Source organism: Lepidochelys olivacea, assembly GCF_965140295.1.
Source record: "Lepidochelys olivacea isolate rLepOli2 genome assembly, chromosome: 19".
Classification (NCBI taxonomy): Eukaryota; Metazoa; Chordata; order Testudines; family Cheloniidae; genus Lepidochelys; species Lepidochelys olivacea.
Window position 1 is genome coordinate 1,481,386 of NC_140429.1, and position 110,659 is coordinate 1,592,044.

Genomic DNA, 110,659 nt, shown 5'->3' on the forward strand with positions numbered 1-110,659 from the left:
GGACTGACCTGCCGGGGGGCTCCCCAGCAGCGCACAAAGCAGGCAAGGACCTTTGTGGCTGCCCTGGATGACTGCGATGTGGGGGACTCTGTTCTCCGAGAGCAGCGCTCCTTGCAGCTCCTGGAGGTATCGGACTCCTCACTGGGGGGGAGAGCTCGGCAGAGCTCCGAATTGCTCTCCCTGCCTCCTGTTGCTGGCGGGCTCCGTGTGTGGGGGGCAGGGAAGGAGGAATGGACATGCAGGGGGAGTCCCAGCTCCGCCGGCCATATCCCCTTGCTGGTGCTCGGGAAACAAATGAGCCCTGTTCTCATTTAGAACTTTGTGTAGGTTAGAAATAACAGCACTGGGTCAGGCTGGAGGTTTTAACCAACTGCCACCAGGGCCAGAGGACTGGGGAGCTGCTGCCTGGGCTTCACTCCCCCAACATGAAACAAAGAACCTGTCCAGCTTGTCAGCTCATGTTAATCTGCTTGACGGGGGGGCCTGGTGCTTTATGGCTGCAGGGTTTCTTTTAAAGACTGGGTGGGTCATTTACGTCATTTGATATAACACAGAGAGCATCCCCAAATACGCGCTGGGACGGGACGTTGATATGTCACCATGACAGTGTCGCGTCAGGACAGCAGTGATGGCCGTAAGAATATCTCTGATCCCAAAGGGTCCTCAAGTGTTCGACAGACATTTTCTAGCTAGATGGATCACTTCCCCACTGCTGAAACACAGCTGCTGGTCCGGTGGAACCCAGCATCTGTGTCGCAGGGCAGCACCGCAGTGTCGGAGAGGGACCGGAGAAGAATTCTGTATCGAAGGGAAAGGGTGTGGAGACGTTAGGGACACAGAATGCAGTTGCCCAATTTGAAAGTTGCCCAGGGCCCTGGGGAAAACATCTAACATGATAATTTTAATGAGCACAAATTACCAGGGCTTCCACTTTGTGTGTTCTTGGAGAGCCTCCATTCCTGGGCCAGGCAGGGCCAGCCCTGTGGATCTGATGGGCTCACGCAGCCTAGCATGGTGTGGCTGCCAGTCATGCTGTGACACATCATTTCTGCATGGCACCGCCTTAGGTATGACCCTGCTGCCATCAAAGCCAAGGGGACGTTTACTATGGGCTATGCTGGGAGCAAACCCAGGGGGCATGCAGAGACAGAGGGTGGGAAAGCTGATTGTCTGTGGTCTTGGGGGTTCCTGCATTTTCCCAGCGTGTTTGAATTAATTCGTGCTGCAAAGTAGAGGTTAGCCATTGACCTTCTCTATGTGTCCATGTTAATGAGAGGAAAGGAAGGGGATACAGCAGCTGAGCAGGAATGGAGGAAAGGCAGATTAGGTATCCGAGACAGCAGGTATCAGAACACAGCTCTCAGCCATAGCAGGGTTGTTTTCCTAAGAAAATCTTTATTTAACTTCCTAAGCATGAATGTTTCCTCCTGCAGCACGGTTACAGCCTGAAAAATAACTAGGCTTTAACGCTCGTCTACTTAGTCTCTTCTCCCCTCGAGAGGGTAACAAGCTGCTTCTAATATTTGCTGTGTTTATGAACAGATGCAGTAGTGACTGCTGAAGACTTCATATGCCAGTTACCACTGAAATGTAAGTAACAAGTTAGAATTAACGGTCATAAATAAAACAGAAGAACCCTGTATGTTCTGTCCCCCTGCAGGGATTTACTGAGACCCTGTTGGCTTTGGATGTTACATTGGATGGTCCTTTGGTGAGCTCCAGTCCGGGTTTTGCAACAGTCACAATATTTTGGCTGGATATTGTCTTAGGAGGTGGTACTAGTCGGGTGGAATTCCCTCATGCTGGAGTATGCACTGGATGCTTTTACAAAGCTGGATACTCTGGTAATGATAATAATTTAAAAAAAACAACAAACCACAACCATACTCCTAGAATGGGGATGGAGTCTGTGGCCTTGTGGGCAGGCGTTATTAATGTGCCAGTTGCTCTGATATGATCACATACACAGGGAGCAGTGTGGGCTGATGGAGTATAAACTAGCCTGGATAATCTTTACGAGCTTGAAATCCTGCACATCCCAGAAGGGTTTGTTTCTCTCTGCAGAGTTTGTGAGGCTGCTCGAAATCTGCTTCAACCAACCAGCCAAACAACCCCCTGAAGCCCCATTGCACCAGACTTCCCCGTGAGCTCCCAGGGACTACTTTTTTTTTTTTTTTTTTTTTTGGACAGAAACTCGCGTGTAACTTTCCCTGGAGGAACAGAGGATTTTTGTGATTGTTCTTGTGGTATTTTAAAACTGAGAAACTAAGTAGAGTCTCTTCAGCAGTCATGAGTGACTGACAGCTCAGAGGTAAGGGTTTCACAATGCATGTTTGTTGAGATTAAGCTTTCGCAATGCAGGCTGTTAGCTAGAAGTGTGAGCATTGTTGGCTTCTGACTTGTGGGTTTGCCTCCTGCAATATCGCTAATGAATTTGGACAATGGCAAGCTGTGAAGAATTACAGCAAACTCTGTGGGGATTTCCTCACTACCCCAACCACCAACCTGGGAGAAGTGTTACGGGGAAGGTGGGGTATTGCTTTTTGTTCTCTGCTTGTATGTTACATGCCAGATCTGAGTGTAGGACACAAGGGGAGTTATTCAGAAATATGTGTCAGGTTATTAAAGTGAGCTGCTGCTACTGGACCAACTACAAAATCCCACCAGCTGCTGCGCAGGAGTCTAGCACTTCGTAACTGGCCGTCCCACCGCAGCCACGGCCACCCTGACTTTCAAAGAGAGTAGCAAGCGTCTTGGTTACCTGAACAATCAGGAGGGTAGCTAACTGAGTAGGAAACTATTTGCATATTTAAATTGCCATGGATAATTCAGCCTCTTTGTAAAGGAAGGGGCCATCTGTGCATAGCAGGTACCTGCACAGCACCCGGTAAGTGCGTTGACTGGCCGTTTCTCACGGGGTAGCAGCATGGAAAGGATTAGAAGTGATGCTGGTAGTAATCAGACATCTGAGTTAACACCCCTTGCTGATGTGCAGTGGGAGTTCACCCATTGGGAAGTGCTGCTGTCTCCCTGTTTGGCTGTCCAACGGGTGGGATAACAGGGCACTGGGCTCCGCACTAGGCGGTGCTCCCAGAACCAGAGGGGCTGGCAGCTGATGTTTGGCTTTGCTTTGCTTAATGAAAGGTCAGAGTGTGGAGAAAAAAGCCTGCTTTCTGGGGAGCACCTCTGGGTACAAAGGGCTCCTGGTGCCATCTGCCTACAGCTATGAGAGGGCAGAACTCTGGGAGTTTGGGGACTTTCTGCCCCACAGATTCCTGTTGTCTCCTGCAAAATCAGGGCTACGGGGTCCTTTGCACCTCCCTCATTATGGAGAGCAGTACCCTAGGGAGACGCATCCCTTGGGAGCGGTAGACATGTGAAGGAGGCAGGCTCTGCGGGCACTGAGCGTTCTCTCTCTGCCCAGCACTGTTGGGCACAGAGCTGAGCAATGCTAGAAACCTTTGTCTCCTGCCTAGGGATCCGTGCACTCAGTGGGACAACTCCCAGGAGTACGTACCGCTCAGGGGTGGCCCAACGGGTACCTGGGGTAGGACTGTTCACAGCTGAGGCTCCTGGGAGACAGCTGGCTTGCACTGAGACATCGAAGGTTCCTGGGTGGTTCCCATTATTTCAGATAGTCTAAGGTATTTTTCTGGGACCTGGCACCATAGCATCTGAGCACGTCGGAATATTGACCGGGTCTATTCTCAGCACCCCGGTGAGGCAGGGCAGGGCGATCCTCACCATTGTACAGATGGGGAAACTGAGACAGGGATTTGCCCAAACTTACATCAGACGTCTGCAGCAGAGCAGGTAACTGAACCTGCCTTTTCTGCAGCCTAGGCTAAGACCTGAGTATGGGACCGTCCTGCCTCTGTGTCACATACCAGTGCATGTAAAAGGCTGCACAGATTTGCACTCAGACCTCAGCTCTCCCCCCCCCCCCGACCACACAAACACACCCGTGGGTGTGTAAAAGGAATACCAGATGTGGCAAAGAGAGAGGAAAACGAAACAACAGGGAGCAAAATATGCTCTCGAGAAGGGCAAGGTTCTCCCATGCCATGTCTGCTCCCAGCTCGACTCCCTGACCTCAGCCAGGGATCTGGAGACAGCCCTGACCCAGAGAGATGCCCTCCTTTGGGGTTATGAACAGACAGAATAATCAGGTTTTGCCCAGTATCCCTGGTTCAGACAGCCCCAGCTGACAGCTCCTGGGGAATCACACCTTCTGATTTTAGCTTCCCCAAGTTGCTTTTACATGCTGAACTTGGCCTGTGTCTACTGGAGAAAACCTTGCATTACAGACCAACCCGGGCAGGTTGTGAGAGGAGCTGAGCAGTGCCAGGTTTTGGGGGCAGCCCGGCAGCACGCCCCAGGCTTGTGCTGCTGGAGTCCTCCCTGCATCTCTCCTGTCCCTGACCCAGCCCCAGCCCAGTCCCCTGGGTCCCTCTGTTCAAGTGGCAGCAGTAGAATTCCCCTAAGAAGACAGACTGCAAATTAGTTCACAGCTAAACTTGCTGGAACTCCTTGATCAGGGAAAGCACAAGACACCCACCCCCCAACCTCCTTGTCTTGCCCCAAACAAAGCTGGGGTCTCTCTTGATTTTTCCCAGTCTTGTTTTTCCATCTGCTTCTGAGGGGCAGCGCAGGACTCTGGGGCTCTGCAGGGTTCAGATTTTGAAGCCAGTGTGACAGTTAGACAGGACGGCAAGAGTGCTGGGAATCCTTTAAGAATCTTGTGTTTAGCGCATGCTTCCTTTTCATGGGGTTTCATCCTCTGCACAGACAGTGCTGCATGCTGCCCTGGAATTCCAAGCCCCCGTGTTTCATCCCTGTTTTGCACAGAGTGATTACCACATCAGCTTTTGACTCAAGCTGGCTTCTCTCAGGGCAGGTCTATACTGAAAACTTTTGCCAGCTCTGGCAGCTCTGTTGGTCAGAGGTATGAGGAGATGTGACCACAATAGCTTGCTACCAAAAGGCCCTAATGTAGACACCGCTACAGCAGCAAAACTGCGCTTTTCGTTTCTTTTGCCCAGGGGGTTGGAATGAGCTCTACCAGCAAAGGGGCCGTTTTGTGGTATAAACTGTGTCCACACTAGGAGCGCTCTGCCAACGTAGCAGACTGATGTTGCTCTCCTGGCAAAATGCTCTGAATGGACGCCTGGCCTAAGCCATGGAGGCTTGGTGTGAATTTAAAGCAATTTAATTAAACGGATGCAAATCGCTGTGTGGATGCTCTTAAACCGAAAGAACAGGGGCTTGCAGAGGCTTAACCAAAGAGGTTGGTTTGTTGACCAGCCTGCAGCCTTCGGCAGTTTGCTCAGAACTGTATGGGGCTTTGCACTAGTTCTCTGAGGGTCACAGAGGAAGAGTGGGGGGTTCTAGCCTCATGTAGTGTGGGCAGGTGCCTCTTCACTTGTCTCTCAGTCTTTAAGTATTTGTGACGGAGGCAACACTGGCTTTTGGTGACTGAGGTTAGCAGAAATATTCAGAGGATGCTTCTAAGGGAACAGCCGCACATTTAGCTCCCCCTTGGTCTGCTCTGAAAATGCAGCTGAAAACACCTCTTCTGAGTCTTCTCTCCCTCAGTCTGGACCTCTGCTTTTCATCTTTAATTTGCATTTTGTAAGTGCATTACTTAACTCAGGGACAGTTTCAGCAGATGATGCTGAAATTATGCAATGTAAAGTTCTACTGTGCAAAAAAGCACTGGGGGAAATTAGGGAACGTTTGCATTTGACCTGTCTGTGACGCTCTGTACCTCGGGAACACCCTACATCCCCTTGTTCATCTTTATAAAATGATCATATGGTATCCAATGCAAAGTTTGTCATGTTGGGTGTCTTTGGAAGGCTCATAATGCACTGAGCATGGTTGTTATAGTGATGTTATAGTAAGGTTATAGATTTCATATATATAGTTATGAGGCTGAAAATGTATCCTCATGGTTTAAAGCAAGCCCACGCAAAAACTCTCCAAGAACAGAGAGGCAGTTCACACCTCCTCAGGGCATGGATGGGACAAACCCAGCCCAGCCTCACAGGAACAATGGACACTGGCTTAGGCAGCAACAAAAGAATCTGTTAGACCCTTGAGGGAGTCACCCCGCCCTTTCTGTGGGCAGTTTGGGACTGCAATGAGGTAATGCTCACCTGACTCGGGGGCACGGGGGGAAGGAAAGCCAAGAGGGAAGAAAGGACATGATGAAAGGGAGAGACGTTTGCCGTGCGCTCTCTCTTCCACCACATCTACAGACGCCAAGCAACTGAAGTGCTGATCAAAGCGGAGAGCCTGACTGAGAAGTAACCAGCCAGCCTGTGGTGAGAAGCATCTAAGTTTTTAAGGTCCTTGAAAGTGTTAAGATCAGCCTAGAATGCATTTTGCTTTTATTTCATTTGACCAAATCTGACTTGTTGTGCTTTGACTTATAATCACTTAAAATCTATCTTTATAGTTAATAAATTTGTTTGTTTATTCTACCTGAAGCAGTGTGTTTGGTTTGCAGTGTGTCAGAGGCTCCCCTTGGGTGCATGGTACATATCAATTTCTTTGTTAAATTGACAAACTTATATAAGCTTACAGCGTCCAGCTGTACACTGCAGTGTACATTGCAGTGTACACTGTACACAGTACACTGTACACAGTGTACACAGTACACAGTGTACACAGTGTACACAGTGTACACTGCAGTGTACATTGCAGTGTACCTGGACACTGCAAGACGGAGGTTCCTAGGGTTGTGTCTGGGACTGGAGATACTGGCTAGCATCATTCACTTGCAAATAGTTGGGAGCAGCTTACATGCCAGAGGCTGTGCATGAACAGCCCAGGAGTGGGGGTTCTCACAGCAGAGCAGGGTCAGGCTGGCTCCCAGAGTCAAGGATTGGAGTGGCCTAGCAGATCACTGGTCCTGATAACACCAGATGGGAACGTCCCACTGTCCCAAACAAAATCCCCATGCACGCTCCAAATCTGCTCCTGATCCCATTTAATGGAGCGGTGCCTGACATGATGCCTCCTGTGCATTTATAATGATGCCAGAAGGCAGGTTAAGGTGCAGAAGGAACGCAGGTGCTGTGCCTCTCCCTCACTCACACACGCACCTGACCTCGTCATCACTCCCAGAACTTCAGGGCTCCTTTTTGGATTGCTGGGTCTGCTCTGGGAGGTGGCCTGTTTCACTACAGCGCGTCTGTCATAGAAGCAAACTGAGACGGTGACGAAGTTTCCTACCTTAAGTGACTGTTTATAATGCGTTGCACTACAGGCAATCCTGGAGCACTGGTACATGCAGTGATGATTCTAATAAAGGTTTTAGCAGGTACCTAGAGGCCTACTGTGTACTAGGGGCTGTGTAGACGCCTAGTGAGAGACCGTCTCTGCTCTCCAGAGCTTACCGTCCAAATAGACCAGGCAGACGAAGCGTGGAAAAAATGGAGTATTATCACCCGCTTTTCACAGATAAGAATAAGTGACTTGCCCTAGGTCACATAGTGAGTCTGTGGCAGAACCAAGGACCAAATCCAGGTCTCTTGAGGCCCAGTCTTGCCCCTTTACTGCAAGGGCATTCTTCCTTGTCAGTCTAACCAGCACTATGGTATCTCCACCCCCTGCTGATAGGTGGTGACCGCATGAGCTGCGGGATACAGCTTGGAGAGAGAATCTGGGACCCAGCTCAGGATGGTGGGTGGATGTGAAAGTAACTTGGTAATGTAGCCAAGCAAGGCGGTGGCAAGGGACAGGTGGGACCTCTAGCAGGCAGGAGTCAGTTCTAGACACAGTCCCTGTTGGTAGGCTCCCAGCAGCGCTGGTGTGAGTGCTTTGCAGAAGCTGGCGGAAGGACTCAGACCTCAACAATGCTGCTGCCAGGTTTTGTTCTTTTTCCAGTGCTTAGCTTGATGGTTTATGGTTTTGGCAGAACTTTGGCTCTGAAATATAATATCAAATAAAGACCTTCGGGGTAGGACATTTGACTTAACGCCGCTGATCTTTATTGCCTGAGGGATTAAGCAGAACAAAGTGGCTTTGCGTGTGTATGTGGACGGATGCTTGCTGGACGAAGTGATCCGACTATAAACATACGTGGCACTCTTCACTGGAGCATCTCAAAGCACTACTCTTGCGTGGGTGTTTGCACTCACTTGGTTCTCCAGATGGGGAAACTGAGGCTCAGAGAGGAAAAGTGACTAGTCCAGCGGAACTAGCAATTCAGTGTCAGCTTCAGAGCTAGAAGCCAGATCACCTGCCTCACCCCACCCCTCCTAGAAAACCTTCTAACTACCACCCCTCACTGTCTCCAAGTAACCTCATTGCACATTTTTAATGGGAGGGAAAGGCAAAGCAAAACGGAGCTGGTGTAATATAAACAGAGGCTGAATCACTGCGTGCAAGCCTGGCGTTTTACTTTGTTTAACTTGTGAAGATTTATTTTAATCTGTATTTATGAAGTAGGTTTATTTAACGATGCTGAGGACTAGGCACTGTTGTCAGAAAAAGGTTCTCCTGTCCACACCACATCTCTCTGATGATTAGTTGACCTTCCCGACGAGGTGTGTAAGTGTATAATAGCTGGGCCTTGCTCCTCCTGGGAACTGGCTGGGAGCGTCACACAAGCAGCTCCAAGTAGGGGGGGGAAGGCCGCCCTGGCTGCGAGATGGAGCAGAACGTCAGCACGTCTCTGTGTCTCTGTTTCTCCATCCATAAAATGGGGATAATGGAAGCTACCCAGCTTTGCACAGCGCACCAGGGCCTAGGAATCAACGGGCTACATTTGTGCTAGGCATAGAGTTTAAGGCCAGACGGGACCAGATCAGCTACTAGGACCTCCTGTATGTGTCAGGCCAGCACCCGCACACTAAAGCCACGTACTGAAACGAGCCCCAAGTATCACGGCCCTCAGGAGATGGGACCATTCTGTGCCATGAGGAGGGACCAAAGTGCACCAGGGCGTGAGGCCCCCACAATGGCAGGGAGATGATTACGTGAGAGACACCCAGACCACCCTGGCAAGTGACCCGCGCCCAGCTGCAGGGGAAGGCAGCAACAACAACAACAAAAGACATAAAACCGCCCCAGGTCACTGCCAAGGTGAGCGGGGGGGAAATTCCTTCCCAGCTCCACACGGGGCAATCGGTGACACCCTGAGCACGTGAGCAAGACCCAGCCAGGCAAGCCCCCGAGAGGGAGAATGCTCAATGCCGCCGCCGAGCATGGCCCACCTGTTCAGCCTCCCACCTCCAGCCACAGCCACCCTAACGCATCAGAAAAAGGAGTTAAAAGAAAACCCCCGAATACACTGGGGGAGGGGAGGGGTGGGATATCTCTTTCTGACCCCGGCACCTGGCTGCCTGAAACCCTGGAGCATGAGCTTTTCGGAACACAAGATGGAACCTGTGAGCTCCAGGACGGTTGAGTCCTGGTCCCCGCCGTCCTACAACCACACGCATACATTAGTCCAATTCTCTCTTAAAACTAATTGTTGTTTGCCCCCATAACTCCTGCTGGGAGGCTGTTCCAGAACCTCACCCCTCTGGTGGTTACAAACCTCCTAATTTCCAGCCTGAATTTGTTCATGGCCAATTTATCCCCATTTGTTCTGTGCCAGCATTGTCCTGTAGCTTCAATAGCTCTTCGCCCTCCCTGGTATTTACCCCCGATGTATTTATAGCAGTCAGATTCCCCTCTCAGCTGTCTTTATGTTAGACTAAACAAGCCGAGCTCTTCCAGTCTCCTCTCAAAGACAGGCTCTTCATTCCCCTCGTCAGCCTCATAGTCCCTCTCTGCACCAGTTCCAGTCTGAATTCATCTTTCTTGAACCTGGGTGACCAGACTTGCACACAGGACTCCAGCTGAGGTCTCACCAGGGGCTTGTCCAATGGCATTAATTTGTCTCTATCTCTACTGGAAATGCCTTGCCTGATACATCCTAGGATCACCTTTGCCTTTCCACAGCCACATAGAATCATAGAATATCAGGGTTGGAAGGGACCCCAGAAGGTCATCTAGTCCAACCCCCTGCTCGAAGCAGGACCAATTCCCAGTTAAATCATCCCAGCCAGGGCTTTGTCAAGCCTGACCTTAAAAACCTCTAAGGAAGGAGATTCTACCACCTCCCTAGGTAGCGCATTCCAGTGTTTCACCACCCTCTTAGTGAAAAAGTTTTTCCTAATATCCAATCTAAACCTCCCCCACTGCAACTTGAGACCATTACTCCTTGTTCTGTCATCTGCTACCATTGAGAACAGTCTAGAGCCATCCTCTTTGGAACCCCCTTTCAGGTAGTTGAAAGCAGCTATCAAATCCCCCCTCATTCTTCTCTTCTGCAGGCTAAACAATCCCAGCTCCCTCAGCCTCTCCTCATAACTCATGTGTTCCAGACCCCTAATCATTTTTGTTGCCCTTCGCTGGACTCTCTCCAATTTATCCACATCCTTCTTGTAGTGTGGGGCCCAAAACTGGACACAGTACTCCAGATGAGGCCTCACCAATGTCGAATAGAGGGGGACGATCACGTCCCTCGATCTGCTCGCTATGCCCCTACTTATACATCCCAAAATGCCATTGGCCTTCTTGGCAACAAGGGCACACTGCTGACTCATATCCAGCTTCTCGTCCACTGTCACCCCTAGGTCCTTTTCTGCAGAACTGCTGCCTAGCCATTCGGTCCCTAGTCTGTAGCTGTGCTCATCCTGTGCTTGACCCACATCACTCATCCTGTGCTTGACCCACGCCCCCAGGTCTCTCTCCTCCTCTGTCACTTCCAACTGATGAGCTCCCAGCTCGTAGCAGAAATTCTTACTATGAGACCCTAAGTGCATGACCTCGCACTTTGAATTTCATCCCATGATTGAAACATTCGAATGAGCACCAGTAACATCACAGTTCAGACCCTTTCCTCGTGGCCCCATGGTCTGCACGTGGTCTTAGTCTCATCACAGTGGGTCTTCTCGGTGGAGCTGCTGCAGACAGATGCAGAATGGACACTTGATGGCGTAATCCCCCTACAATATATGTACATGGAAACATTTGAATTGCACCTCACTCCTTTTCTCCTCTCCTGTGTAGTTGGAGCAGCCCTTTAGGATGAGTTGGGAAAGGCCCGTGGGACAGAGTTGGAGCAGCCTGTACTAATCTGTGGAGCTCGTGTACTGGTTGGGTTATTGTGTTGTGGGCTGTCTGCATAACTAGCGGGAATTCACTCTTGGGGTCTGTTGGGGGATACTCAGGAAAAGCACGTTATCTGGATCTTCCTGCTTGGATGAGCAGCAGTGAAGCAGCCAGCGACGTTGACATTTACACGGTCGTCTTTAGGTTTCTGAGCCGAGTGGGGCAGGTCCCACCCCTCTGAGCTATGAAAGCAGGGTCTGTGCGATCTCAAGTGGCCCATCAAGTGGCTCAAGTCTGTGCAGTGTCAGTGAGCCATCAGTCTCACATGCCGTCAGTTACTGGAACCTGACAAACAGGTGGGTGGGAGCAGAGGATAATTTCCTAGCAAGCTGAAAGTAGGAGGGTAGTTAGCTTCCTTCTAGCTTTACAATCTCGGAAGTGTCTGCAGCAAAGCCAAATTTTAGCTAAATATCTCGGCATGCCCCATCTCCAGCCAGGACACAAACTCGCTTGCTCTGCTGGGCCAGTAGCCACCCTGGCTTCTGAGGCTTTGTCTGGGGTAGAACATGGAAAATGAAAGGAATTTGCTTGGAGTATGTTGGCACCCTCCGAGGCTGGTTTCCAGGTGAAGCTCCAAGGCCTTTGCACAGCAGCAGCCCCAACTGGAGGGTTTAAGTGGGATGTAAGTGTTCCACAGACATGATGCTGGCCCTCTGCATGCGGGGAGTTTTCTCTCTGAAAGTCCTAGCAGCTGCATCTATTAGCTGGGAATGTTTGCCTAGACAGCAAATTCTGCAGGAGGACTGGAGACGGTTCTCAGAAGCCAGTTTTGAGTTCATAATCATGACTATTTGAACCAGAAACCTGCTATAATCAGCAAACGGAAAGCTACCATGTGACCTGTGGGTCCAAACAAAAGGAATAGTGCTGGAATTTTAAATACTGGACACATGCAATGAACCAGGGCTTTATTTGTAATGAAAGAGGTGTCAGGGCTCAAGCAATTTTTTTACTGTCATAACTGACATGGCAAGCCCAGAGGTGCCAGGGCTCTGAACTGCCAGACACAGAGGTGCTGGGGCTCAGCCCTGGCACAAATTAACCACTGCAATGGATAGCTTGTGGGCCGAGAATGATCTGCAGAAATTGTTCACCGACTGATTTTTGCACCAGGAATTCCTTTGGGAGACTTGGACCCCATCTGCAGGGGGAGAAGGAGGCAGGACGTGCCAGATTCATTGTTTGTTGCAAATTCTACACCCTGCTCTAGTCTGAGGGGGAGTTTTGGAAACTCCATTTCACCTTTCTCCTGAATCTGAGTCTGTTGGAGCAGCAAGGGAAATGCATCCCGGAGTCCAGCCCTCTCTCCTCTCTGCAAATTCCCTGTCTCTGGCCTGCAGATGTTACCATGAACTCCTCAGCAGCGGGGTGCACGTGGGGAGATTGGTGGGCTTCACATTCAGGTCCCAAGCCACACAAGGCTTTCTAGATCAAAAGCAATGCACAGAATTGCAGCGGGAAGCCAGTGCAGATGTCGAGGAATTGGAGCAAAAATGCTCCCTGTGACTAAAGCTAGATGGCAATCACCGCAAACACAGGGCGGTTGTAACCGTCAGGCAGTATTGTGCTGCACTTGCCCTATGCACAAGTCAGTGTTGTCTAGTCTGTAATAAGAGCCCGGCTGCCTGTTGCTCCAGTGCAAACCCTGCCGTGCGCGTCCAGAGAAGACTAGTCCCCCCCGCCCGCTCCGTAGCTATGCTCCTGGCCTCACTGTGTCGCAGGTGGAGGCTCCCCAGGAGCCGCTTGTGGCAGACGGGATCCTGTCCTGGAGCCCCAGACGCTTGTTTAGAGGAGAATTCTTTTATCTGCCTTTGCTAGCTCTGCCTCCCTCCTACGGCGCCTCGGGTGGGAGCAGAGCCCGGGGAGGTGGGGCACCAGCTGGGCCCAAATCCAGGCCAACTCTGCCTCTCCGATGCGCTCTGTGAACCTTGCCTGGGCCCCAGGGAGTAAAACGATAACAATCGGACCAGGCCAAAGCTCTGGGCATGGGAAGTGCCTGGCTGCAGGTGTTAGGAGCTGGGAAGGTGATTGCAGATTAGGATAAGTGTATCCGACGTTCACTTTGCTGCAGAAGGGCCCAAACTCAGCCACAGTCCTCCCCTGCAAAATGTTTCTGCTCCAGGGCTGGATGTCTATGCTGCGCCACGTGACCATGCACACCCTCTCTTCGTGTGTGTGTCTGTGTCTCAGTCCGGGCCAGGCGGAAGGGGCTAGAGCTGCCCAAGGATCAGGCCTCCCCTGCACACATCCCCACTTTGGTAAACGCTCCTCGGCCTAGCTGAAGCTCTTGACAATGTTTATAAAGCAGCTTGCAGCAGACAGCCTTCAAAGCGCAGCACAAGGTGGTGTTTACCCGAGTGACTAACTATTTATTTGAAAACCCCCTGGATGCTGCTGCAGGACCTTAACGACAAGCACATGGGAAGCGCTGCGCTCCTGCCAGGGCAGCTTTTGGGGGGGCCATAGCAGGGCTGTGGTGAAGTTCAAAGTCACGGGGACCGGAGGATGACAATGACCCTTTGCCGGGCGTGTGAGAAATAGTTCCCAGGCCTCAGCATTGTTCTGCAACCAAAGCAGCCCTCAGCTTTCCATTTTAGCATGAACACTTCAATCGGAGATATGCTGTCACAGCACATGGGGCAATCCAGGGGTCGTGTCCCCCTCGAGCGGCTGGTCGATTAGAGGATGATGGTCTAGTCCTGCCACCAGCTAACAGGACTTTCTCCTTCAGCTCAAGTGGTAGAGGCCTGTAGTTTGGGGCTGGGTTCAAATCCTGATGCCAACCAGTGCTCGGGGTTGTTACCCTCTCAGAGCAGGGGAGGGGCAGACTTTCCCAAATCCAGCTCCTCCGTGCAGATTTCCTCTAGCCTGTTCAGTGGAGGCCCTGCCCTGGCCCTCTGCCGTGGAGTGGGGGGGGGGCGGATCTCCCCCATCCTGGGCAGCGCCAGAGACCCCTTTCCTTACTCCCGTGCTGAGTGCCCAGAGCGGCTAGCCCAGAGTTCCTCTTGGCCATGGGGCCTGTGTTCAGCAACGGAGTTGAATATTCCCCAGCGCTGGCCCTGAGGCACGTTCTCACCCTCGCCGCTGCGGAAGCGTGTATCTGTTCCTTCCAGCTGGCGGCAGGGCAAGCCACAGTGAGTGAGAGGGGGGTAAAGGACTTCAGCGGGCCCAGAACTGTTCTCGAAGGCCCTGAGGCACTTCCACCGACTGCACTGGGCTTTGGCTCAGGTCTCAAGATCGTGTCCCACTAGATGGGACAAAAGACTAGGAAATGCACTGGGCTGGCCTAGAGGAACTAGCAGGGCTGTCGTGTCTCTGCACACCAAGGCCAGCCTGGGGTAACGGGAGCAGGATTGCACAAAAAAGATATTTTAAAGTAGTGGGTTTAACGCCCAGAGGAGTGCAGTGGAGATACAATTTCTCTGCGCTCTTGGCTGCTGTGGTGATGGGCTGGGGGGGAGTGATGGGAATGACCATCAGAATCCTCTTTGTCAGCCCGTGTGTCTCCAAGCCAGGACAGGTTCCCAGGAGAAGTCCCTGGGGTGGGGAACCAGAGGGGTGACCCCCTCCCATAGGTAATGCCTGCACGGGTTTGAAAGATCCATCCAGCCCTCTTCTCCAGGCCAGCTGTCGCTGGTTAGTACCTGCATGCTCGAAGGATTAGAGGCTGTGTTTGCAAGTGCTGGTCTGAAGCCAAAGTCTGAGCACTGTAAAAAGCCCGCTGGCTGCTCCCAGCTGACCTGCTGAGGGAGGGAGAGGCTGCCCCGCTGAGCTGGAGGAGGCACCTGCAGGTCGCTGCATAGCTGAGATGAGCAGCACGGCACTCGGCTTGAACGGTTTGCAGACTCATTTTGGAGGCCTAGGGCCAGATCCTCAGCTGGTGCAAATGGCCACGGCTGCACCACGGGAGCTGCACCAATTTATGCCAGCCAAGCACCTGGGCTCCTAGTGTACAAACTCTGCCAAAGCCCCATTCCCCTCAGCATGTGAGAGATCCTGGTACCATGGGGGGTGGGGTCTCTCCGTGCCAAGCGCCTAGCGGTTTAGAATCAGCACAAGCCCATTTCCAGCTATGTGTGGGTCTTACTGCAGCCCCCACCGAGCTCCAGCCCCATCTAGACAGGCCCTGGGAGCATCGGTGATGCAGAGTTATTTTAAAGGGATTAAAATCATTTTCCGTTTCATTTGACCTCACAGCGTGAATGTTGTCCCCTTTATTCCCACACAATGGCAGCAGTTGGTGGGGCTTTGCATTGCCAGCTGCACCCAGAAGAGCTGTGTCAGAGCTTTCTATTTAGCCGGGATGTCTCGCTTCCTCCCAGACACATAGTACACAGAAAGATCACCTCCTCGACCATTTCCAGAGCGAAGCAGCGCTTTGTTCCCTTGGCTGCACTGTCTGGGGGGGCAGTGAGCATATGTCTGAAGTCCAGGCCAACCCTGCCAGTTCTGCATGGTTGCTAGGTTTGTTAGCAAACTCTGTAGCTGTTGATCACACCTCAAATCCTGAAGCTTCCCCCTTTTATCCATCATTGCTCAGTCTGGGAAGTGTCGTGCTGGAGCTGGAAGGAAACTGCTTTTATCATGAAAACATGTTGCCCTTTTTCAGCATCTTTTGTTCAAGGGTCATCAAGATCTTCAGTTAGACCATGGAACTCACTGCCACAGGATGCCACTGAGACTAGAAACTTAAGATTCGATGCGCAATTAGGCATTTATTTGGAGGGCAAGAATGTCCAGAGTCGTCATGGCAGGTTGCAGAGTGGTAGCCGTGTTAGTCTGTATCAGCAAAAAGACCGAAGAGGACTTGTGGCACCTTAGAGACTAACAAATTTATCTGAGCATAAGCTTTTGTGGGCTAAAGCCCACTTCATCAGAGTCATTATGGTTAATCCTGAAAGAAGGGTATTGGAAGAGAGATAAAACTCCAGGCTTCAGGGCTTAAACCAATCCCTAACTATTAGGAGTTAGGATGAGACCTTCATGAGGGCAAATTATCCCATACCTGCTACTGCAGGGTTTCTTACCCCTTCCTCTGAAGCAGTTGGTGTTGGCCCCTGTCAGAGGCAGGACACAGGCCTAGATGGACCCTGAGTCTGATCCAGTCTAGCAATTCCCACGTTCCTGAGAGTGTTACAAATATGAATGAATTAATCTGCTCTAGGGCACGTCAGTATTACTGGAGTGGAAAAGTGTCTTGTGGTTAAGGCACTGGTCCAGGACCAAGGACATCAGGCGTCATTGTCACAGACCCGTGTGACCTTGGGCAAGTCACTTAATCACTCCATGCCTTAGTTGCCCAGCTGCAAAATAGGGATAATAATTCTGCCTTGTCTATTTAGGTTGTAAGGTCTTTGGGGTAGGGGCTGTCTCTTACAATGTGTGTGTGCAGCAGCAGTTCAAGGGGGGCCTGTACTTGGTTGAGCATCACTGTAATACAAGTATTAATATAGTACGTCCATTTTACAGATAAAAGAAATGGGGCACAAAAAAGGTAAGAGACTTGTTCAGCGGTTACACAGCAAATCAGTGGTGGAGGCAGATGAGAACTCAGGGGCCCTGACTTCCAATCCCCTATTACAGACAATGGCGCAGAACAATTTGCTTTTTGTCAGAGTTGCCCTTGCCCTGATCTGTCCATCACACCACCATGGTTTTCCTCATCGAGCACATGCCGCCATTGCTTCCCGACTGGTACATCACTGTTCACTGCGGTGATGTCAGCACAGCTGTGAGAATAGTGTTTGTTAATTAACTTGGGCTTCCTCTGCTGGCTGGATCTGCAGTAGCAGCAGAGCGAAGGCAGGAGACAGCCCTAAAATGGCAACTCCTGCGCAGGGGTTGGTGAATTTATCAGTTATTTCTGATTTTTAAAACCTGAATGATCTAGGACACTCTCCAGGTAATGACAATGTTTTAAGGCTGGGACCCTGTTGGGCCTAAGCCTTGTCCCGGGCAGAGCTGACTGACACATGCCAGAAGAGTCATTTTGCTATTTCCAAGGTGTGGGGTTTTTTTAATTTTGTTGTGCAGGAAATTTTGGCTTGTGGTTCTGACCTGGGATTAATGGAAATTTCAAAATGCTGTAATTTCTGGGGGAACAGAACCTCTGAGTTTTGACCTGCCCGAGGGACAATCGTACCTAGTCTGTGTGAGGGAGCATGAGCAGCACTGTCCCTACGCACAGCATGAAATCTCAGTAGCTACAATCACATCAATAGCTACTTGCCCACGTTAGGTCACGAGACATTCAATGAGGCCCCCTTGACGGGAGACATCTGTGATGCTGGCAGCCTACAACAGCCTCACCTACAAGCTGGTAGCGGTCAGATGAGCAGTGATCAGGATTGCTGCACTTTAAGTAAATTTTAGCCAGAAACAGGCCATCCCTTATTCAACGTCATGTTAACTTTCTCAAAGGAAATAGAAAAGGAGTACTTGTGGCACCTTAGAGACTGCCACAAGTCCTCCTTTTCTTTTTGCAGATACAGACTAACACAGCTGCTCCTCTGAAACCTGTCAAAGGAAATAGGTTGCTATTAGTTTTTAAGCAAACAGGAACTTCCAGATATGTCTGTGAAGTAATATTACCAGTCAATCTCCTCCCTGCAGATCGGCTGCCTGGGCCCCCCCTTTCTGCCCTTCCAGGGCTCTGTGATGTTGTTATTCCTCCTGGCCTGCTGTTTCGGCACTTGTATGTTAATTCTCGCAGCGTCCCGCTGAGCAGTTTATGCACAAGACGTAAAATAACATTCATTATTCCATAAGGTTAATCTGTTCCTTTTCCCTTCCAGTTTGTGTGGGTGTGTGTTTGGAAGCTACAAGCAGCTAACGCTCACGGCGTGGGAGCCCCCAGATGGGACTAGATCCACGCTCCTGTGCTCCTTATGGGTTTGAAGGTAGACTCATGTTACCTACTACCTAAGTTTTCTGTGGCTGATATTATGGTGTGCGGATATGGTCCTGTACCAGGCATCGTGTACAGACTTTCAGTTCTGATCCAGCCCAAGACACAGTAGCAGGAGCAAACCCAGACACCACGCTGTGGAACGGACTCTCGATCACCCTGCAGTCTAGGCACTGGGAAGTTACTATGCAGCTTGGACTATTTCTGGTGGTGGTTTTTCTAAGCTTGATGGATCTGACAGGCAGCAGCAAGGTGGTGAAGGGCAAGAGGCAAAGACGAAGTATGTATGAAATGCTTTTCTTCTCCGACTCCCTCTCGCGATGCAGAATGTCAGTGTCTGTGAGTAACAGGCCCCTGTTGTTCACTGGCACCCAAAGGGCAGGGGCGGGGAGGAGCAGCTGTTTAGGGAGAAGCTGGCTCAGGGTAAGCAATGCAGAAGGGGGTGGTAGGTGTGGGATCATTACCGCACCCAAAACATAAGGCAACAGTTTGACATGTCGCTCAGTCCCTGGCTGTGTAAGCTCCTCAGGGCAGGGGCTGGGGCTGTTTGTGTCTTGCCACGTCAGTACCTAACAAATCCCACAAGGAGCCTGGCTGGAAAGATACGTCCCTTTCTCTTGCTGTCAGATAGGGAACATCTATAAGTTTGCTTCCTCTGCACCCAGCTTTTTCTACCGGCTGGACTGATGGTTCCCTCGTCCCTTACTGAGCACAGAGCAGGAACTGGTTCCTCTGACTCTGCAGGAACACGGTGATCTTATGTTCCCCCAAAGCCTGCCCCCAGCTTGTAGCTCAAGGGAGACCCGCTGGGCTCCACTCTTCCTCCACCGCAGAGTGCTGGGTTTGTAACAACCTGCAGGCCTGTTCCAGATTTCTATTAAGGAACCTGCAGCTTCTAGGCCTGGGAGCAGGAGAGGCAGGGGTGGCCAGTGAGAGCCTGCGGTGGCTACAGAGTGTGTGGAAGAGACCAGAGGCAGGTGCATGGATGCAGGGAGGTAGGAGTAGACTAGCAACAGGGGCTGCCGGTGCATCAGGAAAATTCACTGCGCTGAGGGCTGGCGAGTGCACCCGGGAAACTGAAAAAGGGAATTTCCTCTCTAGCCTCAGCTCCAGGGATTATGAATGGGCCAAGCCCCTGCCCCTTGTTAACAAAGCACCCAGACTCTGAGTTTTCTGAGGATGGGCTGGTCTGGTCACTCAAAGCAATAAAACCATGTCAGCCTAAACTTCCTGCCTGAGATTGGCAGAGCCCAGAGACTGTCACTCCCCCTCTGCCCTTCCTGCAAAAACCCTCTGCTTGTCTCAAGCCCAATGAGCTGGCCTCACCCTCTCTAAAGCCTGGTGAAAGTCATTTGGGCCCACCGGCCAGCATGACTCAGCCGTAAGTACCCGGCCTCTCAAGTGGGGGTAAACAGCTGGGCCCAGGTTGGCTCAGCAGCTGAGGCTGCATCTCACAGGGGCTCTGAGACCTGGTCTGCACACAAACTTGCATGGAAATAACAAAGGGGGGGTGACTTAAAACCCAGTTAGTTATTTTGGTGCAAGTCAGCATGGCATGAAAGGGGCTGCTGTTTGACGGAGTGGGAGTTGGTTATTGCTTTACAGCCTGCTCTCTGCACAGAGTTGCTCCCGTTTAACTAACAGTGCATTTTAAACTGAGGTAGTGACATGGGGGCAGCTTTGTGTGGATGCTCTCAGGTCACTTCAGCCGCATCAGGACGTGTGCAGGTGCAAGTCAGCAGCTGATATCTCCAGTTTTAAACTGATGTGAGAACATCCACACAGGGGTTTGCACTGGTTTTACTACTCTGGCTTTTTAATTGATTTAAGTTAAACTGGTCCAGCTAGTGCGGGTCTGTGAGTCCTAAGGGATGCCTGCAGCAGTTGCTTGCTCCAGGGAAGATGTGCTCTCTTGGTTAATGTTATAAATTACGAGTCCCAAATGGGTCTCAATTACACTCTTAGCTGGGGGGCCACCCATCAGCACCACAGCGAGGCAATATCTGCCATTGTGTCGAGCTAGCGACTCCTGGGGGCCCTGCGGCAGGGTAAGCATGGCGTCCCTGGCCTTGCGGTGACACCCTCCGTGTGCAGCTGGAATGAGCCACGCAGTGTCGGCCATTGGTGCTGGAACCACGGGGAGTTGGGGGGAGGCTGCCACCTCCTCCTGCCCCCTCCAAATACATGGTTTCCCATCAGCAGCACTCCCACTATAGACATTGTTGCACGCACACACACCCACACACCCCTCCGTGCCTGTAAGTAATGCCCGAAGCATGTACAGTTGATGGGGGAAGCCATCTGGCCTGGAGGACTTTACCCCAAATATATTGATCCCTGGTGCAACTTCAGGGGCATCAGCAGAGTTACAGCAAGGAGGAATTTGGCCCAATGCCCCTCTCTTGTCTTCCTCTCTCCTCCCCACCCCCCCAACAGAGGGGAGTAGGGGGGTGGAACAATTTGTATAGTGCGGGTGCTGAGAGCCACTGAATCAAACTGTAAACCTTGGATATGATGGAAAACACTTCAAACCAGGGGGTGCGGCAGTTCCAGCACCTGTGGAGGGGAGTACAAATGGGCAGGCTGTATCTGCGAACTGAAGTACAGAGCTGTTCTGAACCAATCCAGGGTGAGGCCTCTGTCCCACAGGGCTCCCCACCTCCTTTTTCCCTGGCTAGCACTCACTGGCCCCTTCTCCCAATCCATAACGCACCTGGGAAGCTGCATGCCAAGCCTTGCCCTCCTGGCCCCTTCCAGTCTGATGGTCGCTGCCAGCCCATCCTGCATCAGGGCCATGTGTGGATCCTGTTCCTGCTGCGTGTGAACGCTTCATGGCAAGAGATGGTGCTTAGAGAGGTTGCTGCCCTGAGGAAACTGTGGGACCCGCTGGAGCACTCCTGAGATGTTAAAGCTGCCAGGAGTGGGAAAGCCAGGGACCCATGCTCTCCCCTGCTCTGAGGGCTCACAACAGCCCTTCCCTTTCTGCCTTGTTACATACGAACAGCCAGGCTGGATCAGACCAATGGCCCACCTAGCCCAGTGTCCAGTCTTCCAACAGTGGCTGATGCCAGGTGCTTCAGAGGGAATGAACAGAACAGGCCACCTTATCGAGTGATCCATCCCCTGTCATCCAGTCCCAACTTCTGGCAGTCAGAGATTTAGGGACAGCCAGAGCATGGGGGTTGCATCCCTGACCATTGTGGCTAATCACCATTGATGGGCCTATCTTCCATGAACTTATCTAGTTCTTTTTTGAACCCAGTTATACTTTTGGCCTTCACAACATAACCCTGGCAAGTTTCCACAGATTGACTGTGTGTTGTATGAAGAAATACTTCCTTTTGTTTGTTTTGAACCAGCTGCCTATTAATTTCAGTGGGTGACCCCAGGTTCTTGTATTACGGGAAGGGGTAAACAGCACTTCCTTACTGACTTTCTCCACACCATTCCTGATCTATCACATCCCCTCTCCCCCATAGCCATCTCTTTTCTAAGCTGAACAGTGCCAGTCTTTTTAATCTCCCCTCATAAGAAAGCTGCTCCACACCCTTAACAATTTTTGTTGCCCTTCTCTGCACTTTTTCCAATCCCAATATATCCTTTTGGAGATAGGGCAACCAGAACCGCAAGCAGTATTCAAGGTGTGGACGTACCATGGATTTATATAGAGGCAATATGATATTTTCTGTCTTATTATCTATCCCTTTCCTTATAAAGAAAAGGAGGACTTGTGGCACCCTAGAGACTAACCAATTTATTTGAGCATAAGCTTTCGTGAGCTACAGCTCACTTCATCGGATGCATTGTTGCATCCGATGAAGTGAGCTGTAGCTCACGAGAGCTTATGCTCAAATAAATTGGTTAGTCTCTAAGGTGCCACAAGTCCTCCTTTTCTTTTTGCGAATACAGACTAACACGGCTGCTACTCTGAATCCTTTCCTTATGGTTCCTAACATTCTTTTGGCATTTTTCACTGCTGCTGCACATCAAGCAGATGTTTGCAGAGAACTCTCCATGATGACTCCAAGATCTCTTTCTTGAGTGGTAACAGCTAATTTAGACCCATCCTTGTATATGTCTAGTTGGGATTCTGTTTTCCACTGTTGCATTTATCAGCATTGAATTTTATCTGTCGTTTTGTTGCCCAGTCACCCACCTTTGTAACTCGTGGCTTCCTCATTTTTGTCTAGTTCCCCTTTTTGAAGTTAAATGGTACGTGGTGGGTTTCTGAGTTATTTCCCCCTCACAAGGGTGTTAAATTTAATTTAAATTATGGTCACTATTACTGAGCAGTTCAACTATATTCACCTCTTGGACTAGATCCTGTGTACCACTTAGGACTAAATCAAGAATTGCCTCTTCCCTTGTGGGTTCCAGGATTAGCTGTTCCAAGAAGCAGACGTTAAGGGAGTCCAGAAATTTTATCTCTGCATCCCGTCCTGAGGTGACGTGTATCCAGACGATATGGGGATAGTTGAAATCCCCCATTATTAATGGGTTTTTATAGCCTCTCTAATCTCTCTGAGTATTTCACAACCACTGTCACCATCCTGGTCAGGTGGTCGATAGTACATTTCTATTGCTAGACTCTTATTATTCAAGCATGGAATTACTATCCATAGAGATTCTATGGTACAGTTTGATTCCTTTTTTTTTTTTTAACTATATTTGACTCTATGCTTTCCTTCATATATAATGCCAGTCCCCCTCCAGCACAACCTACTCTGTCATTCCTGTGTCTTCTGTGTCTTTTGTACTTGGGTATTACCGTGTCCCATTGATTAGCATCGTTCCACCAAGTTTCTGTGATGCCTGTTATATCAATATCCTCATTAAATACCAGACACTCAAATTCACCCGTCTTAGTATTTAGACTTCTTGCATTTGTATCCAAGCACTTCTAAAAGGTGTCAATATTTAGTTGTCTGTCTCGTGTGATGTCATTGAACAGGACTCCTTCTTTGACTGTTTCTCTTCAGTTCCTACCTGTACTTCATCAACTTCTATCTTCTCCTCTTTACTAGGATATAGAGCATCCCCTTTACTAAACCCTCCCCAAGGGATGGGTCTGTCCGAACCATGTGCTCCACCGCAGCTATCGCGTTTGGACAGAAGTAGCATTTCCCCCTCCAAGAAGGGAAGGGGCAGGAAAGCGATCTCCCTGTTACAGAGAGCCTGGGACTCAGTGTCCCATGGGAGCAGAGCCCTGGAGCTCAGTGTCGGTGCCTCTCTTGCATGAGTGAGATCTGGCTGGATGCAAGCTGTCATCTCTCCGGAAGGGCGCGGCAGGGTCGCCATGCTGCCGGCCGAGCTGGGAATTAGCTCCCCTTTTCAGCTGCTAAGCCAGGCGGATCAGCTGGGGAAACATGCAGGGTGAGCTTCCTGAAGCAGCCCCAGTTGGGCAGCGCAGAGGGCGATGCGGCCAGAGAATGGGTGCTGCCATTCAGCCATCTGGGTCCTGTCCTGGAGCCTGAGCCTCCAGCGCCCACACCCAGGGATTCCACCTGCTTCCTCGGTCTCGTCGCCCGCTCCCACCTCTTTGGGAGCTCCTCCTGGGGAACCTGGTGCAGCAGCACCACCTGGCCGCAGCCACAAAGGACAAGCCCAGGCCTGCAGCAAACGAGAGATTTTGCTCTCAGGGGGGTATCCCCATTCTGTTCCTGACCCAGCGCAGACCGAGGGGATGTGCTGTATCCCAGGGGTTGGCAACCTACGGCACGCGTGCCAATGTTTAATGGCACACTGAGGCCTGCCGGGTCCCAGCCACCGGCCCCGCTCAGCCTGCTGCCGAACCCAGGCCGGACCCCGCCCCAGCAGGCAGCAGCGAGCCATTAAAAATCCTGCCTGCCCAGGCCCGCTCTTCCCCCTGCCCCTGCCCCAGGGCAGGGTGAAGAAGCTTGGTCCTGCCGGCTGCTGCTGCAGGGCAGGCAAGTTCCTCCTTCCCTGCCTCTTCCCCCAGCCTGCTGGGGTCCTGCCCCTCCTCCTCCCCTCCCTCCCTGCCGCCCATCAGCTGATGGCCCTTGCCAGGGAGGGGGAGAAGCAGAGCCAGAGTGCCCGCACTGCTCCGGGGAGGAGGCGGAGAAGAGGTGGTGACGGGGCCTTGGGGAAGGGGGGTGGAATCAGGGCATATCCCCTCCAGTCCAGCCTCCTGCACCAGAAACGGGATCCCCATCTTGGCCCCAGAGGTGGGCCCTGGCGGTGAGGGCTGAGGCCCAGTGGAAGTGGGCAGGCGGGCTGGGAAGCTTGCAGTGGTGCTGCCGGTGCGGATACGAGGAGATGTCGAGTTCTAGCACAACGTACCCCAAGCCCCGATTCAAACCGCTCCGGTATCCAGCGGAGCCTCGTGGAGCAGCCCCTGGGATGAGATGCCCCAGGCTGTAGCTCCGCACTGAAGCCGTCTGTCTGCGCGGCCCAGGGCTGGTTAATACAAACCATTGCACGATTTCCATTTGGGAGCGGAGCTGGGTGTCTCTGCTCGGTGATCATTGAGCAGTCACTATGTTCGGTTTGAAACTCGTGGGTCATTCGCTGTTCTGGGCGTGAGGCGAGTTGGTGACACGTACTGTGATAGTGAGCATGCCTCTGAGCAAACAAGACTTGGGGAGAAGGAGCTGATAAAAACCTCAGCATCTGGCCACAGAGAAGTGGGCTGAGAAGTGAGCACTGCGTTCGGGGACCACGGGGAGAGGAGCTCGCGTATGCCCGAGGCTGGGCTGCAAGCTCTCTGGCCGCACTCCAGAGCGGGATCAGAACATCAAGGCAGAGGGTGGGCTCATTGCTAAGAGGGTCAAAATGAAGTGGTTCTCTGCCCCAGTGGGCAGTGCAGCTCTGCTGAGACGTGGGGAAAGAAGAGGGGAGGTGTCACCCCGCTTAAAGAGAGCCCCTATCCATCAGCACAGGGGACAGATGAGCAGGGCTGCTCGAAACACAGGGAAAGGGTTTCACAAAACAGTGCAAAATTCCTGTCCTGCCGGAGCAGGCACAATGAGAGAATGAAATCAGCTGCATCTCCTCTCTACAGGTAGGGGCCAGATTCTGCCTCCATGCGCTCCCCCGTGGCTCCCTCTCATGCAGCTCAATGGGAGCCCCAGCACCAATACAAGGGGGAACTTGGCCCTAAAAGGGGGAGGGGCCAAGTCCCAGAGTTAGCAAGAATTCAGTCCTGACCAGTAATTAGAATTTGTTCTGTTGAATCAGGAATCTGCTCCGATTTCTGTTACATTTTCTGTGCTTAGAACAGCCTCCGTAACCCAAACAGAACAAATGCCATCAGCAGCTGCATGGTTCTGATAAGGCAGAGCACAGAGGTTACTGAAGCGATCTCAGGGGTTTGCAAATTGCTCTGGAAGCAATCGTGAGGTTTTTCTTTTCCTTTGCGAATCCAAGTCCTTGCCGCTCAGTTACTAGCCTGGAATTTAAAGATTCTGTCGCTCCAGTGCTTGCTTTTGAGGTATAATAAGTGCAGTATTTAAAATACAAAAAGATGTAGATGTTCTATAAACACAGACAATGCTTACATAATTAACTAATAAAAATAACCTGCATTCTAGCCTGCAGAAAATGTTAGTTTCAAAATAAAGCAGAGTTTTTTATGATAATTAGAAGCAGAAGATGTTCAGACATGAAAGTGGACATTTTTCTTGGCCTGAGATTAGGGCCTCAGCACTGGTCTCAGTTTAGGGGGTACTAAAAGCTCCCTGTTGCCTGATGTAACTGACCTATATAGGAAGTTTGGGACCTGAATCAGCTCCAAGCAGTTTGGAGAGGTATTCAGATGGTTTCCCCTTTTGGAGTCTGCAGACATGTGAGCCCAGCTTATCTGGGGCAGGACCCTGCTCATGAGGGAGGATGCTCCTCGGCTGAGCTGGCTACCTCCCCGTAAAGTATATGGCTGTAGGCGGATGAGGGCGTGTGAGTCTGGGCTGAGTGAGTTGCTCCAGGAGCCAGGCAATAAGCCAAGGCAGGCATGTGACCCTCCCCACTTTGGCCTGCTGCAGGCACATGCTCCCAGCCCACTTCAGGAGCGTGGCCGGGGACGTGCAGAGATGCGTTCCCCTGCAGATGCTCTAGGAGTGGTAGCCAAAGCCAGGCCAGGTGTTATTTCTGAGTGGGAGATGGAGTCGCTGGGCGGGGCTGATGGAATCGCTTTGGTGAGCGAGTCGGGGGGGGGGTGGTTATTCGGGGTTTATTACAGGGTTTGGATGCTGGCCCAAATTGCTGCTGTTGTTTTCATGATATTTATCTCCATGCTCAGAGCAACCAGACCAGGTGTGCAACAGCCCCACTCCCTCCCCACCCAAGTAGATTTGGGCGCGTGATTCCATCCACCGATGCATCCGTATGGACCAAGACAGAGTGCGAGACTCCATCTCTTTTGGGTATTAAGCAATCGCACTCGTCCCAGATATTGCTGCAGTTGCATCTGAAACGAGGCTGAGAATAGTGGCTATGCGATGCTGGGCTGCAAGTTCAAATCACTTGCTCCTTGGTCATCTCTTCTAGCCTGCTCAGCCCGGGGGAAGGGGGCAGGGAAGGAGAGAGCCCATCTCTCTGACTATCTAATCCGGGTATCTATCGAGCACTCAGCAACGTGGTGTCTGGGTGCCGGTCCTGGAGCATCATGGGATAGGCTCTGGTGTGAGCTGTGCATGCAGCCCTCCTGGGTTGGAAGGGAGGGAGAGGAATAATGGGCAAGAACAGGGAATCCTTGAAGTCTCTTTCCCTTGTGCTGCAAGTTGGACACAGAGGAGTTTTGCAAACGTTACCTTCTCACGGCCAAATATGTTTTTCTCACAGTAGCACATATGAAGGCCAGTGCTGACCAGGGAATCCGGGATCCCGAGAATGCTGGGCCGCATTAGCTCAAGGAGCTTGCTAAATCTTGCTGAGTTGACAGATGCTTGTGTCCCATTGAGGAAGATGCAGGCCAGGCTTGGAAGGGGCCTCAGGAACAGATGTGTCTTGGCCACAAAGGACAACAGCGCTTCTAATGGCCACAGGAGCAATCAATTATTTATCTGGGTTTGACTCATTTTCTCTGGGTAGTATTTAAGCTGGAGCATGAGCTCACTCATTGCATCAAATATTAATGACAGGTCTCCTGAGAGAGGGATTTTTTTCTATGATGCTGCTGATTGGCCAGCAAAGGGTCCATTCTTACCTAAGAGCCAGCGCTAGGGAGCATTTCACATAGCAATAAACCATCTCGAAGCTGCAGGATCATTTGTGCCATCTCCCCTGAGATGATGTGTGAGCTATTAGGCCCAAAGACACAGGGCTGCTTGCTGACAAGAAACATTCAGCTCTCTTCATGGGGGCTTTTGGAACTGGAGATTTCAAATGTTCTTCTGGGGCCAGCTTGAGCTGGGTCACATTTCTGGCAGGAAGGATGTCTTGTGACTCTGAGAACGTTCTAGCACAAAACCTGGGCAGCGTCAATCCCGGTTAAAATGGGAGCCTTTGGGGCGAATTTCAAATGAGAAGCTACAACAGGGAGGAGAGCCAAGGCAGACCCTGTCCAAGCATTCCCTGTCCAGCTCTGCTGATGTACCTCCACCCTGAGCTGCAGCATGCTCTGCATTTCCCCTCTCCTCCCCAGCTCTGCTCCTCCATCAGCAGCCCGACCTGCAGCAGCTCTTGCTATGCCGAGTCCTGGTTTTCCTCTTCAGCAGAAACGGCCAAATTAGCCAGTAGTTTTGTCCTAAAGACACATGAACATTGCGGAGAGGTGGGCCCAGTTTATCTCCTGCTGGGATTTGAATCTGGGTTCTCCAGAGGCATGTACCTAAACCATTATATCTCCAGGCATGTGTCAGTGCTCACACTCCATCCTCTCCACCCCATCCCTGACTTAGCAACAGTAACGTCTGCTTAGAAGGAACATCAGGTTAGATGGGACAATAGGACTCTGTCTGATTCCCTCATCTCAGGGGGCTTCTCTTGTCTCCCAGAGTGTCCCATCCTCTGTTATCCATTGGAAGTTTAGCATTGAATCCTGACCAAATTAATGACGGGTTTGCACTTTTCAGGTTACATTCTCACTGGTATGAGGTTGCATTTGGCCAGGGAGGCACAGCTCTGCTGAAGGTTGGCTTGGGGTGGTGAAAGGTTGGGGTTTGACAGGCTGATATGAAGCGGGTTTCACCAAACAGAAGACAGATTGGGTTAGCTCAGGAACACGCATAGCGAAGGGTTTTCCTGTAATCTCTTCTTTCTGACAACTCCCATGTTGGACAGATTTGTGCCTGTTGACACCCACTGGAACATCCTCCTCTCCCATCGTTTAATCATAATTCTTCTACATTTCCCCTATTGTCCACATGTTGGTGCGGTCAAGGCGCCATCCATACTGCGATGTCACACCTAGTAACTCTGCCATGTGTTTCACCACAGAGCCTGGGCAGATCTAAAGCTGGAGCTCGGGAACACTCCTGTCTGAAATGTTTATTCTGGAGCCACATCTGGCCTGCTGTCCCACAAAGAAAAGGTTGAAGTGAGGGGAAAATAGGAGACAGAGACAAAGGGGGACTCGGAAATGGGGGCTGGGAGGTCAGGGTTTGAGCGACCAGATTATCTCAGGCCTGAGCCATTTCGTCCATTCTGATGCCTGAGAATTTTTCTTGCAAAGAATTCCAAAAGGCTTGTCGGCTATTTTGACACTTTAATTATTGATCCCTGGGCCAGACCCACTCTCCAGGAATTCCACGCCAGCTGGTCTGCCCTGAAAGGCAGCATCCTCTACTTGTCTTTAGAAGGGGCAGTTTCCTACATGTGCTACCCCTTGCCAACTGGAGAGAGGAGTGCTGGTCTGGAGGAGGGCTCAGTCTTCTTGCCGATCCAGCCCGGGGACTCTTTGCTGAGACCGCCAAAGGGCCCAGATTGGGTTGGGGGTGAGGGATAGGTTGTGTCTTGCAGACACTTGGCCACAAGGGCTGAGTCCACTAACCACATGAACACGTTTTATAAACCTGAATAGCAGATGGAAGCCAGCGCGAGAGTGGGCCGTGTAGCAAGCTGCTGTTGTTACAGCCAGTTCCCTGGACAATCTTGCTGCTCTGCAATGTGTTTGTTAACCTGCGGGTATCTCTCTTGCCTTTTCAGTCAGTACCGAGGTGAGCCAGGGCTGTGCGAAAGGCTGTGACTTGTGCTCTGAGTTCAACGGGTGCCTGAAATGTTCCCCCAAACTCTTCATACTGCTGGAGAGGAACGACATCCGACAGATCGGGATCTGCCTGCCATCCTGTCCGCTGGGGTACTTCGGCGTTCGCAATCCAGACATGAACAAATGCATCAGTACGTGCCAGGGCCTGGGAGAGAGAAAGATACAAAACCATGCTCTGCACTTACAGGTCCTCACATCCAGGGCTTGCAGTGAGTCAACCCTTGCCTGCCCCCAGGATGTGGATCAGGGGTAATATCCCCATTATATGGATGGGGGAACAGGCCCAGAGCGGGAAAATGACTTGCCCAGAGAATATCCATAGAAAGGGATCCCTTTGCGATTTGCTGCTTGCAGCCCTGAATGCGGCATGAGAGCAGAAGAGAGATTTATCCCGTTTTGCACCTGAGATGGGAATGCAGTTCTCTCCCCTGCAGAGGTGGCTGCGTTTCCACCCACGAATGCAATGTCCCATAGGGGTTTATTTGAAACAGATTAAGAAGCAATAGCATGAGCCGAGGTGCCTTAGGCTTTCCCAGTGCCACCTAATAGCACCTACCAAGCCAGGGTCAGTAGAAGTAGCGCAGTGAGTTTCTCTAAGGTGGGAAAGAGCATGCACAGATTGTCCTACAGAGAGAGATACATCAATGGACACTCACGTAATGATGGCCTGAAAAGCCTGTCCGGCATCGGTTAGTTTGGACATCAGCCCCTTCTCTCAGCTTTTGACTTGCGTTTTGGCTACTGTGTCTTTGGTCAGGGTCCCCCAGGATCTAAGCTAGGAGCTGACTGCAGTCATTCTTGTTAGGAACTGGAAATTGCAGAAATTAGGTGGGAAGTGCTGAAATGTGGCTTGGAACTACTGCAAGAGAGTGTAAATTGGTGCAACTCTGCTCAAGTCAATGGAGCTACCCCCAGTTACACCAACTAAATGTCTGGCCCAACGTATGTTAAACGTTATGCTTAAACCACGGAGAGCCACAGCCAGTGACAGACAAAATGTCCTCACGGGCCCATCAGCCAGGGTCAGGTTGCTATCATGGGTCTTTACAAGGTGGGCATGGGGCGGGGGTGGGGGGGGGGGCGAAGGGCTGAAGCAGTGAACTGTCAAACAGAAAGACTTAGAGACACAGTCTCTAATTTGGGCATTTCTTATTTTGTTGTGTGAATTGTCTGGCTTACCCACCGGGTCGAAGTGATGCTAACACATTGGTGTCGTAGCTGACCTCTTGAGGTGGGCATGCTCTTACTTCCAGGATCTTGTGCGGTATCTGGGGAACCATTGCCACAGACACCACCTCTTCCTTCGTCTGCCCATCCGTAATGAATTGGGTCTTTGGCCTGGGTCTGTCTGTCTTCCATTGCAAGGGGCTGGGCCGACTGAAACACCAGTGAGTGAGTTGGACCTGTGAACAATCCTGGGGTCATTTCATTAGCAGCTTCATAGAACCTGGCACCACAGGCAGCTTCTGTAGCCACACTAGAGCTGGGTAAGGAGTGACTGAAACTGGAGTCAGCTCCTTGTCTTCTTCCATTTTGGCTGATTGTCTGTCAAACTAAACAGGAGCCCAACCCTCTTGCAATCATATTGCCGAGATATAACCCAGCCTAGGCTGCTGCTGATGTGATAACTTCAGCAGAGTGGCTCTGTCTTGCAAGGGGCAATGGCAGAAGGAAACCAGTTTCCTTCGTGGTAGCACCACCAGGCCTGGCAGAGTGCTCAGAGACATACACTGGCTGTTTGCAGATTTCGTGGGCCAGGAGGGCTCTCTAGTGGGGTATCTAGTCCTCCCCTTTGCATAGCTCCACTCTTCCTTTCCCCTCTCCAGCAGATGGTGCCCAGTCTCCACCTTGAAATGTAACTTGACTGCAATACGCACTTTCCACTTTCAGTACCTAAAGGCCACAGAAGCCTGCCGGGAGTTGCTTTTCGATCATATCCATGGATCTGCTGATTTTGGCCCTGGGGGTAGAATTCAAACTATGTGGCTGGTTTTTTTTCCCTTTTTCCTCCCCAGAATGCAAAATTGAGAACTGTGAGGCCTGTTTCAGCCGAAACTTTTGCACCAAATGTAAGGAAGGTTTGTACTTGCACAAAGGGAGATGTTATTCCACCTGCCCAGACGGCTACTCTGCTGCCAATGGCACCATGGAGTGCAGCAGTCCTGGTAAGTGGCATTAAAGCTGTTAGAGCGATTGATTTTTCTGCCGGGTCCTGTAGCATTCTGAAGGCTCAGATTTGTGCTGCCTGTCTGTATGCAACAGCGTATTAATCCTTGCCCGCTTTCCCTGCTGCTCCTCCATCACCCTGCTGCATTTCAGTGACGTCCCATGAACAGCAGTGACCTGCTGGGGTGCCAGAGTGGGCAGCCCAGCAAGTATGTGAATGGAACAATTAACAGCTCAGCAGGTGCATTCTAGAGCAGTGCTACTCAAAGTGGTGGTCCGCAGACCGGTGCCGGTCCATGAGCCACCTGCTGCCGGTCCGCGCGCACATTGGGAAAAAAAATTGCCGGTCCCCCGCATCAGATAGCTTGAGAAGCACTGGGCTAGATGACCTGGAGGTACCTGAAGGGTTCTGCAACAGACAAGAAATTCCAGCTGACATTGTTGAAAAGTTTTCTTTTCCCTATGAGAACATCCTAGTAAAACTGGGGGAGCACAGGAAACACAGAGTGTATATGTGATCTTTCCTGCCTGGAGACAGATTTTCCCTGTAAGACATGCACCTGAACCCCCCTCCCTGCATCCCAGTTGTGCTCTGCAAAGCCAGGCAAACCAGAATCTGCCTCTTCATTTGTTCTTCGCTGGTGGCATATTTGCATCTGCAAAAAACAACAAACAGTCAGGGGCTTAACTCTGCAGGAAACTCTCCGCCCTTGCCAATTTAATATTTAGTTGCAAAATGCGTGATCGGTTTTCTGTGCCGGTTGCCTTAAAGCATAGTTGTGGTTTGGAAGATGTCAATAAACCCTGCAAGGGACAAGGCTAGCTGCAGCAGCATTCTAATGAGTGAAAGTACAGCCAGATACTCAACCCCCTGGAGGAGTGTAAAACCTTCTGGCATACTACAGCCCACTGTCCTGATTCATTGTTTGTTCGTTACTTCTCCGAAAACACCTGTTGCTGAGACTCACGATCTAAATGACGGACTCAAGGATATAATAGCCTCAGGAAGGGGTGGGGGGAGTACACCTCTGACCTGCTAAAGGCCCAGATGTGGGGTGCAGTGGGTGACAAAGACCCCATATGAGCACACACAAAAATTAACCATGCAGGAAACTTAAACTGTGGCAGGCTCCCCTCCTCATGCGAATGGCTCCTCGGTCTCGCCCGTCTTTGTTTCTAAAGTAAATAATTTTCGGCAGTGAAAATGAGGGAGCACCGTGTTTGTGTGGAATGCGGGGAACTTGGGGGCTAAGCAGGTTGGGGTCCCTCAAAACGAGGGACATTCGGGAGGTGTGCGAGGTGCGGCAGAATGCAGGCCACGGCCATGGGGTTATTTGGGTTAGGCAGACATCAAAAAGTGCAGACATGCCCATTGTTGGCACCCAGCTTCATGTGGGTGAGGTCTGCAGTGACCCACATCTGGGGTTGCCAAAAGGGAAAGGCCACGTGAGGCTAGGAGACAAGAGTGAGTAGAAAAAGCAGGAAGGGACTGTGGTGACTTGTTCTAGGAGAGGCAGATGTGATGCGCTCTGAGGGTCTAGGCATGTTAGAAGTGAGGCTTCCCATTCCCCTGCTGGGCCTCCAGGACCCTGTTCTGCAGGTGGAGCAGAGAATGGGCCAGGAGGAACGGTCCCCTCGGGAGAGATGCACTGAACCTTCTGGCTGAGGCCAGGTGCAGTCAGAGCCTTCTCCTCAGGCACACTGACTTGTTACGCGGTCCCTGCCTTGATCACCACAGCCCTGTGTGGTGCAGCCTGGAACTGGCGTTTGGACTCCAAGTGTCTCGCAACAGGCCCAGAAAATTCCCATCACAATAGATTTTTCCGCATTGTTTAAGTCTCTGAATAATGCCGGCGGCTCCACCCTAGAGCTCTGGCTGGGCTGGGGTGCGTGGGAGTATTGCACCTCGCCAGAGGCAGCTCTGGGGGAGACAGAGATCTGTCTGGGAGGAGCAGGCAGCCGGTGGCACTGGGGAGGGAAAGGGCTCCGGGGACGTGTCGGGGGCACTGGGAAAAGTAGTTTTCTCCTGACTCTCTTGCTGTCTGGCAGCACAATGTGAACTGAGCGAGTGGGGCCCTTGGGGCCCGTGCGCCAAGAAAAGGAAGCTGTGTGGCTTCAAGAAAGGCAACGAAGAGCGATCGCGGAAGGTTCTGCAGGCTCCCTCTGGAGATGTGTCTGTGTGTCCTGCCACCACGGAGCTCCGGAAATGCACAGTGCAGAAGAACCAGTGCCCTGAAGGTGAGCTGATGGCAGGGCATTTCACCCTCTCCCTTTGGGGACACATTCTGTTTGCTTGGCATTAACATGTAGTTTCTCTGCAGGATGTAACAAACAAGGCCCGGTCAGGAACTTGGCAAGGGCAGTCGAGACCCAGGGTCAGAGCAGAGGGAACCTGGGGCTGGAAGTCGTAGACTGCGTTCGTAGTCAGGTTCCAGGCTGGGGTTGATACCGAAGGTCAGAATCCAGTTTCAGGTGCCGAGGTGGAAGGTGAAGTCCAAACCAAGCTGAGGGCAAGGCCAGGCACTCAGGAGCCAGGAGCAGGAATAGTCCCGGCAGCTACCTGAGATCCATGCTGCTGCCTGGACTTCCTGGAATGCTCCTTGGTTTATATAGGGCAGGGAACCAATCGGGAACCACCAGGCTGCCCCATATCAGACCCCTTGAGGAGGGACTCCCCCGGTCTGTGTTCTCAGCGGATCATGGGCAGTGGAGCGCAGACTGGGTGGCAGCCTGGAGATGCCCGCTGCCTGGCAGCTCTGTAGGTCCAGGGTTGAGACCTGCTGGGCCTTACAGCCCCCAAATAGGACCTGCTTTGTGCTGCACCTCCACAGGACAGGCACGTCTGTGCTGCCTGATCCTCCTTGCCACAGCCCGAACTGACGGATGTGAGCAGCTGTGATGTGTTTCATGCAATGTCATGAGGCACTGAGCGTCTTGCCTTGCTCTTTACAGTGTGTGTCCAGTTTGCCTTTCATAGGAACGCGGCCCTGCCAAAAGCCTTTGAGGGCCGGTGTGCAACATGACAACTAGAAAGAACCCCTGGCTGTAAAAACAGAATGAGCCACTGAGCGGTTAGTTTCTAATAGGATCAAGCTTAAAAAATTGTCCCTGGACACAGCTTGCCGTGTCTGCTGTATGTTGGCATTCTTATTCCATTAGCTTCTTCACTGGAGACAGAGAACACACCAAGGGCTGGAGCTCATAGTCCACTTACAATGTGATGGTTGGTAGATGGTTGGTCCACTTACAATGTGATGGATGAAGAAAAGGAGGACTTGTGGCACCTTAGAGACTAACCAATTTATTTGAGCATGAGCTTTCGTGAGCTACAGCCCACTTCATCAGATGCATTCAGTGGAAAATACAGTGAGGAGATTTATATACACACACAACATGAAAAAATGGGTGTTTATCATGCACACTGTAAGGAGAGTGATCACTTAAGATGAGCTATTACCAGCAGGAGAGTGGGGGGAGGGGAGAAAACCCTTTGTAGTGATAATCAAGGTGGGCCATTTCTAGCAGTTAACAAGAACGTCTGAGGAATAGTGGGGGGTGGGGGGGAATAAACAAGGGGAAATAGTTTTACTTTGTGTAATGACTCAACCACTCCCAGTCTCTACTCCCCTTACAGTATGCATGATAAACACCCATTTTTTCATGTTCTGTGTGTATATAAATCTCCTCACTGTATTTTCCACTGAATGTATCCGATGAAGTGAGCTGTAGCTCACGAAAGCTTATGCTCAAATAAATTGGTTAGTCTCTAAGGTGCCACAAGTACTCCTTTTCTTTTTGCGAATACAGACTAACACGGCTGCTCCTCTGAAACCTGTCAATGTGATGGATGGTTCCTCTCTAGCCCCCTTTGCAGAATGTTGTGTTTTCTTTGCTGTTCCTCATAGTCACTGGACTTGTGAACTCATGGAGGCTGATGGCTTGTTCATTCCCCTCCGGATTGCATTAGGACTGCAGTTGTGCTGGCTGCTCTGGGGAGCCCCGTTCTGGATAGTGCCTAACCCTCCAGGCAGAAGACAATAAGGAGCAGAGGGGAAAAGGCAGGCGTTGAGTTTAGTGGCTCTCAAATGCACAAAGTGAATTTTCCAATCATGCTAAGGAGTCTGGCCTGTAACCTCAGCAAATGCCGGCTCTGAATGCCCTGCCAGAGATGGAAAATTACAAAACCAAATTAGAATTTCAGTCATCTCACCCCTCTGTGAACACAAATAATACTGAGCTCAAGGGCGTGCACTTCAACCACCCTAACGCCTCAGAGAGCAGGAGAAACACAGGCCTGCAGCGTGCAAGCTGGTCACGAGGCAATGTCAGCACTCACTAGCCATTGGGCCAGCATGCCTGCTGGTCACAAGGCAGTGACAGTGCTCAGCTCTGTGATCAGCCAGCATTCCATTCGATAGTCTCATTTTTGCTCCTTTGCTTGGTTCCAGGAAAAAGGAAGAGAAAGGAAGAGCAAGATAACACAGATGGAAACAGAAACCGGAAAGACACCAAAGATGCTAAATCTGGCACCAAGAAAAGGAAAGGCCAACAGAGAGGGACTGTGGTCCCCATGACTCCAGCTAGCCCTGCTCAATAGCTGCCCCTTTACAGTCACATGATGGCAAGAGTTCATTGCTGCTATGTATATGAAAGCTTTATTGAACCAGAGCACTGCTACACAACAGACACAATCAGAAAGATAGACAGACAGACACAGAAACTATACACACACACAAAGACTGACGGAGACCACACACATACGCAACATAGACTGCAAAGAGCAAACTTCTAAGAAGAGGAGTAAGAAAATATAAGAGATGAAGCTTAAATGCGAAGGACTTTACAATGGGAAGCTGGGGAGAAAGTGTGAACCAGAGTGGAGGGCAGTGATGCAAATATTCCTGATTAAATGTCTCAAATAGAAGCCAGCCATGTAAACCCCAGCATAACGCAGCTTCAGCCAGAGACTAGAACTGATTTGCTCCTATTCCAAATCAAAGGATCTGGAATCGTGCAAAGGCAGTGGCGTGTTTCTATTCCCCCTTCCTTTATTTTGTGTTTTAAGCTGTAAGAGAATATATGTTAAACCTTTGTGAGAAGAGGTCAGAGATGTCTGCCCTGAAATGGCTTCAAAAATTTATTTCAAATTAAAAAAAAATCCAACAAAATGACAACCAAATTTCCGAGCGTATGGTTCATGGCTCAGCCCCCGCAGAAGCTGGTGGCCTGTGGGGCAGGGCCTTGCTTGCAGAAGGAAAACTCATAAAAGCTTTAAGAAAATCTCAGAAAATGTTGCCAGCTGCATCCTAGCCACAAATCAGTCGTCATTCACTTGCACAATCCCCATCTGTGTTCAATAAGTCCGGTCGGGAATTTCCCATCATGCAGCAAGTTGAGAAAATTAGAGGTTACAGCAAACCACAGGCTGTTTGATATTGCGATTCTGACAACAGTCGCAGCTGAAAGGATTCTGTGCTGGACTGAGGAAGGTGCTGATGCCTTTGTGCAGACTCCTCCCTAACCTAATGGAGAAAAGCCGTGCGGTCCCGTCTCTGCAGGGGGCAAAATGTTCAGAACCTTTACATCCATTAGAAAACCATTCATCGGCATGTCGCCAGTTGGACTGGCTCAGAATTAGCACCAGCACTGTCTAGGTCTCCCCACTTCTCAGCAAAGATTTAATCTCCCGGGTGAAATTCACCACTGTGCAATACGAGGCCTGTGGCCACAGGGCTTCCAGGAGACTGAAGCAGTGCGCACACACTTTGTGCAGCCCCTGTGCACAGGGTGGATTTTACCCAAAGCACTGTAGTGAGGCTGCATAGTATTCAGACTTATCCAGTGGTGCAAGGAGGGAGGTCCGGTCCGGTACGCCATACCAGTGAGCTATTTATAGCTGGTCCGCTGTACCAGTGAGCTATTTATAGCCAGTAGGCCGTACCAGTGAGCTATTTCTAGCCCGTCCGCCGTACTGGAAAGACACGGGAGGAGCAGAATGGCGGCCCCACAGCCCTTCCACGCAGCTGCGACTAGCATCTCCTGTCTGGGGTCTGTAGGCAGCCCCGCTGGAGGACAGGGCTGGGGGCGGTAGAGCCGCACTGGAGGAGCTGCTGTCGTGGGGCTGCCCCATGTTCTGCTCCTTTCGCCCCTGTGGTTCCAGAGAGGCCTGCGGTTCAGAAGTCTCTGGCGCAGCAGGAGGAGACAGAGATCCCCTCAGGTAATGTGGGATGGATCATGGGGAGCGGAAGGGGAGAGTGTGGGGCCCCAGGCTGGGGGCGGGGTGGGTTCATGTGAGGAGTCCTGTGGGGGGGTCATGTGGGGAGGCCACGTGACCCCCCCCAGCTGGTGCAGCATACTGGTAAGAAATGAATTCTACTTGCCCCACTGGTCTTATCTTTCAAAGTGTGCATCCCTTGGTGTAGATATTTGCAGACCCTTCTTCATCCCTTTAAGATCCAGCCGAAATCACTGCTCCCGAGGGATGGGCCCAGGCGAGCTGCCCTGCCCCATAGGGCAGTATCCTGGGCAAGCTGCCCACCCTCCTGGGGGTGTCAGGGGCAAGCTGTCCTGCCCCCAGGGGGGATCAGGGTGAGCTGACCTGCCCCCCAGCTGATCCCTAGCACTCAGCAGGTTTTGGTTTACCATTATTATTACACCTCTTTTGTTCCCCCTCTGCGTCCTGGCTGTCGCAGAGTGCGAAAGCAACCAGTGCTTCTCAGAAGAACATGCACTGGGGGAGAGCTGCCCCCAACATGTAATGTGCTGACACCTTCCGAGGTCACACATGGCCACCTGATGTGACTGGCTGCATCACCTCACACACCCGTCCTGCCGGCTAGCTGGGAAGAGTGCTCGTTGTATTTCGAAAACACAAGTCCATGCAGTTGCAATTCTAGGAAAAGCTACTGGAATTCTCTTTTTGGCCCACCTGCCCTAGTGCAGTTTTGGCGGGGTTCAGAACGTGGGAGCTGCATAGTTGTCCCCGTTCCAGAGCTGCACGAAGCTCTCCGTGCCTGCCGTGCTGACAGCAAGGCCTTTGGGCCCATCATCCACTCTGTATTTAAGTAAACAAGCGGCCGTTATATCTTTTAGAGGGGATTCCATTTCAGCACAATGATAAATGAGCAGCATACCAGGCAGAGAGTGCGAGAGGTTCTCAAAACTCGTCTTTTCAATTGTTTATAGATCATGTTTAGATGAATCCTGGAGGAGACCTCCCCAGTTGAAAGGCTGGATCTTGCTTTATTTTCTGTTGTCAGCGAGCGGTGAGAGGAGTAGTCTGTTTGTACTGTGGCTTTGTACCTAACATGGACCTTTTCCCCTCCAGCTGTTCAGCAGCAATATCCGGTAACCCTTTTGGGAGTCTCACTTCACTAATTTCCAGCACCATCCCCAGGGCCCCAACCCGCTCCTCCGCAAAGATTGAAAAGCAGAGAGCGAGGGCATTAACAATTAATGATAATTATATTCCTGACTGCTACCATTCAGGGTTCCCTACAGTACAGAATATCCAGTATTAGCCTCCATATTTAAAAACTAAACTGCACATCAAGATAAACCAACCAGGCACATGTGGTGCTGCAGGGTCTTTGATTTGCTGTTGTTGTCATGTTGGTTTGGCAGTTACTTGTTATTTCAGAGGAGGAGAACAAGGCCTACGCAACACTTCAGTTCCACCCCAGCCCTATTTTGACATCTTAAGTGGTGCATAGCCCTTGTGTTAACCCTGTCCCAGGGAGGATTTTCACTCCAAATTTGTTAACTTGCAGTGGGGCCCCCGGTCATTAGCGAGGACTCTTGGCAAAGGTTTCCAATCCTCTCTGCTGGGTTGTTTTGGAATGTCTGCTTTTCCTGTCAGAGCAATACATTCAGTACAGATGTCTGACACTAAGAACTTTCTACACAAATGTCACTCGGATCTTTCTATTTCACAGTTAGTGCAGGGAGGGTTCACCCATTAATGCCAGGTGTGTCCAGGGAGCATCACCACCTGGGGTTTGGTTTGGATCCACTTAGAGCTAGTCAAAATTTTTCAATGGCCTTTTTTTTTTTAAACTGAAAATTTTGCAAAAGAATTTTATTTTGTGAAATTTGAGGGTTTTTTTAAATTTTTTCCCCTCTCTGCCTGTTTCAGCAGCAAAATGGAAAAACACAAAACAAAAACATTTAGTTTTGAAATTTTTCAGTAAAAAATTGTGATTTTTTTTTAAATCCGTTCTTTTAGAAAACTTTGACAGGAATTTTTTTTTCTAAAATTTTTGAAAATGTTCATGATTTTTCCCCGTGTGTTTTGCTTGTTCATTGACACCCCCAGATAGCTGGTTTGTGTTTGGGGATTTAAAAGCATTTTCCCTTTAGCCAATATGTTTCCAAGAAGAGCGGCCTGGGTTCAAACACCTAGGGAATGCTTGGGGGTGCGACTGCTCCCACTTTTGGAATTTTTTAAGAGAGCTTCATTCATCTCAGTTCAGTTGCACGTTAATGCTTTCTCAGTGGTGCTGGAACCATTTGTATAGTGGGGGTGCTGAGAGCCATTGAACCAAACTGTAAACCCTGGATATAATGGAAACCACTTCAAGCCAGGGGGTGCTGCAGCCCCCTCCCAACACTCCTAGTTCCACCACCTATGTGCTTTCTTTCCCTTTACAATACAAAATCTGCTGTGATATTCTCCTCATGGCATCACCATAAAACATGCTTCTTAGCAGGCTGTGGTGCTGATAATTTTTGTTCATGTATCGTTCACAAAGATCAGGGTGTTTCTCAAACAAGTGGTTTAAAAATATTTACAGGAAGGACAAAACATCTCTTATGAAGCAGTTTATTCTCCACAATTCCAGGCAGATTAATGCTTCAGGTATCTGTATGGCTACCTGTAAGGCAACACTATTACCTCTGGCATCTAAAGCTGTCCCACACCTCCACCCAATCTTTAATGGAATTGGAGGAGTGTTCTGTGCTATTCTGATAGATGAGATGGGGGGTGGTGGATGGGGATAGATAGATAGATAGATAGAATCATGGACATTGTTGGAAGCTCCTTTGGACAGAAATGTCTTTGTTTAAATTAGTGACACAAAAACATTTTTACTCACATGTCAAGTCAATGGCAGATTTCTTTTCAAAATCTGCCTGCATAGCTTCCAGATATTTTGCTTAGCATTTGGGTAATTTTTCCCAGTTCTGATGGAGCTAGAGCAAAGGAGAAGGAACAAAATATCACCACCCTACAACCCTCAGTTTTGAAATTGTTTAATTTCTAGCTCATTTGCTGAGATTTAGGCGCCGAGACAGACCAATCTCACCAAACACAGACTGGTTATAAGTATTATGCTTTCACCCTCCATGTTTAATATAAATCCAGATTTTCACCTGCCATGGTTAGGTTTAAAATGTGCACACACAGAATCCTCAAATAATAATTTACTAACCTTCTACTGCCGTAGAAGTGGAGGGAATGTATACATGTTTTAGTTCATGTTTACATTGAAATGATTTTTCACTCAGAAGAAGTCCAGGCTTTGATTAAAGGAAGGATACTCGGATGGTGGCCTCGGTGCTTTTTGATGCCACTATCTGGGTTACATTGCTGAAGGATTGCTGAGAGGAGATTCAGCACCTATTGACAGATTTTAGTAAATCAATGGACCTCACAGAAAGGGATGGTAATGCTGAACCGTTTTGTTTTTTTTTAAATCTCCATTTAAATGACAGAAATCCCAACTTTATACAACCAGTCATCCCAAATAAATCATTCTGATGGTATTTATATACAGGATAATATCGTGTACCCACCTGAATACCCCACTACAGGTCAGGCAGAGCAGCCTGCCAGCACCCCCCGGTATCTGAAGAGCAGCAGAGCCCTGCTGAGAACAACGGCAGTCTGGGGGTTGTAGGTTGATTATATAGTATTATTTACAACCAGTGCAAAGCAGCTTGGCTAGATTCTTGCGTGCCACCCGTCTTGCACATGGACCAATTGTATGCAAAAGTCCCAGGACGTTGGGCTGCTGAAAGATAAAATGCAGCACATGATATGCACCGCTTTCTGGAGAATAAATCACATTTTGTGCCGAATAAATTCAGATCACAAAATCTTCCTGTTTTACTTTATTTTCAGAGAGAATATTTATGTGTGAATGCTTTATATTCCAGATTCCTAATAAATACTTGATACATATGATAGAGAACATTGGCCTGATTCCAGCCACGTAGCCAGGTGGAGGGAACAGGGGGAGCGATCCAAAAAAAGGCACCTTTTGTGCTTCCCCCCGCCCCAGCTCTGCCAATGCTACCATAACTCCGTGGCCTTCCACGGAACGACGCAGTGCTCAGTCAGGCCCTATACATCTAAGAGAACTGAAGGGGTTGAGTCTGACAAGCACCCTGCTCTCAGAGGACTCAATCCTGCAAGGTCTTGAGCACCCACAGGTGCCATTAAAGTCAATCACTGCCCATGCTCTTCATTCTCCCTGTTTTCTTACCATCACCTCCTTTCCCCCACCCCCTTCCTCCTGCTCTCTTTTCTTTGCTGATTTGAACTGCAGCTGTGGGAAGGATAAATCAAAGGCATTGAGCTCTGGGGTCTTATTCCTCTGTTAAGGAATCCCCAAACCTGGGCCATGTGCCAAGAAAGCCCTGTCACCCCGTCTCCCTTCACAAGCTTCACCCTAGAGGATGACAACTTCATAGTCCCTGAGGGACAGTGTCATCCGGAGAGGTTGTGGTGAAGTATCTAAGATCTCTTGTTTCGGAGTAGCAGCTGTGTTAGTCTGTATCCGCAAAAAGAAAGCTCACAAAAGCTTATGCTCAAATAAATTTGTTAGTCTCTAAGGTGCCACCAAGAACTCCTTTTCTTTTTAAGATCTCTTGTGCCACCTTGGAGAACCTTGAAGACTAATACTGAAACATAAATCTGCCCTGGTATTCTGTGGGGACCAGTGCAGTGAATGGAGTCTCTAGACTGGTGTTGCCCTTATCCTAGCAGCATTAAACTAACAACAAATACAGTAGTTCCACACCACTCTGAAAAAGTGCTCTGAATAGAGTCAAGTCTCAGAAAGAGACTTTCTCCTTGATTTGCTCCTTGATCATTGAAAACTTGAAGAAAGATGGAGGTGATCTATTGCAGATGATGCTTGCTAAAAAGAATGACAACTCCAGTTGCTAACAATATGGTAAGAATAACTTAACCAACCCCCTTAGAACATCATAGAATCATAGAACTGTAGGGCTGGAAAGGACCTAGAGAAGTCACCAAGTCAGCCCCCTGTGCTCAGGCAGGACCAAGTAAACTGAGACCATCCCTTATAAACTGTCCAACCTGTACCTAAAAAACCACCAATGATAAGGATTCCACAATCTCCCTTGGAAGCTTATTCCAGTGCGTTACTACCCTGACAGTTAGAAAATTATTTCTAATAGCGAGCCAAAATCTCCTTGCAGCAGATTAAACCATTCCTTCTTGTCCTACTTTCAGTGGACATGAAGAAAAATTGATCACTGTCCTCTTTATAACAGCCTTAACATATTTGAAGACTGTTACCAGTCTTCTTTTCTCAAGAATAAACATGCCCATTTTTAAACCTTTCCTCATAGGTCAGTTTTTCTAAATCTTTTATCTTTTTTGTTGTTTCCCTCTGGACACTCTCCAATTTGTCTACATGTTTCCTCAAGTGTGGCCCCCAGAACTGGACCAGTACAGCAGCTCAGGCCTCACCAGTGCTGAGTAAAATACAATTACCTCTTATGTCTTACATACGACTCTCCTGTTGTTACACCCTGGAAAGATATTAGCCTTTTTTGCAACTGTGTCACATTTTTGACTCTCATTCAATTTGCAATCCACCATAACACCTAGAGCTTTTTCTTCCAAAGCGTTTGCAATCCTTCCCAGCTTGGTGTCATCTGCAAATTTCATAAACCTACTCTCCATTCCATTTTCCAAGTCATTAATGAAAATATTGAATAGTACAAAAACCCAGAACTGACCACTGTGGAACCCCACTAGCTATGCCTACCCAGTTTAACTACTCTTTGAGTACAGTCTTTCAACCAGTTGTGCACCCACCTTATAGTAATTTAGTCTAGACCACATTTCTCTTGTTCGAACGGCATGTGGGACTGTGTCAAAAAGCCTTACTAAAATCAAGATAAATCATGTCTATTCCTTCTCTCCATCTGCTAGGCCAGTAAAGAAGGAAAATAGGTTGGTTTGGCATGATTTGTTCTTGGCATATCCATGCAGGCTATTCCCTACAGTTCTATTGGCCATTAGGTGCTTACAAACTGATGGTTTAATAATTTGTTCCAGTATCTTTCCAGGTATCAAAGTTAGGCTGATTGATCTAAAACTCCCCAGGTCCTCTTTGTTCCCCCTTTTAAAAACAAGTACTATATTTGCCTTTCTCCAGCCCTCTGAAACCTCATCTGTCCTTCATGAGTTCTCAAAGATCATTGCTAATGGTTCCAAAATTGCTTCAGCTACTTCCTTATGTACCCTAGGATGAATTTCATCAGGCCCTGCCAACTTGAATCCAACTTATCGAAATATTCTTTAACATGTTCCTTCCCCCATGTTGTTAATATTAATTGTGTTGAGTATCTGGTCACCACTAATCTTTTTCGTGAAGGCCGAAGCAAAATTGGCATTAAACCGTTCAGCCTTCTTGATGTCATCAGTTGTTAGCTCTCCTTCCCTGCTAAGTACAGGACCTACAGTCACCTTCATTTTTCTCTTGCTCCTAACGTAGTAAAAGAACCTCTTCTTACTGTTTCATATGTCCCTTGCTAGGTGCATGTCATTTTGTGCCTCAGCCTCTCTGCTTTTATCTCTACATGCTTGTGCGATTCTGTTGGACTTCTCCTTAGCAATTCACTCATGTTTCCCCTTTTTGACTTTCAGGTCATTAAACAGCTCCTCATGGAGCTATATTGGCCTCTTACTATTCTTCCTATCTTCCCTTCACATCTGGATAGTTTACAGTTCTGCTTTTAGGACTGTCTTCTTCAGAAACTGCCAGCTCCCCTTAGATTTTCTTCCCACGGGACCTTACTTACCAGTTCTCTGAGTTTGTTAAAGTCTGCTCTTTTGAAGTCCATTGTCCTTATTCTGCTGTTCTCACTCCTTCCTATCCTTAGAATCATGAAAATCGATCATTTCATGATCACTTTCACCCAAATTGCCTTCCACCCTCAGCTTCGCTACCAGTTTCTCCCTGGTGATCAGAATTAAGTCCAAAATGGTTTTCTCTTGGTTTCCGAAACAAAAACTTATCCCCAGCACATTCCAATAACTTATTGGAAATTCTGCTATTTGCCATATTACTTTTTCAACAGATGTCTGGGTAGTTAAAGTCCCCCATTACTACCAAGTCTTGCGTTCTGGATATTTCTGTTATTTGTTCTAGAAATGCCTCATCCACCTCCTCTTCCTAATTTGGTGGTCTATAGTAGACCTCCTACCATGACATCACCCATATTTTTTACCTCTTTTATCTTTACCCAGAGACTTTCAACTGGTCTGCCTCTGGCCTCCTTCTGGACCTCAGAATAAGTATATATATTCTTGATGTATACTGCCAACACCCCCTCCTTTTTTGTCCTGCCTGTCCTTCCTGAACAAGCAATTCCCATCTATACCAATATGCCAGTCATAAGATTTATTCCACCACATCTCTGTGATGCCAATTCAGTCATAATTTAGGCTATGTACTAATACTTCCAGTTCTTCCTGTTTATTCCCCATACTCCTTACACATGTAATTATGGCAATGAGTCATTCTGCTGCCATCACATGGCCACATTCATTGGGGGATGTTTACAGCAATCAAACCATAACAGAAGGTGTTGAGCAAAATTCAAAATGACTAAACATCAACAAAGGTCAGACCGGCCTTGTCAATGAAACTAAAGGCATTTGACAGGTATGACAGCCTGGCATGATGCCCTGACCTGCCCCTCCTGGTCTGGGAGCTATGGTGGGAAACACACCACTCTACTTATTTGAGAAACAACAGAGTGAGTTAAAAAAACAAAGTCAGTATGTATCAGTATTGAAATGAATAAACTCGTGGGCTGCAGGGCAACAAATGGAAATGGCTGAATCATATATAATTAGATACATCAGCCCAGTAACCTTAGATGCTGGAATTCTTCCTGCCAGACCAAATTTGAGGATGATTCCTTCCACAGCTGCAGAGATACTGCAGGCCAAATACTGCCTATGTGGTATTTAGTCAACTTAGGTGGAATGCCCAAATAGTCAGTTCAGCTTGACTCTGCTAAGACTTCTGAAAAATCCTGGAATCCTTACAAATAACTAACATTGCTTTATTTGAAAGAACAGAAAATGGTAGTTTCAGAAAAGTAGTTGTCATGGAAAACTAGATAGATGATACTAAGGCCAGCTGGGACAATCATGATCATCCAGTCTGGCCTCCTGCATAACACAGGCCAAAGAACTCCCCCAAAAGAATTCCCAGAGCATATTTTATAGGAAAATATCCAATCTTAATCTAAAAATTATCAGTGACGGAGAATCCACCACAATCCTTGGTAAATTATTCCAATGTTTAATTCCTCTTATCATCAAAAATTTACACCTAATTTCCAGTCTGAATGGGTCTACCTTTAACTTCCAGCCATTGGATCATGTTATGCCTTTCTCTACTAAAGTGCCCATTATTAAATATTTGTTCCTCTTGTAGACACTTACAGACTGTAATCCAGTCACCCCTTTAACCTTCTATTTGTTTAGATAAATAGATTGAGCTCCATGAGTCTATCACTGTAAGGCAGGTTTTCTTATCCTTTATCACTCTCATGGCTCTTCTCTGAAACCTCTCCAATTTATCAACATCCTTCTTTTTCACAAAACGCATAGTCAACCTGTGGAACTCCTTGCCAGAGGATGTTGGGAAGGTCAAGACTATAACAAAGTTCAAAAAAGAACTAAATAAATTCATGGAGGATAGGACCATCAATGGCCAGAAGCTGGGAATGGGTGACAGAGGATGGATCACTTGATGATTACCTGTTCTGTTCATTCCCTCTGGGGCACCTGGCATTGGCCACTGTTGGAAGAGAGGATACTGGGCCAGACGGACCTTTGATCTGACCCAGTATGGCCATTCTTATGTTCTTGAATTAAGAATACCAGAATTAAACACAGTATTCCTGCAGGAGTTGCACCAGTCCCAAATACAGAGGTAAAATAACTTCTCTGTTCCTACCCGAGATTCCCTTGTTTATGCATCCTAGGATCACACTCGCTCTTTTAGCCACAGCATCACATTGGGAGCTCATGTTCAGCTGGTTATCCACCAAGACCCCCAAAACTTTTTCAATCACTACTTCCCAGGACAGAGTTCCCCATCTTGTAAGTATGGCAGACTGTAATGGGGTTCACTCACCACTCTTGCGCCTCCTGCCAGCTGTCATGGGAATTAGATCTTCAGGTGGTGCCTCGCCGCCATCACTCCTGATCTAGGACCCGTGTCTCTCCAAGGACCGCAGCATCCTCTTCAGCGACACAGCTCTCCGGCCATACCACACACTGTGCTCTCCCCTTCTGGGGGACCATCAGTCCACTGTTCACAGCCACTTCCCTTAGTGGCTACTGCAGAAAATTTTCTGGCCGCTTCCTCGTGGCCCCAGCATCCTCTTTGCCCTTGCCTCAGGGCCTCAGCCTGCAAACCTCAGCAGTGAGCCAGGAGCGGTCTCTAACTCCCCTGGTTCCTGCTAGCAGCACTGCTCTGTCCAGAGTGCTGGCAGTTCTCTCAACCTTCCAGAGACACAGATCTTCCTCCCTGGACTCCAAGCAGAGAACTCCTCTCTGCTCTGCAGCTCCCTTTTTATATGGGAATGCTTGACTCTGATTAGCTCCTCCCTTCATCCCTTCTTTGATTGGCTGCCTCCTATGCAGCCTACCTAGGGCTCTATTAATCCCTTAGAGCCCAGTGTGGGGCAGGCGCCCCATCACACTGACATTCTTGATCCTAAATGTATGCATTTATATTTAGCTGTATTAAAATGCATACTGTTCGCTTGCACCCAGTTTACCAAGCAATCCAGACCACTCTGAATCAGTGACCTGTCCTCTTCATTATTTACCACTCCCCTAATTTTTGTGTCATCTGCAAATTTAATTAGTGATTATTTTATTATTTCTTCTAGATCATTGATAAAAATATTAAATAATGTAGGGCCAAGAACCGATCCCTGCGGGAGACCCCACTGGAAATAGACCAGCTTGATGACAATTCTCCATTTATAGTTACATTTTGAGACCTATCAGTTAGCCAGTTTTTAATCCATTTAATGTGTGCCATGTTAATTTTACATCTAATTTTGTAATCAAAATGTTGTGCGATACCAAGTCAAACACCTTACAGAAGTCTTAGTTTATGACATCAACTATTTTACCTTTATCAACCAAACTTGTAATCTCATCAAAAAAATATTACATTGGCTTGACAGGATCTATTTTCCAAAACCCATGCTGATTTGCATTAATGACATTAACCTCTTTTAATTCTTTATTAATTGAGTCCCATATCAACCACTCCATTATGTTGCCTGGGATCAATATCAAGTTGAGAGGTCTATAATTAATCAGCTCTCCCGTTTACCCTTTTTAAAAATTGGCACAATATTAGCTTTCTTCCAACCTTCTGGAACCTCCCCAATGCTCCAAGATTGATCGAAAATCAGTGCTAATGGTCCAGTGCGCTCCTCAGCCAGATTTTTAAAATTCTTGGATGCACGTTATCTGGACCTGCTGATTTAAAAATGTCTAAAGATGTTTAAAGATGTTGCACTTTGAAGATGAAAGGAGGAACGCACATTAATGTCAATAAACTCCCTGTATTTCACCCTTTGCTGCCCAGTGGAAGAATAAATGCGTGCAGCCCACTCAGTACATCTGGATTTGAACGACAGGACTTCCCATTCTCAAGCCTGGGGGGATCAGCATTGTCGCCTGTATGCCAACTCCTTTGAAAGGCAGAAATTCCCCCAACAAACCAATCCAGATGCCCGCAGGATCCAGCATGCATTTATAACAGGATTCTCCTTAACATACACTACATTTATGAAACTGACTTTTTCTGTTCTTTCAAAGAAAGGAACATTAATTTTCTGGAAGCAGTCCAAGATTTTTAGTTAACAATAAAAAGAGTGTTTTCCGAAGGAAAAGGGAGGGAAAAGGGGAGGGGTGGGGGAGGAAGGCAAGTATTACTCAACTATTTAGTCTAAGAGTTTGAAAATCAAAAGGATCATTTGACAGATTGATATCAACTCTAATAGAAAACACACCAGTCCTGGGAAAACTCTTCCGCATAAGCCTTAAGTCTGATAGCTTAAAAATTATCTACAATTTGGAATTAATTTTTTTAATTCCCACATCAGTGTGTATTTTGTAAATGCTTAAGGCACATATAATTCTGCTAAGAGAAAACCAGAAATTCTAGGCTTATCCAAAACAGACTGAAAATTAGAGGCTATTAATATCATCTTACAAATCATTCCGGAGCACTTCAAAAATTAAAAGTACCTCAGACCACAGGGACTATACAGTATCAAAAAGCAAAATGCTGCAAGTCATAAAAAACCCAGTCTCATTTTTAGAGTGTCTTAGCAGAAATAAAAAGAATTCTAAAACCAATAAAGTATACTTCCCACTCCAGTGCTAACAAGAAGTATTTGGAAGTGAGGAGCCAGAACCTCAGCTAGATCTTGATCCTGGAAAGGGTAGTTTCTCTGAGGTTATGCCAATTTACAGTAGGTGAGGATCTTGTCCAATGTCTATTAAAATCTGGCAGTGACATGAATATGTATATATATATCTATATATACACATACAGGGATGTTAGATATACAATTCACCCCAACTTGTTTTCTTGCATTTGTTTGCAATGTCCATGCAGTTCTTAACATGACTGCTTAAAACACGTTTCAATCTTATCAATTCTATTCCTAAAAATCATTGCCCACAACCCCACACTAACAAGCCAGTGAACCCATGAGCATCACTGCTATAACAACAAGGTGGTGCCACCATGACCAACACTACAATACCAAACCAGTGCATCCATGGGCATCCCTACAACAACAAACTGGTGCCTCTGTGCCCCATGCTACCATAATAAACCAGCATGCAGTCTGCATGGAGGCATTTCAGGATGTGAATAGATTTCACGCTCAGACTAAGGATTCTTATTATTTTTCTGTGGGTAAAACAAAAATTTAAAAACAATGAAAATTCCATTGGCAGTGTCCTTGAAAATTCAGCTCTCCATTCCTCTTGGATGACTGTGGCACCCCCTTTTCAGGCCAGGGAAGGACGGCCCTGCTTAGCCTATCCAGTAGGTAAAGTATTGCCTCCAGCTCTGCTGTGGGGAGGTCACTCCCTGAATGGCTTTCTGTGAGGGATATGGTTGCCAACCCTCCCAGATTGGCCAGTAGTCTACCATCAATCTCCTGGTGGCTACTGAAATCACCAATCCGGGAGATTTGAATAGGCGGCTAAAAATCCGGTTGGGGTGCAGTGGGGCTAAGGCAGGCTCCCTACCTGCTCTGACTCTGCGTGGCGCCTGGAAGCAACCGGAGTGTTTGGCTAGGCACAGGGGCAGCCAGGGGGTCTCTGTGTACTGCCCCCGACCCGAGTGCCGGCTCCTCAGCTCCCATTGGCTGGGAACCAATGGGCGGTGCCTGCAGGCAGGGGCAGCATGCAGCGCTGCCTGACTGCCCCTGAGCCTAGGAGCCAGACATGCTGGTCGCTTCCAGGAGCCGCCCTAGATAAGCACCTCTCACCCTCTCCCGCACCCCAGCCCTGAGCCCCATCCTGCACCCAAACCCCCTCCCACAGCCTGCACCCCAACCACCTGCCCCAGCCTAGAGCCCCCTCCAATACTCTGAACCCCTCGTCCCCACCCCCCAGCTCAGAGCCCACACCCCCTTCCGCACTCCAACCCCCTACCCCAGCCTGGTGAAAGTGAGTGAAGTGGGGGAGACCGAATGACAGAGGAAGGGGGGATGGAGTGAGTGGCGGGGAGCCTCGGAGAAGGGTAATTCGCTGAAAACATCCGCTCAGTGTGCAGTTACAGTAAAAAAAAGCTAGGAGACTGTTAGGAACTATTAGGAAAATAGATGATAAAACAGAAAATACCATAATGCTACTGTACAAATCCATGGTGCGCCCACACCTGGAATACCGTGTGCAGCTCTGGCTGCCCCAGCTCACAAAAGCTTTACTAGGATGGGAACAGGTATGAGGAGGGGTATGGAACAGCTTCCGTATGAGAAGCGGCTGGGCCCGGGTCTACCCTACACGCTTCCTTTGGGGGAGTGATGTCGCGCAGGGCTGTGAAACGTCCATACCCCCAAGCGATGCAGTTACGCCGACCGTAACCCACCGTGCAGACAGTGCTGTGCCCGCGCTGCGAGGCGCCCAGCTCGGAGCATCTTCATCAAGGCGGCACCGCTGCAGGCAGCGCCTGTAGTGTAGACCTGCCCCGGGACTCTCGTGACGTCACGGCACACGTGACTCTGGCCCAGGGTGATGTCATGGCCCTGGATCACCCTGGCCCGTGGTGACGTCACGGCACACGTGACTCTGGCCCAGGGTGATGTCATGGCCCTGGATCACCCTGGCCCGTGGTGACGTCACGGCACACGTGACTCTGGCCCAGGGTGATGTCATGGCCCTGGATCACCCTGGCCCGTGGTGACGTCACGGCACACGTGACTCTGGCCCAGGGTGATGTCATGGCCCTGGATCACCCTGGCCCGTGGTGACGTCACGGCACATGTGACTCTGGCCCAGGGTGATGTCATGGCCCCGTGTGACTCGGGCCCGTGGCGATGTCACGGCACGTGTGACTCTGGCCTAGGGTGATGTCATGGCCCCGTGTGACTCGGACCCGTGGCGACGTCACAGCACCTGTGACTCTGGCCCAGCGTGATGTCATGGCCCCATGTGACTCTGGCCCAGGGTGATGTCATGGCTCCGTGTGACTCTGGCCTAGGGTGATGTCATGGCCCCGTGTGACTCGGACCCGTGGCGACGTCCGTGCGACTCTGGCCCAGCGTGATGTCATGGCCCCATGTGACTCTGGCCCAGGGTGATGTCATGGCTCCGTGTGACTCTGGCCCAGCGTGATGTCATGGCCCCATGTGACTCTGGCCTAGGGTGATGTCATGGCCCTGGATCACCCTGGCCCGTGGTGACGTCATGGCAAGTGTGAGGGGGCAGGTGGTGAGGTCATGACCCCGTGTCATAGGCCCCCCCGTGGTGACGTCAGGACGTCAGAGCCACCCAGGGCTCAGCTACGGACGCCGCAGCGGGCGGGGTTGCCAAGGTAACCGGGAGGCGGGGCAGGTCTCGAGAGCGGGCGGAAACACGTCCCGTCGCCGCCGGAAGTGCTCGTGTAGCTGCTTCCGGGTTTGCCGCAGCGCGTGGGGCGCCCGCCAGAGAAGCGAGACCCCGCGGCCCGAGACCCCCCGGCCTCAGCATGGTGAAGCCCCGCTACAAGGGCCGGAGCAGCATCAACCCGTCCCGCGCCAGCACCAACCCCGGTACCGGGACCCTCCGGGACCCCCCCCCGCCTCCTTCCCGGGACCCCCCCCGCCCGCCCGTGCTATTTCCCTGCTCCTCCTCCTGCGGCCCTGGGCCCGGGCCCTCCCCCACCATCTTCCCCACCCTCTGGGAGCTGTGCCACGACCCCCCCCACACACAACAGCCTCCTCCGGGATGCGACCCTCCCCCCGCGACCTTCCCTGTCTGTCCCCCCCCCCCGCAAGTCCCTCCCCCGGGCCCCCCCCCGTGCTGTGCGGCGACCCTGCCATCTTCCCTGCCCCCCCCGTGACACGCTCCGCCATGCCCCCCCCCACCCGTGCTGTGCCACAACCTTCCCCTTCCTCTTCCCCCCCCCCCCAGGTTCTTCTCTCCTCCTCCTCCTTGACTCTGCCTTGTGTCTCCAGATCGGGTGCTGGGCGCCGGGGGGCACAATGTGCGGGACCGGGCAACCATCCGGCGGCTGAACATGTACCGGCAGAAGGAGCGCAGGTGAGGCTGGCAGCTGTCCAGGGCCTGAGCACGGGCCGGAGTGGCCCCTCCACAGTGGGCTGCCTCTTGGCTCATGGGGGTCCGCTGAGCCACCTCCCCTGGCTTGTAGCTGTGGGTGAGCCAGGGCAACGGGAATCCCAGCAGCCCCATGCTGCACATGCACTTGGGTCCAGAATAAAAATTTTCCCGGTGGCAGCCTTGGGTCGCCTGTTAGGTGCAGACCTGTGCCAGGAAGGGCCACCGCTCTCCTGCAACACTGGAGCCGGTGCAAGTCTTCTCCAGGTCTTCTAGGTGGTTCCCAACCCACCAACCTACGCACAATGTTATGGGGGTTGGCGGCACTTGTATAGCTTGCCATGCCCATAAAGACTCATTGATGATGCATGTTCTTGTCTCCCACCTGGGTGACCCAGATGTCTCCTAATCTGATTATGAGCCAATGGGCAGTTGTTTCCAGTTGTTCACCTATAGTGACAGGGGGAGGAAAGGTTCACTGAGGGAGCAAAGGTCTGTGTGTGCGCTCGTTCCATTGGCTCTGGCACGTACGGCCAAACATAACGGCTCCATCCAAATATGCCCTGTGCCATAAAACTGACTGCCTAAAGCCTGACGTCATATCCCTTGTTCAGTAAACTGAGCAGGTTTAGGTCTGGTCAGTACTTGGATGGCAGACTGAGATCCTGGTCACACAGGGCCCTGTGGCATGTTTGCAAGAATAACCCTGGCATCTTGGCCAAATTCCAGTGTGGGTAAGGATATGCTGGCTGACCTAAATTCTCTTGTTGTCTCAGCTATATAAATTATTCTGCCCTTCCAAACAGTGCTGTTGCTGGTTGTGTATACAGTGTTTGTTTGCTTAGGGCCTTTCATTCAGACAAACCACAAGGTATTCGTATTGTCTTGGGAAGAGTGAACTGTGACCCTTGTTATGTGTCTCTGCTGCTCATGTACTTACACAAGCTCTCATTTTTCTCTCTTAGAAACAATCGTGGTAAAGTGATTAGGCCTCTGCAGTACCAGTCCACAGTGGCACCAGGCACAGTGGCAAGAGTGGAACCAAATATTAAATGGTTTGGTGAGTGTTTCTACCGCGTGACTCAGCGAGGTTAAAATAATGGTCACTCAGATGTTCTAAGGTTTGACTGTGCCTCTATCCAGTGAAACCATCTGTTTTTCTCCCTGGTATTTTCAGCTCCAGACAGAGCATTAGCGCATCACTTGGTTTGTGTGCCCTGTGCCCAATGTGGGGGACCTGTGAAGGTGCAATGTTTGTTTTTCTATACCAGGAAATACTCGTGTGATCAAGCAGTCGTCTCTGCAGAAATTCCAAGAGGAAATGGAGACTGTTATGAAGGATCCGTACAAAGTGGTCATGAAGCAAAGCAAGGTGCCGATGTCCCTTCTCCATGATCGAATTAGACCTCATGTGAGTATCTCTCATTTCCTCACACGAAAGACCAGTTCGGATAGTTCTGGGCAGGAGCCTTAGTTCCTAGGGTTATTTTCTGGAGTCATTTATGAATGGTCATGTTGTATCTGTTCAGTTTGGTGAAGAACTGTATGGTGTCCTCTAGGGGCAGACTTGATTCCCTCATTTGATGTCACTGTCTCTTCTCTGGTAGAAGAAGGATGGATGCAGCTCTCTTGGGTGCCTGTTAATGCCACTGTGTCAGCCTGAAGGAATCACTGAGTTATCTTAGGTTTCGTAGCCGCTTACTATCCTTGGCTGTGGTCTTATAAGCTAAGCAGTGTATCAACCTGTGAGTACTTGGGTGGGAGAGTACAAGATGCTGCAGAAAAAGTTGGTGCTGACTCCCGATATGTCTACACTTTGAACTGGGAGTCTGACGCTTCCCAGGGATACCCAGGCCTGTGAGGCACCTCACTACCACCTGCTCTTAGCGTGAGGGAGCCTTGTCTGTGCTTGCTGGGGGTCAGCTCCCTAACTCCACAGGCAACACAAGCATTTTCCTCTCAGTCTATGCACGCTTCGCCATCTCTTTGCAGGTTAGCGATAGATACGCTCCCACTCTTGAGTCCTCTGGGCATCCCCCTAGAGTTCCCAGCCCCTGATCTACTGAACACTCACAGAATTCCCAGATCCTCTGCTCCCAAAGAAACAGTACTCCCTAGCTTACCAGTTACACTCTGGATCACAGCTCTGCTTAACACACAGCACTTAGGTTATTTTATAGAGAAAGCAAAATATAAGTGTATTTAACTGAACAGAGATTCAAATGACAGCAAGCAGAAATATTGGAAACAAAGGGTTAATTATAAATTAATTACCCTGTTCTAGAGCCTAAACTTCACTAACAAGATGCCCTCTTGTCTAATAAGGTATTGGTTACCACAAGTCCTTATCATAGCTTTTTTTCCAGCCAGGATGGCTGAGACCCTCTTTTCATAAGCTTGTCTCCCCAGATGAAGGATGCCAGGGCATCTTTCTGCATCCCTAGATATATTAGACCACTCCTTTGTTCTTCACCTGTAAACAGGGTCCTTGGATGGGACCTACTTAACCACCTACTTCAGGATAATCTGTATCTTAATTGGTCTTGGTCTCTAAAGGCTTGGATTTTATTGAAAAAAGAAAAGGAGGACTTGTGGCACCTTAGAGACTAACCAACTTATTTGAGCATAAGCTTTCGTGAGCTACAGCTCACTTCATCGGATGCTCATGAAAGCTTATGCTCAAATAAATTGGTTAGTCTCTAAGGTGCCACAAGTACTCCTTTTCTTTTTGCGAATACAGACTAACACGGCTGTTACTCTGAAACCGGATTTTATTGAGGCTCTACAGAGTTAATTGCTTAACTTGCCATGGACCTATAAGTAACACATCCTGGGTGAGCACTCCCACCTGTGCATTGAGGCTCCAAAATCTTATTCCTTTAACAAATCTGTTTGTCAGAGCTGGCTGGGCTGTGACACTTCTACTATTCATGAAACAGCGAAATAGCCTGATATTTGGTAAGACACATTTCCCATGCCTTGCAGAGTAGTTACTAGCAGCATTCCTGTTAGTAGAAGACTTTTAACCAGACACACACATCAAACAAGTTCAAAGCATTTTCCTCTTAGTACAAAATAGAAATTAAGGCATAGTTATCGCTTCATGTTCAGTCAGCTACAGAGAGTACATCAGTACCCCCTATTCTGCTTTTCAGTACCCCCGAAATGATCCTGTTTAAATGTAGCTCTGGAATCCTGCTTATGAGCAGGCAAAGGTGGTTGTAATGTTGGGTGTCTTGGTCTGATGACTGGTGAGAGTGTGGCTCTGTTCTGAGTGAGAAGGCCTGACTCTGGGTTTTCATCAGGCTGCTTGTTTGCCCTTGAATATCCTCTGTGGTTCGCAGTTGATGTACTGTGAACTCAGACTGTAGCTAGCAGTACTTTGAGTGGGTTACTGCGCTGGAATATTTCCCAGGGACTGGGAAGATTTATAAAATGAATATGAATGAAATAAAGCAAGTGTATTAGCTGTGTGTAACCAGTAAGAAGGTCTGTATTATCCATTGGGACTTTTGGCAGGAAATTTGCCTGAAAGCAGTTTGTGTTAAAGTGCCAGGATAGGATTGGCTGTGGCAATTTGTTCCCGTGCCATCTCTGGTTCTGGTGCTTGTGATGGCACAAGTGACAGCCTGACAATGAGTTCTTGAGGATGCTGGTCTCACCCTGCTTGCCTCCTGTTGTATGACAGATCCTGAGTCAAAAATTCCTGTGCATATAACCTTCTTTCAGGCACATCAAGTTTTAGTTAGGATCAAGTTTCTTTTATCACATCTAGGTTATTATTTTGGACTCTTGCTAGATGTTTTCATATGAAGACTTTCCATGTGCATCTAATAAAATTTTTACCTAAATTAAGGGAAATGTTATCTGAAACTAAAATGCACATTAAAAATGAGTGATTCTTTCTATCCATGAAGTAGATTCATTTCTAAGAAAACTTTGGCATTTGTAGCTGGTCTAAAATAAAAACTACGAATTTGAGCATGATTATTCTTGACAAAATTTGTGAATTTGGCGAGATTTGTGCACTTGTTAGAAAAACAAAGGACTGATCAAAGATAACAGTTTTAATTTTCATCATTGTTGTCTTAATTATATTTGACTAAGTTTATAATAAAAGAAATGAAACACAGTTCTTTGGCAAGTGTAACATCATTTTTATTGGCTTTCCTTTTTATTAAACAGCTATTCTTGTATTTCTCAAAGGGAGTTAAAAAAAAAAAAATTTAACTCATCCAGAAAATGCATACAACTCTTCTTGTGACAAGCTCTTTGGAACTGAACTCAGCCTTGGTATGTTTTGAGCCATGGCAAAGTTAAAGCATGTTTTTATTACTTTTTACCAACCTATCTTCCCTCAGAATTCCAAAGTCCACATTCTTGACACAGAAACTTTTGAAACGACCTTTGGCCCCAAATCGCAAAGGAAAAGACCAAATCTTTCTGCAAGTGATGTGCAGTCTCTTCTGGAGAATGCTGAGGTCTCCGCAGGGACCTATGACAGGGGCAAGGACCGAGACCTGGTGATGGAAGATACTGGAGTGAGGTAAAAAGCAGGGAGGAGTTAGTTACGGTCAGTGTTTAAATTCCCTAAGAGCCACGCATATTTTAGTTTTACCCGGAAAATGTCCCCTGTGCTACTAGTACTGTACACCTTTTGGGCGGGGCCTACAGAATATGAGAGGCTGAGGGGAGCTAGACTATTTAAGGTGTCCAACGTGGTCAGTATTTGACTTGGATTTTTTTCTCTTGCCATCTGTGTGCCTGCATAGTTAACCTAGTGGTTGCTTCCATATGCATGTACCCTCAAGTGTAATTCATGATGTGTGGCATCTCTGAATATCTACCAAGGGTGTCTTGAGATTAACAGGAGCCCAGTAAAAAGAAAAGGAGGACTTGTGGCACCTTAGAGACTAACCCATTTATTTGAGCATAAGCTTTCGTGAGCTACAGCTCACTTCATCTTATGCTCAAATAAATTGGTTAGTCTCTAAGGTGCCACAAGTACTCCTTTTCTTTTTGCGAATACAGACTAACACGGCTGTTGCTCTGAAAGGAGCCCAGTAGGTGCACAAATACAGGCATATGAAAAGATATATCTGTTTGAACCTCTTTATAGGTATTCTTTCTGCATATTCCTAGGCTGATCAGGACTGTGTATAACCCAAGTATTTGTCACTTTGGCCTCATCTCCTGCGAGTGCAGATGGCATCAGAGAATGCATCCTCCAGGTATTTCAGCTGCTGACATGTGTTTGATATCCACATCTTAGGGATGAAGCACGAGAGGAGATCTACAAGAAGGGACAGTCCAAAAGAATCTGGGGTGAGCTTTACAAAGTAAGTGTAATCATGTAGAAGTTGAGAGAGACTCATACATTTGAATTCCCACGACTTGCTCATGGGAGGTGATTTTTAAATTGGTGATCACTCAGCCAAAGGCAGCAGCACACAAGCCTGCACAAACTAGTAACTCCATAGAGCAATGATTGGGATGGCTCTGTGAAGACCCTTTTTGTTGATGGGGCTGGACTGTAAAACCAAGTGTGGGCATAGTGGCATTCCCTTCTTTTTCTTAACATATGTACAACATGCCTCACTTGGCAAGTGACTAGAATTTATCACCAAACTTGGTCTGCTGGTTGGATCATTAGATTCCCCGGCCCGGGCACTGATGAGGAGCGTGATATGAACGTCGATCCATATCCCTCAGCATTTCCATGGTTAAAGCTCACTGGAACCATAAAATAGGTGATGGTTTCCCTTATAAGGAAGGGTGGCAGGTATATTGCTTGCCTGCCTGCTCTCTCGTCAGCCTGTTCAAGAATCTAATTTGAAACTTGACCCCTCTTAACCCCGAGGTCTGGTACCACTGTGCAACAGCAACTAGAACATGGGAGAAGAAAGGTGTAAACGGATAGGGATTCCCACAGTCTTCACTCAGACTGACCTTGAATCTTGAACTCCTACCTCAAGGGGACACACATCTCATGTAAGCATACAACCTAGTGGGTGACTGTCAGGGTTAAGGCACAAACCTTCCCTGGGTCTTCACTACAGATAAACCATTCAGACTATGTCAAGGTTGTTTAGCCTAAAACATCAAATTCCGGTATTTTGACAGGGTTTCCTCTGGAAGGCTCTGACCTTCAGCTCCCTCTGAGTCACATTGACTGCTCGAGGAACGGGAAACAGCCAAAGCTAGAGTGGTAACAGGAACAGATGTGCATCCTCTTACTGCTAGACTAACGTGATGTTGCTCTGAGTTTCTAAATGCAGCTTATAACCTGTACAGCCACCTCTCCACTTAGAGACCTTGTAAAAGTGCTGAGAATGATAAGGCAACCTGAATGGATTTCAATTAAATGGGTACCAAAAATGCAAGAAATAGATGTGAAACAAATTCACTTGGTCTGAATCAAGCCATAAAATGACTTCTCCCTGCTGCAGGTGGTTAGCTGACTTCACGTTCCCCTTGTTTCTTGTGTGTGAAAATTGATTCAAGAAACATTTTTTGCATCATGATCACCGATAAAATGGTAGCAGTGATTCTGGAATGTGCCTGCTGGAACTGCATTTGTACTCCATTCAAGGTTTTACTAGTGCCCCTGCTGTGAAACAATTGCTCTTCAACTCCACTGATTGCTGGAAACAGTGCCAGTAAAGGAACATGATCAGGTGGCCTAGGCTCCACATTTAGGTGTAGAGTTTTACAAAACCAAAGTGACTCTCTCCTAGTTTACGCAGAGTCATTTTAATTCTGTTTATTAAGGTGATTAATTAGAGCCTTTCTCTGGAGTGTTTGCAACCAAACTGCCACAGCTTCGTCCTTGCACACAGGAAGCCAGTGACAGTCTATGGACACAGAGTAACTTCACTGTCCACCACAGCTTCAGTGGGGAAAGTAAACACCTTGGATGTTAGTCTGTTTGACGAACGGAAGGGATAGTGCGAGCTGCACATTGAGTGGGGGAAAATATAAGTTTTTTTTTAGCTTGCCCATTTCCCCTTAAAAGTGCTGCATTAGCTTTCAGCATGAGGGTCCAAACTCCTCTCTCCATGGATTTTCAGGTGATCGATTCGTCTGATGTTATTGTGCAAGTTCTTGATGCTAGAGATCCCTTCGGGACTCGTTCCCCGCATGTCGAATCTTACCTCAAAAAGGAGAAACCATGGAAACATCTCATTTTCGTCTTGAACAAATGTGACCTTGTCCCTACTTGGGCCACCGTGAGTACTGTCCTTCCTGCAGTGCCTTCGTTTTTCTTTGGGGGTGTTTGTAGCCTATGCCCTGGTGCAAGTGTCAGCCCTCATGCCGCAGGGTACAATGTAACTGTGGTCAGTGGGAGCTCCTCTAGGACTTCCTGCCGTCAGAGTAACAGTTACACTGCAAATGCTCCCATGTTTTGCTTAGCTGATCAACAGTCACCAGCCACAAACTCTTTACTTCCTTCGGCTGATTGTAACAGTTCAGCTTTTTTCTCGCGAGTATGCTAAGTGTTAGTCCTCTTAAGAGCTAGCCTGTTTTATATTGTTCAGCAAATTGGATTTAGCTAGCAATGGAAGGTTTTTGGAGCATTGTCTTGCATGTATAAAATGGAAGGCAAAGCATTTACTGTAGCGTTTGAGAAACAATTCAAAGATCTTTGAATTAGCAGTTTCCTTAGCCAATTCCTTAGACAGTCCTGTGATCAGGCTAAGTTGCTGCACTTGTTTTTCTGGGTCTGTAGCATGACCCTCCTTGCTCAGCACTGTGCTTTCTCTCTAGAAACGCTGGGTTGCAATCCTCTCCCAGGATTATCCAACACTTGCTTTCCACGCCAGTCTCACAAATCCCTTTGGCAAAGGAGCCTTCATACAGCTGTTACGGCAGTTCGGAAAGGTATATAACAGGTTTTGGGGTTTTTTTCTCTAAGTTGCTGGGCTTCAGGGTGGAACATGTCTTTCTGCAGCAGCCTAGACACTGGGCTATCCATGTCAGTGGCTGACTCTATCTGTGAAAAGCCCTTCTTTGGGAAGTGATTGGAACGCGTTCCCTGTTTATTGGGAGTTATTGAGAAATGTGCAACACAACCCAGCCAGGCTCAAAACCCAGTCTGACCAGATACATACTAGTTAATTGGTGTTGTCTCGAGGTCACCCAGTAAACTCCCATTAATACTACTTAGGAACACATGAGCATGTAGAAGGGAAGAATGTACTTGTGAAGCTCATTTATGCCCTGCAAACAGGTACTATCCCATGAAGATGCTGCCACTTTGAAGTATTCATCTTCCTGAGAGAAACAAGTCAACAGAATAGTTTCCTTTGTAGAGGACTGATTTCCTCTCGAGTCCCACATCTGTGTCTATCTTGTTGACAGATTCCTATTTATATTTGTTTCTCAACCTAAGTGCTTTTCAACTTAAGACATCAATGAGTAACTTCATAGCAGCTGAAAAATTCTGACTCTTCAAACAAAAGTTATGGAATATTTCCTTCAACGCTTCAAATCAGCTCTTAGAAGGCCTGCTAGCTGCAATAAATTTCTCTTATTAGAGGGACCCAGTTCCTTGTGATCAGGTTTGCGTTGGGACTGAATTTGCTCTTCATTTCTAAGAGGAGAGGAATTGCTGAGAATTCACATTTTGGAATTTTAATAGCAACCATGCATTTCTCTACAAGGCATTCATAAATGTGTGTGATTTCTTAACAGTTGCACACAGACAAGAAACAGATCAGTGTGGGCTTCATTGGCTATCCAAATGTTGGCAAGAGCTCAGTGATTAATACGTTACGATCCAAGAAGGTCTGCAACGTGGCCCCCATTGCTGGTGAAACAAAGGTAGGTAGGCAGGCAGGCCATGAAAGAACCTTGGTCTTTGGGCAGGTAAGAGTTCCTAGACACAGAATATAAACTTAATCCCTGGGGCAAACCATGGGCTTGAATTTATGCAAAAATACATGGACATTAGTGTTACGACCTGGTCCAGTCCTCCTGTCTGAACGAACACCATCTTGTGATGGGATCCAACCTCTTGAATCCCACATAATGCTCAGCTTCCTGGCGCTGGGCAATAGCTGGTCACTGTCCTTAACTCTGGGTCTCTCGGTCCCTCAGGTTCGTAAATTGCAGTGCCTGTTTTAAGGGTAACCTTAAAAATGCAGACTCCAGGGCTGCTTGTGGAGAAGGGTAAAGCAGGGCGCCTGTCGGTCTCTTGCAGGTCTGGCAGTACGTCACCTTGATGCGGCGAATCTTCCTCATTGACTGCCCAGGTGTAGTTTATCCCTCGGAGGACTCAGAAACTGACGTTGTACTGAAGGGAGTGGTGAGTGTCTGCTGAGAATGCTGCAAAGGCCCGTTTCTCTGCTGCTGATGCAGGTGGTTTGGAGAGATTTTAACACTGACTTCCCTCACCCCAGGGACAACTTGTGATCTGTACGTATGGTAAACTTCAGAATGGGGATGAGGCTGCGGGCAGTAATCGTGCTCTTTGGCCCGACCATAGGATGGAGTAGGGTTCCGGGAGCCGAAGCAGTGCGCACACATGATATCTTATTTAACGTACAGAGTAAAGGGAAGTTTTACACATTTAAAGTGAACCTGGGTGTCTTGGGGCGTGGGGTGGGGTGTAAAGTTTGACCCTTCATTAGAATCTCTGCATTGCTTGGGACACTGTAGAACTTCTGCAGTATTAGAGCATAACGAAGAGCTGCCTTTCCCTTTAATATCAAGCTAGAAGAGTTTCCATTGTGGGTGGGAGGAAGAAGTTGGAGAGGAATTGCTGAGGCTGAAATCAGTTTGCAGCTGTGCTTGCCCAGAGCATCTGAGCCTTTGAATTCTGTCTGACCCACAGTGAAGCTCAGAGGGGCTGGCTCTCTATTTCCCCCTCATTTTTAGGTTCAAGTTGAAAAAATAAAGAGCCCTGAAGACCATATCAGTGCAGTGCTCGAAAGAGCGAAGCCAGAGTACATCAGCAAGACATACAAAATTGATACCTGGAAAAATGCAGAGGATTTCCTTGAGAAGCTAGCCTTCAGGACTGGAAAACTGTTAAAGGTGAGCCAGATTAAAACACTGTCTGCATTTTCACAGCTCTGTGTAACCTCAGGTGAGTGAGGAGTGTTTGAGTGAAGTCCCACATTATACACGGGGAATTCAAATCGCCAAGCTCCGGTGAGATGAGGTGAAGCGGGTACATTTGCCCTTGTGAGTGCAGACACAAATCATTACTGTCTATTCCAGGGTGGAGAACCTGACATGCAGACTGTGAGCAAAATGGTCCTCAACGACTGGCAGAGGGGCCGTATACCATTCTTCGTTAAACCACCAAATGCAGAGCCAGTGCCTCAGGTGAGAACACTTACTTCCATTCCTGCAGACGTGGTAACCCATTTCCCATTTGCACACCATTTCTTAGCAGCTTCACTAGCGTAGCTGAGGAAGGTTTTCCCTTAGTGTTTCAGGTAATGCTCATTTGAATTCATTAAACAGAGAGAGAACACAGCAAGAATGCAGCAGTGTCCTGACTGGTTATTTTAGCTGTTTTGTGTTGGCTAACATGCAGACATTTCAGTAACTTTCACAGTATTAACTGGTGTTTAATTTGGGTGGCAAATAAATTCTCTTTTCCAAAGAGATGATTGGAAATTTGTTATCATGAAACTTGTGCACAGCATTAGGGTTTGTTTTGTAGTAGGTCTAACCATTCAGGACCATGGTCCCTCTCTTCCCTCTCTCTGGTTCACCAAGGGCATCCACCCTTAGGCCCTGGCCATCACTTCTCTTAGCTGGAGACCTGCATCTCTCCCTTCTGACCAGGGTATTTCCAGGTTGTACTGTTCCCTGCCTACACTGTCAATTCCCCGTGTCTAAGCAGGCCTGCTCTGCTTTTCTCCTCAGAGGCAATAAACAGCGTAATTGTCCACAGTTAAGTTACCACCCAGCTCTTTCTAAGCAAGCACACTTATTGTTAAGATAAAAGAGAAAACACATAAACTACAGAGAAAACACATAAACAATAAACGAACCTACAAGTATGCTAATAAGCTCACCAGAGATCACACCAACTCCAGTAAGGGCTCTGGCAGGTGATCAGTCCTTCAAACTCCACATGGGTTTTTCTGGGGCCACACATTCATAACAGGTGTTGACTCAGAACAAGCACCCCCATGGGTCTGTGAGTCACAGCTCTATACAGTTTGGGACTTGGATCTGTGAATAAGTGATTCTGACAACGGGCTCCTTTTCAGGGCGAAGCTTCAAATGGCTGATTTCTTGTCTAACCAAAGGGGTTACATATGCATACGCCTCCCCTTAGAGGTTTCCTGGGAAACCCACTTAACTTTGAAAGTTCACTTTGTTTCAGATGGTCCTTTTGAAGCTCTTATCTGATGTGTAGCACATGAATTACTTATTCGGTAGTTCCTGAATTGCAGAGACTCTTGGATTGTTTCCAGCTTTTGCCACTCAGTAGCAACTGTGGATATTTTACCACGAATGTTTTTTTAAGGGATTGCATTATGGCCAGTCCCAGTTCATAGCCCTGTGACCCCGATGGAGTTTCTGGAATTATGTGCACTCTTTCAGGATTATTTGTTTTTTGAGAAATGTAAGTGAATGTGAATTGCTGTGATACATAAAGGACAGAGGGTCCATTCTGTAGGATGTGGTAACTGATGGCAAATTATTTGAAGATACTAATTGTTTCTGAGTCAATTTACTGGCCCAGCTTCTTCCTACCCTACCTGAGACTATGGCGGTACAACAAGGCACATGGCTGATTTGGTACAGATTGTTGGTGGTCAAAGTGTATTTGAATGTTTAAGATCTTGCCTGTAGGTGAAATGCCTGTGGTGCAAGTCTCACCTTTCTTCCTCTTGTTTATAGCCCTCATCTTCCTTAGAAGTAGCTGCGGTGCCAAGCCAAGCTGACAGTGACGAGCAGAGCTCAGAGGCTGTTGCTTCGAACACAGAGTCGATAGGGGAAGAGGAGAACAAAGCAAACGCAGAAATGAAGCAACTCATGTCTCACGTCCGGCAGAACTTTGGGAAGATTAATGTAGCAACTCAGTTCTTGGAAGAAGATCTGGTTCCTGTAGATATGTCAGATATTAACACGATGGACAGTGATCCTTCTGGAGGAGAGGAGGAGGAGGAAGAAGAACAGCAGCAAAATTTAGCTGAGGATGACTCCAACTCCCATGGAGAAGGTGCCAGGGAGGGCCCCAAGGCAGTTATTAAGGTTTTGGAGGAAAAGATTGCAAAATACAAAAAATTCCTGGACAAAGCCAAAGCCAAGAGATTCTCAGCAATAAGGTACTGGACTCTCTTCAGTTTTGAGAGTAAAAAATTGTACAGGAGAAGAGACTGGGCTGAATTCAGTCCTATTATTGGGTTCACTGAATCACATTTCATTCAGCTGCTTCCCTGTGTGTTAGAATTTCTGTTCTGGGCCAATATATTCACCTTAATTGAATGATCTTCTCTTGGAACCAAACATCTACTTAGCTGAACTTTGAATGAGGCATATTTATCATCTTAAAAACATCTAATGCTCTGACATTTATGGAAAAACAGCTTCTTGTGCTGTCATGAGTGAGTTAGTATTCTGTTTCTGCCAGCCTGGGCTGATACATGTTCTTTCAAAGCATTTAGTTTGCTCCATGCTCACTTCTTTAGCTCTCCGGACGGAGATGAGCCAGTGGAAAAGCCATAGTTTGCCTCATTTTGGTGTCCTTAATCAAAGGCCCTTAGAATCACTGAACTATACCACATAGCGAATCTAGAACCAGTTACCCTGAGATCTTGCTTGATCTTTGATGTAGTGAGGCCAGCGGTTGTAGCTTGATGCATCATCTGGACATGCATGCATCCCTGAGATCTGGCTGGCGGATACTGCTGGCCCAGTTTGGGCATAACTGGGTCTGCATGGATAGTTGGAGATCTCCCACCAACTTTGTGCAGGACAAAAAGGATGGGGACCCGGCAGGGTTGGCAATTTCCCAGAAAAAATTGTTTAGGACAGAGCTCTGGTAAATACTGGTTTCAACCCAATTAAAACCAGGAAACTGGTAAAAAAATAAAATTATTAAAATATACTCATGAAAATTACTGAAAAATATTTAGCAATTTGATAAGTTTTGCAATGCATATAGAAAACTGAAATGAGTTGTGACATTTTCCTTGAGAAAATACTGAGCCAAATGCACAGACATTCCAGTGTTTAGTACTATATTACATGTATCCGTATTATACTCACTGCAGTTTTACTCTTTATTTGTAAACCCTAAATTAATCTCTGAATCTGCTGCCTTAAGTAACCACCATTTCAGTGTGTAACTAAAACTAAGTGTAATGTGGTTTGCAGTAACAAAACAGTTTTTAAACCAGAAAATGCCTTGAACTGGGATTAACTAGCTTTTGCTGGGGCAGTAGAAACCACCTCTGGTCCATACCATGCCCTCCCTGGTACTAGGGATGACTTTTTCACTCTCCTTGCACTGCACAAGCCATGGAGACCAGATTATTTGAGCATCTATTTCCTGAACGTGACTGAAGCTTATGGCTTTGCTGGTATTCTATGGGGGAGTTCCCAGAGCTGCTAATGGAGTCCCTTCATAGAATCATAGAAATGTAGGACTGGAAGGGACCTCAGTAGGGGGTCATCTAGTCCAGTCTCCTGCACTGAGGCAGGATTAAGTCATATCTAGACCAGTGGTTCTCAAAACCGGCCCGCCACTTGTTCAGGGAAAGCCCCTGGCAGGCCAGGCCAGTTTGTTTACCTGCTGCATCCACAGGTTCGGCCGATCGCAGCTCCCACTGGCCGCGGTTCGCTGCTCCAGGCCAATGGGGGCTGCAGAAAGCGGCACGGGCCAAGGGATGTGCTGGCTGCCCTTCCCGCAGCCCCCATTGGCCTGGAACTGCAAACCACGGCCAGTGGAAGCCGCGATCAGCTGACCCTGTGGACGCAGCAGGTAAACAAACTGGCCCGGCCCGCCAGGGCCTTTCCCTGAACAAGTGGCGGACTGGCTTTGAGAACCACTGATCTAGACCATCTTTGACAGGCGTTTGTCTAACGTATTCTTAAAAACCTAACAGGGATTCCACAACCTCCCCAGGTAATTTGTTCCAGTGCTTAACTACCTAACATAAGGTTTTCCTAAAGTCTAACCTAAATTTCCCTTGCTGCTATTTAAGCCTGTTTTTTGTTGTCCTGTCCTCAGTGGTTAAGAACAATTTATCACCCTCCTCTTTATAACCACATTTTACGTACTTGAAAACTGTTATCTTGTCCCCCTTAGTCTTCTCTGGACTAAACAAACCTGATATTTTCAATATTTCCTCGTAGGTCATGTTTTCTAGACCTTTAATCATTTTTGTTGCTCTCTCATGTTACTGTCTTCATGATTTTCATGCATGCAGATGAGTTTGGATAAGTTAGACTATCTGTCAAGAATGGACTTTCTAGGTCTTAGCAAGAGGGCTGAGGAGGGCTCCCAGCAAAGCCATATGACCTTGTACAAGTTTCAGGTATCTTGCAGACTTCTTTGAATTGTTAATAAGATTGTGGTTTTAGAACTGGCTTTTTGCTGAGCACCATGGGTACTGTTTGTCTATATGTAGGAGAGGCCTATAGAAAAGGTGGTATCATGGTGCTGTTTAGGGCTAGCACAATCCCATAAAAATGTCTCTGCTTTATCTGTTGCAGAATCCCCAGAGGGCTCAGTGAAAAGGTATTCACAACATCTGAGCAGAAGTCTGAAGAAACCAAAGAACCAGAGGCCAGAGGTAACATGAAAAGGTCTAGGGATGCCCCAGGTCTTAGCACAGAAACTCCAAGCAATGGGGGCATTTACTGCTAGTCTCTGGGGCGAGTTTCTTCTTTCCCTAAAACTATTTAAAACTTGCTGATGAGCTAATATGACTTGATGGCTCCCTGCAAAGCTGTAGGTTGTTCTTGTTTCAGAGCTCTCACCTGTTTGTCCAGATTGTAAAGTGTTCTGCCCCCTCTAGCTATGTGAATGAGGGCCAAGGGGTGGTGTAAGAGTCCTGGTGTTTCAGGCATGCAGGGGGGTGATGGACAGCTCACATAGCACTCCCTGTACTGAGCAATAGTCCTGGCCCAGCAGTTTCCCTTCCCAGGGAAACGTGGTGAGGCTTGATCTGATGGCATCCAAGATCCTGTTTCCCTTGGAGTCACCACTGAGCGGGCTCAGTTTGCGAGGTTTGAAACCAGCAGATGGGGATTTGACTCTGACACTATGGGTGTGCAGTGGAGTTGTCCCATTAGATAGAATCTTGCACAGTGCTTTGAAAATTTGCCCTTAATAGCAGCTTTTATCATATCAAATGTCAAACAGTTCTCTGACAAAACAGACCCCATGTATTACAAATGTGTCTTGGGCAACTCTGGCACTGTTCCATGTGCTGAAAGGCAGGATTGGCATGGAGCCAGCTCCCTTGACCTATGCGAACAGAGGTCAGTGCTGGAAGGTGTCTTACTGTTTAAAATACTGCTCTTAGGGTGCACAAAAAAGGGAAAGAAAAGGAAAGCACAAGAGGATGAGGAGGAGGATGCCCTTCAGGGTAAAAAGCCTTGTAAGAAGCTTACATCCAAAGAAGTAAGTGTTACCACCTCTAATTCCAGCTGCAGAGGGCAGGGAGTGGAAGCTTTGGCTCCTTCCAGATACCTCAGCTTCTTGCATGTAAAAGGTGGTGGGCGATGCACAGTGCAGTGTGTTAGTTTTACAAAGTGTGACTGCATCTCTTTGCAGAGGAGAAGAGCTGAGAGGCAGCAGCATACCAAGAAAGTTGGGGTCCGATACTACGAAACTCACAATGTGAAAAATAAGAACAGGAACAAGAAGAAAAGTGACTCAGAGGGACAGAGCTCAAAACACAAGAAATTTAAACATAAGCAATAACTGGGGCTCTTATTAAATTTAACATTAAACCAGTGCCTCTAGATAGAATTTTTTTCTTCATGTACGACTTGCATTTCTAAATTCAAAGCCCAGCCATGTGTCTTGGCACAGTGATAGATGAACATAAGAATGGCCTTACTGAGTCAGACCAAAGGTCCATCCAGCCCAGTATCCTGTCTTCCAGCTGTGGCCAATGTCAGGTGCCCCAGAGGGAATGAAAGGAACAGGGAATCATCAAGTGATCCATCCTGTCACCATTCCCAGCATCTGGCAAACAGAGGCTAGCTACCATCCCTGCTCATCCTGGCTAACAGTCATTGATGGACCTGTCCTCCATGAAATTATCTAGTTCTTTTGTGAACCCTGTTATGGTTTTGGCCTTCACAACAGCCTCTGGCAAAGAGTTCCACAGACTGACTGTGCATTGTGTGAAGAAATACTTTGTTTTGTTTGTTTTAAATCTGTTGCCTACTAATTTGGCGACCCCTAGCTCGTGTTATGCGAGAGCAAACAACACTTACTTATTAACGTTCTTCACACCAGTCATGATTTTATAGACTATCATATCCCCCCCTTAGTCATCTCTTTTCCATGCTGAAAAGACCCAGTCATATTAATCTCTCCTCATATGGAAACTGTTCCATGCCCCTAATGATTTTTGTTGCCCTTTTCTGAACCTTTTCCAATTCCAATAGATCTTTTTTGAGATGGGGCGACCACATCTGCACGCAGGATTCAACATGTGGTTGTACCATGGATTTATATAGAGGCAACATGGCATCACATTTGCTTCATGGTCTCAATGTGCATAAAAAGCATTCAAATGAGTACATGGTATTCCCACAATGGCACTGCATAAAAGTGGCTAATGTTAGTCCATGCTGTGATCTAGCACCAAATTAAAACCTAGAACCATAATTACAAAATCCTTTTGGAGAAGGGGTGACTTGAGTTAGGAGCTGCAACTTGCTGGATAGGCAGCAGTCTGTAAACATCACAGGGTTGGAATAGTGGAAGCGATTGCTTGAATTCATGCCAGAGGTTCAGCCTTTTACCTCATTTGAGTTTAGCCGTGTATTCAAGACAAATAGTGCCTCCAGCTTCATTACCTGCCACTTACTCTGCTAGCCATCTCTCTGTATCACGAAACAACTGCACAATTAGGCACTCTTCAGTGCAACTGCTTGCTAAGAGACCTGGGGGACAGGGAAGGAAGGGCTATGGCAGACGAAGAGACACTGGAAATGTGTGTCTGGGGCAGGGGTCATTCACAGGGCTTCGAGCCTCTTAACTGTTTTTAATTAGATGAATTTTATTAAGGGCCATGTTTGTCATGGGATTTGAAGCAGGAGCAGTACTTATGTTCTAGTGCCTTTGTCAGAATAAGGTGCTGTTTTCCAGAGTAACAAATTATCAGGCCCCTGGAAATGGCAGTAATGGGAATCCTTATTGGAAATCAGAGACATGGCATAAAGTTACGTTGTGAACTTGGGAATTCTCACCTGTGCATGTGTGAGTTTATCTTGCTGGGAGTTCTAATCACTGCTAAACCAAACACTCGTCCACTTCATTGGATATTTGGCCATCCACAATTCTTGAGCATCCAACTGAGACATGCCTTGGAAGTGTTCTTGTGTCTTTGGAGCTATAGAATCACTGAGTCCTGCTCTTACTTAAAATGAATCCCTTGTCTTAATTCCTTACTTGAGTGAGTAACCACTTTGCAGCTTGTCAGGACCATTGAGCCCTAAGAGTGATTTTGGCAAAGGAATGAGCCTGGGATAAATTAAGTTTCAGGCTGAAAATGAGCAAGGGAAAACTGAAGCAGTAACAGGAAACACTGTTTTTTTAAAAAAAAAAAAAAGGAGGACTTGTGGCACCTTAGAGACTAACCAATTTATTAGAGCATAAGCTTTCGTGAGCATCTGAGGAAGTGAGCTGTAGCTCACGAAAGCTTATGCTCTAATAAATTGGTTAGTCTCTAAGGTGCCACAAGTCCTCCTTTTCTTTTTGCAAATACAGACTAACACGGCTGCTACTCTGAAACTGTTTTTTTAGGTATTCACAAAATGGAAGTCTCTGGAGGAGACTAAAGTCTAAGTCCCTCAAAATTTCTTCTTTTCTGGATATTAGAGTCCAAGATAATGGAAAAAAGGATGCAGCCCTCCTTTGCAATAACTTTCCCTATGCTGTGAAAACAGAAGCTGCGAATTATGACTTAAATGACTGTTACCCTATGATCCTTTTCATTCCTCATCAGCTGAACAGAGTACAGCTGGTAGTACCAAAACGTAGGCTGAAACTTGCTTCAGCGGCTACTGTCACAAAGCTCTTTAGAAAGTCTTTCTGCAGATTCTGAAAATGAGCTTTTCTGACTCCAATTCATGACTTAAAATGAGTCATCTTTCAACAATATCTAGTTGTATAGAACATGCTAGTTACGCAAGTGCTACAAGTGAAGATTTCAGTCACTCTTGTTAAGACAACTTGTGCTTGGATGAGCCCCACGCTCCCTTTTTGCAATGATATTAAGTCCAGATTAATTTTTAATGTTGAATTAATTCAAGGTGCACTGGGAATAACAATTACTATTTTTAGAGGATTTTGGTATGGCGAACAGTAGCTTTCTCCTCTGAACTCTACTTTCCTAATAAATTACTTCCCTCTTCAGTTAAGAGTAGAACAAAAACCTATACAACTGCATGGGAAATGGCTTTTAAGTTTTCTTTAGTGAAGTGTCTAGTATCTGGTTCTGAGTGGTACACAGCAAAGAGACTTTTAGGCCTCAAGGTGAGTGGTTCTCAACCAGGGGTCCAAGGCCCCATGGGGGGCCACAAACAGGTTTCATGGGGTCCGCCAAGCAAGGCCAGCATTAGACTTGCTGTTTCTCCTCTCGTATACAGAGTTGCATGTGCAGAAGGTGTCACTACCAGAGTTTCTAGGAAAGAAATGCAGTTGCAGCAGGCAGTGAGAAAAGAGCACCCCCTTGGCTGGATGGTTGGGGATTACGTAGGTGTTCTTCTGCTGAAGCGAACTGAGGACACCAAGTGATCACACTTTTGGTTGGGTGGGCAATGTGGTAATTGTGCATGTTTAACACTAGTGATGAACTATAAACAGAATAGTAAAGAGAACTCAGGGTTGGAACCAAGCTGGGCTCTGTGCCATAACAAGGTTCCAAGAATTTAACCTTCCATTGGGGTAGATATGGCCCTTGCTAGGAAAGGCAGAAAATGCACCGAAACCTGCCATTCCTTAACTAAGACCAGCACTTTTAAATGGTCAGAGTGCCCCACCAACTGCCTGTTGAACACTGGAGCCAAAGGTACCCAGTTGCATTCTGTCCTGTTTTATAAATTTTTATTCCAGGGAGGTACATGTGATGTATGCTAGAGCTCAGCAGGAAGTACAGCATGTCAGAGACATGCACTGAAAATAGTGAGATGTGGGATGCATTATACAGTAGCAATGAAGGTGCTGGGCCAGACAAGTGACTGGGATGAGGAAAAGCAGGCTAGCAATGTTACAGCATCTTTCCCACACATACAGCTCAGAAGAGCAGAAAGCAGGCTGGCCCCTTACCATTCACATCCAGCCGTACTGGCAGTTGTACAGCTTAATAGAAAGCTCAGGAGTCTGGACCTGCTTCCACCCCAGAAACAAAATACACTCATTTTAGCAGAATGAGTATTTGAATGGTACACTCCATTTGATATTAGTCCAATGCTTTGTGTATGGTACTTCTGAAATCTGTACAGCATCTAACAGATCTAGAGAGGCAGAAGTGCTAATGTAAAAAAAGTTTATTAAAAATAGTATGACCTTAACAGTGATAGGTTAGAGAATCACAGAGGCAAATCCCAGACATGTTCAGCATACAAAGAGCTGGATGCTGAAAAGTCACTGAAAATGAGGTCACAGTAATTAGCAAAACATTTTAATCTATTAGACTAGGGAAGGGGAGAAGGAATACAATTGCAATGTTTCTAGTTACTTTAAGTGTAGAAATCAGGATCACTTTATGAAGGAGACAGACCTGGGTCACTAACCACAACGGCCTTGCTGAGAGAAAGATTTCATGAGTTCTTCCTGCAGGGCCCCACAAGGAAATCTACTTCTTTGGTGCAATGATGCCTTCAAGTTGGGCCTGAAAGACAAACAACTCATTAAGTTCACTAGACTCAATCTACACCCCCACCCACCATTGCTGAAAGGTGACAGTTTTCCATTGTTTCCAGATCGAGGATGCTAGGAAGTTATTTGAATACTCCAGCGGAACCAGGCCAGGATTTTTCTCCTGATTATTTCATTCCTTACTCCATGTTTTATAAATTAGTTTGTTTCATTCTTGGAACAGATGTGTTGCATTATAAGAAGAAAACTAAAAGTTGGTCTTGGTTCTATTCAGTGAAAGACCCATTTTATAACGTAAAGTACTGAAAATGAAATTAAATAAAAGTTGCTGAAAAAGTGGTTTGTTCTCGGATTTCAGGCTGTATTATGCTTGCTAAATTAAACACTTGGCTCTCAGGGTTTGGAATGCAAGCTCTGACTCAGAGACAAAAGTATCTGGGAACTGCAAATTTTTCAGTCACAGAGACAACTTGACGCCCAAGTCCTGGATAAAAGAACTTGCTACTAATGCACAGGGAGCTTGTACTGTATGTAACTTCCAGTACTTAAATCAACAAAATAAGTGGTAGCAATTGTAAGTGTACAGCTCTTTATAAATACTTCTGGCTCAGGAAAGGAATATGGATTTGGTAGCAGCATATCCTTGGTCTAATGGCTACCCCATTCTGTGGCCTAAGACTCTGCAAGGTGGTCTGAAACTAACATTATCTGAGGAAGTCTTGAGTGTAAATGTGATAAAGTCAAAGATAAGGAAAGTAGCTCTGAGTGTTAAGTAAAGAGATTTAGTTCTGGCCAGGAAGGTTCTGGGTTGCTTTAAATAGATATTTTTACCACAAGCATGAAGTAACTTTTCAACAGCAAAGAAAGACATGTTATCCTGGGATCAGCTAACACAAACCCTGCTTCCATCAAATTAAATATTTTTGGCCTGGAGAAGCATCTTAATTGCCAAAGCCAGGGTGCTTTGTTTTAGAGTGAGAGTTACTCCTTCTGTCTCAGAGAACTAGACTGCCGTGATCCACATGTATCAACCAGCGAAGCACAGCCCTTGGAAGAGTTATTTTGACGTATTCTGGCTCCAGGAGACAGCACTAGCAGACAACTGGAGAAGTACTACTAGTTACAATACAGTAGTTATGCTTTAATCTGACCAAAGCAAATGCTTCCTGCCTTAGGAACCCAGTTAGTAAAGCTCACGAAAGCTTATGCTCAAATAAGTTGGTTAGTCTCTAGGGTGCCACAAGTCCTCCTTTTCTTTTAGTTAATAATGTGTCACTGCCATTTACTATCTGTAATTCTACTGCACAACAGGAGAGAGAGACGGGAAGCTCCCAGAAAATGTAGTGATATTGCCAACGAGTTCCCCTAAAGATTGAGATTCCAATGCAGCTGAAGACATGTGGTTATAAAAAATTAGGGGTTCACAGAATCAGCCCATGTGACAGGTTCAGATTCAAGTTTCTTCCAAACAATTACTTTGCCCTCTACTGGAAACCCACACATTTAAATTTGTAACAAAAGACCTATCCAAAAGTTCTTCAACTAAATCCCAAAGTTGCCTCTGACCCACAAGCAAGCTGTGAAGGTCAGCAGGTGGATAGGATATTATACTGACACATGAAGAGAAGTGTAATAATGTGTCAGTATAATAATGCCTGCATCTGTAATTTTCACTCCATGCATCTGAAGAAGTGGGTTTTTTACCCACAAAAGCTTATGCCCAAATAAATATTAGTCTTAAAGGTGCCACCAGACTCCCTGTTGTTTACAAAGCAAATATTTCAGTTGTTTTCCTACTAAGACATTGCCATCAGGGTTTTTTACTAACCTTCAACTGCTGATTAGTTCGTTTCAAGAACTGCACCTCTTCACCATGTTTCTTCTCCTCTACTTGCCGCCTTTCACTTTCACGTTTTTCAATAGCTTCGCATTTAGCTTTCTGCTCATTCACTTGTCTTTCCAACTCTCGCTTTTCATCTTCTAATTCTGCAATCTTTTAAAGAACATAGATATGCCCGACATTCATTGCTATGTTTGTGAAATACAATGAAGATATAAGTTATGCATTTTACAGTCTTTGAAGAATAAAAATGATAATAGCCAATTTATCCATTAAAAAGCAGCCTCAGGGAATCAGCAAGATGTGTGTTTTGATGATCTGTACTGCCACCCAGTGGAACTAGAAAGTTAAAAAAAAAATCTAAATGGCATACTTTGAACGAGTTGATTGATGAAATCAGAAAATGACTCAAATGTGAGTAGTGGAGCTGAGTGAAAAATGGTGAAGGTTTTGTTGGTTGATTTTGTTTGCAAAAAATTGTCAGAAAGCTCTACTAGATATGTGAGAAAATATGATCTGCTGAGCCAGCATGAGGAAGATAAGAGACATTTGTGTGCCAGATCACAGGTACATTATGAAGTTATCAGCCCCACTTACTCTCTTTTCCATGTCAGATTTGCCCTGCTCAGCCTGTAATGCCTTCCTCATACCAAAGGCAACACTGCTCTCATACAGTGTCTGATAGGCAGCGATGGTCATTCGGATTTCATCTCTGACTCGAAGCAGCAACAGTCCCCGCTCTGCACAGTTAATCGTAACCTCACGGATAAGTTCATCTTTAAATAAAAAGGGCATAACAGTAAAGATAGAGGGAAAATGTTTTACATAAGTATCAAGACAAACATTTTGACATGGGCCAGTGTGCCTGGCAAGGTAATTATGGCCATGACATTTGAGGTGTTCAAGGCAAGGCAGTGTAGACCTGAAGCTTCCTATTGCTAAGGAATTACAAATCAATTATATTAATAAGAATTCTCTCTAAACCAGTGGCTGGTGTCTTCCTCCAGCCTCCGGAGTTGGTCTGTAGCAGCTGGAGGACTAGCATAGTGTCACCAAGATGTTTAATAATTTAAGATGAATTAATTTAGTTACTGGAGTATGATCTAAGTGTGGTTGGATGAATCTTTCCCTCCCATGCAAATATACAACAAATCCCAGCTTACTCTTCAATGCTCTGTTGCCACAGTAACACCTCCTCAGTGTCAGCTTGTATATAGATTTTTTTTTAAAATATTGTTCTGTATAAAAGCTGACACTAAGAGGAACCCCAGTTGCAACAGGAGTGCTTCATCTATACATGGTAGTGAGAGATGCTAGAGTGACAGACTGGGCAGCCTCAAGAGGGCAAGTACAGTATGTTTAATAACAGTGCAAGCTTCCCACATGCACTGTCTCCTGCCAGTGTGCCTCAACTCTGCCCTGTAGGACCCATTTAGGCTGAAAGAGGAAAATTTCTCTTTAGATTTCTCTTTCTAGAATGTACGTCCATTCTAACCTTGGGTTCTTTGCTGAGACTTCGCACAGAGCCCTACTTGTGTTAATTCTGATGTTGATCTCTGCACCAGGAACTGAACCGAGATCAACAGGTCATCAAACAGGCATGGGATGGTAATGATTCTCATTCCCTATTGACCGGGGTAGACTGGAACCCGTACACCTTAGATGAAAGTCTCTATTTCCCATTCCCTATGTCCTGAGCTATTCAGAAACTTCAGGTGTTTTAGTATCATTCAAATAAGCCTTTTGCTATGATTTCTGGGACCTGGATGTATTCACTAACCAAAGCATTGTGAGTAGAGTTCCCTGCGGACAGGACAAATCCCAGTTTCTCGAGCCTGTCTTTGCTGTAGTTTGAGATCCAGCTCTTCCTGCAGATGAACTACATCCATTCGGGTACTGGGAGTGGTGGACACCTGCTGAATCCATAGCTGATTGTCTTCCACCCATTCTCTGCATCACAAAAGCAGCACAGCTTAGTTTGTTAGCCATATTCATTGCTTTCATCATAGCTTCACTGCCAATAACAAGCATTGACTGCTATCAGCAACAACCTAGGAGCTGCCTCTGGATATGGTTTGATCAAGCATATGCTTGAGCACTGATTTCCACCACAGACTGAAAGAATCCCATTTTTTGTTCACAGAAGTGTGCAATACAAGCATTCTCTCCACCCTCCACAGTCATTACAACTGAGAGACAATGTCAGCACAGCTTCCGATCACTGCCCTGATCCTTAAACAAATGCTGCCTTCACATTCTTTCATTATCCCTGCTGAACTGGCATGTCAACAGCAGAGGGAGCGCCGGCGTTTTACACATGCATGTACACTTCTCTAGTTACAAACTATAGAAATGATCCCTGAAAGTAGTCTAGCAAGGCAGGAACTTTTAGCTACACAACACTTGGATGACAGCAAACATGGCTAACTGCACACTACACAACCATCAAGCAAGACACAAGACTTAAAAACGCTTGGGGACTGCTGATTTGTGTCTGATACTACGTCAGGAAAAAAATTTGGATTATATTACTTTAAAAACTGATGTATAATTAATCAGGGCCATTTGCTACCTCAGTACGTCATTGAGGAAAGCATCTTTGTCAAATTCAGAAAGAGCCAATATTGTTACAAATTAGACAACATACTTACTTAACTACCACTCATCACCCAGCACAAATAACCAGCTATTAGATGGGCCACATTCATTGACAGGCACAAATATTTAATTTAGCTAGAAATCCATCCACCACTCTCTCCCCAACACCATTTTGTGACATTCACTGAATCCCAACTTCCAGACCCCCTCACTGCCTGCCTCTCCCTTGCCCTCCAGGTCAGAATTATACATTGCTGACTCTTCCTGCGATCCTAAAACCATGGTGAAAGGGAGAAAGAGCAGCTTCTTACCTTGGTGGCAGGATTGCATTTAAGATTTCTTCTGCTTGTTTTGTTGGATCTACAGATGTAGGAGTTGTCTTGGGTTTTGGAGGAGGTGGCACAGGTCCTGTTGACACAGGCTGCTGAGGACTCACTTTCAAAGAACGCGCCTGCAAATGAGAAACATCCCGGGACTATACAGGCAGGGCACACATTCCAGCCATAGCGTGTGCGGAAGCAGACCCCAGAGAGACACTGGGGCAGAGAAGGAGGCCACTGATCCCACAAGGGAAGCCAACCTCCCCCTCATCCTCCACTACCCCCACTCCTTCCTGCCCATTCCCCATTCACACACCCCTCTCCCACATGTTCAGAGGATCTATCCAAGTCAGGAGAAAAGAGAAAGCCCTTCCCCACAAAGACTGTCAGCACACGTGGGGAAGGAAAAGTAGGGAGAAGCAGTCTCTTTATTGCTTTTTAAGGACTCTACTGACAAACAAACACAGGCTCCCTATGTCCCCATCTCATACACCCCCCACCCCGCAACAGGGTCACCCCCAGAGTCCCCATCTTAGGCTTCTCACATGCTCCATCCTTTACATACCTCTCTCCTCCCCCCCACGAGCCCCCTCCCCGCGTACCCTCAGCTCCGCCCGGCCCCCCCCAAAAGTCCCCTTCCTGCGTACCCCCAGCTCCGCCCGGCCCCCCCCAAAAGCCCCCTCCCCCCCCAGCTCCGCCCCAGCCCCCCCCACGAGCTCCCTCCCCGCCTACCCCCAGCTCCACCTTCCCCCCCACACGAGCCCCCTCCCCGCGTACCCCCAACTCCGCCCCAGCCCCCCCCACGAGCTCCCTCCCCGCCTACCCCCAGCTCCACCTTCCCCCCCACACGAGCCCCCTCCCCGCATACCCCCAGCTCCACCTTCCCCCCCACACGAGCCCCCTCCCCGCATACCCCCAGCTCCGCCCTGCCCCCCCCACGAGTCCCCCCCGCCTACCCCCAGCTCCGCCCGGCCCCCCCACGAGCCCCCTCCCCGCCTACCCCCAGCTCCGCCCTGCCCCCTCCCCGCCTACCCCCAGCTCCGCCCCAGCCCCCCCCACGAGCCCCCTCCCCGCCTACCCCCAGCTCCGCCCGGCCCCCCCCACGAGCCCCCTCCCCGCCTACCCCCAGCTCCGCCCGGCCCCCCCCCACGAGCCCCCTCCCCGCCTACCCCCAGCTCCGCCTTCCCCCCCCCACGAGCCCCCTCCCCGCCTACCCCCAGCTCCGCCTTCCCCCCCCCACGAGCCCCCTCCCCGCCTACCCCCAGCTCCGCCCCAGCCCCCCCCACGAGCCCCCTCCCCGCCTACCCCCAGCTCCGCCCGGCCCCCCCCACGAGCCCCCTCCCCGCCTACCCCCAGCTCCACCTTCCCCCCCCCACGAGCCCCCTCCCCGCCTACCCCCAGCTCCACCCGGCCCCCCCCCACGAGCCCCCTCCCCGCCTACCCCCAGCTCCGCCCGGCCCCCCCCCACGAGCCCCCTCCCCGCCTACCCCCAGCTCCGCCCGGCCCCCCCCCACGAGCCCCCTCCCCGCCTACCCCCAGCTCCACCCGGCCCCCCCCACGAGCCCCCTCCCCGCCTACCCCCAGCTCCACCTTCCCCCCCCCCACGAGCCCCCTCCCCGCCTACCCCCAGCTCCGCCCTGCCCCCCCCACGAGCCCCCTCCCCGCCTACCCCCAGCTCCGCCCTGCCCCCCCCACGAGCCCCCTCCCCGCCTACCCCCAGCTCCACCCGGCCCCCCCACACGAGCCCCCTCCCCGCCTACCCCCAGCTCCACCTTCCCCCCCCACACGAGCCCCCTTCCTCACAGCTCAGCCCCCACCGCCCCACGGCTCCTCCCCCCCAATATCCCCCAGTCCGCCCCCCACCCGCCCCCCGCAGTCCCTCACCTTCGGGGAGCGCTTCTCCGGGTTGCGGCTCACCAGCACCGGGGTCTCGTAGCGGAGCAGCGAGTCCGCCGGGGGGATCATGGCGGCTCAGGGGCCCGCACTCTCCCCGTGAGCGGTGTACCGTCACCATGGCAACAACGGGCCGCGCACCGCCCCGCGCCGCAGCGTCGTTTCGTCATTACGTCCCCCCTCCGCGCTCGCGAGCGGTAAAGCCACGACGACGCATATGCAAAGAGCAGCAGCCGGCTGGACGCGCATGCGCCGTAGCAGGTGTGTCGGGGTGGGGAGGTAGATGACTGCACCTGCGCCGTGCGCATGCGTAGAGTGTAAAGCGTCTCGGGCGGCCCCTCAGACGTGAGCGAGACCAAGGGACGTCACTCGCTGCCTCCGTAGGCGGGGAACCGCTCCTCGGGCCCACGCGGCCCAGCCGCCCCCCGAGCGGGTCCCCCCGCAGAGAGCCCGGCTGGGGCTGTGCGGCCCCAGGGCTTCCGGGATCCCAATATGGCGGCGCGCTCGCTCCCCCGTGCCCTCGCGCAAGCCCCGCCCCCCCGCTCGCTCCCAGCGCCTGCGCCCCGCCCATCCCAGCCGGCGCGTGCCGCGCAGGGCGGAGCCGCCGGGCCCGCGCGGCCCCGCCCCCTGGCGGCAGTGCTTCCGGCTGGCCGCGCGCGCTGCGCCCCGGAAGCGGAAGCGGGCGCGGGCGGGGGCGGAGTCGCTCTTCCCGTTGGCCTGTGACTGGCGGGGCCTCGCGCAGCCGCTGCGTCCCGGCCTGCCGGGGGCTTGCGGCCGCAGCCATGGAGGAGGCCGAGGCCGAGCGGCGGCGGCGGAAGCGGCGGCGGCAGGAGCAAGCGGAAGCGGCGGAGAAGCGGAGCCCCCGGCGGCCCCGCTCCGCCCGGGGCAGCCAGTCCCCCCCCGCCGAGCAGGGCCCGGCCCGCCCGGGCCGCAGCAGGTACCGGCCGCCAGACCCCGCTCGTCCTCCCGGGCGGTCCCTGTGTCCCTGCCGGTCCGCCTTGTGCTCAGGGGACCCCGTGCCCCCGGGGAGAGCCCCCCCCGGCCCGTCCCGGCCCCCGGCGGAGATTTCCCATCCCCCACCCCGCTCAGATCTTTCCTCCTCATCCCCCTCTTCCTCCTGTCAGGCCCGTTCATCTCCCCCACCCCCAGTACGCACAGTGGGGAGACCCTCCGACCCTTCACCGTCACCCCATCCTCCCGCGGCGCAATACAGTGCAGGGGTAGCTATAGGCCAAGGTTAAATTACCACGTGCATTTCGCACAAACTTTCCCTTTCCTTTTTTTCTTGGGGACTGTGGACCCAACAAATTATCTTTTTAATATTTAAAGGTCACCAGCAAAAAGAAAGAACAAGTCCTCTACTAAAAGAAGCAAGTCTCCTCGAAGTAAAAGAAGTAGAAGCCCTCATCATATTGTAGTCAAAGTAAAGCAGGTAATTTACTGGATGTTAACTACGAAGGGCCCAGTGCTGAAAATTACTCCACATGATTAATCTCCTTCTTGAAGTCTGTGGGGATCTGTGAAACCACAGTTATCTGTCTCCATGGAGTAACATGTGGGAACTGGGTCTAAATTGGGCGATGTGACTAATGTGTCACTTGATTACCCCAGTATTTTCTTTTATCAGTTGTTGTAATTAGGAACCTATATTTAACTCTTAAAAATAAACAAATTATAACTACCTCAGATTTTGCTGTAAATGGTTGAGTATCCACAGGAATTAGCTATTAATGATTCAGTAAGAACATCAGGACTGTGTCATGGTACACCTTACTGTGCAAGCTGTTCCATTTGCACAGAGTGCTGTTGATTTCAGTGTTGTCACACCCAGGTACAGGATTCTGATCAGGTGGAGTAGTACGCTTTCTTGGGGCCTTGGTGACAGCAGCAGGATTCATAGACTTTAAGGCCAAATAGGACCATTATGATCATCTCGTCTGATCTTTTGCATGTTATAGGTTACAGAACCTCACCCATCCACTCCTATACTAGACCCACAATCTCTGGCTGAGTTACTGAAAATGTGGAATGCTGTGCTTAACTTAAATAACTCCTTTCCCTCCTGGATATCTATCCCTTTGATGTATTTATAGAGAGCAATCATGTCTCCCCTCAGCCTTTGTTTTATCAGGCTAAACAAGCCAAGCTCCTTGTGTCTCCTCCCGTAAGGTAGGCTTTTTATTCCTCTGATTATTCTAGTAGCACTTCTCTGCACCTGTTCCAATTTGAATTCATCTTTGTTAAACATGGGAGACCAGAACTGCACACAGTATTCCAGATGAGGTTTCACCAGTGCCTTGTATAATGGGAATAACACTTCCCTGTCTCTGCAGGAAATACCTCACCTGATGCTCCTAGTCATCCTGTGATCAACCAATGCACCTAGGTCTTTCTCCTCTGTCGCATACAACTGATATGTCCCCAGCTTATAGCAAAAATTCTTGGTAGTCCCTAATTGCACTTTGCATTGTTAAATTTCAACCCATTTCTATTATTCCAGTTTTCAAGGTCATCAAGAGCCTCTTGTATGATATTTCAGTCCTCCTCGGAATTGGCAGTACTGCCCAACTTTGTGTCATTTGCAAATTTTATTAGCACACTCCCACTTTTTGTGCCAAGGTTATTAATAAAAATTTTAAATAAGATAGGTCCCAACACTGATCCCTGAGGAACTCCTTTCAGTTCTAATATTAATCCCTATCTTCTCCAATGTAACTAATAATTTGCCATGTGGAACTATATCAAATGCATACTGAAATCCAGGTAGATAAAAGCTACTGGATTTCCTTTGTCTAAAAAATCGTTATCTTCTCAAAGAAAAAGATCAGGTTGGTCTAGCACAGTCTGTCTTTTGTAAAACCATGTTGTATTTTATCCCAGTTACTGTTTAGCTCTATTCCCTTAACTACTTTCTCTTTCAAAATTTGTTCCAAGACCTTTCATACAAGTGAGGTCAAAATAATAGGTTTGTAGTTTCCCGGATCACTTTTCCCTTTCTTAAAAATGATACTATATTAGCAATTTTCCAGTCATAGCCAGTGCCCCTTGTTTAGGGATTTATTACAAATCCTTGCTATTGGCCTTGCAGTTTCATGTGCCAGTTTCTTTAATATTATTGGATGCGGACGATACCAAGCTGGGATGGGTTGCAAGTGCTCTGAAGGATAGGATTAAAATTCAAAATGATCTGGACAAACTGGAGAAATGGTCTGAAGTAAATTAGGATGAAATTCTATAAGGACAAATGCAAAGTATTCCATTTAGGAAGGAACAATCAGTTGCACACGTACAAAATGGGAAATGACTGCCTAGGAAGGAGTACTCTGGAAAGGGATCTGGGGGTCATAGTGGACACAAGCTAAATATGAGTCGTCAATGTAACGCTGTTGCAAAAAAAGTGAACATCATTCTGCGATGTATTAGCAGGAGTGTTGTAAGCAAAACACAAGAAGTAATTCTTCCACTCTACTCTGCTGTGATTAGGCCTCAACTGGAGTATTCCGTCCAGTTCTGGGTGCCACATTTCAGGAAGGACGTGGACAAATTGGAGTCCAGAGAAGAGCAACAAAAATGATTAAAGGTCTAGAAAACATGACCTATGAGGGAAGATTGAAAAAAAGGGATTTGTTTAGTCTGGGAAAGAGAAGACTGAGGGGGGACAAGATAACATTTCCAAGTATGTAAAAGGATGTTACAAGGAGGATGAAGAAAAATTTGTTTTTCTTAACCTCTGGGGATAGGATAAGAAGCAATGGGATTAAATTGCAGCAAGGGAGGTTTAGGTTGGATGTTAGGAAAACTTCCTAACTGTCAGGGTGGTTAAGAACTGGAATAAATTGCCTAAGGAGGTTGTGGAATCTTCATCATTGGAGATTAAGAGCAGGTTAGTCTTGCCTTGAGTGCAGGGGACTGGACTAGATGACCTCTCGTTCTGTGATTCTATGTAGCCAGCAGCTTTTTGCCGACGGAAGAGAGCTCTCCTGTCAACATAATGAAACCACCCCTAATGAGCGATGGTGGCTTTGTCAGCAGGAGAAGCTCTACAACTACCACTTACGCTGGCAAAATTTACGTTGCTCAAGGGGGTGTTTTGGGGTTTTTTCGCACCCCTGAGCAACATAAGTTTTGCTGACATAAGTTGTAGTGCAGATGGGGCATAAATCGTTAACATAAAAATTACTGAGTTGTTATAGTTGAGGATTATTTTTCCAACTTTAATATTGTACAGTGCTCCTCCAGAGTGTTACTCATACATGTGGTCTATTCTAGTCATTCCATTATACAACCCTCTTTGCAAGAGATTCCTCTCATGGTTTATCTCACTTACCAACATCCCATATCTTGGTTCTCACAGAATCACATGTGGGGAAACTGAGAACCAAGATATGGGATGTTGGTAAGTGAGATAAACCATGAGAGGAATCTCTTGCAAAGAGGGTTGCATAATGGAATGACTAGAAAACTGGCTGTTGAGTTCAGGCAAGGAATAAGCAGGCAAAGCAGAAGAATTCTGAGGGAAGAAAGATTTAGGGTTTATGCAAGTGTCAATAGTACTGAAACATGCAGAAAACTGAATAGACAAAATATTAGGAAAATTTATTCTTAACATTGCTCTGTGAAATGTCAGTAGAAGAGCAGTGGTTTGGAAACTTGGTTTAGGTGGTTTTTTCCCCATGTGTGGAAGTGACCAAACTGTTAGACCATAGAAAATATCAAATATTTTAATTTAATTTTTTTTTTTAGATTGTAAACCTTACAGGCCAAGGATTATCTTTTCTGTTTGTACAGGACCCAGCATAATCCTCAGTGAGGCTTTTGGGGTACTACCATAATATAAATGTTTATAATAATATACAATTTAAGCTAAGAAGCCAAATACTAGTAAACTGTATGTAACTCAAGAACCTCTACTTTTTAGAATAAAGTAACTGAAAAACTATTCTGCTTATATTTATCTTACAAAACATGAGTTCATGGTTACATATTCCCTGAACAGTCAGTCATCTCATCAACCCCCTAATTCAATGCAGGGATTGTAGGTCTGTATTCTCTTCTGGAGCTAATGTTATCTGCTCTAACTCAGAGACCTAAACATGGGTCTTAGCAGGTGAATGAGGAAGTAATTTTCATCCACTTTTTAAAAACCTGTATACTTGATGATTGAGTTTTGTTCTATAGTTCCGTATTAAATTGAAATTTTAAAGACCAAACAAAATTCCCTGTGTTTTTTCATCCTTAATTCTAAATAGATCACTGTAAGGTTTTCTTTGTTACAGGAGCGAGATGACCATTCCCGGAGAGGACATGAGGAACGACAGCACAGAGGTCAGTCAGAGCAAGAACACAGACGAGATAGAAATGGTGACAGAGACAGACACAGAGAGCATTCAAAGAGAAGGAAAAATCCCAATGAAAGGCCAGGAGGTCGAGGGTATGAAAGAGAGAGGGATACCCAAAATCTCCGTGAGCAGCAAGATGAGAGGGAATTTTATAATGAGAGAAGACGTGAGCATCGCCAGAAGAATGAAGCAAGCAGTGGTGATGAGACTCTGGACCTTGGGAAACCTGATGGTGAAAATAAAGACAAAGATCCAACCAATAAAGAGAAACCAAGTTTTGAACTGTCTGGTGCACTCCTAGAGGATTCAAACACCTTCCGAGGTGTTGTGATTAAATATAGCGAGCCCCCGGAAGCTCGGATTCCAAAGAAACGATGGCGTCTCTACCCTTTTAAGAATGATGAGGTTCTCCCAGTCATGTACATTCACAGACAGAGTGCTTACCTGCTGGGCAGGCACCGAAGAATCGCAGATATTCCTATTGACCACCCCTCTTGCTCCAAACAGCATGCTGTGTTTCAGTATCGGTAAGTGTTACTCACTGTGTCCGCCTAAAAAACCGGATTGTAGTGGAGGCTAGAAGTGAATGGCATGTAGGGTACTCAAAATCCTCTGCAAACTAGTACATTTATAAATTTATTTTCTATTTCAGAATTAGCCAGATTTTACATACAACAGCTGCGTATCCTTTTAGCGGTAATCAAAATTACCTTTGATTCCTCACATCTAACCATAGGCAGCCTTTAAGTAAGGCAAAGAGTACAGCAGTAATCAAAATAGAATTAGACATACATTGGAACCGGAGTAACACTTGTAGTCTTGCTTAATAGGTGAAAAGGAGCATTTCCAGATTGGCCCAACACAATATGGGGTGCTGGCTTTCCTTTGAAGCAGCAGGGATTGCCCACCGCTGGAGGCAGAGTTGCTGTTTGTTGATGGAATTAATTATTCTAGTTTAACAATTTGTATATTACTAATCTTGATCTTTTTAATGTTTAAAACATGGCACAGGCTTTCGTTTAACTTCAGCTCATTCTATATGGAGAGAATTTTTTTTAGGCAGGCTGAGTGCCTCATATCTTTTCAGAGACTTAACTTTCTGTATTTAATGAGATTTTTGGAAATTGAGGTATTAGCGATCTTGAAGTTATTCTGAAAGATCCATCTCCATTTTTATTAACAGCATAAAGTTGCTGGTTATACTATCATTATGGTTTAAAGGTTTTCTGTTTTCGCCAGGCTTGTGGAGTACACCCGTGCCGATGGTACAGTTGGGCGCAGAGTCAAGCCTTACATAATTGACCTTGGCTCTGGCAATGGTACTTTCCTAAATAACCAACGGATTGAACCTCAGCGTTACTATGAATTGAAAGAAAAGGATGTGCTGAAGTTTGGGTTCAGCAGCAGGGAATATGTCCTTCACGAATCTTCAGATACATCTGAGGTGGACAGGAAACCTGAGGAGGAGGAGGAGGAAGAAGAGGAGGAGGAAGAGTCAGACAGTTAACAGATCAGAAAGAGACTTCAAAGATCTTCTTCCAGTAGAACTTGAATCTGGATGTGAACGTTGGAGCATCACAGCACTGATGCCTCTTATTGCCTTAAAGTCTTTCCTCTGTTGCTGATCAGCTGTCACTGTAGTTAATTTTGGGAAACTCCTGACTTACTCATCTCCTTTGTAGTTTTGAAATTCATCAGGAAATACAGCTTTTGCTTTAAGAGGATTTTCCCTAATAAAAAGAAAATAAAATAGAAGGCACCTGAAAGTGAGAGTTCCAGGGATGGAGCTCTTCATCACATGTAAAAATAAATATGTAAGGTTGTACTTAAAGAATATGGAACAAAATAGGCATTTTTAAAAAGAACATGGTTTTGCAAACTCTTTTGTCGACAATCCTTTGAAATTGCTCCTTTATTCTTAACTAGAATCTTAGGTACAGTGAACATGATCTGATGTTTTGTAGTGTCCAATTATTTGATGTGATTTGCTGAATTGTACGCACAGCAAACCACTCACTAAGCAGAGGAATTGATCAGGTTTGTGTCACTGAAAAGGAAATGTTGCAAATCTTCTCTTAGTATTCATATGATTTGGGTAGCCAGTTTGCATTGAAATGATTTTTCAGGGAAGGACATTTCACCAGAATACCTTGTAATTTATAAGCAGTGTAGCTTGAAAAGAAAGAAAATGCTTCATGGGACCTGAAGCTATGATAGCGTGGCTTGCTGTCGAAGGCTGTATGCACTCAGTATGTTGCAAATGTTTGCTGACGTTGCCTCTGGATGCTGATTTTGTCCATATTTGAAGCCACTTTACTTTGACACCACTCTGACCCATGAATCATTTCACATAATTTCTGCATTTAATTATGTTACCATCAAAAAGAAAAATATCCAATGTTTTAACCATAATTTGCACTATTTTTTTTTAAATTTTACGTTATGGAAAATATCGTACTGTCATGTCTGAAATAGTTTTTCACCTGCATGTAACAGAAAACAGTCAATATTTTATAATTGTGAAGTTTGTTTCAGAGAAACGTTTTGAAAACATGGAACTATTTAGATTTGCATATATTCAGACATCTGCTTCCTGAGTTTTACCTTGTGATATAAGAAATGTAACTTATTTCACTTTGATTACTAATTTTCCCTCGTATTTGTGATGTATGGGCACATACTGTCTTCATGTGTTATGTATATACTTCTTGTGTGTATATACATAAGTTGTATATTATACACACAACTAAATTTTATTGTGTAAATATGGGGTGTACAAGCGGGTTTTCAAACAGTAGGTATAAGAAGAATGTGCTTTGGATAGCAGACTGTCCTTTATATGTACTCTGGGGTTTTTAAATAAAGAATTTGTAAATTTAGCCCTAGCTGCCTTTAGTTGTAACGTTTTTCTAGTGTCCAGCTTGGTTTTGCTTTATATTTTCTGAAATAGATACTATATATATTTTTAATAAAAACGCACAAATACAAAAAGAGAGGGTGGGGGAAATTCTAATATTGAGGGTAGGCATTGTTTAGAATGCTGTAATACATTCAAGGAAAGGCTAGATGGGTGAAACATAGATAATTCTAGAATTGTATTATGTTTGGTAATTCATTACTTTTATTTTTTGTTAATACTATAGTACTACTTTATTTCGTCATAAAAAGCAGGAGTACCAGTCGTAGGATGAAATCTCTCATCTTTACAAATGGCATTAATGTGGTTTCATGGCTCAGTGGCAGATCTGTGTGCGTACACTTGAAGATTATTTTGTGTGTCTGCTTTAAAGTCGGAGTGATCACATGTAATTCAAACCAGTGCTGATTATACTTCTCGCAGAGCTGAGCAGTCTCTCACTTCTACCGGCAGCACTCAAGCCATCCTAGTTTTTGGTGTCTGTGTGCTGTTGCGTGTTTCTTTTGTAATCTGCTTGTACACCCATCAGGTACTGAGGTCAACAAAGACTCCAGCTAGGTGATTTTATGTTCTACTCTGGCAGATCCTATCTGTACACTCTTAAAAATGCAGTGAGTTTGTTCTGAAAGTGAGAGGGGGTGCATATGGCTCAAACCAGAGCTGTGTGCACATCTGCTATTGCTGGGCAATGCCTGAAATGCTTGCGTGGCTGCATGGCATCTAACCAAGTTTAGTGTCTGCGATTTCCTGTTGTGTTGTGTCTTCTGGAATGTGGACATATATTCATTAAGGGGTGCCTAGATCACCAAACTGATTATATGACTTGACAGATTCAACCAATACTATGAAAGTGGGCTAGTTTTCCCTAAATCTTTACTTTTTTCAGAAAGCGTCACCAGCACATTTTGGATTATTTTTAAAATTAAAATGTTGGCTGCAACTAGCTCAACAGGTTTAACCTAGTTAGACAAAACAGCATATAAAGCCTAATAAAGTGTGGTACTGATTTCTTTTTAATAAATATGACACTGGCCCATTAGAATGGATCTTCCTTCCACAAAGAGAAGAGACAGAGCTCAAATACTCATAGCTGTGATGTAAAGGTGAGATGAAAAATATGAGTAGAACACTTTTTCAGATTTGTTCACTATTTATACACTTCTTGATGCTGATTTGTGACCCTTTCAGCTCCATCTAAGGAGTGGCATTGATTTGCTTCAGGCTGAAGCCATGTCCAGTCATGGGTCTGGATGTATGAAATGTCTACTGAAATTCCTAAATAGTGTACAATGTGGTGATTTGTGAATTACCCTTTTCAGACTTGATTCCACTGTGTACAATAGCACAAAACTATTATCTTGATTTTGCTGTACTGCATCAGTTTGGGGTTTTTTTTATGCTAGACCAAACCGGTTTCTTGTGGTGGAATCCAACAATGGTAGTACACCAACACACTCTATGGTGGTGTGAAAACCAAAGCAACCCTCTTTCTAAATGCAACATCCAAATTTACGTGCAAGTGATTTCTTGCCCTTTTTTTATTAGTGTAAAATCTGATGACTCCTTGTATCAGGCCATGAAAACACTAAGAAATGCATGTGTGTAAAGTTAGGACTATTAATATTATGCAACTGATGTGCTTAAGTGTTTGTAGGATTGGGCCCATAAATTGTCCTGCTTGGACAATATGAGAATTTTACTCAGTATTTCTTTCCATCGCTCTGTTCTGCTGTTCCTGGGAAATAGCTTGCCCCAATTGGGCATGGACCAGCTCAGTAACTACCAATGCAATGTGATGTTTTACTGTTGGTGATTGAAGTATTGATTCAAATATGATCAAATTTTCCTTAAATTGTTTAAAAGCTTGCATCTTTTAAAAATATCTTACGGCAGTTCAAGCTAGCTGCCATTTGCTAAGCATCACAGAGGTTTACATTTTGGAACTGAGTTTTACCTATGGAAAAGTGTTTTACTACAGTATGTGGAAATATACCAGTTGTATCTTTTGAATGGTTGTGTCTACACTTTGTTATAAATGGCACAGTATTTAGCATACAGTATGTTCAAAAGTATGTTACATTTGTATCAAGTCAAATGTATAAAATCCATTTTAAATTAAAATTCTAGAATTTCATCCGACCTGCTTTAAATGGCATGGTGAATGTGTTTTTTAACAAAGGTGCTGGGTGCAAGGCTATTACTGTACTTATTAATACTGCAGTAGCGCAGGGGAAGGGAATATATATCAATATTTCTTATAATATAGCCTTTTGTTCATATACCCTTTAATCTAGCCATCGGTAATTTGGCTGATTTCTTAGTGTGTCCTGGGAGAGGTGAGTCTTCAGAAGGATATGGAGCAGGAAGAGAGGAGTTGCTTCCCACCTCAACTGGGGGGAGGGGTTGAGGAGCTGGGATCAGCTGGGCAGCTGTAGAGGTTATAAAGAGAACAAATGAGAAACTAATGCTGTTGGTTACTGGCCCCTTTGGATATCTGACTACGGCCAAGAGAGAAACTTTAATAACCCTAATCCATGCTACATGACTAGAGCTATGAAATACGTCAGTGCCATAGGCCTGTCTACACTGACAGTTGTACTGATGTGACTATGTTGGGGGGGGAGGTGGGTTTTTTTGTATTTTAAATTATACGGATATACTGGTACAAACGGTGGATGCAGTTACACCAGTATAGCTTATTCCCTTTCCTATACAGGAATAGCTATGTGGGGATGGGACACGTTTATAGCCCCATAACTGCATCCACACAAGAGCGGTGTAATGCTTTAATTATACCAGTAGAGCTAGAGCAGTACAACTTTCCCGTGCAGACAGGGCCTTGCTGGCCCTCCTGTGTGTCACGTGCTTATTAGTTGGTGTCAGTAAACTTGAATCTTCAGCAAAAATGGAGCAAATGAAGCCCCTTGTTGGAGGCAGCTTTAGTATTTCTAAATCTTCTGGAGCGTAAGTGGTATTTGCATAGAAATCAGAGCGGGAGGGCCACATTGCTGTGTGCAGCAGGAGCAGAGCCCTTGACAAGCTACAGTATGTTCAAGGGGACAATGAAGGACATTACAAACTTCCAAACTCCTTCAAACATCTCAATAAAATTCTGATCTATCCAACAATGTCCCTTGGGATGTACATTTTCTTTACAAGAAACTAACTGCCAGGTAGAAAAAAAATGATCATTTTGCTAGAGAAGCAAAACAAAATCCTGTGAGGTTTGCATAGTTAGTAACCAGGGCTAGTTAAAGACAAGCTTATTCGGAGAACAACTGATACGATTACAGTGAGGTCACCGTAAGAGATTAACCTAACTCCAGAGAACAGCAAGGGGTGACTAGGCTAATGAAAACTGTTTCCTTTAGGAAAGTATTAAGCAGTGAAAACACAGAAGTGGATCTCCTTCAAAATGCATACGAAGGGCTTGTTGAGGGGTGGATGGGGTGGTGGGTGGAACTTGAGTAGGGGGTGGCAGGTTTTAGCGCTTGTCTGGGTCTAGGTTGGATGAGGGTGCCAGGGGCTGGGGGGGGGGGAGTTTCTGGATGGGGGTGCCAGGGATGGGCTCTGGTGCAGGCTGGATGAGAGCACCAGAGGCTGGGGAGGGCTTTGCTTACAGGGTGGATGGGACGGGGGGGGGGCACTGAATGGAGGTACGTGTGGGTAGGGCTCAGGTGGATGGTGCTGGGGGCTCTGAATGCAGGGTGAATAGGGAGGCCATAGGGGACTCAGTGCAGGGTGGCTGGAGGAAAGCTCTGGGAGGGGGTGCTCTCAGTACAGGATGGATGGGGGTCCTGGGGTGGGGGTCTCTATGCCGGGGGGTCTCAGTGCAGGAGGGCCCCGGGGGGGGGGTCTCAGTGTGGGGGGTTCCTGGGGGGGGCTCGGCGTGCAGTGGATGGGGGTCGCTGAGGGGTTCGGGGGGGCTTGGTGCAGGGTGGCTGGGGATATTGGGCGGGTGGCTTGGTGCAGGAGGTTCCAGGGGGCTCGCTGCAGGGTGGATGGGGATATGGGGTGTGCGTGTCTTGGTACATGGGGGTGCCTGGGAGATTTGGGGGGGTCCTAAAGGGGTCCCAGGGCAGCAGGGTGCTGGGGGGGCTTGGTGCGGGGTGGATGGGAGTCCCACGGGGTTCGGGGGGGTCCTGGGGCAGGTCCCGGGGGGGTCTCGGTGCAGGAGGTCCTGGGAGGCTTGGTGCGGGGTGGATGGGGGTCCCCGAGGGGTTGGGGGGGGGCCCGGGAGGGGGTCTCGGTGCAGGAGGTCCCGGGGGGGGCTCGGCGCAGGGGGGTCTCGGTGTAGGAGGTCCTGGGGGGAGGCTCGGCACAGGGGGGTCCCGGGGGGGGTCTCGGTGCAGGAGGTTCGGGGGGGGCTCGGCGCGGGGTGGATGGGGGTCCCGGGGGGGGTCCCGGGGGGGCTCGGCGCGGGGGGCTCGGTGCGGGGTGGATGGGGGTCCCGGGAGGGGGTCTCGGTGCGGGAGGTCCCGGGGGGGACTCGGTGCGGGGTGGATGGGGGTCCCGGGGGGGGTCCCGGGGGGGCTCGGTGCGGGGTGGATGGGGGTCCCGGGGGGGGTCCCGGGGGGGCTCGGTGCGGGGTGGATGGGGGTCCCGGGAGGGGGTCTCGGTGCGGGAGGTCCCGGGGGGGACTCGGTGTGGGGTGGATGGGGGTCCCGGGGGGGTTCGGCGCGGGGGGGGGGTCCGGGGGGGCTCGGCGCGGGGGGCTCGGTGCGGAGTGGATGGGGGTCCCGGGGGGGTCCGGGGGGGCTCGGCGCGGGGGGCTCGGTGCGGGGTGGATGGGGGTCCGGGGGGGCTCGGCGCGGGGGGGGGTCCGGGGGGGCTCGGTGTGGGGTGGATGGGGGTCCCGGGAGGGGGGCTCGGTGCGGGAGGTCCCGGGGGGGACTCGGTGCGGGGTGGATGGGGGTCCCGGGAGGGGGTCTCGGTGCGGGAGGTCCCGGGGGGGACTCGGTGTGGGGTGGATGGGGGTCCCGGGGGGGTTCGGCGCGGGGGGGGGTCCGGGGGGGCTCGGCGCGGGGGGCTCGGTGCGGAGTGGATGGGGGTCCCGGGGGGGTCCGGGGGGGCTCGGCGCGGGGGGCTCGGTGCGGGGTGGATGGGGGTCCGGGGGGGCTCGGCGCGGGGGGGGGTCCGGGGGGGCTCGGTGCGGGGTGGATGGGGGTCCCGGGAGGGGGGCTCGGTGCGGGAGGTCCCGGGGGGGACTCGGTGCGGGGTGGATGGGGGTCCCGGGGGAGGTCCCGGGGGGGCTCGGTGCGGGGTGGATGGGGGTCCCGGCAGGGGGGCTCGGTGCGGGAGGTCCCGGGGGGGACTCGGTGCGGGGTGGATGGGGGTCCCGGGGGGGCTCAGCGCGGGGGGGGGTCCCGGCGCGGGGGGCCCCTCCCGGGGCAGCGGGAAGTTGGGGCTCCGCGGCTCGGGGCCCGGCCGGGTCTCAGCGCTGCCCCCGGCGGCCCAGGCCGGCAGCGCAGCCCGGCTGCGGCCCCCTCCCCCCGGCGCGGCTCCCGCCCCGCCGCAGGCCGCAGCCCATCATGGCGGCGCTGCACACCAAGGCCGGGGGCCCCCCCCAGATCCCCGACACCCGCCGGGAGCTGGCCGAGCTGGTGAAGCGCAAGCAGGAGCTGGCGGTGAGGGGCAGGGGGCGCGGCCGCCCCGCTCCCGCCGCGTCCCGGCCGCCCGCGCTACGAGAGGCCGCGGGCTGGGGAGGCGGCTAGGCCGCGCCCCCCCCCGGCCTCCCGCCCGCGCCCCGGGTCGAGCTGGGCCCGCAGCCCCGCCGTGGGGCCAGGGGGGCGTCTGGGGAATGGGGCTGGAGAGCCCAGGGGAGGGGCCGGGGGACCGGCTCTGGGGGGGAAGTGAGGATTGGGGTGCACTGGCTCTGGGGGGGGAGTGGAGTTGGGGGTGCAGCGGCTCTGGGGGGGGTGGGGATTGGGGTGGGGAATGGGGGGCAGCGGTTCTGGGGGGCAGTGGGGATTGGGGTGGGAAATGGGGTGCACCGGCTCTGGGGGGGCAGTGAGGATTGGGGTGCACTGGCTCTGGGGGGCAGTGAGGATTGGGGTGCACCGGCTCTGGGGGGGAAGTGGAGTTGGGGGTGCAGCGGTTCTGGGGGGCAGTGGGGATTGGGGTGGGAAATGGGGTGCAGCGGCTCTGGGGGGGAAGTGGGGATTGGGGTGGGGAATGGGGTGCACCGGCTCTGGGGGGCAGTGAGGATTGGGGTGCACTGGCTCTGGGGGGGGAGTGGAGTTGGGGGTGCAGCGGTTCTGGGGGGGTGGGGATTGGGGGTGCACCGGCTCTGGGGGGCAGTGGGGATTGGGGTGGGGAATGGGGTGGGAAATGGGGTGCAGCGGCTCTGGGGGGGAAGTGGGGATTGGGGTGGGGAATGGGGTGCACCGGCTCTGGGGGGCAGTGAGGATTGGGGTGCACTGGCTCTGGGGGGGGAGTGGAGTTGGGGGTGCAGCGGTTCTGGGGGGGGTGGGGATTGGGGGTGCACCGGCTCTGGGGGGCAGTGGGGATTGGGGTGGGGAATGGGGTGGGAAATGGGGTGCAGCGGCTCTGGGGGGGAAGTGGGGATTGGGGTGGGAAATGGGGTGCAGCGGCTCTGGGGGGGGAGTGGAGTTGGGGGTGCAGCGGCTCTGGGGGGGGAGTGGAGTTGGGGGTGCAGCGGTTCTGGGGGGGTGGGGATTGGGGGTGCACCGGCTCTGGGGGGCAGTGGGGATTGGGGTGGGGAATGGGGTGGGAAATGGGGTGCAGCGGCTCTGGGGGGGAGTGGAGTTGGGGGTGCAGCGGCTCTGGGGGGGAGTGGAGTTGGGGGTGCAGCGGCTCTGGGGGGGAGTGGGGATTGGGGTGGGGAATGGGGTGGGAAATGGGGTGCAGCGGCTCTGGGGGGGAAGTGGGGATTGGGGTGGGAAATGGGGTGCAGCGGCTCTGGGGGGGAAGTGGAGTTGGGGGTGCAGCGGTTCTGGGGGGGGTGGGGATTGGGGGTGCACCGGCTCTGGGGGGCAGTGGGGATTGGGGTGGGGAATGGGGTGCAGCAGTTCTGGGGGGGGAAGTGGGTTGGGGGTGCAGCGGCTCTGGGGGGCAGTGAGGATGGGGGAATCTGGGGGGGATTAGAAAACGGGGGGGATATAGAGGGCACATTGGAGAGTAGCGGTATCTGGGGGGTATCCCGCTTCCATGACAACAGGCACGAATCCCCGGGCATCTCCTGCATCCTTCCCCCTCCCCCTTTTCCATCTGTGCCCATCCCTCCCTGCCTGCTCCCCTGCAGCAGGCATGAACCATGAGATCTGGGGGAGCTGACCCACGTCCAGAGCGCTCACAGCCTCTGCAGACTCCTGGGAGTCCCTTGGCAGTGGCCAGCTCTGGTACCCCTGGGATCATTGACCGGCTCTGGGGATATGCTGGCATTAGCCTCGTCTTCTTTTGTTCTGTGCTTCTTATACCAGGAGACCCTAGCGAATTTGGAGAGGCAGATCTATGCTTTTGAGGGCAGCTACTTAGAGGACACCCAGATGTACGGCAACATCATCCGTGGCTGGGACCGCTACCTGACAAACCAGAAGTGAGTGGAGAGAGGTGACTTTTCTGGGTGCCCTGGTTCAGGGGATAGTAGTTTCACTCTGGCGTGTAACATTTGGGCTTTTTGCTTCGTAATATGTTTCCATCCCAGTCCTGAGGTTCTGGTTTCTAAACAGCTTTGATAAGTGGAACTTTTAAAAAAATAAGAGATTGGGATTGTCCCTGAGGTTAGCTAATACACAGGGCATTGTTTCTCTTAAGATGGCTTGTGTGTGGACCAGTTGAAACTACATCAGCCAGTAAAACTTCTCTGTGCACTTGTATCTTGTCTCCCTCTTCCCAGCACTAAAGGGGGCCTTATGGGTACCGGGGACTCGTGGAGCTCCCCAAGTCTCCATATGTTTTCAGGGGACACAGCATGTAACAGGCGCGATTTCTCTTCAGATAACTGTAAGGACATAGGTGTAGGGCATTCTCAGGGATTAGTAACTGGTCCATTAGGGACTTTTGTGCAGTGTCCTTGGGCTGCAGTGTCTTTCTGCCTTGTCCTAACCTGCAGGTTATGCCTTGCGTGGGTAGATAAGGGAACAGAACACCGTCTGACATGGTGACTGAGTATTTGCAATGAGGCCGTGCTGTGTATTTCAGAAACTCGAACAGCAAAAACGACCGAAGGAACCGGAAATTTAAAGAAGCTGAACGACTCTTCAGCAAATCTTCGGTCACCTCCGCAGCAGTGAGTACGGCGCTTGTGGCCTGGCAGCATGCAACGCCAACTCAAGTCCTGAGCTTCCTGGGCAGAACTGCCTGGCCTTTGCCCATGAACATCGGGGAGGACAAATCTGAGCTGAACAGATCCTATATTGTACACTCTCCCCTCCATCATTTCTCACTCTTCTCCTTTCTTCCAGGTTGTGCTGAATTGTTCTTCATGGAGTTTCCTTCAGTTGTTCACTTTGTACCTAACAAGGGGAAAATAGCCTGTTTATTCTACTTTCTTTGGCCTCATTGAGAGGAAACCCTGGGGTGGCTGATCTCTCCCTGTTCTTAGGACTACTCCCCTTGGCATAGTTTGTGCCCTTTCAGTGGCTCTGTTGATCTGTCTTCTCCTCTCACAAGCATCTCCCATCTGCCCATAAAATTCACATCTGCCGCAATGCCCAAATGTCTCTGAGAGGAGGGAGTGGGGGACAGACAAATCAAGAAACTTCTGTGTCTCACGATCCTATTTCTGCCCTCATTGGCATTCTCCCTTCTCTTCCTTTTTGGCTTTAATGCCCTCTCCTGTCGTGACATGCTGAGTTTAGACTGCAGGGTCTTTGGAGCAGAGACCAAAGACCACCTCTTGTGCTGTGAGGGGCCTTGCATGCTTTTGAGATCTTGAAAAAAATAATAAATGGGAATCTGTCTTTATTAATGTGCCTTCTGATTTTCTAGGCAGTCAGTGCATTGGCCGGAGTTCAGGACCAGCTCATTGAAAAGCGTAAGCTGCTACTTCTTTCCTCTCACCACCTGACTAACTTGGAATGAAGCAAGTTGCTTCCTGAGGAATTAGGTCACGTGTCTGTTCTCTTCACACCATAGGCACCGGTTTCTAATTCTCCTTGGGGGTGCTCAACCCCTGCGCAGCCCCAGGCCCCGTCCCAACTCCACCCCTGCCCCTTCTCCGCCCCCTCCCCTGAGCACGCCCCATCGCTGGTCCTCCTCCTGCCTCCCAGCACCTCCTGCATGCCACGGAGCTGTTCCTCTGCGTGCAGGAGGCGCTGGGAGGGAGAGGGAGGAGTTGATCAGCGGGGGCCATCTGTTGCAGGAGTTGTGATGGGGGGAGTTTGGCTGCTGGTGGGTGCTAAGCACCAGCTAATTTTTTCCTGTGGGTGCTCCATCCCTGGAGCACCCATGGGGTCAGCACCTATGCTTCTCCCCTTACCAGGTGCACGACCAAGGGTAATTATGGTCCTGTTAGAGGGTTCCCCTTCCAGCACTGTTTTAATTGGTCCTTGTGATTCCCTGTCGGTTAGGTATGCTGCTTTTCACACCCCAGCAATTGTGTTGCTCTAAATAAGGTCACAGTTGTACTCATTACAAGTGTATATGTTAAAATGTAGACCTCTCTTTTAGCAATGGCATTATCTTTTGTGTCTGCTTGAACTGCTGACTGCAAGTGAAGTGTGTTTAAGTGGGTTTGGTATTTTTGGGAGGTGAGGCTCTGGGGGTTGGAGCTCTGGCTCTTTTTCTTTCCTGACATTAAATGGTAAGTAATTGTCAGTGGATCTGAGTGCCTGCTGCCCAGAACCCCTGGCATCTGTCACAAGTTTCACACAAGTTTACATCTTCCCTCCTGAGTTAGCAGAATCGCTCACTGTTCGGCTTTGATGTAGAGGTTGAGTGCACCAACTTTTAAGCCACGATAAAAGGGATTGTTGGGGCTGGCTCTCTGCCTTTGGGGCTGAGAGTTTTTGCTCTTTCTTGGGTGCTTAAGGGCATTGTGTGGCATATACTATAGAAATTGGTATGCAGTAAATCCATTTTTACCCGGGTTATTCCTGAATCAGGTGTTGATTGAATTGGCTTTGATTCTAGCATGCATCTGTTTCTAAGGGGGTAACTTGCCACACTGAGGAAATGCTGCTTAGTCCCGCTTAGTGACCTTTTTCTGTGCTATCTACTGGAGACGTTAAGCTGCCCTCCATGTGGCTTCCATATGCGGTTTGCTGCTGCACTCGGGATTTGGCTCCAGCGCTTCCTTATTCTGGGTGCGAAAGGATTCACCAGGGTCTGTGGTGGGGCTGAACGGATGGGAAGTAACAGCTGTGCTCTTGTGGGTTTGTTGTGTTCTAGAGGAGCCAGGTAGTGGCACAGAGAGTGATGCTTCTCCAGACTTTCACAATCAGGAGAATGAGCCCAGCCAGGAGGATACTGAAGAGCTGGATGGGACTGTGCAGGGAGTGAAACCGCAGAAAGCCGCATCTTCCACCTCCTCGGGGAGTCACCACAGCAGCCACAAAAAACGGAAGAACAAAAATCGACACAGGTTAGTGGGGCCAGCTGCCCTCACCACGTCCTCTGAACAGCTGGTTGTTGCCCAAATGGCATTATGGCCTGAAAGTAGCCAAATGTATTCAAGCAATGAGCAGTTCAGACCACTGGTTAGTTGGGGTCATTAAGTGCAAATGACGATCTGATTTCTCGCTTCATGTTAACCTGCAAATCACTGAATCAAATTTATTACATTCACTGGGTGACATCAGACAACCTATCTGGCCCCGCTCCCATAATCTCCGGGAGGGATAAGAGTGGGAGACATTTAGAAATAGTTGGGCTAGTGGACTGAGCAGGGTACTGGAAGGCAAGAGTTTCTGATTTCTAATCCCGGCTCTGATAAGATACCTGTATGGCCTTGGGACAGGACCCCTCCCTTTTCTGTGCCATTTCAATTTCTCAATCTGTAAAGCAGAATAATACTGGCCTGCCTCCCAGGGGGAGAGGTTACAATCCAGTCCCCTTGGTGCCTGCATCTTGTTCTCTGGAATTGAGTGAGGTAGGGACGTTGACAGATCTGTCTGGGGAAGAGGATCAGGAAATAAACAAAAACGCTTTGGGAATCCAGTGATTATAAAAGTCCTGGAAATCCTGGATATTTTCACCCAAACTTTGCTCCCAAGCCATTTTTGTTGTCATTTGGCTCCAGACTGAGCCTCTGTTCCATGTGGTGTTCTGGAGCTGCCTTGCTTTTCATGTTCATTTGAACGCAGTTGTAAGGAAGCTGACCTCACAGCCATGTAAGAAGTAGTAAAGATCTCACAACCTTCACTTGGTTGCCCTTGGGTGGCCAATTCCGAAATAGGTGGCTTTAGAGATGGCCTATTAGAGATAATGTCACACCACATGGATAATGCCATTTTCTCTACAAAATGATGTCCTCCGCACAATGTGACCTCGTATGTATTGTGCATTCAAAGTCACTCTGTGTGGAGGATGCCATTTTGTCGAGAAAAATGGTGTCCTCCAGGCTGTGTGACCTCGCATGCACCATACATGTGAGGACACACTGCAGAGCAAAATGGTGTCCTCTGCACACTCGGGATCACTGCTGCCCCGTCTGCTGGAGGCGCACCCCCATTTGGGGTCACAACTCACAATTGGGAACTGCTGGGTTATGGGCAGGTGTTTTGCCTGATACATTCAACTCCCTTTTTGAAGTTGACTGGATTTTGCGGTGTCAGTGTCTCTTTAATTCTTAGATCCAGGATTTCCTTCCTGCTATAATATTACAATTTAAAAACGTTTGCTCAGTTATATCTCCTTTTAGTTCCTCATGAGCTAGGAATCATGAAGTAGTCTAGAAAGACCTTTTTGGTTTTTCCTGTAGGTAGCTAGAAACAATTTCAGAAGTAACAATAGTTTAAGAACATAAGAACGGCCATACTAGATCAGACCAATGATCTAGCCCAGTGTGCTGTCTTCTGACAGTGAACTGGTGCCCGATGCTTCAGAAGGAATGAACAGAACAGGGCAATTACCAAGTGATCCATCCCCTGTTGTCCAGTCCCAACTTCTGGCAGTCAGATTTAGGGACACCCAGAGCGTGGAGTTGCATTCCTGATCATCTTGGCTAATAGCAATGGATGGACCTATCCTCCATGAACTTATCTATACTTTTGGCTTCACAGCATTCTCTGGCAATGAGTTCCACAGGTTGATTGTACACTGTGTGAAGAAGTACTTCCTTGTGTTTGTTTCAAACCTGCTGCTTATTAATTGCATTGGGTGACCACTGGTTCTTGTGTTATGTGAAGGGGTAGATAACATTATAGGTTTCTTGCAATATGAGAGGAAAGGGACATCCTGTAAAACTAATAGACAGCACATTTAAAACTGACAGAAGGAACTAGTTTTGAAACAAAGCATACTTAACCTGTGGAACTCCCATCGGTGAGAGATCTTTGAGACCAAGGCTTAGTAGGATTCAAATAGCAGTAAGCCTTTATGTGGGCAATAAGAAAGTTCACAGTTACATTAGATCTAATAAAAACTTTATAAACCTTCATGCTTCAGAGCATAAGCCAACCACTAGCGCCAGGAGTTAGAAAGAAACTCCCACTCTGGGCCAGTTATTCTGTTACAGGGTTTCTTGTACCTTCCTCTGAAGCAGCTGATTCTGACTACTGTTGGAAGCAGGACATTGAACAAGATGGAAGCCGGGTCTGATCTGGTATGGCAGTTCCTATGATCCTAGAATGTAAAGCAGAGAGAGAAATCTAAATAATACAAAGTCACTTACAATTAATTGACTGTTATTCTAAAATGCCTTAGTGTGGCCAGTTACTGAATCTGACAAGTCTAACTGTATTTGATACAGCTCTGTGACATTAAAACTGACTGTTCTTACTAACTACTTCCTAAAATCCTTCCAGCAAAGGAAAAATTCCAGGCACCATCCAGGAACATGAAGCTAGTCGCAAGAAATTAATGATGTAACTCTAGGTGCTTTGAAATGAAATATACTGGGAAATGCTCTTTGGAAACAGACACCTCCTTGTTTGCCCATTTCTCTTGAATGTCCTGAGATGAAAGTATTATATAAGAAATCTTGAAAGTCTGTCACTGGGGCTGCCCTCTGACTGCAAATCCTGATTCACGGCTCTCCCAGTCGTTTGCATAAGCTGAGTGCTGACTGAAGCTTTGGTGGCCGCTGGAATGGGCTGTCTTCAGGCATGGCTGACACTGCTTGCAAAGTAGTCCAAGCTTTCCTACTTCATACCTCACCAGCTCTGCTAGCAGTACTGGTGCTGTTCCGGCGTGGCGGGAATATCCAGCTCTCACGTCCGGCATCTGAACACGGTGAACCAGGTGAACGGCGTTGGCCGTTGCTCATGGGGGCCCTTAGTTCCACTCTGCTGTGCAAGTGCCAGGGATACCGTCCCCTACCAAAGCATCCCAAATTCAGCGACTTGCATCAGCCGAGGAAGAGCTCACCTTCCGCAGGAATGCTGCTTCCTCTTAGACGTTCCGTTGCAACAAGGCTACTGAGTTAGGACTTAATACCATTGAAGCGTCATGTTAACTCCCCTCTTTCTAACCAATACAATTGTTGGATTCCAGGAGGAGCTCTCTGGAAACAGAGCGCCATGGTGGATGTGCGAGCGTGTGTGTATGGATGCTAGAGTCTGCTGATGGGAGTGTAACTGTTTGGTAACTAGATTCAAACAATTCACAGTGTTTTCTTTTTAGGTTTATAAGTGAAAAGTGTGTGTGTGCATACATACAACCATATTTGAATGCGAAATTGCTAAATATTTCTATGACAGCCTCCATCTAGCTGCCTGAACCAACTTCTCTGCTTCTGCCCTAATAATCTAGAGAGAGCCTCTGCTTTCTGAGTGCCCACTTGGTTGTCTTTGCGTGCATCGAAAGTTCAGTCTCTGTCTGGAAGCTAATGTGCTATTCCAAATAGCTGATGGCTTCCTTTCTCTGCGTATAAAAATACCTTACATAAACCACTCTTCCTCTGTTTAACACCTCATTTCCCAGCAATCCACTTGGGGAGGGGGGCTCTGCACTGCCGAGTCCGGAGTGCTTTTTTGTGCCAAATTCTGGTAAATAAATAAATAACATATTCTATATAAAATAAGAACTTTATGGCATTTGGACATTGGCTTTATTTTTTTCTATAATCTCGCTAGGGTGGCTAATCAACCTATTTATTGAATTCATTAGTATATTAATGGCTATTGCTTTCTTCCTTTCAAATGCTGCCCCTCAGCCCGCCTGGCATGTTTGATTATGACTTTGAGTAAGTTTGACTTGAATTAGTACTTGTGCTGTCTTGTTAGTGTGTAGACACCGATGTGCCTTTCTGAGACCTTTCTAACCCATAGTTTATCTGTTTAATTGTAGGTATGTATATTAGGTTAGGCTGGGAAGTTTTTTTAAAAAACAGAAAAACATGATGGAGGTAACATTTTATTTAATAACTTCAGCAAAATTAAATCAACTTTACTCTTCTGCCTCTTTATTTTGTTTTTAAAACTACAGATAAACTTTATCTTAATAAATAGTTAAAAACTGATTTCTGGCTTTGCTTCCTAAAGAGATTAGTGGCATCAATTTGGATATTTTCCTCTGGAGAAATGTAATAAAGCCAATCCCCTTGATTTTATAATACCTGTTGTCTCAAAATCCTCTTTCTCTGTATAGTCCAAGTAAGTAACTATTACCACTATGTCTGAATAATTACCTGTGGCATAGTTACATCTATCTCTTAACAAATTAACATAGAGCATGCATTTTAATCCCATTTTTGCACGCTGCATAACTTCCCTGTGATTTTATTATGAACCTTTGATAACTGTTTCTCTGATTGAGTGGGTGGAATATGCATTTCGGCAAGGTGTAAAGAGTCCGCTCTCATTGATGTTGTTGGTCCTTGCCCAGTAATGTTGGGACAATGATTTGGCTCGTCCAGTTCGGAGAACGTGGATTGAATTAACCAAATAGCCTTTGTTGTAGCCTGTGCCATATGCTGTAGCTGGTTCTTGGAACTCCCATTGAAGTGTAATGTATTGAAATGGACATTTCTCTTCTCTTTCCCATCACAGGATTGATCTCAAGTTAAACAAAAAGCCACGAGCTGTAAGTATCAGTCCTCCTGTGTCATTATTTTTATTGTTAGTCTGTAGTCTGAGGTTGCAGGCTAATCCCCAGCACTCTAGAGTCTGCATCTGCCATGGTTTATGCTCTCTCATTTTCATGGTGGGGGAATAGTTAGCGTGAAATGAGCAATTTCCTTGTGGATTTATCATAGCTGGATTTATGTTGCTTGTTACCAGATGTTGGTGACAGTTGAGAGCCCCATATATTTTACTCAAGAAAAATTGTTTCACACCCTTTCCAGCTGTGATTATTAATCTAGTAAATTGAAAACTATTGGTGATTGGTCGACATATCTCTTAGTTGAAGATTTTGAAGATGAGGGTGTTCAGCTACAGTAAAATTCTCTTCTCTCTGCCTGCGTGCAAAGAATGATGTGTGTGCTTCATGCCGTTGCGTGTGAAAGCTGATGAAAGCTGTGAAAGCTACTCTGGGGGTATTAATGTCCTGCCCTTTCCCCTCTCTGCAGGACTACTAGACTCATCGGTGCCGAAGCTTCCCGGATCTAGGCCCCCACGTTGAGTCCACACTAAGAAAAACATCAGTTGACTGAATGAGCACAATGGGCAGCTCTCCCACCGAGTGTCTGCACATAGGAGTAGTTCACTCAAAAGTACTAAAGTGTGTGTGTGTTTGGGGGGGGTCGGGGGGGGGGATAGTCTTGTTTGGCTACATTGGACCATGTACTTTGTGTCATTTTAAAATCACCTGAAATGCAGGAGGACTAAGCTGTGGTGTCACCCATCTCTGGTTCCTGAGTGCGACATTCTTCCCCCACAGCTGGCAACACACACCCTGCAATCGGCTGGTTTTGCTGCTGCCATCACCATTGTCTGTAATAGCCATTGAGAGATGTTGTTGTTCCATTTTATACCGGAATGGGGGCGTGGCTCTGTGTGTCCCATGCAGGTTGTAAATCTGTTAGGTTATTTTTTTAATACTGATATTTAGTTTGTTTTTTTTAAACCAAACTATACAGTTGACAAATTGGCTTTTGATTTTTCCTTCTTAAATCTGATTAGGCTGTTCATTTTTCAGAATGATCCACTTGAATTCTTACCTTAGTAGAGAAGAAAGTGGCTCACCCCTTTCCTTCATCTTTGATCTTAACACTTCCCCTCCGGTTTTTTCGGGGCACTGAGCTACAAGGAGTGGTTGGACCTCGAAGCCATCTTGCTCCTAAAGGTTGGGTGGATTCTCTTTTTAATACAAACATCTGTCATTTGTATATAAAACAATAAAAGTCACGTTTGTCTCTCTTCTCATGTCTTGCTTTGCAGTTGGAGATGTTTCTGTGTTTTGTTTGTTCTAAGCCACTCAAGAATTTCCGTCATTCTTCTCCATTTATTCTGTGAGGTTTTCCTGAATTCCTCTACTTTCAGGTACAGCGTGTGTTTATGCAGCTCCATGAGCCTCTTAGGAATTGTCTCCTTTACTCCTCCTCCTTGTATACACACACAGTGGTGACTGTCAAGGGAGCCAGGAACTAGCCTCCTTTTGTGCTAATTATTCACAGCTCACAACTAGAGAGATCTTGGGCAGACATGACCACTTGCTGATGTTGCCGGAATACCTCCTGGTAATGGGTGAGCAGCCTTGACTGTTCTCTGAACCAGCACGCCCATGCACAGGGATGGGTGTCCTAACCAGGGTCAGGAATGTGGTGCTGCCCTTTCCGGGGGGCAGAGCTTTGAGTGCCGCTCACCAGTGTTACCTGGGGCTGAGTGGGGTTTTAGCACCTTTGTTCTCATGCTACAGTCTCTGGAAGGGAGTTGTGCCCACTTGCTTAAACCTCTCCAAATCGCCATGAGGTCTGTGTGCTGCGCCCCTCAATTGCTCCGTATTAGACTCCATGTTACTGAGCCTTGCCTTCTTGGGGACTCCATTTGCTTCCTAGCTTTTGCTTGGGTGACTGCAGCTCTGCCCTTGCCAGTGGAGTAGCAGAGGCTTGACTTCAATACCATGCAAGGACTGTTAGGTGCCGTTCTACACTAAGACACTCATTTAAGGCCAGGTTGCCTGCGGGGAAAGTCCAAAGCGACAGCAGCAGCGGCTGAGTCCCTTCTTATTGTACGTTCCAGTCTTGGGTTCACCCACAGAGTCACACTTGTTGTAATAGCTGGGCAATTCCTGTAGGCAGCCTCTCTGGGCAGGGGCGGCTGCTGTTTTGGCTAGCGTGGAGTGCTGGCTAGTGCTGAGAGACACTGATTTAAGAGGAAGAGGCACACCTGTTCTGCTTTATTCTTCTCTAATCTGTTCTTCCTTGCATTATAACTTGGCAGTGTCAGAAGATTAAAACTAGGGATGGGTAAACATCCAAGAAACTGGACAAGTCCTGAAAATCGCCCTGTGTTCCCCAGCTGCTTTGGAATAAGAACAGCTCTGGCCTTGAGTTTTTGGCTACTCGGCCTTGGTAGCATGGAAAACCCACAACAGCTTTTCCTGTGCTAATTCCCCTTATCCTGGCCCAACGCAGGGACTGCAGAAAGGCATGAACTTGGTAGAGTATCGTTGGCAAACCTTTTCCGACCTCGGAAAACCTGCTGCCGCTCCCAGCCAGCGTCGGCGCGAAGGGTGCGGTGGACACAGCTTGCATTGGCAGCCGGGCACAGTGTGCTGGAATGGAAGCTGCGCTGGTGGTGACAGCAGTGGGTACTGCTCTGTGCTCTGGCTGGTGGATACGTGCTATCACTTACAGTTCCCTAGACACCTATGCAGAAGGAGATTTGTACTGTAACGATTATAAAGGGGGGCAAGGTTAATGCAGAGCCATCAGCAAAGAGCTAGGGGTTGGCGTTTTTGGGCTGGGGCCTGGGCTTTGAATCTCTGGGGAGGTGATGACTTTCAGCAAACAGCCAACTCTCCCCTTTCCCAAGAGGCCTGTGCTCTCCGCCCGCCCCAGCTCCTGAATCTCTTTGTTTCGATGCAAACTGTCTGGTGCCCTACTCAGCTCAGCAACAGGGACAGAGAGATCAGGCTGGGCCAGGAGCCCCGTGAGGCCAGGAGCAGGGTAGGGCATGGGACGGTAGCTTTGTACCTGTGCAGACACTGAACTGCGATTGAGCAGCCTTTGGAAGCAGGTCCCATGCATTGTGGTTTTTGTTCCCTTTAACGATATTGTGCTGAACAGAGATGTGACCACCCATCAGTCCTGGGCCCAACCCAGCCTAGCTGCAGAGATGTTTTGGTTTTAGAGCTGAAGACCTGGTGCCCTTTCTGATATGTAATGTATACACTGTAATTACCTCTGCTGGAGCTGCTCACTCCTCCCCGGGCTTCTGTGCGTTGCTGACGTTTTGACTCACTTTTTTATCCCAGTATGTTAGGGGAGCAGAAATCCCCAGCCCTAGGCAGGCTGGACAATCTGAGCTGTAGCCGCATCAGTCACTGTAAAGAAAAAAAAAAAAAAAAAGGCAAAGCTCACTCCTCAACGAGCGATGGTTTTTTCCCCAGCCTCTGACATTTCAGGAGTCACCTCAGTGACTGGAGTATGCAAATTAAATGGCAAATGCATTGCTCACAGTCAAAGCAAATTTGGTTATATTAATATCCAGCAGCTCCCTTTCAGGCTATATTGAATTATAGCAGCACTGTAGCCATTTAGAGACAGGAGAAATGAAAAGACCAGACCCGCTCTCGTTCCCTAGGGCTTGTTCTGGCAGAGGGACTCATTCCTATATCTGATTGTCAGAGTAAGAGCCAACACTGTGTCCTTCACTTCAATAGCATTCTCCCAGCTGGGTATTCAGCATGGAAAGCAGATGAGACGCTATGCAATGTCAGTTAACAAAACACCAGTTAATTTCGAGGGTTAGGAAAGGAGCATTCAGAAACTGACCGTGTCCTCCTGAACCTGGAACTTCTGCTCTTCGCTGTGTGCACTTTTTTTTCTAATGAACAGAAATTATTAAATGTAAAGATTTCAAAGCTGTCTAAGAATAGAACCCTGGTAAGTTGCCCCTAGCCCTGTGCTTTGATTGCATATGCCCACAGGGCCGTGTATCTAGGCAGACTGTTATATACATGCTAATGAAAAAGGCATTGAAGAGAAGGGGGGACACATCCTTTCCTGGCAGCAGACCCACTCTTTCCCATTGCACAGGGCATGGGCTGGTACAGGAGAAACTCCTTATAGACACAACAGGGGCAGCAGGGAAAATCCACTAATTCCCTTCACTGCCTTGGTCACCAAGAGGATTAGCCAGGAGTTTATCAGTCCCGAGCAGGTGGCCTAGCAACAGCCAGGAGCTTGTAAACAGCAGAGAGGAAGCAGCAGATCTGGTCACCGCCTTCCCCAGCCCATTCAGCACCTTGCGAAGTGCAAGACTCTTCCATTGAGCATTTCGCTCCGTGCCCCACGCTTCCCAACTCCTGCAGCTCTGGCGCCCTGAAGGCAGGTAAGGGATGGGATGGTGCTGGCACCTGTCCTCTTCTGTACACACCATTCTATACAGGAGCCTCGTTGTCTGGATTAAAGGGAGTTGCAGCCCCTGCAGGGAATAGTTCATGTTTGACTGTAATTAAAGGATCATAGAAATGTGGGGCTGGAAGGGACCTCGAGAGGTCCTCAGGTCCAGTCCCCTGCACTCTCTGAGGCAGGACCAAGTAAACCCAGACCATCCCTGGCAGGGGTTTGTCCAACCTGTTCTTAAAAGCCTCCAGTGACGGGGATTCCACAGCCTCCCTTGGAAGCCTGTCCCAGAGCTGAACTGTCCTTAGAATTAGACATTAGGAAAAGTTTCTAACGATAGCTCCCTTGCGGCAGATTAAGCCCGTCGCTTCTTGTCCTACCTTCTGTGGCCAAGGAGAACAATTGACCACCGTCCTCTTTGTAACAGCCCTTAAGATATGGGAAGATTGTTCTCAGTCTTTTCTCAAGACTAAACGTGCCCCTTTTTTTTAACCTTTCCTCACACATCAGGTTTTCTAAACCTTTGATCATTTTTGTTGCTCTCCTCTGGCCTCTCTCCAATTTGTCTGTGTATTTCCTAAAGCGCAGCACCCAGAACTGGTCACAGGACTCCAGCTGAGGCCCCAGAAGGGCCGAGCAGAGTGGGACAATGCCCTCCCTTGTCTTACATGCTGCACTGCAGTTAACACACCCAGGACACTATTAGCCTTTTTGGAAGCTGCATGCAGCACATAGTTGAGAGGGAACAATCAAGGGAATGAGAACTGATCCGGCGAGCGGCTGGCGGCAGTGTGTGGCCACAGGGTGTATGTGATAACAATGCAGGGGCCTGGCCTTGACTCTTCTTCCTGGTTTCTCCTATTTAGGGACTCAATGAGGAAACCTAGCTCCCCATCACTGCCCCATCGGTGGCTGCTTCGCTCGCGAGCCTGGTGCAGGTGGCTCCTGTCTCTAGTAAGGACGACCCTGTCTGGGCTGCTGGTGCTCTGGAGGCTGATGTGGGTTAGTGTCATCCGAGGCAGTGAAGGGAGCAGCTGGGCCACACCCTGACAATAGTGGGAGCTTCCTGCCCTTCCTAGAAATGCAAGTTTCACAGACACAATTGAGTGTTGACTTCCAGGTGTGAGCGCTTGCTCCCTGGGCGGGTAAGGCTGGGAGCACCTCAGGGTGGCTGGGAGCACCCCAGGCCAGGCAGGCTGCTGGAATGGTTATTATTTATGGCTGGTATCACATTGACACTAATTTAACCATAAATTCCTTTATTAAATCCAAAGCGGAATAAGAAAAGGAGGACTTGTGGCACCTTAGAGACTAACCAATTTATTTGAGCATGAGCTTTCGTGAGCTACAGCTCACTTCATCGGATGCATCGAAAGCACGAAAGCTTATGCTCAAATAAATTGGTTAGTCTCTAAGGTGCCACAAGGACTCCTTTTTGCCAATACAGACTAACACGGCTGCTACTCTGAAAGCGGAATAGTATTTACACAATTATGCTAAACATGCCTAAAGAACAAGCAATTGACTACGTCTTCACAGCCCACGGACTAACCCCAGGGGTGCTGAGACCCTTATGGGATGGCTCCGGTGTGGTCAGGCAGATATCAGCAATGAACCCTTTCACAGGTTACTTTTTTCATCCCCTTTGACAATCATGTGTTGTCATTACTAGCCATGGCCAAATGAAGGAGTTTCTTAAATAGTAAATTATTTACTGCATCTGGTATCCTATTAACCACGTCTGATTTCTGTTACTTTGCCCAAACCTTAAGGAAGGTAACTGGTATTTCGAAGGGTCACCACAAGTTTGACACAACGAGTCGTCTTTCTCATGCTCTCACGCTTTTTGGTTCCATGCCTATTGTTCATGCTAATGTCCCAACGCAATGTAAAACCGTACTTCACTCAGATCTAATGTGGGCCTGTCTTCCTACCCGGGGCGGGGAGTGTGCCTTCTGCAACGACCCCCTTCCCCCGCGCCATCCCCAGAAGTGAGGTAGGGGCAGGGTGAACAGACTCCGGCTATGGAGGGTCACGGCTCCCTTTGGAAGGGCAGGGTTGAGGGGCACTGCTCAGAAGCTGGGGGAGGAAGCACAGGGAGAGCTGGGGGTTCCTGGGGCAGGGAGTGGGTGCTCTCAGCTCTGAGGCCTGGATCACTCTGCGTGTCCCACCCTCGCTAAGTGCAGCTCATGCTGGATTTGTGCTGGGAAAAGTGACAGGGCAGCACTGTGGTCACGGCAGGGCTTGGCTGGGCCTCACTCTCTTCGTGGCGGTGCAGCTGGGAAATCCTGCCGCTATGCCTTCTGCTTTTCCCAATAGAGTTTATTCCCCGGTCCAATAACAGCCCAGCTTCATTGGTCCCCACAGGCTCTGACCGCCGTGTGCCCAGCCTGGCGTAACTCCGGCGGACACAGTCCAGCCCAGACACCACAGCCGGAGGCGCTCCGGGAAAGGCTCCAAGAGACAGAGAGGTGCAGGGCCGCCTGCCCTCTGTCCTGGCCGGGCGCTTCCCGTCTCATGCTGACGCTATTCTCACCCATCTCTCCTCTTCCTCTCTAGCATGTGGTGTTCTGCTACAAGGTTTTCTGGGAGCTCGTGTTCCATTTCGTGCGTGAGGTAAATGGCACTTGCAAATGCTGGCTCTGTCCCTTGCCTCCACAGCCGTGCTCGCATGGTGTTCCTTGTTCCGAACCGTGACCATGCACACGGGTCTCCATCGGAGCTTTGCCGAACGTTTCCACCCTCCCATGCACTCGGAGCCAAGATGCATGGAGCCAGCGCATCCCGAGTAGAGGAAATGTGCTTACAAAACAGGGGCAGGCTGGCTTCCACCACCCGGAAAGGGGTCTGGGAGTGTGGGGGCGTTAATTAGCTCTCAGACCCATTCATATCCATTATACCAGATCCCTGCACTTACTGGGGAGGGGTACAGACACCTGCCACCTGCTGAGGACCCTCCGTGACGCCCAGAACGTTTCACTTGCATCCAGTATATTGCACACCCAGAGTCACTCCTGCACCCAGTGTGAGTCTGTGCCTTGCGCTGGTGGGTCAGCCCTGCTCTGACCCAGGTGCACTTCACTCCCCTGTCTCTGTGCCTCGGGGAAGGGCTACAGGCGTGTGTGTCTCAGTGGGTCTGAACCTTCCTGGAAGGGTCTGATGCCCAAGCAGCGAGCAGGCAGCCTCTGGGCCCTCCTCCCCCACTACCTGATGCAGCGACGACCTGGGCTGTGTTTGCCTGGGGGCCCCAGGCCGAAGGGAGTGAGCTGGGCTGGGCCGAGCCAGTCTTGGCCATCTCCGTGTCTGGGGCTGCGCGTGCTGCCCCACTGACTATGTCTGGGGCCGACTGGCTTGCAGGTCAGCGCAGCGCTGGGATCGTGGCTGGAGAGCTGTAGCGAAGATTGCGATGGGGGTGGCGCTTGCATACCTGTTCCTGGCCGGCAGCAGCCCGGGGCAGGTCAGTACTCTGGGAAGCCACAAAGCCCTGCCCCGGTTCGGCAGTGTCCTGCAGCGCCTGGGACGTGCTGCGGGCTCCCTGGGCTTTCCCCACCGGGCAGCGAAGGCTGGGTGTCAGGCTGGGCTGCAGGGCAGGTGCCGGGCTGCAATGAGACAGGCCCTGGGGGCTTTCTGGTTCTCTAGTCACTTTG

The 110,659-nt window shown here is 48.7% G+C and overlaps 5 protein-coding genes and 1 long non-coding RNA gene across 9 annotated transcripts; 5 read left to right on the forward strand and 1 right to left on the reverse strand.

Moving 5' to 3' along the window:
- The first annotated feature begins 1,829 nt into the window (after positions 1 to 1,829).
- On the forward strand, positions 1,830 to 37,630 carry RSPO1 (R-spondin 1). Its single transcript, XM_084652511.1, has 7 exons — positions 1,830 to 1,844; positions 2,191 to 2,311; positions 17,967 to 18,359; positions 29,180 to 29,371; positions 31,256 to 31,405; positions 33,456 to 33,644; positions 35,855 to 37,630. The coding sequence occupies exons 3-7, from the start codon at positions 18,266 to 18,268 to the stop codon at positions 36,001 to 36,003; spliced, it is 774 nt and encodes a 257-aa protein (XP_084508637.1). The 5' UTR covers positions 1,830 to 1,844; positions 2,191 to 2,311; positions 17,967 to 18,265; the 3' UTR covers positions 36,004 to 37,630.
- A 14,198-nt stretch (positions 37,631 to 51,828) lies between these two features.
- On the forward strand, positions 51,829 to 68,429 carry GNL2 (G protein nucleolar 2). Of its 2 annotated transcripts, XM_084652504.1 has the most exons (16): positions 51,829 to 51,986; positions 52,392 to 52,476; positions 53,457 to 53,551; positions 53,763 to 53,902; positions 56,853 to 57,037; positions 57,764 to 57,830; positions 59,562 to 59,720; positions 60,259 to 60,372; positions 61,186 to 61,314; positions 61,694 to 61,798; positions 62,371 to 62,529; positions 62,716 to 62,823; positions 64,360 to 64,787; positions 67,180 to 67,259; positions 67,995 to 68,092; positions 68,246 to 68,429. In XM_084652504.1, exons 1-16 carry the CDS (start codon positions 51,923 to 51,925, stop codon positions 68,393 to 68,395), a joined length of 2,166 nt encoding a protein of 721 aa, XP_084508630.1. In that variant the 5' UTR covers positions 51,829 to 51,922; the 3' UTR covers positions 68,396 to 68,429. The 2 variants fall into 2 exon arrangements, with proteins under 2 accessions (XP_084508630.1, XP_084508631.1); XM_084652505.1 differs by lacking the exons at positions 59,562 to 59,720; positions 60,259 to 60,372.
- A 3,754-nt stretch (positions 68,430 to 72,183) lies between these two features.
- Positions 72,184 to 79,313, reverse strand: DNALI1 (dynein axonemal light intermediate chain 1). The gene is made up of 6 exons (XM_084652512.1): positions 79,172 to 79,313; positions 77,279 to 77,418; positions 76,150 to 76,319; positions 74,967 to 75,145; positions 74,358 to 74,522; positions 72,184 to 72,542 (listed from the first exon to the last, which is right to left on the reverse strand). Exons 1-6 carry the CDS (start codon positions 79,250 to 79,252, stop codon positions 72,507 to 72,509), a joined length of 771 nt encoding a protein of 256 aa, XP_084508638.1. The 5' UTR covers positions 79,253 to 79,313; the 3' UTR covers positions 72,184 to 72,506.
- A 359-nt stretch (positions 79,314 to 79,672) lies between these two features.
- Positions 79,673 to 87,398, forward strand: SNIP1 (Smad nuclear interacting protein 1; the record flags this gene model as incomplete). Its single annotated transcript, XM_084652507.1, is given in 6 exon segments — positions 79,673 to 79,714; positions 79,716 to 79,766; positions 79,768 to 80,117; positions 80,510 to 80,612; positions 84,457 to 85,046; positions 85,759 to 87,398. Coding segments are annotated over 6 exon segments (1,404 nt in total). The 3' UTR covers positions 86,027 to 87,398.
- A 5,507-nt stretch (positions 87,399 to 92,905) lies between these two features.
- On the forward strand, positions 92,906 to 103,866 carry MEAF6 (MYST/Esa1 associated factor 6). Of its 3 annotated transcripts, none has more exons than XR_014714534.1 (8): positions 92,906 to 93,063; positions 94,879 to 94,994; positions 95,600 to 95,687; positions 96,389 to 96,434; positions 97,790 to 97,982; positions 101,849 to 101,906; positions 102,550 to 102,583; positions 103,071 to 103,866. XR_014714534.1 is itself a non-coding variant. In XM_084652513.1 (8 exons), the coding sequence occupies exons 1-8, from the start codon at positions 92,968 to 92,970 to the stop codon at positions 103,077 to 103,079; spliced, it is 612 nt and encodes a 203-aa protein (XP_084508639.1). In that variant the 5' UTR covers positions 92,906 to 92,967; the 3' UTR covers positions 103,080 to 103,866. The 3 variants fall into 3 exon arrangements, 2 of the variants coding, with proteins under 2 accessions (XP_084508639.1, XP_084508640.1); XM_084652513.1 differs by lacking the exon at positions 101,849 to 101,906 and adding an exon at positions 101,715 to 101,744; XM_084652514.1 differs by lacking the exon at positions 101,849 to 101,906.
- Positions 103,867 to 106,911: 3,045 nt separating this feature from the next.
- LOC311533121 lies at positions 106,912 to 109,629 on the forward strand. The gene is made up of 3 exons (XR_014714506.1): positions 106,912 to 106,998; positions 107,879 to 108,014; positions 109,572 to 109,629. It is a non-coding gene; the product is annotated as an uncharacterized lncRNA (long non-coding RNA).
- Positions 109,630 to 110,659: the final 1,030 nt, after the last annotated feature.

Bases quoted from the DNA above. Each gene is read 5' to 3' on its own strand.
- MEAF6 (XM_084652513.1), top strand. From the start codon at position 92,968: ATGGCGGCGCTGCACACCAAGGCCGGGGGCCCCCCCCAGATCCCCGAC. The intron at 95,688-96,388 runs GTGAGTACGGCG...CTGATTTTCTAG, and splicing joins CTTCGGTCACCTCCGCAGCA to GCAGTCAGTGCATTGGCCGG. The intron at 96,435-97,789 runs GTAAGCTGCTAC...GTTGTGTTCTAG, and splicing joins GGACCAGCTCATTGAAAAGC to AGGAGCCAGGTAGTGGCACA.
- DNALI1 (XM_084652512.1), bottom strand. From the start codon at position 79,252: ATGATCCCCCCGGCGGACTCGCTGCTCCGCTACGAGACCCCGGTGCTG. The intron at 75,146-76,149 runs GTTAGTGAATAC...TTTTATTTAAAG, and splicing joins ACTCTACTCACAATGCTTTG to ATGAACTTATCCGTGAGGTT. The intron at 74,523-74,966 runs GTAAGTGGGGCT...GTTCTTTAAAAG, and splicing joins AATCTGACATGGAAAAGAGA to ATTGCAGAATTAGAAGATGA.
- RSPO1 (XM_084652511.1), top strand. From the start codon at position 18,266: ATGCAGCTTGGACTATTTCTGGTGGTGGTTTTTCTAAGCTTGATGGAT. The intron at 29,372-31,255 runs GTACGTGCCAGG...TTTCCTCCCCAG, and splicing joins AGACATGAACAAATGCATCA to AATGCAAAATTGAGAACTGT. The intron at 31,406-33,455 runs GTAAGTGGCATT...GCTGTCTGGCAG, and splicing joins CATGGAGTGCAGCAGTCCTG to CACAATGTGAACTGAGCGAG.
- GNL2 (XM_084652504.1), top strand. From the start codon at position 51,923: ATGGTGAAGCCCCGCTACAAGGGCCGGAGCAGCATCAACCCGTCCCGC. The intron at 61,799-62,370 runs GTGAGTGTCTGC...CCTCATTTTTAG, and splicing joins ACGTTGTACTGAAGGGAGTG to GTTCAAGTTGAAAAAATAAA. The intron at 67,260-67,994 runs GTAACATGAAAA...TACTGCTCTTAG, and splicing joins CAAAGAACCAGAGGCCAGAG to GGTGCACAAAAAAGGGAAAG.